Below are 144,179 nucleotides of genomic sequence, written 5' to 3'. Positions count from 1 at the left end.
TTACTTTCAAACTGTGGACCGGCTATACTTTGACTTAAAACTCACTGAAAAAACACCCATGTGATCATAATATCTATTACATAAATATAACTGATTTAAGACATTTCTTTTCCTGGCCACCTAGTGTTTACAGCATGTTTAATACCTGTACATGTAATAATATTTAAATGTCTGATCCAAGTATGAACGTCTACATAATTTGTCAAAGTAAACTCTTGTGAAATAACAACAGTTTGCCTGCATAAAAGTTAATATATTAGAGCGCTTTACATGAAATCTCGAAATGTTGGAATTGAATTACAATTGCAATAATATAACAACAATAAAGCATATGTTGGTGAGAGATATTCGTACTGCTTTTCACACATTATTTTCATAAGTAAATTGCCATAGGTTAAACACAATGGTTCTCAATATGTTAGTTAGATCTACTACTATAGCACGACACTTACATACTACAATTACTATAAATAGAGCATTATCTTCAATTACTACATAAAATATTATATTGTCATATAGCCTCCAACTATAATCGTTAGTACATTATGTTTTATCACTCGTGTCTATTAATATAAACAAAGAAACCTCTTATATTATTACAATAGTACGATTGTGAAAGCATAACATTGCTTTGTTGTTTACGGGATGACCTGCCCTTACAAATAAAAAATAGATTATAAATAAAATGCTGATAACCCAGCCCTTTACCAGTACTGCTTAATAGACCTGTATAAAATCAACATATATTAAGTATGAAGACATTTTCAACTTAACCTTAGACTAAAGATCAAAATGGTTTGAATCTTGACTAGTACGGCCACATGACATACTATTAGATATTACAGCAGTGGATACAAACACATAAATATTAGTCTTAGAATATATAATGGGACAATTACTCGAAAAAACGATTAAGCCTGTATGGGCTATTACTATACAAGCAAATTATGAATCGATTGTTTATGTGGGTTAGGAAATGATGATAAGTTTTTAATGATAAAGAGTGGTATTTCTAATGATAAAGGAGGAAATCGGACATGCAAAACTACCTTACCTAGGATAAAATGGCCCGAAATTTACTCAATATGGAATTTAAAATAAACAAAATAAATGAAATAATTTCATAGACGTGCCTTACTTATATTTATCACTAGGATAACACGGAATGGAATTATAAAAATGTAACCAAGGTAAGAGAGAATAAATTGGCTTACTCCAAATGATTGATTAAATCAAAGGTAGAGTTGAATCCCTTGGGCACCCTAGTCTGCAATGTAAAGATCCAATAAGCCTCTCTCCTATACAACAACTTTGTCCTATCTCCTCCTCTTTTAGGGGGGAGTACTATCTCTATACATTTCCACCAGAAGGAATCAACATTTCCTTGATGATTATTAATAAAGTGTGCAGCTAGTGCAGAGCTTTCCCTCTCTTTCTCAATGTTGTTGAGATGTTCTCTAATTCTAGACCTCACGTCTCTTGTCGTGAGGCCTACATATTGCTTCAAACAGCAATTGCACTCTGCCAGATACACAACAAAGTTGGTAGAACAGTTTATACATTGTGATGTAGTATATTGTTTATTAGTGACGTAGGAAGTAAATGTATCTGTATTACCTCCACAAAAACACAGGCTTTGCATCTACTTTTACTGCACCTAAAGATGCCCTTATGTCTCAACCAAGAGCTTCCAGAAGCTGTACTTGTTGATGGAAGCTGTGTCGGTGAGAGGATGTTACCTAAAGTTCTTGCACGTCTATACGAATACCTACATCCTTCATTGACGTAGGCCTTCAGTTTTTGATCTGTCAGAAGGATATGTAAATGTTTCCTCATCAGCTTACAGACAGTTGTATATTGGTTACTGTAATCAGTAACAAAAGTTATCTTAGAATCCTCCTGATCTTTTACTCTAACTTTATCTCTCAACAGCTGTCTCTGTGTGAGAATAAAGATCATATCTATATTTCAAAATAATTTGTTTTATTTTGGATGTATGTAGTCATAATCTCCAGTAATACCATGTCTGAGGTATTAGGAACCTGTATGAATACAAATTAATAGTAGATTCGTGGTAAATGTCACAACTATGACTCTCTATAGTAGTGACAGACTCTTTGTAATGAGATATGTGAAGTAATAATATAAATATAATATGCATTGATAAACCTAATTTGATTAATCATCATTGGTGGTTTAGTGAATTTTAACCCAATTTCTCTGTCAAAAAGTAGTTGAGCAAAAATAGTAGTAAATGCGCATTGTATGAATTTAGAGTTTGATCGCAACTTATAATCCATAAAAGAGACCTTAGACATGAAATAATAGAATTTGCAAAAATAGGATAATATTTCCTCCAACTGCTAAATATATTCAGTAATGCATTACAAACAGTTTTTGTCCAAGCATGCTGAAACTAGATAACGTTGGTGCACATACCTTTTCAAAGAGCTAGGTTTGATTTAACAGAGGTTGCTTGTCTTACTTGAAATGAAGAGATCCAAGCGTCTAATGTCAGAGCGGGAGAGCAGCGTTCAAGCTGAACAGAAAGCCTTCGACTCTGGCGTTGTGCGCAGTGAGAGCGGAGATGACGTCACAAACAGGCTGTGTCTCCGTGCCGGGTAGGTTCAGATAGAGATGCAGGTTCACGCAGCTGAAGATTTTCAAAAGTGCATTAACTCCTAACTTGTAAGGAGAAAGATTAAACATAAATGTCAGGTACTCCCTAATAATAAAGGGATAAGAGGAAATAAAGTTTAAATAACTCTTCAAATTCAGGAAAACGTTAGGCCTATTTATCTTAAGTAGATAGAGAGACTGGAACTGGTCTCCTAATTCTCCTTCAATAATCAAGCAATGATTTCTGGGAGAAGAGGTGTTTAAAAAGGATAGAGTTTGGGGAGGAGAACTTGACTTAAAGGTATAGTGAGAAGCCAAATGTTGACAGATCCCCCCATTCAAGAGCCCCTCCCAGCAGCCTGAGGACTCGGTTTATAGGGAAAACGAACATGAAATTCCCTCAACAAATCAGGAGCATTTAAGTCACGTAAAAGAACCCATGAGTTCTCATCATCACCATAACCTTTCCAATGCACTAGGTATTCAAGCTTTCTCCTACGAACTCTAGAGTCTAGAATCTCATCAACTTCATAATCCTGAGGATCAGGTAGAGTGAGGAGAGTGGTGTCAGTAGAAGGAATCGTGGTACCCAAAAATGGTTTTAATAATGATACATGGAATGAGGGGTGAATTCTCATAGTGGGAGGTAATTTTAAGGTCACCGCATTCTCATTGATTATCTTGAGAATCGGGAATGGACCAATGTACTGATCTGCTAGTTTTTTACTCGGCACAGGTAGTTTAATATTCTTCGTGGATAACCACACCATATCGTGAGGTTTGTATACCGGAGATGGCAATCTTTTCTTGTCAAAATATTTTTTCTGAGTTTCTTTAGCAATAACCAGATGGCCCTGTAATGATTCCATAATGTCTTTCAAAGATTCAGTGTAATTATAAACCGATGGTGAATGAGAACATGTAAGAGTGTTTGGATAAGTACGTGGATGATAGCCATAAGTTGCGTAAAAAGGAGAGATTTTGGTTGAGGTGTTGACTGAATTGTTGTAAGCGAATTCAGCGCTAGGTAACCAATCATACCAATCATCTTGTTGAGATGAGATAAAACATCTCAAGTATTGTTCGAGAGTCTGGTTTAGACGTTCCGTTAGACCATTAGACTGAGGATGGAAAGCTGTTGTCAGTCTTAATGTGATCTGTAAGGTCATACATAAGAATTTCCAAAATTTTGAAGTAAATTGACTTCCTCGATCTGTCACAATGGATGCTGGTAAGCCATGTAATTTAACAATATGACTATGGAAGACTTTGGCAGTTGTAAATGCAGTTGGTGTTCTCTTTAATGGAATGAAATGAGCCAATTTAGTTAAATGGTCTACTACAACCATTATGGTGTTGTGACCATTTGAGACGGGTAAGTCTACAATAAAGTCAATTGCTATCATATCCCAAGGTTTTATGGGTATGGGTAAAGGCATTAAAAGTCCATAAGGCTTATGGTGTTCCTTCTTTTTCTGTGCGCAGGTTTGACAATTTATTATATAAGTTTGAATGGCAGTTTTCATCTGTGGCCACCAATATTCCCTACTGACAAGTTCAGTAGTTTTTTCAATGCCTGGATGTCCGGCTAAAGGGGAGTCATGATGTTGTTGGATAATCTGGTTCCTAAGAGTTGGTGGAACATATATTAATCCATTATTCAAATATAGCCCAGACTCAGAATCTGGGGTACAAATTGGTGGAATATCTGGATCTAAATATTGTGCTTGAAAAATGTCAGCTGTCTCTAGAACTGTTACAGCAATGATTTTAGTTGGCGGAATAATATAGGTATTAATTTGAGAGTCTTCTGTTGAATCAAAAGATCGAGATAGGGCATCCGCTGTTACATTCTTTGTACCTGGGATATGGGTAAGTAAAAAATTAAACCTATCAAAAATAGAGCCCACCGTACCTGTCTTGAAGACAGAGTTTTATTTTTATTCAGGTACTGAAGATTTTTATGATCAGTATATACCTGGAAGGGGATTGTAGTTCCCTCCAAGAGATGTCGCCAATGCTCTATTGCTGATTTCATTGCTAGTAATTCCTTATCGCCTATTGAGTAGTTAGTCTCTGCAGGAGTTAGTCTTCGAGAATAATAGGCGATAGGATAAAGATGACTATCTTGAATTCCAGGTTGTAAGAGTATAGCGCCAATTCCAACATTGGAAGCATCCACCTGTAAGGTGTATGGCAAGTCTGGATTAGGTAATCTCAAAATAGGAGCTGTTGTAAATTTCTCCTTTAAAGTGTGAAAGGCTTGTTCAGCCTTAGTATCCCAAACAAATGTTTGTTTCCCTGTAAGTCGAGTTAAAGGTTGAACAATGGTTGAATAATGATTTATGAATTTCCTGTAAAAGTTAGAGAAACCTAGAAATCGTTGAAGAGATTTCAAGGTAGTGGGTGTTTGCCAATTGATTATGGCTGTGACCTTTTCTTGATCCCTCTGAATACCTTTGGGAGAGATTATTTAACCCAACAATTTTATGGTATCTTTGTGGAACTGGCATTTTTCCATTTTAGCGTATAACTGATGATCACGTAGAGTAGAGAGAACCCATCTTACATGTTTCCTATGTTCCTCTAGAGATTTGGAATAAATAAGAATATCATCCAAATAAACAATTACGCACACATCCATTAGTTCTTTGAAAATTTCATTTATAAAGAACTGGAATGTGGCGGGAGCGTTCGTCAGACCAAAAGGCATAACGTTATATTGAAATAGCCCATATCTTGTTTTAAAAGCTGTTTTCCACTCATCTCCGGATCTCATACGTATTAAATTGTATGCACCTTTTAGATCTAGTTTAGTGAATATGGTAGCACCAGTTAGATGTTCAATTATTTCCGGGATGAGTGGCAATGGGTATCTATTTTTTTATGGTGACAGCGTTTAGAGCACGGTAATCTATTATGGGTCTGAGTGTGCCATCTTTGTTAGTTACAAAGAAGATTGCAGATGCGACAGGTGAAGATGAAGGGGATATGAAACCTTTTCTTAGGTTTTCATCCAAATATTCTCTTAGATGTTTCAATTCTTTTTGAGAAAGTGGAAAAATCTTTCCTGATGGTATCTCTACCCCAGGTTTGGTGTCAATCGGACAATCGAAATGCCTATGAGGTGGCAGTGATTCAGCATTTTTTAGGTTAAATACATCATTAAAATCATGATATTCATGTGGTAATGCAGAACCTATGTGTCCAATATTTACATATGGATAACATGTCTTTAGACAATATTGTGAGGTGAAGGTGACTTTATTTTGGGACCAAACTATGGATGGGTTATGTTTTTGTAACCATGGTAACCCAAGAACTATGGGATGAATTGAACTAGGAATAATATCATAAGATAGAAATTCTTTGTGTCCATCTGGTGTGATGGTTAACAATGGTATTGTGTGGTGAGTGATAGGTCCCTTTAAGATCTGAGTACCATCTATTACCCTTACAAAGACAGGAGAGGTTTTCTGCAGAATAGGTATTTTATTTTGTTTTACTATTGACTCAACAAGAAATATACCATCAGCACCGGAATCAATAATGGCTTCGTTCTGAAGTTGCTGATTGTCCCACTGTAAAGACAATGTTAATGATAAGTGTGAAGGGTGTTTTAGTTTTTCACATGCACAGTTATAAGTCAACTTACCCTTCTTCTGACGAGAAAGGACTGGGCAGGAAGCAACATCGTGATCTTTGTTTGCGCAATAAAGGCATAGGTTTGCTGATCTTCTCCTTTGTTTTTCTTCCTGACTAAGAGGTCCGCGAATGGTGCCTATTTCCATTGGTATGGAATTTGGATAGGTTTTTTCTTGATAAGTATGAAAAGACCTTTTGGGTGTTGTTTCAAAAGTATGCTTTTCAGTCTTCCTTTCACGAAACCTCCTATCCATAGATATGCACAATTTGATTAATGCATCCAAGCTTTCAGGGAATTCTACTCTAGACAGTTCATCTTTTAAATATTCAGATAATCCTAGACGGAACTGGTTCTTCAAACTAACTGTGTTCCACTCTGAATCCGTGGCCCATAGCTGAAAGTCTGCTATGTAGTCTTCTACTGGTCTTTTTCCCTGTTTAAGGGATCTTAATCTGTGTTCGGCAGTTTGTTGCTTGTTTATATCATCATAAAGTATGGCCATTGTTTGAAAGAAGTTCTCCAGTGAATTCAAAATCGGATCTTCTGTCTCGAGGAATCTGTCTGCCCAAACTCTTGGCTCCCCAGAGAGGTAGGAAATAGCTGTGAAAACCTTGATCTTTTCAGTACGGTAGGTACGAGGTTTCAGAGTGAATAAAAGAATACAAGCATTCTTATATTCACGAAATTTCGTGCGGTCTCCAGCGAATGGACCTTGAGCCAAAATTTCCACTTTTTGATTTAAAGAGGTGACTTGGTTAGCCATTTCTATGGGATCCATGTTGACCTAAAAATATGTGTCTAGAATTAATATTAAATTTTATTTTTTATGGCTTGATTATTCTGTGAGAAAAAAGATCATATTATCTATATTTCAAAATAATTTGTTTTATTTTGGATGTATGTAGTCATAATCTCCAGTAATACCATGTCTGAGGTATTAGGAACCTGTATGAATACAAATTAATAGTAGATTTGTGGTAAATGTCACAACTATGACTCTCTATAGTAGTGACAGACTCTTTGTAATGAGATATGTGAAGTAATAATATAAATATAATATGCATTGATAAACCTAATTTGATTAATCATCATTGGTGGTTTAGTGAATTTTAACCCAATTTCTCTGTCAAAAAGTAGTTGAGCAAAAATAGTAGTAAATGCGCATTGTATGAATTTAGAGTTTGATCGCAACTTATAATCCATAAAAGAGACCTTAGACATGAAATAATAGAATTTGCAAAAATAGGATAATATTTCCTCCAACTGCTAAATATATTCAGTAATGCATTACAAACAGTTTTTGTCCAAGCATGCTGAAACTAGATAACGTTGGTGCACATACCTTTTCAAAGAGCTAGGTTTGATTTAACAGAGGTTGCTTGTCTTACTTGAAATGAAGAGATCCAAGCGTCTAATGTCAGAGCGGGAGAGCAGCGTTCAAGCTGAACAGAAAGCCTTCGACTCTGGCGTTGTGCGCAGTGAGAGCGGAGATGACGTCACAAACAGGCTGTGTCTCCGTGCCGGGTAGGTTCAGATAGAGATGCAGGTTCACGCAGCTGAAGATTTTCAAAAGTGCATTAACTCCTAACTTGTAAGGAGAAAGATTAAACATAAATGTCAGGTACTCCCTAATAATAAAGGGATAAGAGGAAATAAAGTTTAAATAACTCTTCAAATTCAGGAAAACGTTAGGCTTATTTATCTTAAGTAGATAGAGAGACTGGAACTGGTCTCCTAATTCTCCTTCAATAATCAAGCAATGATTTCTGGGAGAAGAGGTGTTTAAAAAGGATAGAGTTTGGGGAGGAGAACTTGACTTAAAGGTATAGTGAGAAGCCAAATGTTGACACTCTGATCACATTTATCCACTTGTAATTTAGCTTTTTTGATGACCCTGTTAGAGTAACCTCTCTCTCTCAGATTCTTTGTTAACTGCTCACACTCTTTCTTATAAACCTCATAGTTTGTGCAATTTCTTTTAATCCTTACAAATTGTCCCTTTGCAATTGCAAAAGGGACATGAGCTGGATGATTACTTTTGGCATGTAACAAAGTATTTTTTGAAATGGGTTTTTTATATAAAATACTTTCAACTGGCTTGTTAGAAACTCCTAGTAAGGTTACATCCAAATAGTTGATTTGTTCACTAACAAATTCCATAGTGAATTTCAAATTAACCTGGTTATTATTTAGATATTTCACAAATTCTAGAGCCTCCTCCTTGCTACCCGTCCAGACAAATAACAGGTCGTCAATAAATGTTCGATAAATCTTAATTGACGACCTGAAGGGATTTCTACCTCCAAAGATGTGCTCGGCCTCCCACCAACCTAGAAATAGGTTGGCGTAGGATGGGGCAAATTTTGCCCCCATCGCCGTACCACATCTTTGGAGGTAGAAATCACCCTCAAATAAAAAGAAATGTGCTCAAGAAGATACTTCACAATCATCAAATAATAATCTCTCTGCCCTTTCGTCAAATTGGACCCCCGATAGGAACCAATCTAAGGCTTTTAAGCCTAAATCGTGCGGTATGGTCGAATACAGCGACACTACATCCACTGTCAGCCAATTGTAGTTGGATTTCCACTCAAATCCGTCCAACACATTAAGTAAATGTTTGGTGTTGCGTAAATAACTTTCCAATTGGCTTACCTGTGGTTGTATCACTGAGTCTGCCCATTCTGACAAAGGTTCCAGCAAAGAACCAATTCCTGAGACTATGGGCCTCCCCTTTATAATGTCCAAAGATTTATGGACTTTGGGTAGGTGGTGGAAGAGGGGGTTTTTAGGAAATCTTACTGTCACATAATCAGCTGTTTTAAGATCTAGATAACCTTTCTCAACCCCCTCATCCACCAGTGACCCAATCTGCCCCTGATAGATATTTGTGGGGTCTCGTGGAAGAATGAAATAAGTCTTTCCATCTTGCAATTGGCTCATTGCTTCTTGCACATATTCATTCCTATTCATGACTGAATACCTCCCTTGTCTCCCTTTTGTATACCACATTGGTCTTGTTTTTAAGGGTTTTTACAATATTATTCATTAAATGTGCCTGCCTGCCCTTGATATGATTTTTAGATGTCACTGTTTTATTTAGGTCAGTAAGTTCTCTCTCAACAGTTTTGTGAAATAATTCAAGGACAGTACCCCTACTCTGAATAGGATAAAAAGTAGATTTTGATACAAAGGTTCGACTGATGGGGAGTCCTGATATTAAATCCTCATCAGATTCATATTGGTCCCTCTCCTGATTGTTCTCGTCAAGTAAATCTAGCATATCTCGTATTGTGCATTGATCTTCAAACCCTAAAACAGCTTTTCTATGTTCTACTTTATTAGAGCTGTCTAGACTATATAAGGGTGTACACCCAACCCTGACATTGTCCTCTGTAGACTCATCTGAAGAAAAATGACGTTTTAGTGTTAGGATGCGTACAAATCTATTTAAATCAATAAGAGTATCAAACAGATTAAAATTATTCTCAGGTGCAAATCCCAAACCAAGGTTTAAAGTCTCATATTCCTCCTGTGAAAAAACCTCATCAGAGACATTAATCACATTACTGACAATCATGACACTCTTACCCAATGGTGTAATTATGGTTTCAGGGGTAAGCTCTATTTTTGCATTCTTAGATGATATCTTGGTTTCTCCACTAATTCTCTCTGCTCTCTTCTTATACCCCCCCCCCCCCCTTCGTTTCTTTCTCCATCCAGGTAAAAAACAAAATTTATGCTTACCTGATAAATTTATTTCTCTTGTGGTGTATCCAGTCCACGGGTTCATCCATTACTTGTGGGATATTCTCCTTCCCAACAGGAAGCTGCAAGAGGACACCCACAGCAGAGCTGTCTATATAGCTCCTCCCCTAACTGCCACCCCCAGTCATTCGACCGAAGACAAGCAAGAAAAAAAGGAGAAACTATAGGGTGCAGTGGTGACTGTAGTTTAAAAATAAAAAACACCTGCCTTAAAATGACAGGGCGGGCCATGGACTGGATACACCACAAGAGAAATAAATTTATCAGGTAATCATAAATTTTGTTTTCTCTTGTAAAGGTGTATCCAGTCCACGGGTTCATCCATTACTTGTGGGATACCAATACCAAAGCTTTAGGACACGGATGAAGGGAGGGACAAGGCAGGAACTTAAACGGAAGGCACCACTGCCTGTAAGACCTTTCTCCCAAAAATAGCCTCCGAAGAAGCAAAAGTATCAAATTTATAGAATTTAGAAAAGGTATGAAGCAAAGACAAAGCCGCCGCCTTACAAATCTGTTCAACAGAGGCCTCATGATTAAAAGCCCATGTGGAAGCTACTGCTCTAGTAGAATGAGCTGTAATTCTTTAAGGAGGCTGCTGGCCAGCAGTCTCATAAGCTAAGCGAATTATGCTTCTTAGCCAAAAGGAAAGAGAAGTTGCCGAAGCCTTTTGGCCTCTCCTCTGTCCAAAGTAGACAACAAACAAAGCAGATGTTTGACGAAAATGTTTCGTAGCTTGTAAATAAAACTTTAAAGCACGAACCACATCAAGATTGTGTAATAGACGTTCCTTCTTTGAAAAAGGATTAAGACATAGGGAAGGAACAACAATCTCCTGATTCTTATTAGATACCACCTTAGGCAGAAACCCAGGTTTGGTACGTAACATTACCTTATCTGCATGGAAAATCAGATAAGGGGAATCACACTGTAAAGCAGATAACTCCGAAACTCTTCGAGCCGAGGAGATAGCTACTAAAAATAGAACTTTCCAAGATAAAAGCTTAATATCTATGGAATGCAAAGGTTCAAACGGAAACCCCTTGAAGAACTTTAAGAACTAAATTTAAACTCCATGGCGGAGCAACATTTTTAAACACAGGCTTGATTCTAACTAAAGCCTGACAAAACGCCTAAATGTCTGGAACCTCAGCCAGACGTTTGTGCAAAAGAATAGACAGAGCAGAAATCTGTCCCTTTAAGGAACTAGCTGACAATCCCTTATCCAATCCTTCTTGGAGAAAAGATAATATCCTAGGAATCCTGACCTTACTCCATGAGTAACCCTTGGATTCACACCAATGAAGATATTTACACCATATCTTATGATAGATTTTCCTGGTGACAGGCTTTCGAGCCTGAATTAAGGTATCAATGACTGATTCGGAAAAAACACGCTTTGATAGAATCAAGCGTTCAATCTCCAAGCAGTCAGACATAGAGAAATTAGATTTGGATGTTTGAAGGAACCTTGAAGTAGAAGGTCCTGCCTTAGCGGCAGAGTCCATGGTGGAAAGGATGACATCTCCACCAGATCTGCATACCAAGTCCTGCGTGGCCACGCAGGGGCTATCAAGATCACCGAAGCTCTCTCCTGCTTGATCTTGGCAATCAGACGAGGGAGCAGAGGAAACAGTGGAAACACATAAGCCAGGCTGAAGGACCAGGGAGCTGCTAGAGCATCTATCAGCGCTGCCTTGGGATCCCTGGACCTGGACCCGTAACAAGGAAGCTTGGCATTCTGACGAGACGCCATGAGATCCAGTTCTGGTTTGCCACAAAGTTGGATCAACTGGGCAAATACCTCCGGATGGAGCTCCCACTCCCCCGGATGAAAAGTCTGCCGACTTAGAAAATCCGCCTCCCAGTTCTCTACTCCTGGGATATGGATAGCTGATAGATGGCAAGAGTGAACCTCTGCCCATAGAATTATCTTTGAAACCTCCAACATTGCCAGGGGGCTCCTTGTTCCCCCCTGATGGTTGATATAGGCTACAGTCGTGATGTTGTCCAACTGAAATCTGATTAACCTGACCGCAGCTAGCTGAGGCCAAGCCTGAAGAGCATTGAATATCGCTCTTAGTTCCAGAATGTTTATCAGAAGGAGGGCCTCCTCCTGAGTCCACGAACCCTGAGCCTTCAGGGAGTTCCAGACTGCACCCCAGCCCAGAAGGCTGGCATCTGTCATTACTATAGTCCATTCTGGCCTGCGGAAACTCATTCCCTTGGACAGATGGACCCGAGATAGCCACCAGAGAAGAGAATCCCTGGTCTCTTGATCCAGATTTAGTAGAGGGGACAAATCTGTGTAATCCCCATTCCACTGATTGAGCATGCAAAGTTGCAGTGATCTGAGATGTAGGCGGGCAAACGGAACTATGTCCATTGCCGCTACCATTAATCCGATTACCTCCATACACTGAGCCACTGATGGACGAGAAATGGAATAAAGAACACGGCAGGAAGTTAGAAGTTTTGACAACCTGACCTCTGTCAGATAAATCTTAATTTCTACTGAATCTATCAGAGTTCCTAGGAAGGAAACTCTTGTGAGAGGTGAGAGAGAACTCTTTCCTTCGTTCACCTTCCACCCGTGAGATCTTAGGAATGCCAGAACAATGTCCGTATGGGACCTGGCGATATAAAAAGTTGACGCCTGTATCAGGATGTCGTCTAGGTAAGGGGCTACTGCTATACCCCACGGTCTTAGAACCACCAGAAGGGACCATAGAACCTTCGTAAAGATTCTTGGTGCTGTGGCTAACCCGAAGGGAAGAGCCACAAACTGGTAATGCCTGTCTAGGAAGGCGAACCTGAGAAACTGATGATGATCCCTGTGTATCGGAATATGTAGATAAGCATCCTTTAAATCCACGGTAGTCATATATTGACCCTCCTGGATCATAGGTAGGATGGTTCGAATAGTCTCCATCTTGAAGGATGGGACCCTGAGAAATTTGTTTAGGATCTTGAGATCCAAGATTGGTCTGAAAGTTCCCTCTTTCTTGGGAACTATAAACAGATTTGAATAGAAGCCCTGCCCCTGTTCCTCCTTTGGAACTGGGTGGATCACTCCCATAACTAGTAGGTCTTGAACGCAATGTAAGAATGCCTCTCTCTTTATCTGGTTTGCAGATAATTGTGAGAGATGAAATCTCCCCTTTGGAGATGAAGCTTTGAAATCCAGAAGATATCCCTGGGAAACAATCTCCAGAGCCAAGGGATCCTGGACATCTCTTGCCCAAGCCTGGGCGAAGAGAGAAAGTCTGCCCCCCACTCGATCCGGTCCCGGATCGGGGGCTACTCCTTCATGCTGTCTTAGAGGCAGCAGCAGGCTTTTTGGCCTGTTTCCCCTTGTTTCAAGCCTGGTTAGGTCTCCAGACTGGCTTGGACTGGGCAAAATTTCCTTCTTGTTTTGTAGAAGAGGAAGATGAAGCTGCGCCACTCTTGAAGTTTCAAAAGGAACAAAAATTAGTCTGTTTGGTCCTTAACTTGTTGGACCTATCCGTGGCCTTTTCCTCCAGTAATATCAGAAATGATCTCCTTCAGTCCAGGCCCAAATAGGGTCTGCCCTTTGAAGGGGATCTTGAGAAGTTTAGACTTTGAAGTGAAATCAGCTGACCAGGATTTAAGCCATAGCTCCCTACGTGCCTGAATGGCAAAACCTGAATTTTTAGCCGTTAGCTTGGTTAAAAGAAAAACGGCATCAGAAATAAATGAATTGGCTAACTTAAGAGCTTTAAGCCTGTCAAGGATATCATCCAACGAGGTCTCTACCTGTAAAGCCTCCTCCAGAGACTCGAAGAAAGCCGCTGCAGCAGTGACTGGGGCAATGCATGCAAGAGGCTGGAGAATAAAACCTTGTTGTATAAAGATTTTCTTAAGGAGACCCTGTAACAACTGTCCTCGACAGGAATAGTTGTACGCTTAGCTAGGGTAGAGACTGCTCCCTCCACCTTAGGGACCGTCTGCCCCAAGTCCCGTGTAGCGGCATCTATAGAAAACATTTTCTTAAAAGCCGGAGATGGAGAGAACAGCACACCTGGTCTATCCCATTCCTTAGTAATAATTTCTGAAAACCTCTTAGGGATTGGAAAAACATCAGTGTAAACAGGCACTGCAAAGTATTTGTCCATTTTACACAATTTCTCTGGGACTACAATGGTGTCACAGTCATCCAGAGTCGCTAAAACCTCCCTGAGCAACACGCAGAGGTGTTCAAGCTTAAATTTAAATGCTGTCATTTCAGAGTCAGACTGAAGTAACGCCTTCCCTGAATCAGAGAAGTCACCCACAGATAGAAGCTCTCCTGCTTCAACTTCTGCACATTGTGAGGGTATATCAGACATAGCTACTAAAGCATCAGAGAGCTCTGTATTTGTTCTAGCCCCAGAGCTGTCCCGCTTTCCTTGTAACCCTGGCAGTTTGGACAATACCTCTGTGAGGGTATGATTCATAACTGCCGCCATGTCTTGTAAAGTAAACGCATTGGACGCGCTAGATGTACATGGCGTCCCTTGAGCGGGAGTTATAGGTTCTGACACGTGGGTAGAGCTAGATGGCATAACCTCCCATTTGCCAGTCTCAGAAACCTCAGGTGATAAATCTTTAAAAGCCATAATATGGTCTTTATAACTTATAGAAAGGTCAGTGCATTTGGTACACATTCTAAGAGGGGGTTCCACAATGGCTTCTAAATATAATGAACAAGGAGTTTCCTCTATGTCAGACATGTTTAACAGACTAGTAATGAGACCAGCAAGCTTGGAAAACACTTTAATAAATGTGAAAAAAGCAATAATAAAAAACGGTACTGTGCCTTTAAGAGAAAAAAACTACCACATAAACTGCAATACAGTGAAAAAAAGTAGTAAACTCTACGAAATTTTTACAGTGTGTATAAGGGACTAAAGCAGCATTGCACCCACTTGCAAATGGATGATTAACCCCCTCAGGCCCAAAAACGAATTAGAAAAACATTAAACCTGTTAACAAACAGTCAAACACACTGCCACAGCTCTGCTGTGGCTCCTACCTGCCCTTAAAAACGATTTTAGCAGGAACAAAACCCTCTATAGAGGTCCTATAAGCCAGAGGACTCCTTCAGTGAAGCTGGATGTCTCAGACTGAAAATGAAAATAGGCCCCTCCCACCATGCACTCAAAGTCAGAGGGCCTTAAAAAAGTACTCCTAGGAGTAATCTAACAAGCCATGTGGAAACTAGGCCCCAAATAAAGATTTATCACCCTCAGAGAAAAAACATTATTATTTATAAATCATGCAAACGTTTTTACACTAAGTAATATAGGTATTAACATGAATATTATCCCTTTTTGCAAGCATGATCCCAGTTGTTGTTAAATCACTGTATCAGGCTTACCTTAAATATACCAGGCACTGTCAGCATTTTCTAGACCTTATCATCTCTCTAGAAAAAAATATACTGAACATACCTCAAAGCAGGCAATCTGCAGACCGTCCCCCCAACTGAAGTTTTCTTTCCATACTCTTCAGTTATGTGTGAGAACAGCAATGGACCTTAGTTACAAACCGCTAAGATCATCAAACCTCCAGGCAGAAGTCTTCTTCCAATCTCTGCCTGAGAGTAAAAACAGTACAACGCCGGTATTAAAAATAACAAACTTTTGATTGAAGGTAAAAACTACACTAAGTCACCACATCTCTCTTGATACTTCCATTCTTGTCGAGAGCTGCAAGAGAATGACTGGGGGTGGCAGTTAGGGGAGGAGCTATATAGAAAGCTCTGCTGAAGGAGAATATCCCACAAGTAATGGATGAACCCGTGGACTGGATACACCTTTACAAGAGAAAACCTGCTGCATTGAGTCTAATTCTGCTAGATTTGGATGATTCTTATTTTTGTTGTCAGTGGTGTCTCTATTAATCATATATTTATTGGCTGGATTTTGAGATCTCCTATTTCCTCTTCCTCTATGATAAGGCCTAGTTCTACTCTGTTCCTGTCTATTATCTCTAGCGATATTGGTAACATTGGTAGTGTTAACACCCTGAAGTTCTAAACGGCTCCTAACTTGTCCTCTACCTCCCCTATGTTTCAAGATAGACCCCCTTGGTGGCTTCTCCCCTTGGGATGGTAGAGCACTTTCATTTATATGGTAGTCCTGAAAGTCATCTGAGTCATAATTCTTTTCATAGTCATCTTCTCCAGATTCAGCATCTGTGTCAGAGAATGTCACTCTTTTGGTATTGGTTCTTTGATCATCCATTTTACGATCTCTCACTTCTCCCTTGTCCTCATCGCTTCCACTGTATTGGTTTTGTTTCCTGGCTCTTCTTGCTCTGCCTCCTCTTCCTCTTTGTTTGTTTACTCTCCTGTAATTCATTGTTCGTTCCTTTCTATTCCATACAAAGACTTGCTCTTTTTGTAATCATCAGGATCTCGGATATACTTATTGTGTTTCACTCTCAGTATTTCTGATTTTGCCTCTTCCACTGTCGTTCTTAATATTACATCCATTTCCATATAGGTAGGATCATCAGTAAACGTATCGAGGCTCACTTGTAGCTCTAATATCTGATCTCTAGTCAGTGCCAAATCTTTGGTTTTGAATTTGATCGTTAAGAGCAACAGCCTAATGGAACACTCTTGTAGTATGTCGTTCCACTCTTTTACAAAGTCCTGATCATTGACCTCAAAGGTCGGGTACTTATTCAACCTCAGGCCTCGCGGAATCATATTAAGATCTTTAAGCTGTAATTTCTCCATTTCCAGGAACAAGTCCCCAAGAGCCGAGTTTGTTCTACTGTTGGAGAAAACATTTTCAAACTCCTGGCTCTGCTGGATTTTATCAAAGGATGTATCTAGTGAGTAAAATTTGCTAACATTTTCCACTTCCATTTTTGAAAAAAGGTAGATATATATCCTAATTCTTTAAATCCTTAATAACACTTCACCAATAGTCTCTTGTTCAGTACATACTGGTTGCCGTAGAGTGTATACCTTTTAAAAAAGTCACAAACAATTCAGATATTTTTAGAGGCTCATTCACCCAGGTTTTTCCTTTTACCACATTCTTTTATTTTTTCCACTGTCCAATGTTTTGGTATATGCTTATTAGTTTCCAAAGTAATGTCATATGCTCAAAGACCAACTTTTATTTATATTTGTATTGCAATCTCATCCTTTTGCAAATGAAAAAAAGAAATTTTGCAAAAAATAATCCTCAAACGCTATGACATGTTTTCCTTGCTTAAAAGTCCATCCATATGCAAAATCTTAAAAAATGGCTACAAATGTTTTCCTTGCTTAAAATATTTTAGCAACTCTATAAAATGCACAAATGGTCTGTGGTTGCATGCAAGCGGCACTGAAAAAACTAAATTTATGCTTACCTGATAAATTTCTTTCTCTTGTGGTGTATCCAGTCCACGGGTTCATCCATTACTTGTGGGATATTCTCCTTCCCAACAGGAAGCTGCAAGAGGACACCCACAGCAGAGCTGTCTAAATAGCTCCTCCCCTAACTGCCACCCCCAGTCATTCGATTGAAGACAAGCAAGAAAAAAGGAGAAACTATAGCGTGCAGTGGTGACTGTAGTTTAAAAATAAAAAACACCTGCCTTAAAAGTGACAGGGCGGGCCGTGGACTGGATACACCACAAGAGAAAGAAATTTATCAGGTAAGCATAAATTTTGTTTTCTCTTGTAAGGTGTATCCAGTCCACGGGTTCATCCATTACTTGTGGGATACCAATACCAAAGCTTTAGGACACGGATGAAGGGAGGGACAAGGCAGGAACTTAAACGGAAGGCACCATTGCCTGCAATGGTGCCTTTCTCCCAAAAATAGCCTCCGAGGAAGCAAAAGTATCAAATTTGTAGAATTTAAAAAAAGTATGAAGCGAAGACCAAGTCACCGCCTTACAAATCTGTTCAACAGAGGCCTCATTTTTAAAAGCCCATGTGGAAGCTACCGCTCTAGTGGAATGAGCTGTAATTCTTTCAGGAGGCTGCTGGCCAGCAGTCTCATAAGATAAACGGATTATAATTCTCAGCCAAAAAGAAAGAGAAGATGCTGAAGCCTTTTGGCCTCTCCTCTGTCCAGAGTAGACAACAAACAAAGCAGATGTTTGACGAAAATCTTTAGTAGCTTGTAAATTAAGCTTTAAAGCATGAACCACGTCAAGATTGTGTAATAGATGTTCCTTCTTTGAAGAAGGATTAGGACACAGTGACTGAACAACAATCTCCTGATTGATATTCTTATTAGATACCACCTTAGGAAGAAAACCAGGCTTGGTACGCAAAACTACCTTATCTGCATGAAAGATCAGATAAGGGGAATCACACTGTAAGGCAGATAACTCTAACTCTTCGAGCCGAAGAGATAGCTACCAAAAACTGAACTTTCCAAGATAAAAGCTTGATATCTATGGAATGCAGAGGTTCCATAGTTGGATCAGCTGGGCAAATACCTCCGGATGGAGCTCCCACTCCCCTGGATGAAAAGTCTGCCGACTTAGAAAATCCGCCTCCCAGTTCTCTACTCCTGGGATATGGATAACTGAGAGATGGCAAGAGTGAACCTCTGCACATAAAATTATCTTTGAAACCTCCAACATTGCCAGGGGGCTTCTTGTTCCCCCCTGATGGTTGATATAGGCTACAGTTGTGATATTGTCCGACTGAAATCAGATGAACCTGGCCGCAGCTAGTTGAGGCCAAGCCTGAAGAGCATTGAATATCGCTCTCAGTTCCAGAATGTTTATCGGAAGGAGGGCTTCCTCCCAAGTCCACAAACCCTGAGCCTTGAGGGAGTTCCAGACTGCGCCCCAGCCCAGAAGGCTGGCATCTGTCGTCACTATAGTCCACTCTGGCCTGCGGAAACTCATTCCCCTGGACAGATGGACCCGAGATAACCACCAGAGAAGAGAATCCCTGGTCTCTTGATCCAGATTTAGCAGAGGGGACAAATCTGTGTAGTCCCCATTCCACTGATTGAGCATGCAAAGTTGCAGTGGTCTGAGATGTAGGCGGGCAAACGGAACTATGTCCATTGCCGCTACCATAAGGCCGATTACTTCCATACACTGAGCCACTGACGGCCGAGAAGTGGAATGAAGAGCACGGCAGAAAGTTAAAAGCTTTGATAACCTGAACTCTGTCAGGAAAATTTTCATTTCTACTGAATCTATCAGTATTCCTAGGAAGGAAACTCTTGTGAGAGGGGAGAGAGAACTCTTTTCTTCGTTCACCGTCCACCCGTGAGACCTCAGAAAAGCCAGAACAATGTCTGTATGGGACTTGGCGATTTGAAAAGTCGACGCCTGTATCAGAATGTCGTCTAGGTAAGGAGCCACTGCTATGCCTCGTGGCCTTAGAACCGCCAGTAGGGACCCTAGAACCTTCATAAAGATTCTTGGTGCTGTGGCTAGCCCGAAGGGAAGAGCCACAAACTGGTAATGCCTGTCTAGGAAGGCGAACCTGAGGAACTGATGATGATCTCTGTGAATCGGAATGTGGAGATAAGCATCCTTTAAGTCCACGGTAGTCATAAATTGACCCTCCTGGATCATAGGGAGGATGGTTCGGATAGTCTCCATCTTGAAAAATGGGACTCTGAGAAATTTGTTTAGGATCTTGAGATCCAAGATTGGTCTGAAAGTTCCCTCTTTCTTGGGAACTATAAACAGATTTGAATAGAAGCCCTGCCCCCGTTCCTCCCTTGGAACTGGGTGGATCACTCCCATAACCAGTAGGTCTTGAACACAACGTAAGAATGCCTCTCTCTTTATCTGGTTTACAGATAATTGTGAGAGATGAAATCTCCCCTTTGGAGATGAAGCTTTGAAGTCCAGAAGATATCCCTGGGAAACAATCTCTAATGCCCAGGGATCCTGGACGTCTCTTGCCCAAGCCTGGGCGAAGAGAGAAAGTCTGCCCCCTACTAGATCCGGTCCCGGATCGGGGGCTACTCCTTCATGCTGTCTTAGAGGTAGCAGCAGGTTTTTGGCCTGCTTCCCCTTGTTCCAAGCCTGGTTCAGTCTCCAGACTGGTTTGGACTGGGCTAAATTTCCCTCTTGTTTTGCATTAGAGGAAGCTGAAGCTGCGCCACTCTTGAAGTTTCGAAATGAATGAAAATTATTCTGTTTGGTCCTTAATTTATTGGACCTATCCTGAGGAAGGGCATGACCTTTTCCTCCAGTAATATCAGAAATGATCTCCTTCAGGTCCGGCCCGAATAGGGTCTGTCCTTTGAAGGGGATGTTAAGAAGCTTAGACTTTGAAGTAACGTCTGCTGACCAGGACTTAAGCCATAGCGCCCTGCGCGCCAGAATGGCAAACCCTGAATTCTTAGCCGTTAGTTTGGTTAGATGAAAAACGGCGTCAGAAATAAAGAAATTATCTAACTTGAGAGTTTTAATCCTGTCTAAAATATCATCTAACAGGGTCTCCATCTGTAGAGCCTCCTCAAGAGACTCGAACCAAAAAGCCGCTGCAGCAGTAACTGGGGCAATGCATGCAAGAGGCTGGAGAATAAAACCTTGATGGATAAAAATTTTCTTAAGGAGACCCTCCAATTTTTTATCCATAGGATCTAAGAAAACACAACTTTCCTCAACGGGGATAGTTGTACGCTTAGCTAGGGTAGAGACTGCTCCCTCCACCGTAGGGACCGTCTGCCCGAGTCCCGTATGGCGGCATCTATGGGAAACATCTTTTTAAAAGCAGGAGGGGGAGAGAACGACACACCTGGTCTATCCCATTCCTTAGTAATAATTTCCGAAACCTCTTAGGGACTGGAAAAACATAAGTGTAAACAGGCACTGCAAAGTATTTGTCCATTTTAAACAATTTCTCTGGAACTACAATGGGATCACAATCATCCAGAGTCGCTAAAACCTCCCTGAGCAATAAGCGGAGGTGTTCAAGCTTAAACTTAAAGGCTGTCATTTCAGAATCGGACTGAAGTAACGTCTTCCCTGAATCTGAAATCTCACCCTCAGATAGCAAATCCCTTGCCACGGCTTCGGAGCATTGTGAGGGTATATCAGACATAGCTACTAAAGCGTCAGAAAGGTCTGTATTTGTTCTAGCCCCAGAGCTGTCTCGCTTTCCTTGTAATCCTGGCACTTTGGACAATACCTCTGTGAGGGTATGATTCATAACTGCCGCCATGTCTTGTAAGGTAAACGCATTGGACGCGCTAGATGTACTTGGCGTCACTTGAGCGGGAGTTATAGGTTCTGACACGTGGGGAGAGCTAGATGGCATAACCTCCCTCTTGTCAGTCTGAGAAACCTCTGGTGATAAATCTTTAAATGCCATAATATGGTCTTTATAAGTTATAGAAATTTCAGTACATTTGGTACACATTCTAAGAGGGGGTTCCACAATGGCTTCTAAACATATTGAACAAGGAGTTTCCTCTATGTCAGACATGTTTAACAGACTAGTAATGAGACCAGCAAGCTTTTAAAACACTTTAATAAATGTGAAACAGCAATTAAATAAAAACTGTACTGTGCCTTTAAGAGAAAAAAACTATCACATAAACTGCAAAACAGTGTTAAAAAGTAGTAAACTCTTCGAAATTTTGACAGTGTGTATAAGGGACTAAAGCAGCATTGCACCCACTTGCAAATGGATGATTAACCCTTTAGGCCCCAAACCGGATTTGAAAAACGTTAAAAAAAGTTAATAAACAGTTAAACACCTTGCCACAGCTCTGCTGTGGCTCCTACCTGCCCTCAAATACGATTTAGGAAAGGAATAAGCCCTCTATAGTGGTCCTCAGATGCCAGAGGACTCCTTTAGGGAAGCTGGATGTCTCAGTCTGAATAAGAACTGCGCATCTAGAGCGCGAAAATAGGCCCCTCCCACCATGCACCCGATGTCAGAGGGCCTTAAGAAAATACTCCTAGGAGTATCTGACTAGCCATGTGGAAACTAGGCCCCAAAAAAACGATTTATCACCCTCAGAGAAAAAACATTTTTTTCTATATAACATGTAAACATTTTGTCACTAAGAAATATGAGTATTAACATGAATATTACCCTTTTTTGTAAGCATGATCCCAGTCGTTGTTAAATCACTGCATCAGGCTTAGCTCAATTATACAAGGCTCTGTCAGCATTTTCTAGATCTTATCATCTCTCTAGAAATAAATATACTGAACATACCTCAAAGCAGGTAATCTGCAAACCGTTCCCCCAACTGAAGTCTTTCCCATGCTCTTCAGTTATGCGTGAGAACAGCAATGGACCTTAGTTACAAACTGCTAAGATCATCAACCTCCAGGCAGATTCTTCTTCTAAATTCTGCCTGAGAGTAAAACAGTACAACGCCAGTACCGTTTAAAAATAACAAACTTTTGATTGAAGGTAAAACTACACTAAGTCACCACATATCTCTTGATACTTCCTATCTTGTCGAGAGCTGCAAGAGAATGACTAGGGGTGGCAGTTAGGGGAGGAGCTATATAGACAGCTCTGCTGTGGGTGTCCTCTTGCAGCTTCCTGTTGGGAAGGAGAATATCCCACAAGTAATGGATGAACCCGTGGACTGGATACACCTTACAAGAGAAATATATATATGGTTTGTGTTCTGTCAGATTATATTATATTGCACAATTATACCTGTGTCCTCTGAAAGTTAGCTATCCACTCATCAAGGAAAGTGGCAAATAATAAACTTTGAAACAAAAGGCAAAGCTAACGCATAGTACACATATGACATATAGGATTTCGAGCGGTGTATAACGGTGATGTGTGGTATAACCAAGTACATTCATGAATTCACCAAACAGTAGTTTAATCCTTGTTCGCTCACCATGCTGAATATATCATTAGCAAATGGAATAATTTCCTTTCTAGGAGCAAACAAACAATCAATGAACAGTCTTTTGCACCGCTACTAGCTGAGCCGTCGCTCAGCGTCTTACCTGACCAGCTCTCAGATAGCTGCTCCTCCGGGCAGTCACTCCGGATGTCTTGTGCTGTGTCTTCACCTACTCGGTATTGTATGCCCTGTGGGAATCCTTGTGAACATACAGGCTTAATCGTTTTTTCGAGTAATTGTCACATTATATATTCTAAGACTAATATTTATGTGTTTGTATCCACTGCTGTAATATCTAATAGTATGTCATGTGGCCGTACTAGTCGAGATTCAAACCATTTTGATCTTTTGTCTTAAGTTCATACTTAATATATGTCGATTTTATACAGGTCTATTAATCAGTACTGGTAAAGGGCTGGGTTATCAGCATTTTATTTATAATCTATTTTTTATTTGTAAGGGCAGGTCATCCCGTAAACAACAAAGCAATGTTATGCTTTCACAATCGTACTATTGTAATAATATAAGAGGTTTCTTTGTTTATATTAATAGACACGAGTGATAAAACATAATGTACTAACGATTATAGTTGGAGTCAATATGACAATATAATCTTTTATGTAGTAATTGAAGATAATGCTCTATTTATAGTAATTGTATTATGTAAGTGTTGTGCTATAGTAGTAGATCTAACTAACATATTGAGAACCATTGTGTTTAACCTATGGCAATTTACTTATGAAAATAATGTGTGAAAAGCAGTACGAATATCTCTCACCAACATATGCTTTATTGTTGTTATATTATTGCAATTGTAATTCAATTCCAACATTTCGAGATTTCATGTAAAGCGCTCTAATATATTAACTTGTATGCAGGCAAACTGTTGTTATTTCACAAGAGTTTACTTTGACAAATTATGTAGACGTTCATACTTGGATCTGACATTTAAATATTATTACATGTACAGGTATTAAACATGCTGTAAACACTAGGTGGCCAGGAAAAGAAATGTCTTAAATCAGTTATATTTATGTAACAGATGTTATGATCACATGGGTGTTTTTTCAGTGAGTTTTAAGTCAAAGTATAGCCGGTCCACAGTTTGAAAGTAATTACCACCCATTATGCATTCACCTGTTCACATAGTTTTAAGTAGCAAGCCTCGGCACCTGGACGTTAACTATGATTACGGGGTTTACCTGAAACACGTCAGTGACGTCAGCAGGGCCGAGGTTGTAGCATCTTCTGAATTTTAATGGCGGATTTTCCTTGCCTATGGTCTGTGAGTTGTTTTTATGGATATTTACAATAAAGTTTTGCTTTTTACCTACTATTTTTGGAGTCGGTCTGTGTGAAGTTCGTTTCTTTCATTTTACTGTTCACAAGGATTCCCACAGGGCATACAATACCGAGTAGGTGAAGACACAGCACAAGACATCCGGAGTGACTGCCCGGAGGAGCAGCTATCTGAGAGCTGGTCAGGTGAGACCCTGAGTGACGGCTCAGCTAGTAGCGGTGCAAAAGACTGTTCATTGATTGTTTGTTTGCTCCTAGAAAGGAAATTATTCCATTTGCTAATGATATATTCAGCATGGTGAGCGAACAAGGATTAAACTACTGTTTGGTGAATTTATGAATGTACTTGGTTATACCACACATCACCGTTATACACCACTCGAAATCCTATATGTCATATGTGTACTATGCATTAGCTTTGCCTTTTGTTTTGACAGATTAATGATATCACGGATACCAGACAGCTAAGGCTACCCCCCACCCCCCTAGAACCTCACCCCTGTTGTTTCTCAGTGGTTTTGGGCTCCTCAGAGCAACCACAATCTCTGGAAGCTTTTGTTTGCATAGTTTTGTGTTCCAAACTTGTTTAGAGAAGAGCTGATCTATGACCTGGAAAACCCTCCTAGGCTGGCTAGGCTCCTGGAACTAACGGTTGGCCGCCTCACAAAGGACACCCGCCTAACTCCTCTCAGACTGTCCGGGCTCCTGGAACTCCCGGTCGACCACAGGACACCCTCTAACTTTACCCCTGGTCACTCCAGCAACCATGTGCCCCAGAGCTCCGCTCGTTTGGGGATTAGTAGCCCCTAGGGAGGACAAGAGGTGGGGGAATTACCGGAGAGGAGCTGCTTTGGGAACCGGGGGTTTTGGACACCCCTACCCCCATAACTTCAACGGGCTATATCTCTGGTTTTTGGACTGCGGCATCTGGGTAACGAGAGCTTTCAAATGATACCCTGGAAGTGCCGCCGCTCCCCTGGGATCACCCCAAAACCATCACCACTGTGTCCTGGGATTCTGTGGGACTATGGTTGCTTTGGAGTCGCCGGTCAGTCTGGAGGGGCGGGAATGGTGGGAAAACTGTGGCATTATCTTCTGTTCTTATTAAGATAAGTGTGTGTATAAAAGATGTGTGTTTTGCTCAATAAAATCAGTTCCTGTTTCACCTGAATGCTAGTATGTCTAGTTAGTTGGGTGGGCTCCTACTACAATCACTTGCCTGGGCTACATAGCAGCCTGTTCCAGGCAGAGGAAGGATACTCTGGCAGAGCTACCTAGTCTGGGTAGCTGGAGTCTGCCACAGGGTGGGACCCTGAGTACTAATACTGTCAGGCATCAGGGGTGGCTACAGGCTGTGGTCACTTGCCAGATACATAGCTTCAGTCGGCAGGGAGGAAGCAGGACCCATTTGGCGGAGCTACCCAGTCGGGGCAGCCGGGGTATCTGTCACATTGGCTGGCAGCAGTGGGATGTGCTTCTTTCACACAGTTGCTAACAGAGGAGATGTACCACAGTAGCCGGTAAATATGGAGGCAGAGTTCCTAAGGAGAGTACAAAAGATGCTGACTGGAACAAATGATCCTTGTTTGGAACAGGACATTCTGGCATGGAGGAACCTTGCCCTCCGAGACCTCTGGTGGGAGGCTTTCAACAGGAGCAGGAAAATGGAAAGGTCCTCCCCACGAATGACACGAGATTCCGGGTTTGGTGGACCGTGAAACTGCCTTTCCTGGGAGAACAGTCAAAGGAGGAATGGCTAGCTGTTCTACATAGACTGATCCAGCAAGAGATGTGGGTGGAGGACGGCTATCGGGCCCTCCAATGGCTCGCTATGCAAGCACAGCCATGGCAGGAGGAAGACTCCCCCACAGAGGGCTTTGGCTTCGGCGGCCCTGGATTGCTGTTTACAAAAAGGACGAAAGAGCCACAGAGCTCGACCGTGGAGGAGTGGCAGCAAAGAAAAAGGGAACCAGGGCTGCTGGATCCTGATCAGCAGTCTGGCTCTGAGCATATAGACTTGGACAAAGAAGCCACCCCAGCAGAAGTGCTGACAACAGGGCAGAGAGCCGCCGACCTCTGCCCAGCACCTGTAACAGCTCCAGGAAACCTGGGAGCGGAGGTAGTCATCATCCCTCCCCTTACCGTGAACCCCTTGCAGGTAAAGATGGATGTCAATAACTCTCGCCAGCAGAAGAACCCCTTCCCGGAAAAGGAAACAGTCGGTCTCTCTCCCCAGCGGCAGATCCAGGTACAGGTAAAGGAGACAGTAAGTCTCTCTCCCCAGCGGCAGATCCAGGTACAGGTAAAGGAGACAGTAAGTCTCTCTCCCCAGTGGCAGAGTCATCCCTTGGGAGTAGAGGTAGTCGTCCTCCATCCCCGTAAACAGAACCCCTTCCCGGGAGAGGAAACAGTCAGTCTCTCTCCCCAGCGGCAGAGCCAGGAGCCGGGAGAGAAGACAGTCGGTCTCTCTCCCCAGCGGCAGAGCCATCCCCTGGGAGCGGAAGTAGTCGTCTTCCCTCCTCGTAAACAGAACCCCTTCCCGGGAGAGGAGACAGTCGGTCCCTCTACCCAGCAGCAGAGCCAGGAGCGGAGACAGTCGGTCTCTCTCCCCAGTGGCAGAGCCATCCCCTAGGAGCAGAAGTAGTCGTCTTCCCTCCTCGTAAACAGAACCCCTTCCCGGGAGAGGAGACAGTCGGTCCCTCTACCCAGCGGCAGAGCCAGGAGAAGAGACAGTCAGTCTCTCTCCCCAGCGGCAGAGCCATGCCCTGGGAGCGGAGGTAGTCGTCCTCCCTCCCTGTAAACAGAACCCCTTCCTGGGAAAGGAGACAGTCGGTCCCTCTACCCAGCGGCAGAGCCAGGAGCCAGGAGAGGAGACAGTCAGTCTCTCTCCCCAGCGGCAGAGCCAGGAGAGAAGACAGTCGGTCTCTCTCCCCAGCGGCAGAGCCATCCCCTGGGAGCGGAAGTAGTCGTCTTCCCTCCTCGTAAACAGAACCCCTTCCCGGGAGAGGAGACAGTCGGTCCCTCTACCCAGCAGCAGAGCCAGGAGCGGAGACAGTCGGTCTCTCTCCCCAGTGGCAGAGCCATCCCCTAGGAGCAGAAGTAGTCGTCTTCCCTCCTCGTAAACAGAACCCCTTCCCGGGAGAGGAGACAGTCGGTCCCTCTACCCAGCGGCAGAGCCAGGAGAAGAGACAGTCGGTCTCTCTCCCCAGCGGCAGAGCCATCCCCTGGGAGCGGAGGTAGTCGTCCTCCCTCCCTGTAAACAGAACCCCTTCCTGGGAAAGGAGACAGTCGGTCCCTCTACCCAGCGGCAGAGCCAGGAGCCAGGAGAGGAGACAGTCAGTCTCTCTCCCCAGCGGCAGAGCCAGGAGAGAAGACAGTCGGTCTCTCTCCCCAGCGGCAGAGCCATCCCCTGGGAGCGGAGGTAGTCGTCTTCCCTCCTCGTAAACAGAACCCCTTCCCGGGAGAGGAGACAGTCGGTCCCTCTACCCAGCGGCAGAGCCAGGAGAGGAGACAGTCGGTCTCTCTCCCCAGTGGCAGAGCCATCCCCTAGGAGCGGAAGTAGTCGTCCTCCCTCCCCGTAAACAGAACCCCTTCCTGGGAGAGGAGACAGGCGGTCTCTCTACCAAGCGGCAGAGCCGGGAGAGAAGACAGTCGGTCTCTCTCACCAGTGGCAGAGCCATCCCCTGGGAGCAGAGGTAGTCGTCCTCCCTCCCCATAAACAGAACCCCTTCCTGGGAAAGGAGACAGTCGGTCTCTCTCCCCAGCGGCAGAGCCGGGAGAGAAGACAGTCGGTCTCTCTCCCCAGCGGCAGAGCCATCCCCTGGGAGCGGAGGTAGTCGTCCTCCCTCCCTGTAAACAGAACCCCTTCCTGGGAAAGGAGACAGTCGGTCTCACTCCCCAGCGGCAGAGCCATCCCCTGGGAGCAGAGGTAGTCGTCCTCTCTCCCCGTAAGCAGAACCCCTTTCTGGGAGAGGAGACAGTCAGTCTCTCTCTCCCTAGCCTCCCTTACAGAGAACCCCTTGCAGGTAAAGATGGATGTCAATAACTCTCCCCAGCAGCAGAACCCCTCCCGGGAGAGGAAACAGTCGGTCTCTCTCCCCAGTGGCAGAGCCAGGTACAGGTAGAGGAGACAGTCGGTCTCTCTCCCCAGTGGCAGTCATCCCTTGGGAGTAGATGTAGTCGTCTTAACTCCTCGTAAACAGAACCCCTTCCTGGGAGAGGAGACAGTCGGTCCCTCTACCCAGTAAACAGAACTCCTTCCTGGGAGAGGAGACAGTCGGTTTCTTTCCCAAGCGGTAGAGCCATCCCCTGGGAGCGGAGGTAGTTGTCCTCCCTCCCCGTAAACAGAACCCCTTCCGGGAGAGGAGACAGTCAGTCTCTCTCCCCAGCGGCAGAGCCGGGAAGGGAGACAATCGGTCTCTCTCCCCAGCGGCAGAGCCATCCCCTGGGAGCGGAGGTAGTCGTCCTCCCTCCCCGTAAACAGAACCCCTTCCTGGGAAAGGAGACAGTCGGTCTCTCTCCCAAGCGGCAGAGCAGGGAGAGGAGACAGTCGGTCTCTCTCCCCAGTGGCAGAGCCATCCCCTGGGAGCAGAGGTAGTCATCCTCTCTCCCCGTAAGCAGAACCCCTTTCTGGGAGAGGAGACAGTCAGTCTCTCTCCCCAGCGGCAGATTCATCCTTCGGGAGCGGAGGTAGCCGTCCTCCCTCCCCTTACAGAGCAGTCCTTGCGGGGAGAGACGGGTATCGATATCTCTCCCTAGTGGCCGAATCCCTTTCTGGGAATGGAGACAGTTGGTCTCTCTACCCAGCGGCAGCACAGTTTGCCATGGAGCGGAGGTAGCAGACCTCCCTCCCCAGCGGTAGATCTCCTTCTCGGGAAAAGAGACAGATGGTCTCTCCCCTCAGTAGCTTGGCAGGGTCTCTACCCTTTTCTTGTCCCGGACTATTTCTCACCGGGGGCAGGCGTTGCATTAGGCAAGGAGAAAAGCTTATACAGTTGGTGCCACATGTCTGGGCACCCAAGCTTTGCCTGCCCCACCAAGGAGCAACCTCCCCCACTGGTCTGGGGTGGGTCCGCCAGTACTAAACAGAGTATCACGGAGAGAGGCCATGTGGCCCTTGAACTTAAGGACCCTGGAACTTGTGGGACAGCAATTGTTTAAGAGCCGGCCTTGGCATACTTGTTTGGGACGTTGCCTTATGTGACTATCCCTGCTCCCAGGGTATAAACACCAGCCGAAACCCCCCAGGATGCCCCAAGCTCTGGAGAGATGGGATCACCTCTCCCAGCAACCGAGAAGTGGAGGGCCACCGTCAGACAGCCTCAGGCCAACCCGTTATGGGTCTAGCCGGGTCTGCCGAACTGGAGGGGGGGAGATGTCACGGATACCAGACAGCTAAGGCTACCCCCCACCCCTGTTGTTTCTGTGGTTTTGGGCTCCTCAGAGCAACCACAATCTCTGGAAGCTTTTGTTTGCATAGTTTTGTGTTCCAAACTTGTTTAGAGAAGAGCTGATCTATGACCTGGAAAACCGTCCTAGGCTGGCTGGGCTCCTGGAACTCCCAGTCGGCCGCCTCACAACGGACACCCGCATAACTCCTCTCAGGCTGTCCGGGCTCCTGGAACTCCCGGTCGGCTACAGGACACCCACTAACTTTACCCCTGGTCGCTCCAGCAACCATGTGCAACAGAGCTCCGCTCTTTTGGGGATTAGTAGCCCCTAGGGAGGACAAGAGGTGGGGGAATTACCAGAGGGGAGCTGCTTTGGGAACCCGGAAGTTTTGGACACCCCTACCCCCATAATTTCAACGGGCTGTATCTCCGGTCCCCAATAACAAGTCACGCCACTTTTTGGACTGCGGCATCTGGGAACTGCCGCTTCCCCGGGATCACCCCAAAACCATTACCACTGTGTCCTGGGATTCTGTGGGACTATGGTTGCTATGGAGGCGCCAGTCAGTCTGGAGGGGTGGAAATGGCGGGAGAACTGTGGCATTGTCTTCTGTTCTTATTAAAATAAGTGTGTGTATACAAGATGTGTGTTTTGCTCAATAAAATCAGTTCCTGTTTCCCTGAATGCTAGTATGTCTAGTTATTTGAGTGGGCTCCTGCTACAATCACTTGCCTGGGCTACATAGCAACCTGTTCCAGGGAGAGGAAGGACACTCTGGGAGAGCTACCTAGTCTGGGTAGCTGGAGTCTGCCACAGGGTGGGACCCCGAGTACTGGTGCTGTCAGGCATCAGGGGTGGCTACAGGCTGTGGTCACTTGCCAGCTACATAGCTTCAGTCGGCAGGGAGGAAGCAGGACCCATTTGGCGGAGCTACCCAGTTGGGGATGCCGGGGTATCCGTCACAAATAACAAAAAAATTAGGAAGCCAACAGCAACTAACAGTGTATTGAGGGCTGATAGTCATCACCCTTATTCTCTATTGGCAGGGATTCCAGTATCACAATTCATAAGGGCTAGGCGAAACTGCACTAGTGATATTGAATTTAAAAAAAAAGAGTCTATTCAATTAACTAAGCGATTTAAGGAACAGGGATATTCAAACAGATTTATAAAAAATGGATACAAGAGGGTCAGTAATATAAGTCAAATTGATAGTCTATACCGTACCTCAACTAGTAAAATGCAAGCAGAAAGGAAAATAAGGTTCATTACTCAATACAATGAGGGGTGGAAAGACATACAAAGTATATTTAAAAAACACTGGCCTTTATTACAGACGGACAATGATAGCGCACAAATAATAAATAAATATTTTGGTTTTTACCTAAAAAAAAAGTGTGATGTGTTAAATAATTCCCAGATTTTGTGTCAGTCAATAATCATGTATATATAAATGTACATGTACCAAGTGGTTGTTTACACTTTGTGCCCTGTATCTTTAAATTTTTAAGTCATGAATTTGTCTGTGCACTCTCCAAAATGAGAGTGATAAAGGTTGTTTAATTAAACAGGTAACTATTTAGAAAATGAACTGGCAAAAATGCATACTACCAAGTGGTTGTTGTACAGTTAATATCAAGTGTCCTGTACCTTTAAATCTAAATAAAACAGTTGCTAATGTGCAGCTTAAGAGGTGTCAGCCATAATGGTCTCATCAGCAGGAGGTTATTGTATGTACAAATGAAAGAAATAAGTCATGTATACTTCAACATATAATACCTGTTAAGTTTGTTTACTTTGGGTTAAACTGTGTTCATTGCTGTTTACATTAGGAGCCCTGTATCTTTAAATTCAGGAATTATCCTGTTTATTCTCTCAAATGAGAAATTTAAAAGGTTTAAAAAGCTGGCAAATACTGATTACAATTATTGGCAACAAAGTTTTTTTTTTTTACCAAGTGGTCATATGAGCCTTTATATGTAAAAAAGATAGAAATATACCAATATATTTCAGTTAATAACACCTGCTAATTTCATTCACATATTTTTTTTTAAGTATTTGTATCTATTGATTAGCAGTGAACTCTATTATTTATGTAGTAGAAATCTTTTATTTTCACATGGTTTAGACTTGGGGATGATCCTCAATTAGGCTGCTATGTAAGGCAGCTGAGGAAGAATGCAAATTACAAGCCCTGATGAAGCCAATTTGGTGAAACGATCGTAGGCAAATTTCCTTTCAAGATCCCTGGAGCAAATGTTTTCCAGTAATGGTAAAAGGATATGTGGATAACAAAGAATCTTTGCTCAAATCATCACGGAACTAGGACACAACTGTTGCTGAATCACAGTAAGCTTATGTGGTTATCAGGTTCTAGTTACCAGCTTTATTGGGTCTGGTTTTTGCATGGTAGTATTGGCAGTTTAGTGTTGGTGTTCCAAAAGCTCTCTGGCTGCTCAGCTGTTCAGTTTGGCAGGTGTAAACTGTTAGCTTTTTAGTGTAAGTAGCAGAGCCTTACTTTACAGACTCTCTCTCCTTGCTTAATGGATTGTGAGCATGGTTTAAATCTAGACCAGTTTTTATATGTCCATAAAGAGTGAAGATTGAGCAGTGCTTAATTATAAGCAGGAACGATACCAGGATTACAATTGTTTTTTGTCACTATTTTTTTCCTTTATTATAACTGGGGGGAATAGGACATTAACAAAAGACCTTCTGTTTCCCTTGGGACTTAACACAGCATTCAGGAAAACACCACTTATTATTTACAGGGTTCTTTTTGTTTAACCTTTTAAAGCCGTTATGCCGTTCCATTCCGTCATAATTAGACTGGGCTTTAAAGCCGTTATGACGGAATGGAACGTCATAACTAACGGCTGTCCTGAAGCCTTCTGTGCTTCAGGGATTTAATCGCGGTCTGGAGGGCGTTCCTAGGATTGTAGGGACGCCCCCCAGATGCGATCCAATAATTGAAATCTCGCGATCGTATGCACGATCGCGTAGTTTCAATTTGTCTACATCGGAACAGTTGTTCCGATGTAGGCACTTTAACCCTGTCACGAAAGGGTTAATTCCTAAGCTCACTGAAATATATATAATTTATTGTATGTAAATTCACATGCACTATTTATTTTATAGTGCAATAAACAAATCACTTTGACACTAGTATCATGTGTGTTGATGTTTTACTCCACCAGTATGGATGGTTATAACAATATATGGCCATTGTTTTTCTCAATTTAAAGGGACAGTCTAGTATAAAGTAAACTTTCATTATTCAGATAGGACTTAATTTTAATCAACTTTACTTTAATCATCACATTTGCTTTTTTCTCTTGGTATTCTTATTTTAAACTAAACCTAGGTAGGCTCATATGCTAATTTCTAAGCCTTTGAGGGCTGCCTCTTATCACATGCTTTCTAAATCTCTTTTCAACACAAAGAGACAAAGTACACGTGGGCCATATAGATAACACTGTGTTCAGGCACAGGGGGTTATTTAAGATTTAGCACAAAACAATGCTAAATTTAAGACAATAGATAAAGAGTCACAGTCATGTGATCAGGGGGCTGGAAGAAGGTTCCTAGATACAAGGTAATCACAGAGGTAAAAAGTGTATTAATATAACTGTGTTGGTTATGCAAAACTGGGGAATGGGTAATAAAGGGATTATCTATCTTTTAAAAACAATAACAATTATATGGTAGACTGTCCCTTTAAGGTTTGAGGCAAGAGTGCTTTTTTTCTAGTACTTTTTATTTTCTTTTTAACTTAATACCTCCATACATTGAGCTACTGCCGGCCAAACAGTAGACTGAAGAGAGAGGCAAGAATCTTGGATTTTCTGACCTCTGTTAGAAAAATGTTCATAGATAGGGAGTCTATTATGGTTCCTAAGAAAACCACCCTTGTAGCTGGAACAAGGGAACTCTTCTCTAGATTCACTTTCCATCCATGGGAATGTAGAAAAAACAAGATCACTGTATGATAATTTGCTTGTTAAAATATGGCACCTGAACCAATATGTCGTCCAGGTAGGGCGCCACTGCAATTCCCCAAGACCTGATCACTGCCAAGAGAGCCCCCAGAACCTTTAAGAAAATTCTCAGAGCTATGGCAAGGCCAAACAGAAGAGGCTAATACAGTGAAGCCAGACATATTGGCTCCCAGTCTAATAACTTACATGTTTGCATCAGAAATAAAGGAATTGGCTAGTTTGAGAGCTATCTTGGATCTCCTCCAAGTCTACAAAAATTGATTCAGACAAGGTGTTTTTCAAATAGCCAGCTTTTTGTCCATGGGATCTTTAAAGGAGCAGCTATCCTCTATAGGGATCGCAGTTCTCTTAGCCAGAGTAAAAATAGCCCGTTCTTCTTTAAGCACCGTGCACCATAAATCTTTAATGGAGTCAGCATCAGGAAACCTCTTTTTACGGGAGAAAATGTATCCCTGGCTTCTCCAATTCCTGTGAAATAATCTTTGTCACATGGTCTGGAACAGGAAACACTTCCACAGAGGAAGGTACATCATAGTATTTATTAAGTTTACTAGACTTCTTAGGGTTGACAACGACAGAAGTATCGGAGTCATCCAAAGTAACCAATACCTCCTTTAACAGTACACAAAGGTGTTCAAGCTTAAATCTGAAGTTTACTTCTTCTGTATCAGATGAAGGAATAATACTCTCAGATTGAGATTTCGCCCTCAGAGGCAACCGACGTATCCTTATCAGACTTAGGAGGGAGGGCAACCTGCATAGCAGTAGGTGGAACAGAAACCTTAGTATCTGAATGTCTAATTTTTCTCTTGCGTTTTCCCAGCATAAAAAAAGCAAATAATGCCGCAGATACCTGTGCAGCAAAATCTGCAGGCAAATAAACTTATCCAGAAGGCTGAGAGGAACTGCAGAGCACTTGGGCTTGGACGTTTGAGGAGAAAGCTGTGGCATTGTCTTAACAGCATCATCCTGAGGGACATTGGGCTCAGAAGGCAACAATTTGCAGCACAGAATTGCATAGGCAAAACTATTTTTGCCTCAAGGCATAACAAGCATTTGTCAAGACACAGAGTCTTGGGCCATGTATATAATACTAAATAAAAAATTCACCAAATTGTAGAATTTTTTTTAAAATACACTGTCACTTTAAGAATTTTTAATACCACAGCCTCTTAACGTTATGCAAAAATGCTTTAAAATAATAAACCAATCAGGCCCCCTACACCTCAGACAGGTTAAGGTGCATTACCGTAACACTTCTACACAATTTGGCTGCCAGAAATCTCTAAACCGATCATATAGTAGATCGAGACTGAAATTCAAACGCTCAAGCAGTCTGTCAGTTAGCCTGTTCTAGCTAAGCAAGCAAAGAAAACAGACTGCCAAATTTTAAGTTTATCCATAAATCCCTGTATAAAACATAAGCCCAAAGAAGAAAAACGTCCCAATAAACGGAAGATAAACCCCTAGTCTCAACAAACAAACAATGTGCCTGCCCACTGCCAAAGAGAATCCTGTATAAAGGATTTAAAAAATGTCCCCATCCACCGCAGATGAAACATTCTTCTGAAGTGCAAGTCTCTAAGACCTAGAAGACCAAAACACTTACCTGCAGTGTAGCTGTTCAGCAGAAAGACCGCTCACAAGGCGTGAAAGGACACATACTCCTTACAGAGACCTATAGAAAAGTTAAAGAACAGAGTAATCACTTCTGGCTTTCTGTACCATGGGCAGCAATGTGTTAGGAAACAAAGGACCACCTCACACTTCCTAACTGCTTAAAAGCCACCACTACTCTACTGAAGAGATTGATGTGGACTCAGCTAAACCTAAATCCATGCTTGCAGGGAAAAGTACCCGAAAAAGGAATTAATTTCTTCAGACACCAAACTTCACCTCCTCCATTGACAGCGGCAAAAAGAATAACTGTGGATTATGGGTAGGGAAATGACACTTAACAGCTTTGCTGTGGTGCTCTTTGCCTCCTCCTGCTGGCCAGGAGTGATATTCCCGCTAGTAATTGAATGACGTTGTGGACTCTCCATATCTTAGGAAAGAAAAAAAACAACAAATTATGCTTACCTGATCATTTAATTTCCTTCTGTATGAGGAGAGTCCACGGCATCATTCCTTAATGTTGGGAAATACTGAACCTGGCAACCAGGAGGAGGCAAAGACACCCCAGCCAAAGGCTTAAATACTTCCCCTACTTCCCTCATATCCCAGTCATTCTGCCAAGGGAACAAGGAAGAGTAGGAGAAATATCAGGGTATAAATGGTGCCGGAAGAGAAAACAAATTTTGGTCCGCCCATCGGAGTATGCGTGAGGGGGCCATGGACTCTCGTCATACAGAAGGAAAACATAAATTATGCTTACCTGATAATTTCATTTCCATCGAGGGGAGAAGAGTCCATGGCTTAATTCATTACAGTTGGGAATTAAGTACCTGGCCAAAAGGAGGAGGCTAGACATCCCAGCCAAAGGCTTAAATACCTCCCCCACTTCCCTCATCCCCCTGTTATTCTGCCCATCGGAGATACAGACTTGAGCCGTGGACTCTCCTCCCCTCAATGGAAATGAAATTATCAGGTAAGCATAATTTATATTTTCCATCTACAGGGGAGGAGAGTCCACGGCTTCATTCATTACGGTTGGGAAAAAATACCCAAGCTCTAGAGGACACTGAATGAAACCGGGAGGGTAAAAAGGCGGACCCTAATCTGAGGGCACCACAGCCTGCAAAACGTGTCTCCCAAAAACAGCTTCCGCAGAAGCAAAAACGTCAAATTTTTTAAAACTTTGTAAAAGTGTGTAAGGAGGACCAGGTAGCCGCCTTACAAATTTGCTCCATAGAGGCCTCATTCTTGAAGGTCCAAGACGAAGCCACAGCTCAAGTTGAATTAGCCGTGATCCTCTGAGGAGGCTTATGTCCCGCTATCTCATAGGCCAAGCGAATCAAGTTCCTCAACCAAAAGGACAAAGTAGAAGAAAAGGCTTTCTGCCCCTTGTGCTTCCCTGAATACACCACAAAAAGAGATTTTGATTATCTGAAATCCTTTGTATCCAGAAGATAGAACTTCCGGGCACGAGCCACATCAAGAATATGAAGCAACCTCTCCTTAGAAGAAGGGTTAGGACACAAAGAAGGAACCACTATTTCCTGATTGATGTTACGGTTAAACACCACCTTGGGAAGAAACCCCAAACCAGTACGAAGCACAGCCTTATGCGCATGAAAAACCAGATAAGGGAGCTGACATTGCAAGGCAGCCAGTTCAGATACTCTGCTTGCCGATGCAATGGTCAACAGGAAAAGAACCTTCCAGGACAGAATCTTAATGTCAATGTAATGCTTAGGCTCAAACAGAACCCTCTGCAAAGCCTTAAGGACCAAGTTTAAGCTCCATGGGGGAGCAGACTGTCCAAAGACAGGCCTGATTCTAGACAGAGCCTGAACAAAAGATTGGATGTCCGGGAGCTCAGCGAGTCTCTTATGCAACAAGACTGATAATGCCAAAATCTGTCCCTTTAAGGAACTAGCGACAAGACCCTTCTACAAACCGTCTTGGGGAAAGGACAGAATCCTGGATACCTTCACCTTATGCCAAGGATATCCATGCTTCTCACACCAGCACAAGTAAGTCCTCCATACCCCATGGTAGATGAGACAAGTGACTGGCTTCCTTGCTTGTATGAGAGTATCAGACTTTCAGAAAAGCCTCTCTTGGCCAAGACTAGGCGTTCAATCTCCACGCAGTCAGCCTCAGAGAATCGAGATTATGATGTAGAAAGGGACCCTGTTCCAGCAGATCCCTGCACCAGGGTAACCTCCACGGCGGAGAGAATGACATCCCCACCAGATCCGCGGCCACGGAGCAATCAGAATGGCCAAAGCTCGCTCCAGTTTGATGCGTGCCACTACACAGCCTGGCACCCCAAACAGCTCCACATCCTGCCAGACTCGCATCCGTGGCGACAATTTCCCAGGATGGCCTCAAGAAGGATGTCCCCATGGACAGTTGCTCCGGACGAATAATTTGCATATTTGCATCACATATGAAAGAATTGGCGATCTTCAGCGCCTTAATGTTGTCCTGTATCTCGTCGATGGAAGTCTCCCCCTCGACCATTTCACACAGGGATTCACACCAATATGACGCAGCTCCGGCGACCGCAGCTACAGACGCTGCTGGCTGAAACACAAACCCAGTGTGTTTAAACATTTTCCTTAACATGTTTTCCAACTTTTTATCCATGGGCTCCTTAAACGAGGAACTATCCTCCTGGGGAATAGTTGTCCGCTTCGCGAGCATGAAGATAGCACCATCCACCTTAGGGACAGTACCCCACAGCTCCAGCTGAGAGTCCGGGAGGGGGAACAGTTTCTTAAAGGAAGGGGAAAGGAAGAACCCGATCACTCCCATTCATTCTTAATATTTGCCATCTTAACAGGAACCGGGAAGGCCCGAGGCACCACCTTGTCCTCATATACCTTATCAAGCTTAGGAATCGCAGGTTCTTCTGGAAGTTTCGGTTCCGGAACCTCCAGAGTAGCAAGCACTTGTCTCAGCAAAAAGCGCAATTTTTCCACCCTAAACCTAAAGTCAGGCTCCTCCGCCGCCTGAGGTTTAGAGGACAAGGACTCCAACCCAGAAGGGGCCTCCTCCTAAGAGACAGAGTGGGCCTCGTCGTCATATAACGCCTCAAATTTCCACAAGCGTAGACAACCCCTGGGCCGGGCCGCCATGATACGCCCTACGCTTGCGCTTATCAGAACATGGTAAGGCATGGATCACTTTCGATACCGCCATTTACAGTTGATCCTCAAAATCGGACGGCCAACTAATCTCTCCCACAGGAGTAATGTTTGGACCCTAAGGCACTGCATGTGCTATAGGAGATGGATGCAGGGAACGCACCTCACGGGACGGGGACCCCTCAGAGGTGGACGGCTCAGTAGTACTAGACATACGTTTGCTCTTAGATGTCGTAACTTTATTAAGGCATGTGGAACAGAGTTGAGCAGGCTGATCTACCAGAACCTTCTCACAATAAACACAGGAATGAGAACTAGTTAAAGAGGGCGAGCCCTCTAACGCGTCAGAGTCCTCCATAGCTTGCGCTGATATAAAGGACTAGATTGACTTAATAAATAGGCACCTTTATAACCTGCAATGGCCGGGGCACTCACTACCTCCTATGACCTGGACTACAGAGGAAGATAGATAGCCACACCCGGTCACATGGAATGCCCAGCAGGAACCTCCCCTGCCTAAGGAGAAAACACGCCAAAAAAAGGCAGCGCCATACTCCTGTAAGTCACCTGAAGGTTCCACACATTGCCAGAGCCTCATCGCACACATAACGCAGCAATGACACAATAAACAATATCATGTATAAACCCCCCCGTTCAATTATCCCCTTTCCAGGAATATTAACCCTTCTTCAAAGGATAAAAGGCGTCACACTGTGACCCTGTCTTCAGGGTTATTACATAATAAAAATTAAACAATCTTACTAGAATCTACGCCGTGGAACAGGAACACAGCCCTTCAAGTGTGACAGGTTAGTAGCCTCGCTCCTGACATGGACTTGAGTGTAAAAAGCAGGCAGCGAAAAAGACTCTCCCTGCATCTCCGGACTTTCACCCAGGCTCTCACTGAGAGGCTGACAGGACTACTTAAAACTCCAGTCCCATTCTGAAGAGTACTACCCTCCATAAGAGACTACTACGATCTTCGGCACTTCTCTGCCGCCATCCTATGCAAAGAATGACTGGGGGATGAGGGAAGTGGGGGAGGTATTTAAGCCCTCATGGTGGCCAGGTTCTTAATTCCCAACAGTAATGAATGAAGCTGTGGACTCTCCTCCCCTTTAGATGGAAATGAAATTATCAGGTAAGCATAATTTATGTTTTCCTTCTTAATATGAGGAGAGTCCACAGCATCATCCCTTACTGTTGGGAAAACTATACCCAAGCTCTAAGGGTAAAAGAAAGGCCGACTAATCTGAGGGCACCACAGCCTGCAAAACCTCTTTCCCAAAAGCTGCTTCTGCCGAAGCAAAAACTTTAAATTTGTAGAACTTTGAAACGTATGTAAGGAGGACCAGGTATCCACCTTACAAATCTGATCCATAGAGGCCGCGTTCTTATAAGCCCAAGAGTAAGTCACGGCTCTAGTGAAATGAGCCGTAATCCTTTGAGGAGGTCTAAGTCCCGCTGACTCATAAGCCAAGCATATAACACTCCTCAAACAAAAAGATAAGGAAGTCGAAGAGGCATTCAGACCTTTACGCTTCCCAGAGTAGATAGCTTCAAAGCTCGAACCACATCCAGATTATGAAGTAAACGCTCCTTCAAATAAGAAGGATTAGGACATAAGGAAGGAACCACAATCTCCTGATTGATGTTACAATAATTCACCACCTTAGGAAGAAAACCCAAGCGGGTACGTAAAACAGCCTTATCAGTGTGGAACACCAGATAAGGAGGCTCACATTGCAAAGCAGTCATTTCAGAAACTCTGCATGCTGACGCAATAGCCAATAGAAAAAGAACGTTCCAGGACAACAACTTAAATTTTTAACGGGCTCTGTGTAAGTCTATGCATTCGGTTGACATTAAGAAGATTCAAACTCCAAGGTGGAGCGTTAGATTTAAAAACAGGTCTGATCATGATCAGAGCCTTAATGAAGGATTGCACGTCAGGGAGCTTGCGAGCCTCTTGTGCAGCAAAACAGAAAGGGACAAAATCTGTCCCATCAGGGAACTGGCAGAAAGGACCTTCTCCAGACCCTCCTGGCAAAAGGAAAGAATCTTGGCAGCCTTGACCTTACGCCAGGCGAAACCACACTCTTCACACCTTATGATAGATGAGACGAGTAATAGGCTTACGAGCCTGAATGAGAGTATCAATAACCCTCAAAAAATTTTTTTGCTAAGACTAAACGTTCAATCTCCACGCAGTCCGCTTCAGAGAATCTAGATTTTGATTAACAAAAGGACCCTGTTCCAGCAGATCCCTGCAACAAGGTAACTTCCACGGAGGAGATGAGGACATACCCACCAGATCCACAAACCACATCCTTTGCGGCCACGATGGAGCAATCAGTATCACTGATACCTGCTCCTCTGCCTGATGCGGGCCACTACACGAGGGAGAAGTGGTAAAGATGGAAAAATGTAAATTAGATTGAACCTCCAAGGCACTGCTAAAGCATCTGTTAGCTCCGCTTGAGGATCCCTCAACCGCGACCCATATTTAGGCAGCTTGGAATTGAGCCGGGATGCCATGAGATCTATCTCCAGTGTCCCCCATCTGTTGCAAATCTCTGCAAACACCTCGGGATGGAGAGACCATTCCCCCGGATTGTCTGCTGAAGAAATCGCTTCCCAGCTGTCCACACCCGGAATGTGGATCGTTGACAGCGAGCAGTTGTGGGCCTCCGCCCACTCCAGAAGCAGAGATACTTTCCTTATTGCTAGGGAGCTCCTCGTTCCCCCCTGATTGTTGATGTAAGCCACCGAGGTTAGGTTGTCCGATTGAAATCTGATAAACTGGGACAAACCCAGAAGAGGCCAAGCCTTCAGAGCATTGAATATCGCCTGAAGTTCCAAAATGTTGATTGGGAGGAGGGATTCCTCTCGAGTCCACAGGCCCTGTGCCTTCCTGGCACCCCAAACAGCTCCTCATCCTGAGAGACTTTTATCCGTAGTCACAATCCCCCAGGATGCTCTCAAGAAGGATGTCCCTTGGGACAGGTGATCTGGACAGAGCCACCAGGAGAGCGATTCTCTTGACCGGTTGTCTAGAGAAATATGTTGAGACAGATTCGAATGATCGCAGTTCCACCATCTCAGCATGCACAGCTGAAGTGGTCTGAGATGGAATTTGGCAAAAGGAATGGATGTCCATGAGACTAATCACCTCCATACACTGAGCAACAGAGGGCCTTAAGGAGGTCTGGAGGGCAAGACAAGCAGAAGTTCGCTTGCAACGTCTCTGGTCTGTAAGAAATATCCTCATAGATAGAGTCTATTATAGTACCCAGGAATTACACCCTGGTACTGGGAATAAGAGAACTCTTTTCTAAGTTTATCTTCCATCCATGAGATCAAAGAAGAGATAGAAGGGCTTTCGAATGGCCCTCTACCAGACGACAGGATGGTGCTTGAACCAGAATATCGTCCAAGTATGGCGCTACTGCTATACCTCTGGTTCTGGCCACTGCAAGCAGAGCCCCTAGAACCTTCGTAAAAACTCTTGGAGCGTTAGCTAGACCAAAACGGAAGTGTAATAAACTGGAAGTGCTGGTCCAGGAATGCAAATCTTAGGAACTTGAATTGTTCCTTGTGTATTGGAACGTGAAGGTAAGCATCCTTCAGATCTATCGTGGTCATGAACGGTCCTTCCTGAACTAACGGAAAGATTAACCTTATTGCCTCCATATTGAATGAGGTGACAGAAACTTGTTTAAGCACTTTAGGTCCAGAATCGGGCGGAAAGTTCCCTCCTTTGAGACCACAAAATGATTTGAATAGTATCACAGACCTCTTTCTATAAGAGGTACCAGGACAATAATTCCCAAGTAGGAGAGATCCCTCACGCACCCCAGAAAGGCTTCTCTTTTCTGGCCTTGAAGACCAGCAGAATCTGCCCCTGGGTGGATGAGACTTGAAACCTAGCCTGTATCCCCGAGCAATGACCTCCAGGTCTTGTACATCCCCAAACCAGGCATCCGAAAAGAGTGACAGTCTGCCCCCTACGCGATCCAGAGCCGGATCTGGGGCCGCCCCTTCATGCCGGCTTTGCCTCGGTGGGCTTCTTGTTCAGCTTGGATTTATTTCAGGACTGAGCCAGCTTCCAAGTCCCCTTGCAGAGGGCTGCTGACATTGGGATTTATCCAAACAAAAATTAGGACCTTGTCCTTTAGGTTTGTTCTTATCCTGCTGTAAAAAGGCACCTTTGCCTCCAGTAACCGTGGAGATAAGTCGGTACTTAGTCTTAAAAAAAAAAATGGTATCAGTGCAACCCTAGAATTATTAGTAGATGGGTAATTCAATGCTAAATATATTAAATAAATGTGATAGGTGCAACCGATGCTTCAAGCCTCAGTTGTATTTAAAAAGTTAGAAAACGCTGGATTATTCATATTTGCTAGTGCTGCTATGAACTTTGTTTTAAAATATAAAATAGCCACAATCAAACATCAGCAAAAAGAGTTGTACACAAACAGAAGATATTCTTTCTATTCTCACACTAAAAGGGAGGCGCGCGCGCACACACACAATTAAAAAAAAACATAATTTATGCTTACCTGATAAATTTATTTCTCTTGTAGTGTATCCAGTCCACGGATCATCCATTACTTGTGGGATATTCTCCTTCCCAACAGGAAGTTGCAAGAGGATCACCCACAAGAGAGCTGCTATATAGCTCCTCCCCTCACTGCCATATCCAGTCATTCGACCGAAACAAGCCGAGAAAGGAGAAACCATAGGGTGCAGTGGTGACTGTAGTTTAATTAAAATTTAGACCTGCCTGAAAAGGACAGGGCGGGCCGTGGACTGGATACACTACAAGAGAAATAAATTTATCAGGTAAGCATAAATTATGTTTTCTCTTGTTAAGTGTATCCAGTCCACGGATCATCCATTACTTGTGGGATACCAATACCAAAGCTAAAGTACACGGATGATGGGAGGGACAAGGCAGGAACTTAAACGGAAGGAACCACTGCCTGTAGAACATCTCTCCCAAAAACAGCCTCCGAAGAAGCAAAAGTATCAAATTTGTAAAATTTGTAAAAAGTATGAAGGGAAGACCAAGTTGCAGCCTTGCAAATCTGTTCAACAGAGGCCTCATTTTTAAAGGCCCAGGTGGAAGCCACAGCTCTAGTAGAATGAGCTGTAATTCTTTCACGGGGCTGCTGTCCAGCAGTCTCATAGGCTAAACGGATTATACTCCGAAGCCAAAAAGAAAGAGAGGTTGCCGAGGCCTTCTGACCTCTTCTTTGTCCAGAGTAAACAACAAACAGGTTAGATGTTTGGCGAAAATCTTTAGTAGCCTGTAAGTAAAACATCAAGGCACGGACTACGTCTAGATTATGCAAAAGACGTTCCCTTCTTTGAAGAAGGATTAGGACATAATGATGGAACAACAATCTCTTGATTGATATTCTTGTTAGAAACCACCTTAGGTAAAAACCCAGGTTTTGTTCACAGAACACCTTTATCTGAATGAAAGATCAGATAAGGAGAATCACAATGTAAGGCAGATAACTCCGAGACTCTTCGAGCCAAGGAAATAGCCATCAGAAAAAGAACTTTCCATGAAAGAAGTTTGATATCAATAGAATGAAGGGGTTCAAACGGAACCCCTTGAAGAACTTTAAGAACCAAGTTTAAGCTCCATGGAGGAGAAACAGGTTTAAACACAGGCTTAATTCTAACTAAAGCCTGACAAAATGCCTGAACGTCTGGAACTTCTGCCAGACGCTTGTGTAAAAGAATAGACAGAGCAGAAATCTGTCCCTTTAAAGAACTAGCTGATAATCCTTTGTCCAAACCCTCTTGGAGGAAGGACAATATCCTAGGAATCCTAACCCTACTCCATGAGTAATTCTTGAATTCACACCAATGAAGATATTTACGCCATATATCTTGTGGTAAATTTTCCTGGTGACAGGCTTTCGTGCCTGTATTAAGGTATCAATTACTGACTCGGAGAAGCCACGCTTTGATAGGATCAAGCGTTCAATCTCCATGCAGTCAGTCTCAGAGAAAGTAGATTCGGATGATTGAAAGGACCTTGTATTAGAAGGTCTTGTCTCAGAGGCAGAGCCCATGGTGGAAAGGATGACATGTCCACTAGGTCTGCATACCAGGTCCTGCGTGGCCACGCAGGCGCTATCAATATCACCGATGCTCTTTCCTGTTTGATTTTGGCAATCAGACGAGGGAGCAGAGGAAACGGTGGAAACACATAAGCCAGCTTGAAGAACCAAGGCGCTGCTAGAGCATCTATCAGTGCCGCTTCTGGGTCCCTGGACCTGGATCCGTAACAAGGAAGCTTGGCGTTCTGACGAGATGCCATGAGATCCAAATCTGGTTTGCCCCAACGGAGAACCAATTGAGCAAACACCTCCGGATGGAGTTCCCATTCCCCCGGATGAAAAGTCTGATGACTTAGAAAATCCGCCTCCCAGTTCTCTACACCTGGGATATGGATCGCTGACAGGTGGCAAGAGAGTCTCTGCCCAGCAAATTATCTTGGAGACTTCTGACATCGCTAGGGAACTCCTGGTTCCCCCTGATGGTTGATGTAAGCCACAGTCGTGATGTTGTCCGACTGAAATCTGATGAACCTCAGTGTTGCTAGCTGAGGCCAAGCCAGAAGAGCATTGAATATTGCCCTTAACTCCAGAATATTTATTGGGAGGAGTTTCTCCTCCTGAGTCCATGAACCCTGAGCCTTCAGGGAGTTCCAGACTGCACCCCAACCTAGAAGGCTGGCATCTGTTACAATTGTCCAATCTGGTCTGCGAAAGGTCATACCCTTGGACAGATGGGCCCGAGATAACCACCAGAGAAGAGAATCTCTGGTTTCCTGATCCAGATTTAGTAGAGGGGACAAATCTGTGTAATCCCCATTCCACTGACTGAGCATGCATAATTGCAGCAGTCTGAGATGCAGGCGCGCGAATGGCACTATGTCCATCGCCGCTACCATTAAGCCGATTACTTCCATGCACTGAGCCACCGTGGGGGGCGGAATGGAGTGAAGAACACGGCAAGCATTTAGAAGTTTTGATAACCTGGACTCCGTCAGGTAAATTTTAATTTCTACAGAATCTATTAGAGTCAATAGGAAGGAAACCCTTGTGAGAGGAGATAGAGAACTCTTTTCTTCGTTCACTTTCCACCCATGCGACCTCAGGAATGCCAGAACTATCTCTGTATGAGATTTGGCAATTTGAAAGCTTGACGCCTGTAACAGGATATCGTCCAGGTAAGGAGCCACCACTATGCCTCGCTGTCTTAGGACCGCCAGAAGTGAGCCCAGAACCTTTGTAAAAATTCTTGGGGCTGTAGCCAACCCGAATGGAAGAGCTACAAATTGGTAATGCCTGTCTAGAAAGGCAAACCTCAGGAACTGATTATGATTCTTGTGAATCGGAATGTGAAGGTAGGCATCCTTTAAGTCCACTGTGGTCATGTACTGACCCTCTTGGATCATGGGTAAAATGGTTCGAATAGTTTCCATCTTGAATGACGGAACTCTGAGGAATTTGTTTAGGATCTTTAAATCCAAAATTGGTCTGAAGGTTTTTTGGGAACCACAAACAGATTTGAATAAAACCCCTGTCCTTGTTCCGTCCGCGGAACTGGATGGATCACTCCCATTACAATGAGATCTTGTACGCAGCTTAGGAATGCCTCTTCCTTTATCTGGTTTGCAGATAATCTTGAAAGGTGAAATCTCCCTTGTGGAGGAGAAGCTTTGAAGTCCAGAAGATATCCCTGAGATATGATCTCCAACGCCCAGGGATCCTGAACATCTCTTGCCCACGCCTGGGCGAAGAGAGAGAGTCTGCCCCCTACTAGATCCGTTGTCGGATAGGGGGCCGCTCCTTCATGCTGTCTTAGAGGCAGCAGCAGGCTTTCTGGCCTGCTTGCCCTTGTTCCAGGACTGGTTAGGTTTCCAGGCCTGCTTGGATTGAGCAAAAGTTCCCTCTTGTTTTGAAGCAGAGGAAGTTGATGCTGCAACTGCCTTGAAATTTCGAAAGGCACGAAAATTAGACTGTTTGGCCTTTGATTTGGCCCTGTCCTGAGGAAGGGTATGACCCTTACCTCCAGTAATGTCAGCAATAATTTCTTTCAAACCAGGCCAGAATAAGGTCTGCCCCTTGAAAGGAATGTTGAGTAATTTAGACTTTGAAGTCACATCAGCTGACCAGGATGCCCTACGCGCCTGGATGGCGAATCCGGAATTCTTAGCCGTTAGTTTAGTCAAACGAACCATGGCATCAGAAACAAATGAGTTAGCTAGCTTCAGAGTTCTAAGCTTGTCAACAATTTCAGTCAATGGAGCTGTATGGATGGCCTCTTCCAGGGCCTCAAACCAGAATGCCGCCGCAGCAGTGACAGGCGCAATGCATGCAAGGGGCTGTAAAATAAAACCTTGTTGAATAAACATTTTCTTAAGGTAACCCTCTAATTTTTTATCCATTGGATCTGAAAAAGCACAACTGTCCTCAACCGGGATAGTGGTACGCTTTGCTAAAGTAGAAACTGCTCCCTCCACCTTAGGGACAGTCTGCCATAAGTTCTGTGTAGTGGCATCTATTGGAAACATTTTTCTAAATATAGGAGGTGGGGAAAAGGGCACACCGGGCCTATCCCACTCCTTACTAATAATTTCTGTAAGCCTTTTAGGTATTGGAAAAACATCAGTACTCACCGGCACTGCATAGTATTTATCCAGCCCACACAATTTCTCTGGCACTGCAATTGTGTCACAGTCATTCAGAGCAGCTAATACCTCCCCAAGCAATACACGGAGGTTCTCAAGCTTAAATTTAAAATTAGAAATCTCTGAATCAGGTCTCCCCGATTCAGAGACGTCACCCACAGACTGAAGCTCTCCGTCCTCAGGTTCTGCATATTATGACGCAGTATTAGACATGGCTCTTACAGCATCTACGCGCTCTGTATCTCGTCTAACCCCAGAGCTATCACGCTTGCCTCTCAATTCAGGCAATCTGGATAATACCTCTGACAGGGTATTATTCATGATTGCAGCCATGTCCTGCAAAGTAATCGCTATGGGCGTCCCTGATGTACTTGGCGCCATATTAGCGTGCGTCCCTTGAGCGGGAGGCGAAGGGTCCGACACGTGGGGAGAGTTAGTCGGCATAACTTCCCCCTCGACAGACCCCTCTGGTGACAATTCTTTTATAGATAAAGACTGATCTTTACTGTTTAAGGTGAAATCAATACATTTAGTACACATTCTCCTATGGGGCTCCACTATGGCTTTTAAACATAATGAACAAGTATCCTCTGTTTCAGACATGTTTGTACAGACTAGCAAGCTTGGAAAACACTTTAAAGCAAGTTAACAAGCAATGTAAAAAACGTTACTGTGCCTTTAAGAGAAACAAATTTTGACAAAATTTGAAATAACAGTGAAAAAAGGCAGTTACACTAACAAAATGTTTACAGTGTATGTAACAAGTCAGCAGAGCATTGCACCCACTTGAAAATGGATGATTAACACCTTAATAACAAAAACAGAATAATAAATGACAAAAACGTTTTTTTAAACACAGTCACAACAACTGCCACAGTCTACTGTAATTGTTACCCTCCTCAAACACGACTTTGAAGCCTTTTGAGCCCTTCAGAGATGTCCTGTATCATGCAGAGGGAAGCTGAATGTCTCTGTCAGTATTTTTAGCTTCACAGAAAAGCACTAAAAACGCAATTTATGCTTACCTGATAAATTTATTTCTCTAGTGGTGTATCCAGTCCACGGATCATCCATTACTTGTGGGATATTCTCATTCCCAACAGGAAGTTGCAAGAGAACACCCACAGCAGAGCTGTAATATAGCTCCTCCCCTAACTGTCATAGCCAGTCATTCAACCGAAAACAAGCCGAGAAAGGAGGAACCATAGGGTGCAGTGGTTACTGTAGTTTAAATTTAAAAATTACCTGCCTTAAAATGACAGGGCGGGCCGTGGACTGGATACACCACAAGAGAAATAAATTTATCAGGTAAGCATAAATTGCGTTTTCTCTTGTAAGGTGTATCCAGTCCACGGATCATCCATTACTTGTGGGATACCAATACCAAAGCTAAAGTACACGGATAAAGGGACAAGGCAGGTACTTAAATGGAAAGAACCACTGCCTGTAAAACCTCTCTCCCAAATATAGCCTCCGAAGAAGCAAAAGTATCAAATTTGTAAAATTTTCAAAAAGTATGAAGCGAAGACCAAGTCTCCGCCTTGCAAATCTGTTCAACAGAAGCCTCATTTTTAAAGGCCCAAGTGGAAGCCACAGCTCTAGTGGAATGAGCTGTAATCCTTTCAGGAGGCTGCTGTCCAGCAGTCTCATAGGCTAAGCAGATTATGCTTCTTAGCCAAAAAGAAAGAGAGGTTGCCGAAGCCTTTTGACCTCTCCTCCGTCCAGAGTAGACAACAAACAAAGCAGATGTTTGACGAAAATCTTTAGTAGCTTGTAAGTAAAACTTTAAAGCACGGACCACGTCCAGATTGTGTAATAGACGTTCCTTCTTCAAATAAGGATTAGGACACAAGGATGGAACAACAATCTCTTGATTGATATTCTTGTTAGATACCACCTTAGGTAAGAACCCAGGTTTGGTACGCAGGACTACCTTATCCGTATGAAAAATCAGATAAGGTGAATCACATTATAAGGCAGTTAGCTCAGAGCCGAGGAAATAGCTACCAAAAAAAAAAAAAAAAAACTTTCCAAGATAAAAGTTTGATATCTATGGAATGAAGAGGTTCAAACGGAACTCCTTGAAGAACCTTAAGAACCAAATTTAAGCTCCATGGTGGAGCAACAGGTTTAAACACAGGCTTGATTCTAACTAAAGCCTGACAAAATACCATATCTTATGTTAAATTTTCCTGGTGACAGGCTTTCGTGCCTGTATTAAGTTATCAATAACTGACTCGGAGAAGCCACGCTTTTATAAAATCAAGCGTTCAATCTCCAGGCAGTCAGCCTCAGAGAAATTAGATTTGGATGGTTGAAAGGACCCTGAAGTAGAAGGTCCTGTCTCAGAGGCAGAGCCCATGGTGGAAATGATGACATGTCCACTAGATCTGCATACCAGGTCCTGCGTGGCCACGCAGGTGCTATCAGAATCACCGATGCTCTCTCCTGCTTGATCTTGGCAATCAGTCGAGGGAGCAGAGGAAACGGTGGAAACACATAAGCCAGGTTGAAAGACCAGGGCCCTGCTAGAGCATCTATCAGTGTCGCCTTGGGATCCCTGGACCTGGATCCGTAACATGGAAGCTTGGCGTTCTGGCGAGATGCCATGAAATCCAGTTCTGGTTTGCCCCAACGATGAATCAGTTGTGCAAAAACCTCCGGATGGAGTTCCCACTCTCCCGGATAAAAAGTCTGACGACTTAGAAAATCCGCCTCCCAGTTCTCTACACCTGGGATATGGATAGCTGATAGGTGGCAAGAGTGAATCTCTGCCCAGCGAATTATTTTTGAAACTTCTAACATCGCTAGGGAACTTCTTGTTCCCCCTTGATGGTTGATGTAAGCTACAGTCATGATGTTGTCCGACTGAAATCTGATGTACCTCAGAGTTGCTAACTGAGGCCAAGCCTGAAGAGCATTGAATATCGCTCTTAGTTCCAGAATATTTATTGGAAGGAGAGACTCCTCCTGAGTCCACGATCCCTGAGCCTTCAGGGACTTCCAGATTGCACCCCAACCTAGAAGGCTGGCATCTGTTACAATTGTCCAATCTGGCCTGCGAAAGGTCATACCTTTGGACAGATGGACCCGAGATAGCCACCAGAGAAGAGAATCCCTGGTCTCTTGGTCCAGATTCAGTTGAGGGGACAAATCTGTGTAATCCCTGTTCCACTGACTAAGCATGCATAGTTGCAGCGGTCTGAGATGTAAGCGTGCAAACAGCACTATGTCCATTGCCGCTACCATTAAGCCGATTACTTCCATAACACAGACACCGAAGGGCGCGGAATGGAATGAAGAACCCGGCAGGAATTTAGAAGCTTTGATAACCTGGACTCCGTCAGGTAAATTTTCATTTCTACAGAATCTATCAGAGTCCCTAGAAAGGAAACTCTTGTGAGTGGGGATAGAGAACTCTTTTCCTCGTTCACTTTCCACCCATGCGACCTCAGAAATGCCAGTACTACGTCCGTATGAGACATGGCAATTTGGAAGTTTGACGCCTGTATCAGGATGTCGTCTAAATAAGGGGCTACTTCTATGCCCCGCGGCCTTAGGACCGCCAGAAGCGACCCTAGAACCTTTGTAAAGATTCTTGGGGCTGTAGCTAATCCAAAGGGAAGAGCTACAAACTGGTAATGCCTGTCTAGAAAGGCAAACCTGAGAAACCGATGATGATCTTTGTGTATCGGAATGTGAAGATAAGCATCCTTTAGATCCACTGTAGTCATATATTGACCCTCCTGGATCATTAGTAGGATGGTACGAATAGTTTCCATCTTGAATGATGGAACTTTGAGGAATTTGTTTAAGATCTTTAGATCCAAAATTGGTCTGAAGGTTCCCTCTTTTTTGGGAACCACAAACAGATTTGAGTAAAAAACCTGTCCCTGTTCCTCCTTTGGAACTGGATGGATCACTCCCATAACTAGGAGGTCTCGTACACAGTGTAAGAATGCCTCTCTCTTTATCTGGGTTGCAGATAATTGTGAAAGGTGAAATCTCCCTTTTTGGGGGGGAAGCTTTTAAGTCCAGGAGATATCCCTGGGATATAATTTCCAATGCCCAGGGATCCTGAACATCTCTTGCCCACGCCTGGGCGAAGAGTGAAAGTCTGCCCCCTACTAGATCCGTTACCAGATAGGTGGCCGTTCCTTCATGCTGTCTTAGAGGCAGCAGCAGGCTTTTTGGCCTGCTTACCTTTTTTCCAGGTCTGGATTGGTCTCCAGACCGTCTTGGATTGAGCAAAAGTTCCCTCTTGTTTAGCATTAGAGGACGTTGATGCCGCACCTGCCTTGAAGTTTCGAAAAGCACGAAAATTAGACTGTTTGGCTCTATTTTTGGACCTGTCCTGAGGAAGGGCATGACCTTTTCCTCCAGTGATATCAGCAATAATCTCCTTCAAACCAGGCCCGAATATGGTCTGCCCCTTGAAGGGAATGTTAAGTAGCTTAGATTTTGAAGTCACGTCAGCTGACCATGATCTAAGCCATAGCGCTCTGCGCGCCTGTATAGCAAAACCAGAATTCTTAGCCGTTAGTTTAGTCAAATGAACAATGGCATCAGAATAAAAGAATTGGCTAGCTTAAGTGCTCTAAGTTTGCCAAGTATGTCATCCAATGGAGTCGCTACCTGTAAAGCCTCTTCCAGAGACTCAAACCAGTACGCCGCAGCAGCAGTGACAGGGGCAATGCATGCAAGGGGCTGTAGGATAAAACCTTGTTGAATAAATATTTTCTTAAGGTAACCTCTAATTTTTTTATCCATTGGATCTAAAAAAAAAAAAAAGCACAACTGTCCTCGACAGGGATAGTAGAACGCTTTACTAGAGTAGAAACTGCTCCCTCCACCTTAGGGACTGTCTGCCATAAGTCCCGTGTGGTGGCGTCTATTGGAAACATTTTTCTAAAAATAGGAGGGGAAGAGAACGGCACACCTGGTCTATCCCATTCCTTATTAACAATTTCTGTAAACCTTTTAGGTATTTGGAAAAACATCAGTACACACCGGCACTGCATAGTATTTATCCAGTCTACACAATTTCTCTGGCACTGCAATGGTATCACAGTCATTCAGAGCAGCTAAAACCTCCCTAAGCAACACGCGGAGGTGTTCAAGCTTAAATTTAAATGCAGAAATATTAGAATCAGGTATCTTTCCTGAGTCATTAACATCACCCACTGACTGAAGCTCTCTTTCCTGAGCTTCTGCATATTGTGAGGCAGTATCAGACATGGTTCTTAAAGCGTCAGTATGCTCTGCATTTTGTCTCACCCCAGAGCTATCTCGCTTACTTCTAAGTTCAGGTAGTCTGGCTAATACCGCTGACAGTATTATCCATGACTGCCGCCATGTCTTGTAAAGTAAACGCTATGGGCGCCCTAGATGTACTTGGCGCCATTTGAGCGTGAGTCCCTTAAGCGGTTGTCAAAGGGTCTGACACGTGGGGAAAGTTAGACGGCATAACTTCCCCCTCGTCAGATTCCTCTGGTGATAATTTTTTTAAAGACAGAAAATGATCTTTATTGCATAAAATGAAATCAGTACATTTGGTACACATTCTAAGAGGGGGTTCCACCATAGAAGAAACTCCTTGTTTATTATGTTTAAAAGCTATGTCAGACATGTTTATACAGACTAGCAATGAGACTAGCAAGCTTGGAAAACACTTTAAAATCAAGTTAACAAGCAAATATAAAAACCGGTACTGTGCCTTTAAGAGAAACAAATTTTGTCAGAATTTGAAAAACAGTGAAAAAATGCAGTAAATCAAACGAAATTTTTACAGTGTGTATAATAGGCTAACAGAGCATTGCACCCACGTGCAAATGGATGATTAACCCCTTAGTTCAAAAAACGAAATAGACGTTTTTTAACAGTCATAACCAACTGCCACAGCAAGCTGTGGCCCTACCTTCCCCAATAAACGACTTTGGAAAGCCTTTGGGCCCTTTAGAGATGTCCTATAGCATTCAGAGGGCCTTTGAGGGAAGCTGGATGTCACAGTTTGTAATTTTAAGTGCACCAACTGTAACTTTTTATACCACAACAGTGGAAAGCCTCAGGTTTCTAGTCAAAATTTAAGCCAGCCATGTGGAAAAAACTAGGCCCCAATAAAGTTTTATCACCAAAGCATATATAAAAACGATTAAACATGCCAGCAAACGTTTTATATTGCAATATCATAAGGGTATTACCCCTGGGAGTAAGCATGATACCAGTCGTTATTAAATCACTGTATTCAGGCTTAACTTACATTAATCCGGTATCAGCAGCATTTTCTAGTGTTTTCCATCTCTAGAAAAAATTATAACTGCACATACCTGATAGCAGAATAAACTGCACGCCATTCTCTCGCTGAAGTTACCTCATCTGTGTAATCCCCTCAGACATATGTGAGAACAGCAATGGATCTTAGTTACAACCTGCTAAGATCATAGAAACCTCAGGCAGATTCTTCTTCTATTTACTGCCTGAGATAAAATAGCACAACTCCGGTACTATTTAAAAATAAACTTTTGATTGAAGAAAATAAACTAGCTAAATTTAACCACTCTCTCCTACAACATCCTTTCTAGTTGAGAGTTGCTAAAGAATGACTGGCTATGACAGTTAGGGGAGGAGCTATATTACAGCTCTGCTGTGGGTGTCCTCTTGCAACTTCCTGTTGGGAATGAGAATATCCCACAAGTAATGGATGATCCGTGGACTGGATACACCTTACAAGAGAAATAGGCCCTTCCCACTCATATTGCAACAGTGGAAAGCTTCAGGAAACTTTTTCCACATGGCTGGCTTGATTTTTGCCTAGAAACAAACTAGGCCCCAATAAGTTTTGTCACCAAACATATAAAAGCGATTAACATGCCAGCAAACGTTTTATATTACACTTTTATAAGAGTATGCATCTCTGTTAATAAGCCTGATACCAGTCGCTATCACTGCATTTAAGGCTTAACTTACATTAATCCGGTATCAGCAGCATTTTTCTAGCAAATTCCATCCCTAGAAATATATTAATTGCACATACCTTATTGCAGGAAAACCTGCACGCCATTCCCCCTCTGAAGTTACCTCACTCCTCAGAATATGTGAGAACGGCAGTGGATCTTAGTTAATTCTGCTAAGATCATAGAAATCACAGGCAGATTCTTCTTCTAATGCTGACTGAGATGAAACAGTACACTCCGGTACCATTTAAAAATAAACTTTTGATTGAAGTTAAAAAACTAACTATAATACACCACTCTCCTCTTACTACGTCCATCTTTGTTGAGAGTTGCAAGAGAATGACTGGATATGGCAGTGAGGGGAGGAGCTATATAGCAGCTCTGCTGTGGGTGATCCTCTTGCAACTTCCTGTTGGGAAGGAGAATATCCCACAAGTAATGGATGATCCGTGGACTGGATACACTTAAGAGAAAAGGGACGCTGTACTGAAATTGTTTTTCCTTACTAGGTTTCCAATGACCATTTATACCGGCTACAGAGTATTCAATATATGGGAAATTGCTCCTTTGGTTTATTTTTTTTATATGAAATAGATGGTTTTGTTAATTTAAACCAGTACCCATTTAAATAGGATGAGCTTGCAAGGAGAGATTACCTAATCTTATTTCTGTATTCACAAAATGCCAATGCATAGAATAGTACAAAAAAAACAATTTTCATTTACTCTCTCTACCACCCCCAGAAGGATGAATTCAGCTGCTGCCTTTTGTTAACACAGCTTTGCAATAGCAGTATAGGTGGTGGTTTCAACAGACAACTGTTTTAAATGACAAAATAAAAAGGAGCCATTTGTACACAATTTAAAAAAAACTCCAGCAGGTTAAAGGGTATCATTGAGAACACATTAAAGGGGAATCCATTTTACAGTACAACATCCCTTAAAAAGGACCACTAAAGTCAAAATTAAACACACGATTCATAGAGGACACCATTTTAAATACACTTTCAATTCACCTCCAGTATCTAAATATGCATACTGAGGAACCAGCTCCTACCGAGCATGTGCAAGATACACGGAATATATATACATGCATTTTGTGATTGGCTGATGGCTGTCACATGATGCAGTTTGAAGGAAAATAAAACTAAACTTTGAAATTTGTCATGGGGGGAAAAAAAATAAAAATAAACTACTCATGTGAGATTTAAACAGTGTTTTTGCATGGTCTATTATGCATTTATTAAGTATGATATTCTGTGTTTAGTGGTCCTTTAATGAAAGTAAACTCACACATTGCTATCAAAAAGCACAATCAGACACAGGCACCCTGGGACAAGGATTAATGAAATAAAGAAGTCAGTCGGTTATGTTCTCAACATTCATTTTTTTTGTTGTTTGTTTTGTTTTGTTCTTTAAAAACAAAGAATAAAGATATTGGCACTCCTTATAATGGAATTAGAAAAGTCCTCATCTTCAATACAGAGCACAAATCTTGACAATGCTCACATTAGATTATTTTCTGCCAGGGGTAACAATTGTCTTGTATGAGGACAAAGGGGTACATTTTCAGTAAACAAAGATAAGTGCTTTCCTTAAAACAAAAAGGTTTTTTTTACGCTCCTCCCCAGCTTTCAATCACCTCCCAGTCCATCCCATACTTCATTGTTTTTTAGTTTTTGAATAACAAATTTTTAACACATTGAGGAGGTGAGCACAAGAACCTGGCCATTTTCTAAACAGATATTAAATTAACATTTAAAAATACAGAGCTCCACTCATAAAAAGAAATATAAACTGCAACAGCATCAAACGAGCAAATTACAGAATGAGAAACCCAGTCTTCCATTCACACATCCATAAAATCAGCACCACACATTACAGCCCCTCAAGAAGGGCAGAGTGTTATAGGTGTTTGGAAGGTGTAGGGCAGCTTTCCTCGTCTTCAGTTCTCAGGATACCAAAAGATCTCTACTTTGACTACAAACTGATCGGATTACAAAACCACTTGTTTGTATATCCCAAGGACTGGAGCAGAGAAACATTGGTAGAAGGTTAGCAGGAAGCAAATAAAGTTGTACAGAGTATCTAAAGAATATGGTTGGCAAAGTACAATAATTATTTAACACTCCTTACCACCATAATGCACAGCTTTGCTATTGAAAAAGGAGGGGAAATAAAAAACATATACAGTTGCCTTAATCACTGACCATCAGAGGGGACTGCAAACACATCACACAAGGGGTTAATCCCAAAATAAGATATACATCATTTATATACACAGTTACATACATATATATAGACTTTGGGGCTACCCCCATTCACTCTAGGCTGAAGGAGGGCAGTAGTATTCCTTCCCACTACCCTCAAAAAAAATAATATTTATATATATGTTATATAGGCTCCTCTCTAAAAGTCTTTTGTTGGTTTCCCTGCTGGCTCTGTATTACACAGGAGGCTCTTGCCATAGAAAGAGTCCTTTAATTATTGATAAAGGTCAGCAAATGGAGAGTGGTTTCACTGACGAATGGGGGCTGCAGAGCAAGAGGGTTTACCGTATTCTGGTGAAGAGGTTAAGAACAGAAACCGACTCCTAGGAGAGAAAAGAAAAACACAAGTTACTAAACTTTTAAAGAAGGGCATGCCCAACACTCAGGCACAGAAACACTGCATGGCTGCTCTCCTTAGTTTTCTGATTTGTAGACTAGAGGCCTGATCATTGGCCCTAGATTGGTCTTTAATAGGGATGTGCATTTGGAGGTTTCGGATGCCTCCGAAAGTGCAAGGCAGCTGGTCATAGCGTTCGGCTATTTTTTGGAGTCAGATTTCTTCTTGTGAAAGTGCAAGCCACTATATCTGGATTTGCACATCTCTTAGTGTGTCGCACTTTCACAAGCAGTCATCCAGCTCCGAAAAATAGCGAAATGCCACAAGCGCCCCCCTTCTTCCTCATTGAGTCATCCGAAAACCTGCAAATGCACATCCCTAGTCTTATTCTATCCTAACTTTACATATCAATATATTACTCCACAGTTTGACAAACCCCAACTACTAAGCAGCTTCAAAAAAGTGTCCTGACCCTTGGAAGTAGATTGAAAAATTAGACACAGATGCCCTCTATTTTTGCCATTACTAGCTTAATGCCGTGGATTCCTAATCTGCCCCAGCAGAGACACTGTATGCTCAAATGTGCATTAAAGGGACATAAAACCCAAAAAAACATTTAGATAGAGAATACAATTTTAAAACAAAAAGTTTCCAATTTACTTTTATTATCAAATTTGCTTCATTTTCTTGTTATTCGTTGCTGAAGAGATATCTAGATAGGTAGTGTGCACATGTCTGGAGCACTATATGATAGGAAATAGTGCTACCATCTAGTGCTCTTGCTAATGTATAACATTCTTGCAAAACTGCAGCAGACGTGCACAATCCTGAAATTACCTTTCTGCTTTTCAACAAAGGATAACAAAAAACAAAGAACATTTGATAATAGAAGTACATTGTAAAGTTGTTTACAATTCTATGTTCTATCTAAATCGAGAGAATTTTTTGGGGTTTATGCCCCTTTAAATGGACATGAAATCCAAAATTGGAAATAGTCTTAGAATTGTAATTGGTTAATAGAATATGTAGGGTACACATTTATGGAAAACTATATGGAAGCAGTTTTGTAACAATGCTTTTCATCACTAGATGGAAACCATGTTAAAATCGTTCTTGTAAACTGCTGCCATATAGTTATCCAAACCAAACATTGTGCATGCTCTTAACTAATCTTTGAATACTACTCACCTTTGTGGAGCGGGTTTTGCTAAAAACATTCCAAAATCTTAGTGTTTCATCCCCAGCCCCTGTAACAATGGCCTCTCCATCTGGGGACATGGCCTAAAAGTGAGTGGAGAGAAAAATTAAATACCAGACGTTTAAAAAAAACTATATATAATATATAAAAATATATATGTATGTATATATGTATATATATATATATATATATATATATATATATATATATATATATATATATATATATATATATATATATATATATATATATATATATATATACACACACACACACAAATACCCTGGTGCGTGTGTAATTTTAATTATATGTATTAATCAAGTACCCCTTTTATATACACATAAAATTCCGTATCGCTGGATTTTAAAACACTACATTGCAAAAGGTCTACATACAAAAAGTTTAATTGCTTTTTAAACCTGTCATGCTGTTATAACATTTGCATGCTTTTGTAGCACCCTTCTAAAATGCCCCCTCTCTCTATTTTGCCTTTTGCGGAGGTCAGAAGTTAATTTCTATTTGAGTAGAGACTGTTCCAGACTTAGGGCTTCAGAAGTCTGGAATATGCACGTCTTTAGGAAACCCAAAAAGGTTAGAGTAAACAACAAACAAAAAAACACAACATTAAACTGTAGAATACAAACTACAAAAGGATAGTAACTATTCACAGTGTTACGATATTTCCTCCTGTTCCTGAACTCTTTTCAAATCAGGTCTCCTATTTAAATATCTTAAAAAGGTGCCAGATACTTAGAATGATGGTAAACTCTCCCCTTTTTGAAAACAGATCCTCAATGTTAGTGATATTTTAGATGGAGTTTAATTCATTATTTGTAATGAAGATGCACTATAACTTACTTTTTAATATAGATATGAAATTCAAATACCCCCCCACTCCAAAAGTAAATTTTTCTGTGAACTAAAGGTTTGAATTGTTGTCCAATCAGCACTCTTGCTACAACAAAAACAATTCAGACCGTTGGCACACACATACATATATAATATATACATCTATATATCTCATCTATGTTACAACTGATGAATGAAAGTTTATCTAAAATATAGCTAAGACTCCAGGTGGGATTTTTTTTAAAAAAGGGGAGAGTTTATCACTACTTTAAGCACTGCCTCTTCATCTTGGAGTTTAGGTAATTTAATACTTTGTGACAAAAGCAGGGCACACTCACGTGCACAGTCACGTTCTCAGTTAGTGTGCATGATACATTGTGTGAGACTTACAGTTACACAAAATACTAATTTAAAAAACACTCAACATAGAGCAATGCAGCCACTGCAAAAATGTAAAGCTCCTCCTCATGAAGCACATTAGCACAAAAAAAAAAGTTGACAACCTCATTGTAATGCACATTTCTTCTGTCACAGTATGTGAGAATACATGTACTCCAAGATGGCAGCCCCCAGTATAAAAAGAGGTGGAGCTTCTACATTGGACAGCATTTCAGGGGTTAAAATAGGAACACTGCTTTCAAGAGAGCTGCAGCAATAGATTAGTGAGTAGTAACCATACTACAGTAGCTGTGCACAGCAATTTAATCTTCCTTTAATAACAGAAAAATAAGGCAAAATAAAGAATGAAAATGTATACTGTTTTTTTTGGGTTTTTTTCCTTCTAAATGACAGAGTGCACTGATCATCTTTAATTACTGTTGGGAATATCACTCCTGGCCAGCAGGAGGAGGCAAAGAGCACCACAGCAAAGCTGTTAAGTATCACTTCCCTTCCCACAACCCCCAGTCATTCTCTTTACCTCTCATACAAGGAAGAGGTTAAGAAACGAGGTGTCCTGATTAAGATTTTTTATTTTGAAGTGTGGGCAAGATTGCTCTGGCCTTCCATCAAAATCTAGGTATAGCTGTACTTTACGTTAGTCTCTTCAGCAGGGCTGTGGTGGCTTTAAAGCAGTTAGTAACTTGTAAAGTGGGCTTTGCTGTGTTTTCCTAACATGTTGCTGCCCTGGTATAGAAAGCCTGAGTAAGTTTACTCTGTCTTTCTTTTTACACAGGTCTCTGTGAGGAGCGGCATCCTCTCAAACTTTGTGGGTCGTCTGACTGCCGGACAACTAGAATACAGGTATGTGCCTTTTGTTCTTCTGGGGCTAGAAGGCTGGCACTGAGGGATACTTAGGGCAGTATGCAGGCACTTTAGTCATGTGTCTTGGAGACTAGGGGTTAATCTCCTTAATAAGGAAGGGGTTAACCATTTTGGGGCTTAAATTTAAATTTTTAAACTGTCAATTGTTAATCTGGATTTGGTCAGCTCATGAGGAAAAAGCGCATAGGGCGCCATTTCTAAGGATTTGTATAGCTGAGTAAATTAATTGCTTTATGAGGAGCAATTTTTTTTCGGAGTTGGGTATTCTATTCCGTTTCTTTAGGAAGCGGTGCAATGCCTTTATTTACGTACCTTGCACTATACTTTAGGCTGTAGCCTGGGTGCAGCAGAATAAAGCGCAATGTTTGCACGCTTCATCTCCATGCCGTCTACATGTCCCACCACCTCCTTTAAGGGAGGAAAAGCGCCATCTTGGATGACAGTCCGGATGACTCCGCCTCGTTCTCCGTCAACGAGAGCGGAGCATCGTTTCTATATCGATAATGTGAGAAGTCGAGCAGATTTCTTTTCATGTGTTACAAAATCAGGCTTTTGACTGTAATTATGCAATCAGCACTAGTGTTACGTTAGACTGTTGGAGTTTAAAGGGCTTGCACTTTGTTTTATTTACCCATGATTGAAATAAAAGAAACATATGTAAAATGTCTTACTTATCTCCATTCCTTCTGGGATTGCAAGAGAAAAGAATTTGTATTTGAATGGAAAACCTTTTCTTTGTTCTGATGTGGTCACAACTGTAATTTTACAGTTCCTCTCATTCTTCTGGAGGAGTTATTTGTTGCAGAATTTTCTGCCCAGGTGTCTCCTGGTATCTGTGGCATTATCTGCGTTTCCCATTTTAAAAGGGAAATTGCTAGAGGAAATGTAATTGATCAGTATGTAAGGATTCTGCTCCGCTTGCTACTATACATATTGCCTTCCTTGTCTGATAAGGAGGATAGTCGGTAGCATCTGAGGGTTAAATCTCCGAGTCGGACAGTATAATTCCTTCATCTGGTGTTGAAGTAGTTCTCTTCAGATTCAAGCCTGTACACCTTTGGGTATTGTTTAGGAAAGGTTGGCTTCTTGGTAAACTTAGACTCTCCTGTCGTAGTCAATCCTCAAAAATCTAGAGAATATATATATATATATATATATATATATATATATATATATATATATATATATATATATATATATATATATATATATATATATATATATATATATATATATATATATATATATATATATATATATATACACACATATTACACTCCTGCTAAAGAGGAGAACAAGCTCAACCGCTTGTTTACATTTATCTTGCCACGGATGCCTCTATATGAAAAGTAAGAAACAGCAGAGTAGTGTAGCAAAGTTAAGAACAGCAACTCACCAAATATAAAACTCTGTAGGAATGTCCTGTCAGCTTTGCCACCTGTGTGAGGGACGGATATTTCCAGACTAATATTTGGTTCTGTGAATAGCCGTGAGTGCTCACCTGCCAGAGATTGAGAAAAAGAACAGTTAAAGGGGCAGTATACACCAGTTTTCATTTACCTTCATGTAATAGTCAATACTATATAGAATAATATGAACAGATACTGATAAAAAAAAAACAAAAAAACACACACACCACACCTTACTTAAAAGCTCCCAATTAAGCACTGTTGGTGAGGTTAGATGATAGCAACCCCCCTCCCCTGCATATGAAAAGACCCATTATATACAAACAGAAGCAGTATGAAGTCTGTATACATCTAAAACTTTTGGGCTTGGTTAGGAGGATGAAAATCAGCACAATGTTATTTAAAAAAGCAAAACTATATATTTTTTACAAAAACATCCCAAGATTGGCTGAATAAATGGATCTACAAAACATTTGTGCAAAGAAAAATCTAGTGTACAATGTCCCTTTAATGAAGTTTAACTTGTCCTCACCTCCAAGAAAAAACAAAACAACAAAAAAAAAGGGGGGGGGGGGGACTAGAAATTTCCAGTGGTTAAGGACGACTTAGAAATTTAAAAGGGACAGTAAACACTCCATATAAATGTACCTTATTCAATAGTTGTGAACCTGCTGAGTAGTCTGCAACATCTTAATATACCTATTCACATCATATTGTGTCTCATAGTAAATTCAAAAAGTGCATCCAGACCGTTAAAAATGGCCCCCAAACTCAGCCCCTAAGGATACTACGTCCTAACCATTATTCCACATGCCCCTCTAGTAAGCGACTCGCAAATCAGTTATTTCCGTTCATGGACTGTAGCGCTTGAGTCATCAGATCACACGTCACCTGGCAAATTTGTGCATGCGCAACATCTGGGGGAACTAACAATCCGGAACCATCGGATAACTACTTCTCTGTGCTTTGCATTTACGGCCAGAGCAGAAAAGTACACAGGGCATCGATCTATTCTGCACATCCAGTAACGAAGCTAGGATGATGATGCGCATCGCCATGCCAGTAACATTGATATGTCATTGCGTGATGACACATTTGAAAGCACCGTGAATGAGCAGAGGTATTGAAAAAAATTTTGAACGTGGATGAAGAAGGTAGAGGGAGGAGACTGGGGACCATTTTGGACACCAATATTTAGATGAGAACGATAAGGATATTTATGTGTGTGATGATGTTCTTCACTATTGGAGGTATGTGGATAATAGTTAATTGGTTATATATTTTGTGAATAAATAGAGATGTAAGTGGTGTTTACTGTCCCTTTAACATTGAGAGGACTATTAACTTTTCCCTCTGGACCAGTAGCTTTTAACTCCTGGACTAGTAAACCATAGTGATATTTTTCCATGTATCTATGTATTTTCCTTTCAAGAGCCAAAAAACAAAATATGCTTACCTGATAAATTTCTCTCTTTCCGGGCATGTAGAGTCCATAACGTCATTGCATTTACTAGTGAGATATTCAACTACTGGCCAGCTGGAGGAGGCAAAGAGCACCCCAGCAAAGCTGTTAAGTTTAACTTCACTTACCCATAATCCCCAGTCATTCAGCCGAAGGAAAATGGAAAAAGAAGAAAACATAATGGTGAAAAAGGTGCCCGAGGTTTACGCAAAAAAAAAAACAAAAAAAAAACTGTCAAATTATAATGAAGAGGGGTGGTCATGGACTCTCCATGTCTGGAAAAAAAAAAAGACATTTATCAGGTAAGCATACATTTTGTCATCCTTTATACGACATGGAGAGTCCTCTACGTCATTCCAATTACTAGTGGGAACCAATACCCAAGCTAGCTAGAGGACACTGAATGAACAGGGAGGGAGAACAAGGAAGGAGGACCTAAACAGGAGGCACCACCGCTTGAAGAACCTTTCTCCCAAAATAAGCCTCAGCCGAGGCACAAAGAATAAATTTGTAGAATTTGGAAACATTATGCAGAAAGGACCATATTGTCGCCTTGTAAATCTGTTCCACAGACGCTTTGTTTTGTAAAGCCCAAGAAAAGCAGACAGCCCTAGTGAAATGAGCCGTAATTCTTTCGGAAGGCTGCAGTCTCATAAGCCAAACGAATCAAACCTCTCAACCAGAGAGACAGTAGTAGCAGTGGCCTTCTGACCCTTACGCTTTCCAGAGAAAACAGGGCAGAAGATTGCCGAAAATCCTTAGTAGCTTGTAAGTAAAACTCAAGAGCGTGCACAACATTCAAGTAATGCAAAAGATGCTCCTTATGAGAAGGATTAGGACAAAAAGGGACAATTTCCTGATTAATTTTTCAATCCGACACCACTTTAGGGAGAAACCCCAATTTAGTACAAAGGACCACCACCTTATCTGCATGCAAAATAAGGTACAGGGAATCACACTGCAGAGCTGAAAGCTCAGAAACTCTACGGGCGGAAGAAATAGCAAGGAGAAACAAAACCTTCCAAGATAACTTTTATATCAAACTGAGCCTGTTGCAAAACTTTAAGAACTAGATTAGGCTCCAAGGAGGAGCAACAGGTTTAAACACAGGCCTGATTCTGACCAGGATCTGTACAAAAGCTTGAACATCTGGCAAGTCTGCCAGATGTTTGTGCAAAAGGATAGATAATGCAGAAATCTGACTGACATATTTTCTACAGGATGGCCTGGAGAAAGGTTAAATACAGGGAATCCTCACCCGGCTCCAGGATAAACCCTTTTCGATTCGCACTAATAAAGATATTTACGCCATATGTGGTGGGAATGTGGGCAAGTGAAACCCATATGGGAAAAATTATCTTGTTTACTCAGCGAATTGCTGGATGAACCCATTCAATTAACTATTCACCAAGCTCTCCTACATGCACCAATAAGACAGTATAATAAACATATTAATATATTTATTAAAATATTATGTACAGTGGTACGAACCTGTATAGCAAAATACTGAAAAATGAGTGTACCTAGCTGGCTAGAGGTTAAAAAAAAAAAGTTGATTAACTCAAGTGACACTTTTGGCGAGGTCTGGTTTTATTGGATCCTAAAGGGAGGGGCGGGGGGACACCTAGAAAGATGAGTCATAGAGGCTGGAATAAGAGGCTTTTTTTTCTTTTTTTTTGTTGTGACTTTGTCTTATGTATTTCACTAAGAATACTTTAGGTTGACCACAATTACCGTCTACAATGATCCAAATCAACAGATTGGATAAAAGATAGATAGACCAAGGGTAACATATTTGTATGATTAAAAGGGAAGTGAGACAACCTGATACAGATCACAAGATAGAGATTAAAATACCTCTCTCATAAGAACACGGGAAAAAGACTCTAGATGTGTACCAAGAGAACATATGAAGATGACACGAGCACAACCTTGTGTCTGACAGAGAATATTCCTCGTCATTATAGTGTTATACATATAATAGGAAGTATTAATATGTGAGAGAGAGAAAATATCTCCGTGTCACTAGTTACTTGTGCATAATTGTTTATTAAAATGCTAATAAAAAGATTTAAACAAAGATTTACACCATACCTTATGGCAAATCTTGCGAGTAACAGGTTTGCAAGCCTGAAGCATAGTATCAATGACCGCTTCAGAAAAACCACGTCTAGACAGAACTAGGCATTCAATCTCCAAGCAGTCAGCTTCAGAGAATCTAGATTTAGGTGGAGGAATGGACCCAGAATTAAAAAGGTCCATCCTCAGCAGTAACCTCCAAGGTGGAAGAGATGACATCTTTACCAGATCAGCAAACCAGATCCTGCGAGGCCAGGCAGGAGCTATTAGAATCCCGAATGCTCTCTGTTTGATACGAGCAATGACGCATGCAAGGAGAGCAAATGGAGGAAACCGGTATGCTAGCCCGAAAACCCAAGAGCATCTATCAAGGCAGCCTGAGAATCTCTTGACCTTGAACCGTACTTTGGAAGCTTGGCGTTTTGACGAGACACCATCAGATCAAACTCCGGAACCCTCACCCCCCCCCCCCCCGAGGGTGAACCTGGCCAACTCCCCGGCCCAGACTACAGATAATTGAGGCCAAGCTGACAGGGCATTGAAGATTGCTCTCAACTCCAAGATGTTTATGGGGAGAGAAGACTCCTCCCAAGTCCACGGGCCCTGAGCTTTTAGAGAACCCCAAACAGCTCCCCAGCCCGATAGGTTGGTGTCCGTAGTTATAATCACCCAGGAAGGTCTCAGGAAGCAAGTGCCCGAGACAAATGATCCTGAGAAATCCACGAGAGAGAGAGAGAGAGAGAGAGTCTCTTATTAGGGGGTCCAGATTAACCCTTTGTGACAAATCGGAATGGTTTCCGTTCCATTGACGGAGCATGCAAAGTTGTAGGGGTCTCAGATGGAACCAAACAAAAAGGAATGATGTCCATGGAAGCCACCATCAGACCAATCACCTCCATGCATTGAGCCACTGATGGACGAAATGCAGACTGGAGGGAAAGGCAAGAAGCTTGGATTTTCTGACGTCAGTTAGGAAAATCTTCATGGACAGAGAATCTATGATTGTCCCTAGGAAAATCACTCTTGTAGACGGCACTAGAGAACTCTTCTCTAGATTCATTTTCCATCCGTGGGAAGTAGAAGAGACAAGAACATCGCTGTATGAGATTTTGCTAGATGAAAAGACGACGCCTGAACCAGGATGTCGTCTAGATAATGTGCCACCGCAATTCCCTGGGATCTGATCACTGGCAATAGAGCTCCCAGAAACTTTGTAAATATTCTGGGAGCTGTGGCAAGACCAAAACGGAAGTGCAATAAACTGGAAATGTTTGTCCAAAAAGGCAAACAGTAGAAACTGGTAATGATCACTGTGAATGGGAACATGTAAATAAGCGTCCTTCAGGTCTATGGTCGTCATGAACTGACCTTCTTGAACCAATTGCAGAATGGAACGAATAGTTTTCATCTTTAAGGACGGAACCCAGAGGAATTTGTTGAGGCACTTCAGATCTGGGATAGGACGAAAAGTTCCCTCTTTTTTGGGAACCACAAATAGAATTGAATAGGATCCTAGACCCTGTTCCTCTAGAAAGACTGGTACAATAACTCCCAGGGAGGATAGGTCCTTTACGCAATTTAAGAAGGCCTCTCTCTTTACCTGGTTTGAGGTAAGTCTTGACAGGAGAAATCTGGCCCCTGGAGGGCAAGACTTGAATCCTATATTGTAACCCTGAGATACTATGTCCACAGCCCATGGATCTGGGACATCGCATATCTAAGCCTGTTGAAAAAAGGAAAGTCTACCCCCCACCCAATCCAAAATTAGATGGGGCAGACCATTCATGCTGAGTTAGAGTCAGCGGAAAGGCTTCTTGTTTTGTTTTCCCTTGTTCCAGGGCTGACTGTATTTCCAAGTGGACCTGGATTGGTCTGGAAGAGGAGGACTTCTGTCCCTTAAAGTTGCAAAAGTACCGAAAATTTGAAGTTTGACAACCTTTAGGTCTATTTTTCTTGTCCTGAGGGAGGAAAGATCCCTTTCCACCTGTAATCTCTGAAATGATCTCCGCCAGAACAAGCCCAAAGTCTTACCCTTATAAAAAAGGTAAAGCCAAGATTTGGCCTTTGAAGAAACGTCAGCTGACCAAGATTTTAACCACAATCCTCTGCGAGCTAGAAAACTGAAGCTAGACATCTTAGCTCACAGTCTAATTACCTGCATATTTGCATCACAGATAAAGGTATTGGCTAATTTAAGAGCCGATCTCAACTGTAGTCTCTCCTGAAATCAGATGAGACAGAGCATCGCACCAATAAGATGCTGCCCTTGCAACCGTGGAAATACTTGCCGCAGGTTGCCACTGTAAGCCCTGATGGACATACATCCTCTTTAAATAAGCCTCCAGCTTTTTATCCATTGGATCCTTAAAAGAACAAAATTACCATTGCTAGAGAGGATGTTTTTAGCTAGAGTAGAGATAGCTCCTTCTTCCTTAGGTACGGTGCGCCTTGAGTGAGTCTCAAATTGAGTCTGCAACAGGAAACACTTTCTTAAAAACAGGGGAAGGGGAAAAAGGAACCCCTGGCTTATCCCATTCATGGACTATAATTTCAGATATTTTCCTAGGAACAGGAAAAACCTCCTCCTCAGAAGAAGAATCATAAACTCTATCCAGTTTAGAAGACTACTTAAGGTTGGCAGCAACCGAAGGTTCAGAGTCATCCAAAGTAGCTAGAACCTCCTTCAGTAGTAACCGAAGATGTTCAAGCTTAAATCTAAAATGAACCTCTTCAGATTCTGAAGATTTCACTGCCAAAGTGTCAGAGTCTGAAATTTCACCTTCAGAAGCTACTGACGTATTCTCCTCAGACAATTGAGAAAGGTTGACAGCGCAGATTTAGAGTAGTCAGAAGCCTTACTAGCAGAATTTGATTTTAGATTTTCTCTTACCCGAAGCAGGGAAAGCTGACAAAGCCGCCGATACAGCGGCAAAATCCCCAGGTAAATAAACACCCCCAGGAGGTTGAGAGGACACAGAAAGCACAGTATGGGAAACCATTAAGGCTTGGAACGTTTGAGGAGAAAGCTGAGGCATGTCACGCACAGCATTATCCTGAGAGACATTTGGCTCAGAAGGGAGTAATTTGTCTTAAAAATTTTAAAGTTTTAGATAAGCATTTATCAACTGACAGATTGATTTAACTCAGAATCCATTTTACAGAATTCAGCCGAGTAATATGAAAAGGAAAACAAATCTTTCAGAATTTATTAAAAAATTATAAATAGGGATGTTCCTACCGGAGAGGAATGACACCTACTAGTCAGAGGAATCTAAAACTTACGGCAAGGATCTTCTCCTCTTGACACAAACTATCCGTTGCTAAGAAATATATCGAAAAGTAACATCCCACAGAGCTTTGCACTGCGATAATCAGCGCAATGCAAGCTCACTGAGCTCTGCTCAGAAATACCGGAAGTGCGGGCGTCACATGAGCGAGAAGAGAAACTGCCCACAGTTAAACCTTTTAAATAAAATGAGCTTCACAAATTAATTTCTCCTCATCCCTTCAATATGTCAAAATACACTAGTAAAGTGCCCAGTAACTGATGCTTCTGTTAATGCTTCTCAATAAGTTATTCCCTTAGCCAAATGTCTCTTTAACCCATACAGTATCATGTCCTCAAGGGGAAAAAAAAAAGAAATTATTCTTAGCTAATAAGGATATCCATGTCCCATTTGTTATATCTGTCCTGAATAAGTATCCTTGATAAAAAGGATACATATGTCCTAAATAGGATCCGAATGAGGGACACTGAACCCATTTTTTTTTTCGTGATTCAGAGAGCATGCAATTTAAAGCAACTTTCTAATTTACTCCTAGTATCAATTTTTCTTCGTTCTTTTGCTATCTTTATTTGAAAAAGACATTTAAAAAGGGACAGTCTAGTATAAATTAAACTTTCATTATTCAGATAGAACTTTTAATTTTAATCAACTTTCCAATTTACTTTTATCATCAAATTTGCTTTTTTCTCTTGGTATTCTTAGTTAAACTGAACATAGGTAGGCTCATATGCTAATTTCTAAACCTTTGACAGGCTGCATTTTATCACATGTTTTTTAAATCTCTTTTCAACACAAAGAGACAGAAAGTACACGTGGGCCATATAGATAACACTGTTCAGGCACAGGGGGTTATTTAAGATTTAGCACAAAACAATGCTAAATTTAAGACAATAGATAATAAACAGTCACAGTCATGTGATCAGGGGGCTGGAAGAAGGTTCCTAGATACAAGGTAATCACAGAGGTAAAAAGTATATTATTATAACTGTGTTGGTTATGCAAAACTGGGGAATGGGTAATAAAGGGATTATCTATCTTTTAAAACAATAACAATTATATGGTAGACTGTCCCAGGCAATTTTTGGTTCATACCCTGGATAGCACTTGTTTATTGGTGGGTGAATTTATCCACCAAGCAGCAAGAACCCAGGTTGTTCACCAAAAATGGGCCGGCATCTAAACTTACATTCTTGCTTTTCAAATAAAAATACCAAGAGAATGAAGAACATTTGATAATAGGAGTAAAATTAGAAAGTGTCATGCTCTATCTGAATCACAAAAGAAAAAAAAAATTGGGTTCAGTGTCCCTTTAAGTGCTGCTGTCCAATGCCTAGAAGGAAAAAGCACTTACCATAGATCCAGCTGCAGGACAGATTCTGTTACATAGCAGTGTTAATTTTGACGGCAAATTTCGATTTAGTCTTGACTAAAATGCCATTTTAGTTTTAGTTGTATTTTAGTCATCTGAATTGTTTTAGTCAACTAACTCGACAGGGGTTTAGTTAAAGTGTAATGCATTATTTAAGTATTTCTCTATAATATTCCAAACTCATTATATACTCCAGGAGTAAACACCTATTATTTATGGTATTAAGGTTTAAACATGCAATACAGACAGATTTAGCTGTGTTGATATATAATGTATTTATTAAACTTAAAATTAAGTTTCATAAACTAACAGAAGAGAAACTTTAAAATATATTTAAAAATAAAACTGTAAACTGTATTGGCTGTAATGCCATTGCACATATTACCCAATATAAGAGCTTTAACAGTTCTCTGTTAATAATTAAAACAAGTATCAAGTAACAACACAAAAAAAAGATTCTGCAGCTAGCACAGCATAACTTAAACCCATACTTGTGGGTTATTCTTATTTCTATAGGAAGAATCAATTGATTGTTCACAGATTCAAAAAATTTTCAGCAACAAAATTAACACTGCTCTAGAACTTCCAAACTCATTATATACTGCTGGAGTAAAGGTTTATTAACCTGTTTTTATCTCTATGGTATTAAGGTTTGAACATGCAATAACAGAGTTAACATATCCATCTTAAATAAAACAAAGTTTTGTAAATAAACAAGAAGATAGCCTTGCTTTTTTTTATTTTACAAAAGAGCAGTAATTAGATATGGATTGATTATAACACCTTGCATAAAGTGTTAATTTTGACAGCAAATTTTAATTTAGTTTAAGTCATAGTCTTTTGACTAAAATGTAATTTTGATTTAGTTTAATCATAGTCTGTTGACTAAAATGCCATTTTAGTTTTAGTCGTATTTTAGTCATCAGAATTTCTTTCGTTTTATTGTCATTTTAGTCGACAAAATTAACACTGCTACATAGGTGTGACAGGCACTTTGCTCCCTGTCATGGACCTGTAGTAAAAGAGAGAACAGAGTAACTAACTCTGGCTTTCTGCAAAGGGGTAGTAAAATGTTAAAAGTAAAGCAAAAAAAAAAAAAAAAAAAAAGACTACCTTGCCGCCTTTTAACTGCCAACAACCACCACTACTCTTACAAAAGATTGACATGGACACAGCTAGACCCCAATCCTTGCTTGCAGGGAAGAGTACCCATAAAAACAGAATTTATGCTTACCTGATAAATTACTTTCTCCAACGGTGTGTCCGGTCCACGGCGTCATCCATTACTTGTGGGATATTCTCCTCCCCTACAGGGAATGGCAAGGAGAGCACACAGCAAGAGCTGTCCATATAGTCCCCCCTCTGGCTCCGCCCCCCCAGTCATTCGACCGACGGTTAGGAGAAAAAGGAGAAACCATAGGGTGCCGTGGTGACTGTAGTGTATAGAGAAAGAAATTTTTCAAACCTGATTAAAAAACCAGGGCGGGCCGTGGACCGGACACACCATTGGAGAAAGTAATTTATCAGGTAAGCATAAATTCTGTTTTCTCCAACATTGGTGTGTCCGGTCCACGGCGTCATCCATTACTTGTGGGAACCAATACCAAAGCTTTAGGACACGGATGAAGGGAGGGAGCAAATCAGGTTACCTAAACAGAAGGCACCACGGCTTGCAAAACCTCTCCCAAAAATAGCCTCCGAAGAAGCATAAGTATCAAATTTGTAGAATCTGGCCAAAGTGTGCAGAGAAGACCAAGTCTCTGCCTTGCATATCTGATCAACAGAAGCCTCGTTCTTGAAGGCTCATGGGAAGCCACAGCCCTAGTAGAGTGAGCTGTGATTCGTTCAGGAGGCTGCCGTCCGGCAGTCTCAAAAGTCAATCGGATAATACTTTTCTGCCCGAAAGAAAGAGGTAGCAGTAGCTTTTTGCCCTCTCCTCTTACCAGAGTAAACGACAAACAAAGATGAGGTTTGTCTAAAATCCTTTGTTGCTTCTAAATAGGACTTTAAAGCACGAACTACATCTAAATTGTGTAACAAACGTTCCTTCTTTGAAACTGGATTCGGACACAGAGAAGGAACAACTATCTCCTGGTTAACACTCTTGTTGGAACAACTTTCGGAGGAAAACCGGGCTTAGTACGCAAAACAACCTTATCTAAATGGAACACCAGATAGGGTGGATCACACTGCAAAGCAGATAATTCAGAAACTCTTCTAGCAGAAGAAATAGCAACCAAAACAGAACTTTCCAAGATAGTAATTTGGTATCTATGGAATGTAAAGGTTCAAACGGAACCCCTTGAAGAACTGAAGGAACTAAATTTAGACTCCAAGGAGGAGTCATGGGTCTGTAAACAGGCTTGATTCTGAACAAGGCCTGTACAAAAGCTTGTACCTCTGGCACAGCTGCCAGTCGTTTGTGTAAAGCAGAAATCTGTCCTTTTAGAGAACTCACTGACAACCCTTTATCCAAACCTTCTTGGAGAAAGGAGAGAATCTTAGGAATTTTAATCTTACTCCAGGAGAATCCCTTGGATTCACACCAACAGATATTTTTTCCATATTTTATGGTAAATCTTTCTAGTCACAGGTTTTCTGGCTTGAACCAGAGTATCTATCACTGAATTTGAAAACCCACGCTTGGAAAAAAATCAAGCGTTCAATTTCCAAGCAGTCAGCTGCAGAGCGACTAGATTTGGATGATCGAATGGACCTTGTACTAGAAGATCCTGTCTCAAAGGTAGCTTCCATGGTGGAGCCGATGACATATTCACCAGGTCTGCATACCAAGTCCTGCGCGGCCACGCAGGAGCTATCAGAATCACTGAGGCCTTCTCCTGTTTGATCCTGGCTACGAGCCTGGGAAGGAGAGGGAGCGGTGGAAACGCATAAGCTAGGTTGAACGACCAAGGCGCCACTAATGCATCCACTAGAGTCGCCTTGGGATCCCTGGATCTGGACCCGTAGCAATGAACCTTGAAGTTCTGACGAGACGCCATCAGATCCATGTCTGGAATGCCCCATAATTGAGTCAACTGGGCAAAAACCTCCGGGTGGAGTTCCCACTCCCCTGGATGGAAAGTCCGACGACTCAGATAATCCGCCTCCCAGTTGACTACTCCTGGGATGTGAATTGCAGATAGATGGCAGGAGTGATCCTCCGCCCATTTGATAATCTTGGATACCTCTCTCATCGCCAAGGAACTCTTTGTTCCTCCCTGATGGTTGATGTTTGCTCCCTGTCATGGACCTGTAGTAAAAGAGAGAACAGAGTAACTAACTCTGGCTTTCTGCAAAGGGGTAGTAAAATGTTAAAAGTAAAGCAAAAAAAAAAAAAAAAAAAAAAGACTACCTTGCCGCCTTTTAACTGCCAACAACCACCACTACTCTTACAAAAGATTGACATGGACACAGCTAGACCCCAATCCTTGCTTGCAGGGAAGAGTACCCATAAAAACAGAATTTATGCTTACCTGATAAATTACTTTCTCCAACGGTGTGTCCGGTCCACGGCGTCATCCATTACTTGTGGGATATTCTCCTCCCCTACAGGGAATGGCAAAGAGCCCAGCAAAGCTGGTCACATGATCCCTCCTAGGCTCCGCCCACCCCAGTCATTCGACCGACGTACAGGAGGAAATATGCATAGGAGAAACCATATGATACCGTGGTGACTGTAGTTAGAGAAAATAATTCATCAGACCGGATTAAAAAAACCAGGGCGGGCCGTGGACCGGACACACCGTTGGAGAAAGTAATTTATCAGGTAAGCATAAATTCTGTTTTCTCCAACATAGGTGTGTCCGGTCCACGGCGTCATCCTTACTTGTGGGAACCAATACCAAAGCTTTAGGACACGGATGAAGGGAGGGAGCAAATCAGGTCACCTAAATGGAAGGCACCACGGCTTGCAAAACCTTTCTCCCAAAAATAGCCTCCGAAGAAGCAAAAGTATCAAATTTGTAAAATTTGGCAAAAGTGTGCAGTGAAGACCAAGTCGCTGCCTTACATATCTGGTCAACAGAAGCCTCGTTCTTGAAGGCCCATGTGGAAGCCACAGCCCTAGTGGAGTGAGCTGTGATTCTTTCAGGAGGCTGCCGTCCGGCAGTCTCATAAACCAAACGGATAATGCTTTTAAGCCAAAAAGAAAGAGAGGTAGAAGTTGCTTTTTGACCTCTCCTTTTACCAGAATAAACAACAAACAAAGAAGAAGTTTGTCTGAAATCTTTAGTGGCCTCTAAATAGAATTTTAGAGCACGGACTACGTCCAAATTGTGTAACAAACGTTCCTTCTTTGAAACTGGATTCGGGCACAAAGAAGGTACAACTATCTCCTGGTTAATATTCTTGTTGGAAACAACTTTCGGAAGAAAACCAGGCTTAGTACGCAAAACCACCTTATCTGCATGGAACACCAGATAGGGCGGAGAACACTGCAGAGCAGATAACTCAGAAACTCTTCTAGCAGAAGAAATTGCAACCAAAAACAAAACTTTCCAAGATAATAACTTAATATCTACGGAATGTAAAGGTTCAAACGGAACCCCTTGAAGAACTGAAAGAACTAGATTAAGACTCCAGGGAGGAGTCAAAGGTCTGTAAACAGGCTTGATTTTAACCAGAGCCTGAACAAACGCTTGAACGTCTGGCACAGCTGCCAGCCTTTTGTGAAGTAAAACAGATAACGCAGAAATCTGTCCCTTCAGAGAACTTGCAGATAATCCCTTCTCCAAACCCTCTTGTAGAAAGGATAAAATCCTAGGAATTTTTATCTTGTTCCATGGAAATCCTTTAGATTCACACCAATAGATATATTTTTTCCATATCTTATGGTAAATTTTTCTAGTTACAGGCTTTCTAGCCTGAATCAGAGTATCTATTACAGAATCTGAAAACCCACGCTTTGATAAAATCAAGCGTTCAATCTCCAAGCAGTCAGTTGGAGAGAAACCAGATTCGGATGTTCGAATGGACCTTGAACAAGAAGGTCCTGTCTCAAAGGTAGCTTCCATGGTGGAGCCGATGACATATTCACCAGGTCTGCATACCAAGTCCTGCGTGGCCACGCAGGAGCTATCAAGATCACCGAAGCCCTCTCCTGGATGATCCTGGCTACCAGCCTGGGAATGAGAGGAAACGGTGGGAAAACATAAGCTAGGTTGAAGGTCCAAGGTGCTACTAGTGCATCTACTAGAGTCGCCTTGGGATCCCTGGATCTGGACCCGTAACAAGGAACCTTGAAGTTCTGACGAGACGCCATCAGATCCATGTCTGGAATGCCCCATAATTGAGTTATTTGGGCAAAGATTTCCGGGTGGAGTTCCCACTCCCCCGGATGGAATGTCTGACGACTCAGAAAATCCGCTTCCCAATTTTCCACTCCTGGGATGTGGATTGCAGACAAGTGGCAGGAGTGATCCTCCGCCCATTGAATTATCTTGGTCACTTCCTCCATCGCCAGGGAACTCCTTGTTCCCCCCTGATGGTTGATATATGCAACTGTCGTCATGTTGTCTGATTGAAACCTTATGAATTTGGCCTTTGCTAGATGAGGCCAAGCTTTGAGAGCATTGAATATTGCTCTCAGTTCCAGAATGTTTATCGGGAGAAGAGATTCTTCCCGAGACCATAGACCCTGAGCTTTCAGGGGTTCCCAGACCGCGCCCCAGCCCACCAGACTGGCGTCGGTCGTGACAATGACCCACTCTGGTCTGCGGAAGCTCATTCCCTGTGACAGGTTGTCCAGGATTAGCCACCAACGGAGTGAATCTCTGGTCTTTTGATCTACTTGAATCGTCGGAGACAAGTCTGTATAATCCCCATTCCACTGTCTGAGCATGCACAGTTGTAATGGTCTTAGATGAATTCGTGCAAAAGGAACTATGTCCATTGCTGCAACCATCAATCCTATTACTTCCATGCACTGCGCTATGGAAGGACGAAGAACAGAATGAAGAACTTGACAAGAGCTTAGAAGTTTTGATTTTCTGACCTCTGTCAGAAAAATTCTCATTTCTAAGGAGTCTATTATTGTTCCCAAGAAGGGAACTCTTGTTGACGGGGAAAGAGAACTTTTTTCTATGTTTACTTTCCATCCGTGAGATCTGAGAAAGGCTAGGACGATGTCCGTATGAGCCTTTGCTTTTGACAGAGATGACGCTTGAATCAGGATGTCGTCCAAGTACGGTACTACTGCAATGCCCCTTGGTCTTAGAACCGCTAGAAGGGACCCTAGTACCTTTGTGAAAATTCTCGGAGCAGTGGCTAATCCGAAAGGAAGTGCCACAAACTGGTAATGCTTGTCCAGAAAAGCGAACCTTAGGAACTGATGATGTTCCTTGTGGATAGGAATATGGAGGTACGCATCATTTAAATCCACAGTGGTCATAAATTGACCTTCCTGGATGGTAGGAAGGATCGTTCGAATGGTTTCCATTTTGAATGATGGAACCCTGAGAAATTTGTTTAGGATCTTGAGATCTAGAATTGGTCTGAACGTTCCCTCTTTTTTGGGAACTATGAACAGGTTGGAGTAAAATCCCATCCCTTGTTCTCTTATTGGAACTGGATGAATTACTCCCATCCTTAACAGGTCTTCTACACAATGTAAGAATGCCTGTCTTTTTATTTGGTTTGAAGATAATTGAGACCTGTGGAACCTTCCCCTTGGGGGTAGTTCCTTGAATTCCAGGAGATAACCTTGAGAAACTATTTCTAGTGCCCAAGGATCCTGAACATCTCTTGCCCAGGCCTGAGCAAAGAGAGAAAGTCTGCCCCCCACCAGATCCGGTCCCGGATCGGGGGCCATCCCTTCATGCCGATTTGGTAGCAGTGGCAGGCTTCTTGGCCTGCTTACCCTTGTTCCAGCCTTGCATCGGTCTCCAGGCTGGTTTGGGTTGAGAAGTATTACCCTCTTGCTTAGAGGATGTAGAAGTAGAGGCTGGTCCATTTCTGCGAAAGGGACGAAAATTAGGCTTATTTCTAGCCTTAAAAGACCTATCCTGAGGAAGGGCGTGGCCCTTTCCTCCGGTGATGTCTGAAATAATCTCTTTCAAATCAGGACCAAACAGTGTTTTGCCCTTGAAAGGGATGTTAAGCAATTTTGTCTTGGAAGACACATCCGCTGACCAAGACTTTAGCCAGAGCGCTCTGCGCGCCACGATAGCAAACCCTGAATTTTTCGCCGCTAATCTCGCTAATTGCAAAGCGGCATCTAGAATAAAAGAGTTAGCCAATTTAAGTGCATGAACTCTGTCCATAATCTCCTCATACGAAGATTCCTTATCGAGCGACTTTTCTAGTTCTTCGAACCAGAAACACGCTGCCGTAGTGACAGGAACAATGCATGAAATTGGTTGAAGAAGGTAACCTTGCTGAACAAACATTCTTTTAAGCAAACCCTCTAATTTTTTATCCATAGGATCTTTAAAAGCACAACTATCTTCTATGGGAATAGTAGTGCGTTTGTTTAGAGTAGAGACCGCCCCCTCGACCTTAGGGACTGTCTGCCATAAGTCCTTTCTGGGGTCGACTATAGGAAATAATTTCTTAAATATAGGGGGAGGCACAAAAGGTATGCCGGGCCTTTCCCATTCCTTGTTTACTATGTCCGCCACCCGCTTGGGTATAGGAAAAACATCGGGGGGCACCGGAACCTCTAGGAACTTGTCCATCTTACATAATTTCTCTGGAATGACCAAATTGTCACAATCATCCAGAGTAGATAATACCTCCTTAAGCAGTGCGCGGAGATGTTCTAATTTAAATTTAAATGTTACAACATCAGGTTCAGCTTGTTGAGAAATTTTCCCTGAATCTGAAATTTCTCCCTCAGACAAAACCTCCCTCCTGGCCCCTTCAGATTGGTGTGAGGGTATGTCAGAAGCGTTATCATCAGCGTCCTCTTGCTCTTCAGTGTTTAAAACAGAGCAATCGCGCTTTCTTTGATAAGTAGGCATTTTAGATAAAATATTTGCAATAGAATTATCCATAACAGCCGTTAATTGTTGCATAGTAATAAGTATTGGCGCACTAGATGTACTAGGGGCCTCTTGTGTGGGCAAAACTGGTGTAGACACAGAAGGGGGTGATGCAGTACCATGCTTACTCCCCTCATCTGAAGAATCATCTTGGGCACTATTATTATCTGTGGCATCATTGTCCCTACTTTGTTTGGACACCATGTCACAATTATCACATATATTTAAATGGGGAGACACATTGGCTTTCATACATATAGAACATCGTTTATCTGATGGTTCAGACATGTTAAACAGGCTTAAACTTGTCAACAAAGCACAAAAAACGTTTTAAAATAAAACCGTTACTGTCACTTTAAATTTTAAACAGAACACACTTTATTACTGAATATGCGAAAAAGTATGAAGCAATTGTTCAAAATTCACCAAAATTTCACCACAGTGTCTTAAAGCCTTAAAAGTATTGCACACCAAATTTGAAAGCTTTAACCCTTAAAATAACGGAACCGGAGCCGTTTTTACATTTAACCCCTATACAGTCCCTGGTATCTGCTTTGCTGAGACCCAACCAAGCCCAGAGGGGAATACGATACCAAATGACGCCTTGAATAAGCTTTTTCAGTGGATCTGAGCTCCTCACACATGCATCTGCATGCCTTGCTTCTCAAAAACAACTGCGCATTAGTGGCGCGAAAATGAGGCTCTGCCTATGACTAGAAAAGGCCCTCAGTGAAAAAGGTGTCCAATACAGTGCCTGCCGTTTTTTTAATAAAATTCCCAAGATTAAAATAACTCTCCAAAGTTATAAACCATTAAATATGCTTATAAAGAAATCGTTTTGGCCCAGAAAAATGTCTACCAGTCTTTAAAGCCCTTGTGAAGCCCTTTTATTCTTATATTGAAAATTAAGAAAATGGCTTACCGGATCCCATAGGGAAAATGACAGCTTCCAGCATTACCAAGTCTTGTTAGAAATGTGTCATACCTCAAGCAGCCAAAGTCTGCTCACTGTTTCCCCCAACTGAAGTTAATTCCTCTCAACAGTCCTGTGTGGAAACAGCCATCGATTTTAGTAACGGTTGCTAAAATCATTTTCCTCTTACAAACAGAAATCTTCATCTCTTTTCTGTTTCAGAGTAAATAGTACATACCAGCACTATTTTAAAATAAACTCTTGATAGAAGAATAAAAACTACATTTAAACACCAAAAAACTCTGAGCCATCTCCATGGAGATGTTGCCTGTGCAACGGCAAAGAGAATGACTGGGGTGGGCGGAGCCTAGGAGGGATCATGTGACCAGCTTTGCTGGGCTCTTTGCCATTTCCTGTTGGGGAAGAGAATATCCCACAAGTAAGGATGACGCCGTGGACCGGACACACCTATGTTGGAGAAATAGCCTCCGAAGAAGCATAAGTATCAAATTTGTAGAATCTGGCCAAAGTGTGCATTTGATGATCTTGGATACCTCTCTCATCGCCAAGGAACTCTTTGTTCCTCCCTGATGGTTGATGTAAGCTACAGTCGTTATGTTGTCTGACTGGAATCTTATGAATCCGGCCTTCGCTAGTTGAGGCCAAGCCCGGAGAGCATTGAATAGCGCTCTCAGTTCCAGGATGTTGATCGGGAGAAGAGACTCTTCCCGAGACCATAGACCCTGAGCTTTCAGGGAATCCCAGACCGCGCCCCAGCCTAATAGACTGGCGTCGGTCATGACAATGACCCACTCTGGTCTGCGGAAACTCATTCCCTGAGACAGGTGATCCTGGGTCAACCACCAACGGAGTGAGTCTCTGGTCAACTTGAATCTGTGGAGACAAGTCTGCATAGTCCCCATTCCACTGATTGAGCATGCACAGTTGTAATGGTCTTAGATGAATTCGAGCAAAAGGAACTATGTCCATTGCTGCAACCACCAATCCTACTACTTCCATGCACTGAGCTATGGAAGGCTGCAGAATAGAGTGAAGAACTTGACAAGCGTTTAGAAGCTTTGACTTTCTGACATCTGTCAGGAAGATCTTCATTTCTAAAGAATCTATTATTGTTCCCAAAAGGGAACTCTTGTTGATGGAGACAAGGAACTCTTTTCTACGTTCACCTTCCACCCGTGAGATCTGAGAAAGGCTAGAACAATGTCTGTATGAGCCTTTGCCTTGGAAACAGACGACGCTTGAATTAGAATGTCGTCTAGATAAGGTGCCACTGCAATGCCCCTCGGTCTTAGAACCGTCAGAAGGGACCCTAGCACCTTTGTGAAAATTCTGGGAGCAGTGGCTAACCCGAATGAAAGAGCCACGAACTGATAATGTTTGTCCAGAAAGGCGAACCTTAGGAACTGATGAGGATGATCTTTGTGGATAGGAATATGTAGGTACGCATCCTTTAAATCCACGGTAGTCATCTATTGACCCTCCTGGATTGTAATGGTTTCCATCTTGAACGATGGAACTCTGAGAAATTTGTTTAGAATCTTTAAATCCAGAATTGGTCTGAAAGTTCCTTCTTTTTTGGGAACTACAAACAGGTTTGAGTAAAACCCCTGACCTTGTTCCACAGATGGAACTGAGTGTATCACTCCCACTTTACTATGGCTCCTACGCAGTGTAAGAATGCCTGTCTCTTCATCTGGTCTGAAGATAAGCGAGACATGTGGAACCTTCCCTTTGGAGGAAGTTCCTTTCTAGAAGATATCCCAAAGAGACTATTCTAGTGTCTAGGGATCCGGAACATCTCTTGCCCAAGCCTGAGCAAAAAGAGAGAGAGAGTCTGCCCCCTACTAGATCCGGTCCCGGATCGGGGCTACCCCTTCATGCTGTCTTGGTAGCAGCAGCAGGCTTTTTGGCCTGTTTACCCTAGTTCCAACCTTGCAATGTTTTCCATGCTGGTTTAGGTTGGGAAGTGTTGCCTTCTTGTCTGGAGGCCGCAGAGTTAGGAATTTGTCCGTTCCTGAAGATTTGTTCTTAGCCTTAAAAGGCCTATCCTGTTGAAGGACATGTCCCTTTCCACCAGTAATGTCAGAAATAATCTCTTTCAATTCCGGCCAGAATAGGGTCTTATCCTTGAAAGGAATATTAAGCAATTTATTCTTGGACGACACATTCGCCGACCAGGATTTTAGCCAAAGCGCTCTGCGCGCCACTATAGCAAACCCTGCACTTTTCGCCGCTAACTTAGAAATAGCAAAGCAGCATCCAAAATAAGTGCGTGAATTCTGTCCACGACTTCATCATATGGAGTCTCCCTTTGAAGCGAATTTTCCAGTTCCTCGAACCCAAATGCGCTGCGGTAGTGACAGGAATAATGCACGAGATTGGTTGAATAAGGAAGACATGCTGAATAAATTGTTTTTTAACAGTCCTTCTAATCTTTTATTCATAGGATCTTTGAAAGCGCAACTGTCCTCAATAGGAATAGTTGTGCGCTTAGCTAACATTGAAACCGCCCCCTCAACCTTAGGAACCGTTTGCCATGTGTCCTATCTGGGGTCGACAATGGGGAACATTTTCTTGAATATGGGAGGTGGAACAAAAAGGTATACCTGGCTTTTCCCACTCCTTAGTCACTATGTCCGCCACCCACTTGGGTATCGGAAAGGCATCAGCGTGCACTGGAACCTCTAAGAATTTTTCCATCTTGCACAATTTCTCTGGCATTACCAGAGAATCACAATCATCTAGAGTAGTTAGGACCTCCTTAAGCAGGGCGCGGAGGTGTTCTAACTTAAATTTAAAAATCACTATATTAGTGTCTGCCTGCTGAGAAACTTTTCCTGAATCAGAAACTTCCCCTTCAGACAGGCCCTCTCTCACTGCTATACTCAGATTGATGTGAGGGAACAACTGATAAATTGTCCTCAGCGCTAACCTGCTCATCTTCTGTATTTAAAAACTGAGCAATCACGCTTTCTAGAATAGGATGGCAGTTTGGATAATAGATTTGCGAAAGAATTATCCATCACTGCAGTTAATTGCTGCATAGTAACCAGCATTGGCGCGCTAGCTGTACTAGATATCGCCTGCGCAGGCAAAACTGGTATTGACACAGAAGGAGGGGATGATAAACTATCCCCACTACCTTCACATGAAGAATCATCCTGGGCAATCTTATTAAATGTGACAGTACTGTCCTTACTTTGTTTGGACGCTATGACACAATTTACACAAAACATTAATAGAGGGAACCACCTCGGCTTCCATACATACACAGCATAAGCTATCTGAAGGTACAGACATGTTAGACAGAATATGGCAGGCTAATAATGCAATAAAAACGTTTTTAAAGAAAAGCGTTACTGTCTCTTTAAATAATAAACAAGCACACTTTATTTCTGAAAGTTTGAAAAACTATGAAGGCAATGTCTTAGTGCCTTGAAAGTATTGCACACCAAGTTTCAAGACTTTAACCCTTAAAATGAGCAAACCGGAGCTATTTGTTCAAATAAACAATTTTAACACACAACAATCACTGCCACAGCCTTGCTGCGGCTTTTTACCTTCCCTTAAAGTGATCCAGCACTGAAATAAACCTTCCTGAGTCTGTTTTCTTTTACCCACAGGACCCTCAAATGAAGCTGCATGCACTGCCAAGTAAATAAACTGCGCAATTGAGGCGCGAAAACAGGGCCTCCATCTGCATTACCAGAGTGAAGGAACTTTCTGACTGAAGTAGTAGTCTAACTAGATGCCAGGCGAAAAAAAACGTTCCCAAAAGTGCTTTTATAACACACAAAAAACACTCTAAATGTCCAATAAATCTGATAAAAACCAATTGATTTAACCCACAATAGTGTCAACCATTATAGAGCCCATTTATAAGCCTTAATCTGTTATGAATCTAAGAAAATGGCTTACCGATCCCCAAGAGGGAAAATGACAGTCTTCTAGCATTACACAGTCTTGCTAGAAAACAGGGATAGGCACAGACAAAGGCTGTGGCGGACATTTTCCAAAGTAAAGACCTTAGTGAAGGACACCAAAGTACATTTGAAATTAAAAACATTATTTTATAGTGCTGGGTGTTATACTGATGCAGATACCACTGACCCTATAACCAGCCCTCCTCTGGCTATACCCATGAGCCAGTGTCACTACTGTGACATTATTTAGTGCTGGGTGTTATACTGATGCAGATACCACTGATCCTATAACCAGCCCTCCTCTGGCTATACCCATGAGCCAGTGTCACTACCGTGTCATTATATAGTGCTGGGTGTTATTATACTGATGCAGATACCACTGATCCTATAACCAGCCCTCCTCTGGCTATACCCATGTGCCAGTGTCACTACTGTGTCATTATATAGTGCTGGGTATTATATTGATGCAGATACTATTGATTCTATAACCAGCCCTCCTCTGGCTCACTACTGTGTCATTATATAGTGCTGGGTGTTATACTGATGCAGATACCACTGATCCTATAACCAGCCCTCCTCTGGCTATACCTTTGTGCCATTTTCACTACTGTGTCATTATATAGTGCTGGGTATTATATTGATGCAGATACTATTGATTCTATAACCAGCCCTCCTCTGGCTCACTACTGTGTCATTATATTGTGCTGGGTGTTATACTGATGCAGATACCACTGATCCTATAACCAGCCCTCCTCTGGCTATACCTATGTGCCATTTTCACTACTGTGTCATTATATAGTGCTGGGTGCTATTATACTGATGCAGATACCACTGACCCTATAACCAGCCCTCCTCTGGCTATACCCATAAACCAGTGTCACTACTGTGTCATTATATAGTGCTGGATGTTATTATACTGATGCAGATACCACTGACCCTATAACCAGCCCTCGTCTGGCTATACCCATGAGCCAGTGTCACTACTGTGTCATTATATAGTGCTTGGTGTTATTATACTGATGCAGATACCACTGACCCTATAACCAGCCCTCTTCTGGCTATACCAATATGCCAGTGTCACTACTGTGTCATTATATAGCGCTGGATGTTATTATAATTATACTTATGCAGATACCACTGATCCTATAATCAGCCCTTATCTGGCTATAAGCATGTGCCAGTGTCACTACTGTGTCATTATATAGTGCTGGGTGTTATTATACTGATGCAGATACCACTGATCCTATAACCAGCCCTCCTCTGGCTATACCCATGAGCCAGTGTCACTACTGTGACATTATATAGCGCTGGGTGTCATTATACTGATGCAGATACCACTGACCCTATAACCAGCCCTCCTCTGGCTATACCCATGATCCAGTGTCACTACTGTGTCATTATATAGTGTTGGGTGTTATTATACTGATGCAGATACCACTTATCCTATAACTAGCCCTCCTCTGGCTATACCCATGAACCAGTGTCACTACTGTGTCATTATATAGTGCTGGGTGTTATTATACTGATGCAGATACCACTTATCCTATAACTAGCCCTCCTCTGGCTATACCCATGAACCAGTGTCACTACTGTGTCATTATATAGTGCTGGGTGTTATTATACTGATGCAGATACCACTGACCCTATAACCAGCCCTCCTCTGGCTATACCCATGAGCCAGTGTCACTACTGTGTCAATATATAGTGCTGGGTGTTATTATACTGATGCAGATACCACTGATCCTATAACCAGCCCTCCTCTGGCTATACCAATATGCCAGTGTCACTACTGTGTCATTATATAGTGCTGGGTGTTATTATACTGATGCAGATACCACTGATCCTATAACTAGCCCTTGTCTGGCTATAGGCATGTGCCAGTGTCCCTACTGTGTCTTTGTATAAAGCTGGGTGTTATTATACAGATGCAGATACACATCTAGTATTTCACTCCGGCTTTATTTATTCCATAACTTATAACCCAATATCCCTAGCAGTCTCTTGACAAGCCACTAACTTTATTCACACTACATAATTTTTTTTTATTCCTATTCTTTAATCGGAAAGAAAAGATATACTAAGGTTGTAGCAGACACTGCAAGGGCTAGTCATGGACACCAGTGTCCGTGTACGGACACCTTGCCTATCCCTGTTAGAAATATGACTAATCGTACCTGAAGCAGACTGAAGTTCTCTAGGCTCAACAGTCCTGCGTGGGAACAGCAATTGATTTTAGTTGCTGCTGCTAAAATCATACTCCTCTTTTAACAGAAATCTTCATTTTCGGTTGTAGAGTAAATAGTACAAACCGGCACTATTTTAAAATAACAAACTCTTGATAGAAGAAATAAAAAACTACAACTAACACCACAAACTCCTCACCATCCCCGTGAAGATGCTACTTGTTCAGAGCGGCAAGGAGAATGACTGGGGGGGCGGAGCCAGAGGGGGGACTATATGGACAGCTCTTGCTGTGTGCTCTCCTTGCCATTCCCTGTAGGGGAGGAGAATATCCCACAAGTAATGGATGACGCCGTGGACCGGACACACCAATGTTGGAGAAAGGATTAAATATCGTCATACACCAACCACAATTGACAGAGGCAAAGAGAATGATTGGGATTACGGCTAAGGGAAGTTACACTTAAATGGACAGTATACTGTAAAATAGTTTTCCCTTAATGTGTTTACAATTGCTTTTTTTACCAACTAAAAATGTATGAAAACAAGCTTTTTAAGGTTTATTTGTGTATATTAAAGCTCTTATTTTGTGTTTTGAAGCCACAACCTAATAAAATGGGTTGAGCTTGTAGGTATATTCAGACCTCATTACTGTATCACATTGTGTACATATACATGTTTCTTTATCTTATATCTGTCCATATAACAATCACCAGTACTTGGAGAGAACAATGGAAAATCAACATTTTATTACCTTATATCTTCTATATCCCACTGGGAGTGTAATTTCTGCTGGCTGTGTTTACAAAGCTTATCTATAGCTTGGACCTGCGGCCAAAAACTTTCAGAATAGGTGGGGATACCACATGCTAAATCAACCATTTCAAATGCCAATATAAGGGTAAAGGAGTTACCTGTAAACAATTTAATACACTCCAGCAGGTTAAGTGGATCATTGGGAACAAATTAAAGGGGAGACATTTTTTGAGTAAACTGTACCTTTAAAGCAGAGCTTTCCAAACTTTTCATGTTGGTGACACACTTTTTAGACCTACATCATTTCGCGACACGGTAATTAATTCAGTTGTACTATCAAAAAACAGAATTTATGTTTACCTGATAAATTACTTTCTCCAACGGTGTGTCCGGTCCACGGCGTCATCCTTACTTGTGGGGATATTCTCTTCCCCAACAGGAAATGGCAAAGAGCCCAGCAAAGCTGGTCACATGATCCCTCCCAGGCTCCGCCTACCCCAGTCATTCGACCGACGTTAAGGAGGAATATTTGCATAGGAGAAACCATATGATACCGTGGTGACTGTAGTTAAAGAAAATAAATTATCAGACCTGATTAAAAAACCAGGGCGGGCCGTGGACCGGACACACCGTTGGAGAAAGTAATTTATCAGGTAAACATAAATTCTGTTTTCTCCAACATAGGTGTGTCCGGTCCACGGCGTCATCCTTACTTGTGGGAACCAATACCAAAGCTTTAGGACACGGATGAAGGGAGGGAGCAAATCAGGTCACCTAAATGGAAGGCACCACGGCTTGCAAAACCTTTCTCCCAAAAACAGCCTCAGAAGAAGCAAAAGTATCAAACTTGTAAAATTTGGTAAAAGTGTGCAGTGAAGACCAAGTCGCTGCCCTACATATCTGATCAACAGAAGACTCGTTCTTGAAGGCCCATGTGGAAGCCACAGCCCTAGTGGAATGAGCTGTGATTCTTTCAGGAGGCTGCCGTCCGGCAGTCTCGTAAGCCAATCTGATGATGCTTTTAATCCAAAAAGAGAGAGAGGTAGAAGTTGCTTTTTGACCTCTCCTTTTACCAGAATAAACAACAAACAAGGAAGATGTTTGTCTAAAATCCTTTGTAGCATCTAAATAGAATTTTAGAGCGCGAACAACATCCAAATTGTGCAACAAACGTTCCTTCTTCGAAACTGGTTTCGGACACAAAGAAGGCACGACTATCTCCTGGTTAATGTTTTTGTTAGAAACAACTTTTGGAAGAAAACCAGGTTTAGTACGTAAAACCACCTTATCTGCATGGAACACCAGATAAGGAGGAGAACACTGCAGAGCAGATAATTCTGAAACTCTTCTAGCAGAAGAAATTGCAACCAAAAACAAAACTTTCCAAGATAATAACTTAATATCAACGGAATGTAAGGGTTCAAACGGAACCCCCTGAAGAACTAAGTTGAGACTCCAAGGAGGAGTCAAAGGTTTGTAAACAGGCTTGATTCTAACCAGAGCCTGAACAAAGGCTTGAACATCTGGCACAGCTGCCAGCTTTTTGTGAAGTAACACAGACAAGGCAGAAATCTGTCCCTTCAAGGAACTTGCAGATAATCCTTTCTCCAATCCTTCTTGGAGAAAGGATAGAATCTTAGGAATCTTTACCTTGTCCCAGGGGAATCCTTTAGATTCACACCAACAGATATATTTTTTCCATATTTTGTGGTAAATTTTTCTAGTTACAGGCTTTCTGGCCTGAACAAGAGTATCAATAACAGAATCTGAGAACCCTCGTTTTGATAAAATCAAGCGTTCAATCTCCAAGCAGTCAGCTGGAGTGAGACCAGATTCGGATGTTCGAACGGACCTTGAACAAGAAGGTCTCGTCTCAAAGGTAGCTTCCATGGTGGAGCCGATGACATATTCACCAGATCTGCATACCAAGTCCTGCATGGCCACGCAGGAGCTATCAAGATCACCGACGCCCTCTCCTGATGGATCCTGGCTACCAGCCTGGGGATGAGAGGAAACGGCGGGAATACATAAGCTAGTTTGAAGGTCCAAGGTGCTACTAGTGCATCTACTAGAGTCGCCTTGGGATCCCTGGATCTGGACCCGTAGCAAGGAACCTTGAAGTTCTGACGAGAGGCCATCAGATCCATGTCTGGAATGCCCCACAGTTGAGTGATTTGGGCAAAGATTTCCGGATGGAGTTCCCACTCCCCCGGATGCAATGTCTGACGACTCAGAAAATCCGCTTCCCAATTTTCCACTCCTGGGATGTGGATTGCAGACAGGTGGCAGGAGCGAGTCTCCGCCCATTGAATGATTTTGGTCACTTCTTCCATCGCCAGGGAACTCCTTGTTCCCCGCTGATGGTTGATGTACGCAACAGTCGTCATGTTGTCTGATTGAAACCGTATGAACTTGGCCTTCGCTAGCTGAGGCCAAGCCTTGAGAGCATTGAATATCGCTCTCAGTTCCAGAATATTTATCGGTAGAAGAGATTCTTCCCGAGACCAAAGACCCTGAGCTTTCAGGGATCCCCAGACCGCGCCCCAGCCCATCAGACTGGCGTCGGTCGTGACAATGACCCACTCTGGTCTGCGGAAGGTCATCCCTTGTGACAGGTTGTCCAGGGACAGCCACCAACGGAGTGAGTCTCTGGTCCTCTGATTTACTTGTATCTTCGGAGACAAGTCTGTATAGTCCCCATTCCACTGACTGAGCATGCACAGTTGTAATGGTCTTAGATGAATGCGCGCAAAAGGAACTATGTCCATTGCCGCTACCATCAAACCTATTACTTCCATGCACTGCGCTATGGAAGGAAGAGGAACGGAATGAAGTGTCCGACAAGAGTTTAGAAGTTTTGTTTTTCTGGCCTCTGTCAGAAAAATCCTCATTTCTAAGGAGTCTATTATTGTTCCCAAGAAGGGAACCCTTGTCGACGGAGATAGAGAACTCTTTTCCACGTTCACTTTCCATCCGTGAGATCTGAGAAAGGCCAGGACTATGTCCGTGTGAGCCTTTGCTTGAGGAAGGGACGACGCTTGAATCAGAATGTCGTCCAAGTAAGGTACTACTGCAATGCCCCTTGGTCTTAGCACCGCTAGAAGGGACCCTAGTACCTTTGTGAAAATCCTTGGAGCAGTGGCTAATCCGAAAGGAAGCGCCACAAACTGGTAATGCTTGTCCAGGAATGCGAACCTTAGGAACCGATGATGTTCCTTGTGGATAGGAATATGTAGATACGCATCCTTTAAATCCACCGTGGTCATGAATTGACCTTCCTGGATGGAAGGAAGAATTGTTCGAATGGTTTCCATCTTGAACGATGGAACCTTGTTTAAGATCTTGAGATCTAAGATTGGTCTGAACGTTCCCTCTTTTTTGGGAACTATGAACAGATTGGAGTAGAACCCCATCCCTTGTTCTCCTAATGGAACAGGATGAATCACTCCCATTTTTAGCAGGTCTTCTACACAATGTAAGAATGCCTGTCTTTTTATGTGGTCTGAAGACAATTGAGACCTGTGGAACCTCCCCCTTGGGGGAAGCCCCTTGAATTCCAGAAGATAACCTTGGGAGACTATTTCTAGTGCCCAAGGATCCAGAACATCTCTTGCCCAAGCCTGAGCGAAGAGAGAGAGTCTGCCCCCCACCAGATCCGGTCCCGGATCGGGGGCCAACATTTCATGCTGTCTTGGTAGCAGTGGCAGGTTTCTTGGCCTGCTTTCCCTTGTTCCAGCCTTGCATTGGTCTCCAGGCTGGCTTGGCTTGAGAAGTATTACCCTCTTGTTTAGAGGACGTAGCACTAGGGGCTGGTCCGGTTCTACGAAAGGGACGAAAATTAGGTTTATTTTTGGCCTTGAAAGACCTATCCTGAGGAAGGGCGTGGCCCATACCCCCAGTGATATCAGAGATAATCTCTTTCAAGTCAGGGCCAAACAGCGTTTTCCCCTTGAAAGGAATGTTAAGTAGTTTGTTCTTGGAAGACGCATCCGCTGACCAAGATTTCAACCAAAGCGCTCTGCGCGCCACAATAGCAAACCCAGAATTTTTCGCCGCTAACCTAGCCAATTGCAAAGTGGCGTCTAGGGTGAAAGAATTAGCCAATTTGAGAGCACTGATTCTGTCCATAATCTCCTCATAAGGAGGAGAATCACTATCGATCGCCTTAACTAGTTCGTCGAACCAGAAACACGCGGCTGTAGTGACAGGGACAATGCATGAAATTGGTTGTAGAAGGTAACCTTGCTGAACAAACATCTTTTTAAGCAAACCTAATTTTTTATCCATAGGATCTTTGAAAGCACAACTATCTTCTATGGGTATAGTGGTGCGTTTGTTTAAAGTAGAAACCGCTCCCTCGACCTTGGGGACTGTCTGCCATAAGTCCTTTCTGGGGTCGACCATAGGAAACAATTTTTTAAATATGGGGGGAGGGACGAAAGGTATACCGGGCCTTTCCCATTCTTTATTTACAATGTCCGCCACCCGCTTGGGTATAGGAAAAGCTTCTGGGAGCCCCGGGACCTCTAGGAACTTGTCCATTTTACATAGTTTCTCTGGGATGATCAAATTCTCACAATCATCCAGAGTGGATAATACCTCCTTAAGCAGAGCGCGGAGATGTTCCAACTTAAATTTAAATGTAATCACATCGGGTTCAGCTTGTTGAGAAATTTTCCCTGAATCTGAAATTTCTCCCTCAGACAAAACCTCCCTGGCCCCCTCAGACTGGTGTAGGGGCATTTCAGAACCATTATCATCAGCGTCCTCATGCTCTTCAGTATCTAAAACAGAGCAGTCGCGCTTACGCTGATAAGTGGGCATTTTGGCTAAAATGTTTTTGATAGAATTATCCATTACAGCCGTTAATTGTTGCATAGTAAGGAGTATTGGCGCGCTAGATGTACTAGGGGCCTCCTGAGTGGGCAAGACTCGTGTAGACGAAGGAGGGAATGATGCAGTACCATGCTTACTCCCCTCACTTGAGGAATCATCTTGGGCATCATTTTCAGTGTCACATAAATCACATTTATTTAAATGAGAAGGAACCCTGGCTTCCCCACATTCAGAACACAGTCTATCTGGTAGTTCAGACATGTTAAACAGGCATAAACTTGATAACAAAGTACAAAAAACGTTTTAAAATAAAACCGTTACTGTCACTTTAAATTTTAAACTGAACACACTTTATTACTGCAATTGCAAAAAAGTATGAAGGAATTGTTCAAAATTCACCAAAATTTCACCACAGTGTCTCAAAGCCTTAAAAGTATTGCACACCAAATTTGGAAGCTTTAACCCTTAAAATAACGGAACCGGAGCCGTTTTTAACTTTAACCCCTTTACAGTCCCTGGTATCTGCTTTGCTGAGACCCAACCAAGCCCAAAGGGGAATACGATACCAAATGATGCCTTCAGAAAGTCTTTTCTATGTATCAGAGCTCCTCACACATGCGACTGCATGTCATGCCTCTCAAAAACAAGTGCGCAATACCGGCGCGAAAATGAGGCTCTGCCTATGATTAGGGAAAGCCCCTAAAGAATAAGGTGTCTAAAACAGTGCCTGCCGATATTATTTTACCAAAATACCCAGATTAAATGATTCCTCAAGGCTAAATATGTGTAATATATGAATCGATTTAGCCCAGAAAAAGTCTACAGTCATAATAAGCCCTTGTGAAGCCCTTATTTACTTTCTGAATAAACATGGCTTACCGGATCCCATAGGGAAAATGACAGCTTCCAGCATTACTTCGTCTTGTTAGAATGTGTCATACCTCAAGCAGCAAAAGACTGCTCACTGTTCCCCCAACTGAAGTTAATTCCTCTCAACAGTCCTGTGTGGAACAGCCATGGATTTTAGTAACGGTTGCTAAAATCATTTTCCTCTTACAAACAGAAATCTTCATCTCTTTTCTGTTTCAGAGTAAATAGTACATACCAGCACTATTTTAAAATAACAAACTCTTGATTGAATAATAAAAACTACAGTTAAACACTAAAAAACTCTAAGCCATCTCCGTGGAGATGTTGCCTGTACAACGGCAAAGAGAATGACTGGGGTAGGCGGAGCCTGGGAGGGATCATGTGACCAGCTTTGCTGGGCTCTTTGCCATTTCCTGTTGGGGGAAGAGAATATCCCCACAAGTAAGGATGACGCCGTGGACCGGACACACCTATGTTGGAGAAAGGAGGTTAAACTAACTTGTTTTAAAATATACGGACACATACATAAATTATATAATATGTATTTACAAGTAACAGTATGTATGTGCAAGAATTAAAAAAAAAAAACAACACCAATAGCTACTTACTATTTTAATGGGATTTATGAGGTTGATGGGATGAACACAATTTCTGAATATTTGGTGGAATATTAGATAAAGATACTCACATTTCATCATCAAGCATTTTTAAGCTTCCACTTCCTATTCATATATCAGGAGCAGGAACAGCAATGCACTACTGGGAGCTAGCTGCAAAAAAAACCTCTGACTTCAGCTCAGCGTTTAAACTGCCGCCCTCAGAGCTCCGTGAGCCCTACTGACTACTGCCCGCGCTGCAAACACACTGCTGTCCCACTCACTGACTACACATGCAGTCACAAGCCAATTAAGGAGACTACACGTGCAGTCAGGAACCAATGTGCCGCCAAAGCCACCAATGGGAATAGTTTCAGTTCCCACTGAGCTGCGCCAATTGGTTAAGATCTGTGACCCACTAGGTATCAATCGTGTCAACCATGTGATATGCATAGCAGGCCGGCGGAAAGTCAGAAACCAAAAAAAATTTGAAAACAAAATTAATTTTTTTTAAAATATTGTGCTGAAGCAGGGACACACCTACACACTGCTGCCGACACACTAGTGTGTCCCGACACACAGTTTGGAAAGCACTGCTTTAAAGGGACACTGTAGTCAAAAAAAAATAAGCATGGATCAAAAGAAAGTACTATAATAAACACATTTATAATGCCCTTCATGCTTTTAAAAAGTACAGTTTAAAAGAAAATTATCACCAAATTTTTAACCATTTCCAAACCCACTCACTCTGTATCTGACAGCGTTGTCAAATCCGGATTGACAACCGTGGTTGGAAGATGGCGACTTTTTTCTGATCTGCGCACGCGCAAGTTAGTGGGACGTCACTGAATACGTCACTGTATTCATTTTGGTTGTGGATGCGGTAGACCCGCTAGTACTTTGGGTGTAAGTTCCGATTCATCCGGAACAATTACGCATGCGCAAGAATTTAAATGCGCATGCACAATATTACGACAAAACATAATTATATGCAAAAACTAAGTATCTGATTGGCTAATAGTTTGGGACATGTACTGACCATATCGGAGGGCTGGATTACGTGATATCACCAGCAAATATTAAAAATACATTTTATGGCGTTATGCAGCTTCATTTATGGATAAAAGTAGGTCACTTTTATATTGTTTAGATTTGTGTTTGGAAATGTGGGGTCCGTTTTAAATGAAAATTGAATGTTAGTATTCCTTTAACAGCTTTGCTGCTGGCCAGGAGTTGAATATTCCACTAATAATTGGAATGACGTTGTGGACTCTCCATGTTCTAAGAAAGAAAGCTTTATTTAGTAGCACTTTATATTTCTGAACAGTAACAACTTACCAGCTCATTTGCGTGTTTGGACCAGGCGAGATTGCAGACTTGAGAGCCAGTGTCAATGCACTGTAGGGGCTGACCAGTTAGGGTATTCCAGAAACGTATACACCGGTCAGCAGTGCCTCCTCCTGAGGCCAGCAGGCCATGTTGGTGAGGAGACCAGGCAATGGCCTTTACTGCTGCAAGATGCTCTGTGTACTGCTGAACTGGACTCAAACTTGAGTGGTTCCAAACTAAGAGCTGAAGAGAGAAATCAAGGTGTTAATGATGGGTTGGGAGGGGGAAATCAAGCAGCTGGGAAATCACACTACAGTGATATACAATCTACCTTGTTGTCATTTCCTCCAGACGCAAGGAGCTGATGGTCCGTTGACCATTTGAGGCCACAAACCTCCTGTCTGTGACCTTGCAACCTCCTCTCAGACTGTATCGGTGGCGTCCGGATGTCCCTTTGTAAAATCATCCGATCCCTGCTCCCAGAGGATAGCTGGTCTGCATTCCATGCAAGGGCACCTGTGAGTGGGGGGCATGAAGCATTATAACACTGCCAGGTGTTGAGATATTAAAGGCTTTACCACATTCTAACTAAATGTTGGCACTTAGGTACAACAAACGTTTAGAGGAACAGAGAGCTGGGCTTACCTACTCGTGCTGTATGCCCCTCTAATGTGGACAATTTCTTCCCAGCTGATGCATCCCATATCTGAACATAACCTTTGTGTGTCCCCACAGCTACCAAGTTCCCCTGCAAAGGAGTTAGTCATCTTAAGGATATTTGTATAAAAGCTATACACACACATTTTTGCATTCACAGATAAATATTTTTACTCTGCATCAATGATATAGGTCTGCACTCACACAACGGTAAAAGAGAGAGACCCCACATCACAAGCTCAGTATTTTTTACAAATTTTTCTTGATCGTAGCTTGAAGAAAGAAAGCCCATTTACCAAGTAGGGTAAAGGGACACTCAAGTCAAAATTAAAACTTTCATGATTCAGATATAGCGGGCAATTTTAAACAACTTTCCTATTTACTTCCATTAACAAAATGTGCAGTGTCTTTATATTTACACTTTTTGAGTCTCATTTCCTACTGAGCATGTGCAAGAATTCACAGAATATACGTATATGCATTTGTGATTGGCTGATGGCTGTCACTTGATACAGGAGTGGAATAGACATAACTTTAAAATTAGTCAGAAAAAAAAAAAATATCTGAAACTCAGCTGAAGTTTAGACCAAGTGTTATTGCATTGTCTTTATCGTGTCTTTGCCGATTATGCAAATCTACTGTATTTACTGGTCCTTTGAGACACCAAATTTTTCCTTTCATGATTCAGACAGAGTACACTTTTATACATCTTTCCATTTTACTTCAGTTATCTAATTTGCTTCATTCACTTTGTATCTTTTGTTGAAGGAGCAGCATTGCACTGAGAGCTAACTTAACACATCTAGAGAGCCAACAACAAAATACAATGCAAAGCATACCTAGGTAGGCTCAGGAGCAGCAAAGGATACGAAGAAAATGAAGCAAAATTAGAAACTTGAAGTAAATTGGAAAGTGGTGTAAAATTGCATGCTCTATCTAAATCATAAGAAATGCATTTTTAATTCACTGTCCCTTTAATTAACTGCTACTTTGATAAAAAGTAGTACATTCCGATTTTCTGAAATAGGAGTCCCCTCTTGCAAGGTGATTGGGCACACTTGTTTAAGACTGCAAATTACTGGGCACTCACCCTCTCAGACCAGCCAACCGATGTAACAGAATCCCCTTCCACAGAAAGGTCACAAAGCCTAGTTACCTGCGGGCAAAGATAGAATAAAGTAGCTGCACAGATTTATGCACCCCCCCCCCCCCGTTTTAATCCATGCATTCATCTCACCTGGCTGGTGCAGGCACTCCACAAGTACACACAGGTTCCCAGACCCACACTCAGCACATTGAGTGACGACCAGTCAACTAGATTGAGGTAAAAATCATCCTGCAGCTCAGGAGCATCCAGGACCTTGAAAGGAATTTTAGAAATTTTGCGTGTAGGCTTCCTGGGAGAGCGCAGCAGTTTCTGGCTAAAAGGGAGAGAGGAAGAGTAAGGTTAATAGATAAAAAAAAATATGGTCAAAATAGAGACAGAAGAGATCATTTATACCTCACCTCTTGTTACTAACAGGGGACAAAGAGTAGGGAGACACCTCGTTTCCATCATCTGGACTTGCTCGTTTAGAACTGAGAGAATACTACAGAAAAAAAACACAAATGAAAATGATGGATTTTGTAGAATAGCTAAAAAAAATTGTTTCAAACTGGAGCACATCCAAGATGCATTATGCATCACTATTAAGTCTCCAAGTACATGTGATCAATAGAATTTAAAATAAAATAAATAGGCAAACATAGTTAGGATGTACCAGTAGTTAAGTTAAAGGGATATGAAACCCATCATTTTTATATTTCCGCGTTAGAGCATGAGATTTTAAACAACTTTCTAATTTACTATTATCACATTTTCCTCGGTATCTTGGTATCTTTTGTTGAAAAGCAGGGATTTAATGCTTCGAAGCCGGCCCACTTCTGGAGCTCTATATGGCAGCAGTTTTGCAAGAGCACTAGATGACAGCACTATGTCCTGACATGTAATACTCCAGATGCCTACCTAGGTATCTCTTCAACACAGAATACCATGGGAACAAAGCAAATTTGATAATAGAAGTAAATTGGAAACTTTAAATAAAAAAATAAAATATTATCTTCTGTCTGAATATGAAAATAAAAAGTTTGGGTTTCATATCCCTTTAAGACAATGTCAAAAAATGTACCATTACTTTAACTCAAAATTAAATGGCTAACATGGAAACTAGAAGGACTGAGTTGTGTCCGTTTTTACCAATTAAAATAGGATATTGACATTTAAAATGGAGTACCGTAAACAGGCTCTTTTTCTCAGGTGTTGAAGGCTGCAACCGTCTGTCTTCTGTCTGGGGGTCCTGCACCTTCTCAATTCCGGCACCTAGGAGCTCGTTTTTAAGCAGTGCAGAGTAAGCCAGGCCATCTGTGAGTGGTGAGAAGAAAGTACAGGAGATAATTTAAACAAACACTTTTTGCCCACTCCTACCAAAACATTCAAGTTAACCCCTAGACGCCGTTAAGACGTTCCATAATGTCTTAAAAACACTTGGATTATAAATCATCATTAGGACGGTGTGGAACGTCCTACCTTATTTGGCATCCTGCACCCTCCGCCTTTTAGTCAATGGGAAATCCAACTGGGGGGCATGATTAGCATCTTAGGCAGCCCCCCAATGATCTGATCCCAGCCTTGAAATCAAGTGATAGCATCAACGTTTTTCAAGCAAGTATTAACGATCGGAACTTTGTCCCGATATTTAAAGGGACATGAAAGTGACATTTTTTTCCACTTTCATGATTCAGATAGAGGATATCATTTTAAATAACTTTCAAATGTATTTCAAGCATCTACATTTGTTTAGTACTCTTTGTATCCTTTGCTGAAAAGTATACCTAGGTAGGCTAAGAAGCTGCCGATTGGTGGTTGCACATATGTGCATCTTTTCATTGGCTTTCAGCTAACTCCCAGTAGTGCTTTGCTGGTTTTTCATCAAACAAACAAGAAAATGAAGCAAATTAGATAATAGAAGTTCATTGGAAAGTTGTTTAAAAATTGTATTTTGGGTTTCATGTCCCTTTAAAACAACACTTGCCTCCGGCATGAAGGGCATAAACTGTCACAATATTGCATAATTTTTATTTACAAATAAAGCCTATTGGGGTGCCTCTATCCACCAATAAAGCAACTGGACGTTGGCTTATCGCCATGTAAGAAATGAGTGGTTAAGAACCAGTAGTAGTTAAAGGGACATTATACACTCATTTTTTCTTTGCATAAATGTTTTGTAGATGATCTATTTATATAGTCCATAGGTTGTTTTTTTTTTTTTTTTTAAATGTATAGTTTTGCTTATTTTTAATTAACATTGCTCTGATTTTCAGACTCCTAACCAAGCCCCAAAGTTTTACTTGAATACCGTCAGCTACCTTCTCCAGCTTGCTCCTGTTTGTGTAAAGTGTCTTTTCATATGCAAAAGAAGGGGGAGGGGGGAGTGTCTCATTTCCCACTTGCAGTGGGCTTTCCAGCTACCTTTTCAACAGAGCTAAACTGAGCTTCTAAGTACATTTTAAAACCGTTTTATACTGGATTTTTAGATCAGTATCTGTGCATCTTATTCTTTATAGTAGTGTATTACATGCAGTTATATGAAAATGAGTCTATACTGTCCCTTTAACTATTTCTCAACGCAAAAAAAATATCTATTTTATAAGCATGAGATACATTTTTAGAATGTAATGTCCCTTTAATGAAAAGCAATTAGAAAGGAGGGTGGCAGATATGTTCGTAAAAAAGGGACATACAAGTGCAAAGGGAAAACGCTTGAATATGTTATAATCAAGCAAACAGTCAGCTCCAGTGCACTTCTGGGTACCTAGCTGAAATGTTTTTGAGATTAGAAGTTAAAGGTACAGAAAACCCCAACACTTATTGAGGATTTGGATAAAACATACAATTTTAAACAACATTTTAATTTACTTCTATTATTAAATTTGCTTCATTCTCTTGTTATCCTTTGCTGAAGGAACAGCAGTGCACTACTGGCAGCTAGCTGAACACTTCTAGTTAGCCAATCACAAGAGACAAATGTGTGCAGGCACCAGCTAGCTCCCACTAGTGTAGGATATGTGCATATTCTTTTTCAATAAAAGGGATACCAAGAGAACAAAGCACATTTGAAAATATAAGTTCATTTAAAAGTACCTTAAAAATTACAGTCTCCATCTGAATCATGCAAATTTAATTATGACTAACTCAAGAGTCTCTTAAAAATGGTGTGCTCTGACAGTTACATTTTGATCTATTTGGCCTCAGACATTTGAATGATGGTTTTTTCTTTTCCAAATTTGGTTATAGGTAATGTGCCTTGTAATAAGTTAGTGATGTTAGAGAGTTCAAATTTATGGTGAAACAAATAGGAAATGCATGTCTTGATTAGAGTAGCAAGCATTTAACCCATATACATAGAATAAGTCTCACGTAATGTCATGCTATCATACCTTTGCCAGTATCAGATGTTGCATCTTTGGCTTTGCGATTCTGACTAGGGGATTTTTCATTTTCCTGGGCAGAAAAAACAAACAAAATAAAAACCATTTTGATTAAAATCAGGGCTTGAGAAACCTAGGGTGCCACTGGCTCCTAGAATGTTACGATTGGCTCCTAACTTTTTGGATGGATAGCGATAATCCATCTATATCACTGTCTACCTCCCAAATAAATTTTAAACAGATATAGCGGCATAAACAATACAGTATAGGCAATGGCTTATATTTGACACAAATAATTGACGTGTATTCATTTTAGATGGATTTTACCTTTTTTTTTTTACTAATAAAAAATATAATTTATGCTTACCTGATGAATTTATTTCTCTTGTGGTGTATCCAGTCCACGGATCATCCATTACTTGTGGGATATTCTCCTTCCCAACAGGAAGTTGCAAGAGGATCACCCACAGCAGAGCTGCTATATAGATCCTCCCCTAACTGCCATATCCAGTCATTTAACCGAAACTAGCCGAGAAAGGAGAAACCATAGGGTGCAGTGGTGACTGTAGTTTAAAATTTAGACCTGCCTTAAAATGACAGGGCGGGCCGTGGACTGGATACACCTCAAGAGAAATACATTTATCAGGTAAGCATAAATTATGTTTTCTCTTGTTAGGTGTATCCAGTCCACAGATCATCCATTATTTGTGGGATACCAATACCAAAGCTAAAGTACATGGATGAAGGGAGGGACAAGGCAGGTACTTAAACGGAAGGGACCACTGCCTGTAAAACCTTTCTCCCAAAAATAGCCTCCGAAGAAGCAAAAGTATAAAATTTGTAAAATTTTGAAAAGGTATGAAGCGAAGACCAAGTCGACGCTTTGCAAATCTGTTCAACAGAAGCCTAATTTTTAAAGGCCCAGGTGGAAGCCACAGCTCTAGTAGAATGAGCTGTAATCCTTTCAGGGGGCTGCTGTCCAGCAGTCTCATAGGCTAAGCGTATTACGCTCCGAAGCCAAAAAGAAAGAGGTTGCCGAAGCCAAAAAGAAAGAGGTTGCCGAAGCCAAAAAGAAAGAGGTTGCCGAAGCCTTTTGACCTCTCCTCTGTCCAGAGTAAACAACAAACAGGGAAGATGTTTGATGAAAATCTTTAGTTGCTTGTAAGTAAAACTTTAAAGCACGGACTACGTCCAAATTATGTAAAAGACGTTCCTTCTTTGAAGAAGGATTAGGACACAATGATGGAACAACAATCTCTTGATTGATATTCTTGTTGGAAACTACCTTAGGTAAAAACCCAGGTTTTGTACGCAGAACTACTTTATCTGTATGGAAAATCAGATAAGGAGAATCACATTGTAAAGCTGATAACTCAGACTCTACGAGCCGAGGAAATAGCCATCAAAAACAGATCTTTCCAAGATAAAAGTTTGATATCAATGGAATGAAGGGGTTCAAACAGAACTCCTTGAAGAACCTTAAGAACCAAGTTTAAGCTCCATGGAAGAGCAACAGGTTTAAACACAGTCTTAATTCTAACCAAAGCCTGACAAAATGCCTGGACGTCTGGAACCTCTGCCAGACGCTTGTGCAAAAGGATAGACAGAGCAGAAATCTGTCCCTTTAAAGAACTAGCTGATAATCCTTTATCCAAACCCTCTTGGAGAAAGGACAATATCCTAGGAATCCTAACCTTACTCCATGAGTAATTCTTGGATTCACACCAATGAAGATATTTGCGCCATATCTTATGGTAGATTTTCCTGGTTACAGGCTTTCGTGCCTGTATTAAGGTATCAATGACTGACTCGGAGAAGCCACGCCTTGATAAAAACACAATTTATGCTTACCTGATAAATTTATTTCTCTTGTGGTGTATCCAGTCCACGGATCATCCATTACTTGTGGGATATTCTCATTCCAACAGGAAGTTGCAAGATGACACCCACAGCAGAGCTGTAATATAGCTCCTCCCCTAACATTAGAGTATATACCTCTGATAGCAAGCCTGATACTAGTCGCTATTAAATCACTGTATTTAGGCTTTAACTTACATTAATCCGGTATCAGCAGCATTTTCTAGCAAATTCCATCCCTAGAAAAACTTAACTGCACATACCTTATTGCAGGATACCCTGCACGCCATTCTCCCTCTGAAGTTACCTCACTCCTCAGACATATGTGAGAACGGCAGTGGATCTTAGTTACTTCTGCTAAGATCATAGAAAAACGCAGGCAGATTCTTCTTCTAAATGCTGCCTGAGATAAAAACATAATTTATGCTTACCTGATAAATTTATTTCTCTTGTAGTGTATCCAGTCCACGGATCATCCATTACTTATGGGATATTAACTCCTCCCCAACAGGAAGTGCAAGAGGATTCACCCAGCAGAGCTGCTATATAGCTCCTCCCCTAACTGCCATTACCAGTCATTCGACCGAAAACATGCAGAGAAAGGAAAACCATAGGGTACAGTGGTGACTGTAGTTTAATGGAAAAATTACCTGCCTTAAAGTGACAGGGCGGGCCATGGACTGGATACACTACAAGAGAAATAAATTTATCAGGTAAGCATAAATTATGTTTTCTCTTATTAAGTGTATCCAGTCCACGGATCATCCATTACTTATGGGATACCAATACCAAAGCTAAAGTACACGGATGACGGGAGGGACAGGCAGGCTCTTTATACGGAAGGAACCACTGCCTGAAGAACCTTTCTCCCAAAAACAGCCTCCGAAGAAGCAAAAGTGTCAAATTTGTAAAATTTGGAAAAAGTATGAAGAGAAGACCAAGTTGCAGCCTTGCAAATCTGTTCAACAGAAGCCTCATTCTTAAAGGCCCAAGTGGAAGCCACAGCTCTAGTAGAATGTGCTGTAATTCTTTCAGGAGGCTGCTGTCCAGCAGTCTCATAGGCTAACCGTATTATGCTACGAAGCCAAAAGGAGAGAGAGGTAGCCGAAGCTTTTTGACCTCTCCTCTGACCAGAATAAACGACAAACAGGGAAGACGTTTGTCGAAAATCCTTAGTTGCCTGTAGTTAAAATTTCAGGGCACGGACTACATCTAGATTGTGTAGCAGACGTTCCTTTTTCGAAGAAGGATTAGGACACAAATATGTAACCACAATCTCTTGATTGATATTCCTGTTAGTGACCACCTTAGGTAGGAACCCAGGTTTAGTACGCAGAACTACCTTGTCTGAATGAAAAATCAGATAAGGAGAATCACAATGTAAGGCAGATAACTCAGAGACTCTTCGAGCCGAGGAAATCGCCATTAAAAACAGAACTTTCCAAGATAACAACTTGATATCAATGGAATGAAGGGGTTCAAACGGAACCCCCTGTAAAACATTAAGAACTAAGTTCAAACTCCATGGTGGAGCAACAATTTTAAACACAGGCTTGATCCTAGCTAAAGCCTGACAAAAAGCTTGAACGTCCGGAACTTCTGACAGACGTTTGTGTAAAAGAATGGACAGAGCTGAAATCTGTCCCTTTAAGGAACTAGCGGATAAACCCTTTTCTAAACCTTCTTGTAGAAAAGACAATATCCTCGGAATCCTAACCTTACTCCATGAGTAACTCTTGGATTCGCACCAATATAAGTATTTGCGCCATATCTTATGGTAAATCTTTCTGGTAACAGGCTTCCTAGCCTGTATTAAGGTATCAATAACTGACTCAGAAAAACCACGTTTTGATAAAATCAAGCGTTCAATTTCCAAGCAGTCAGCTTCAGAGAAATTAGATTTTTATGTTTGAAGGGACCTGGATCAGAAGGTCCTGTTTCAGAGGTAGCGACCAAGGTGGACAGGATGACATGTCCACTAGATCTGCATACCAAGTCCTGCGTGGACATGCAGGCGCTATTAGAATCACTGATGCTCTCTCCTGTTTGATTCTGGCAATCAATCGAGGAAGCATCGGGAAGGGTGGAAACACATAAGCCATCCCGAAGGTCCAAGGTGCTGTCAAAGCATCTATCAGAACCGCTCCCGGATCCCTGGATCTGGACCCGTAACGAGGAAGCTTGGCGTTCTGTCGAGACGCCATGAGATCTATCTCTGGTTTGCCCCAACGTCGAAGTATTTGGGCAAAGACCTCCGGATGAAGTTCCCACTCCCCCGGATGAAAAGACGACTTAAGAAATCCGCCTCCCAGTTCTCCACTCCCGGGATGTGGATTGCTGACAGGTGGCAAGAGTGAGACTCTGCCCAGCGAATTATCTTTGATACTTCCATCATTGCTAGGGAGCTTCTTGTCCCTCCCTGATGGTTGATGTAAGCTACAGTCGTGATGTTGTCCGACTGAAACCTGATGAACCCCCGAGTTGTTAACTGGGGCCAAGCCAGAAGGGCATTGAGAACTGCTCTCAATTCCAGAATGTTTATTGGTAGGAGACTCTCCTCCTGATTCCATTGTCCCTGAGCCTTCAGAGAATTCCAGACAGCGCCCCAACCTAGTAGGCTGGCGTCTGTTGTTACAATTGTCCAGTCCGGCCTGCTGAATGGCATCCCCCTGGACAGATGTGGCCGAGAAAGCCACCATAGAAGAGAATTTCTGGTCTCTTGATCCAGATTCAGAGTAGGGGACAAGTCTGAGTAATCCCCATTCCACTGACTTAGCATGCACCATTGCAGCGGTCTGAGATGTAGACGTGCAAAGGGTACTATGTCCATTGCTGCTACCATTAAGCCGATCACCTCCATGCATTGAGCTACTGACGGGTGTTGAATGGAATGAAGGACACGGCATGCATTTTGAAGCTTTGTTAACCTGTCTTCTGTCAGGTAAATCTTCATTTCTACAGAATCTATAAGAGTCCCCAAGAAGGGAACTCTTGTGAGTGGAAAGAGAGAACTCTTCTTTTCGTTCACCTTCCATCCATGCGACCTTAGAAATGCCAGTACTAACTCTGTATGAGACTTGGCAGTTTGAAAGCTTGAAGCTTGTATCAGAATGTCGTCTAGGTACGGAGCTACCGAAATTCCTCGCGGTCTTAGTACCGCCAGAAGAGCACCCAGAACCTTTGTGAAGATTCTCGGAGCCGTAGCCAATCCGAATGGAAGAGCTACAAACAGGTAATGCCTGTCTAGAAAGGCAAACCTTAGATACCGGTAATGATCTTTGTGAATCGGTATGTGAAGGTAAGCATCCTTTAAATCCACTGTGGTCATGTACTGACCCTTTTGGATCATGGGTAAAATTGTCCGAATAGTTTCCATTTTGAACGATGGAACTCTTAGGAATTTGTTTAGGATCTTTAAATCCAAGATTGGCCTGAAAGTTCCCTCTTTTTTGTGAACCACAAACAGATTTGAGTAAAACCCTTGTCCTTGTTCCGACCGCGGAACCGGATGGATCACTCCCATTAATAAAAGATCTTGTACGCAGCGTAGAAACGCCTCTTTCTTTATTTGGTTTGTTGACAACCTTGACAGATGAAATCTCCCTCTTGGGGGAGAGAATTTAAGTCTAGAAGGTATCCCTGAGATATGATCTCTAACGCCCAGGGATCCTGGACATCTCTTGCCCAAGCCTGGGCGAAGAGAGAAAGTCTGCCCCCCACTAGATCCGTTCCCGGATCGGGGGCCCTCGATTCATGCTGTCTTAGGGGCAGCAGCAGGTTTCCTGGCCTGCTTGCCCTTGTTCCAGGACTGGTTAGGTCTCCAGCCTTGTCTGTAGCGAGCAACAGCTCCTTCCTGTTTTGGTGCAGAGGAAGCTGATGCTGCTCCTGCTTTGAAATTACGAAAGGAACGAAAATTAGACTGTCTAGCCTTAGGTTTGGCTCTGTCTTGAGGCAGGGCATGGCCTTTACCTCCTGTAATGTCAGCGATAATTTCTTTCAACCCGGGCCCGAATAAGGTCTGCCCTTTGAAAGGTATATTAAGCAATTTAGATTTAGAAGTAACGTCAGCTGACCAGGATTTTAGCCACAGTGCCTGAATGGCGAATCCGGAATTCTTAGCCGTAAGTTTAGTTAAATGTACTTCGGCATCTGAAATAAATGAGTTAGCTAACTTAAGGGCTTTAAGCTTGTGTGAAATCTCATCTAATGGAGCTGATTCAAGTGTCTCTTCCAGAGACTCAAACCAAAATGCTGCTGCAGCCGTGACAGGCGCAATGCATGCAAGAGGTTGCAATATAAAACCTTGTTGAACAAACATTTTCTTAAGGTAACCCTCTAACTTTTTATCCATTGGATCTGAAAAGGCACAGCTATCCTCCACCGGGTTAGTGGTACGCTTAGCTAAAGTAGAAACTGCTCCCTCCACCTTAGGGACCGTTTGCCATAAGTCCCGTGTGGTGGCGTCTATTGGAAACATCTTTCTAAATATCGGAGGGGGTGAGAACGGCACACCGGGTCTATCCCACTCCTTAGTAACAATTTCAGTAAGTCTCTTAGGTATAGGAAAAACGTCAGTACTCGCCGGGTACCCGCAAAATATTTATCCAACCTACACATTTTCTCTGGTATTGCAACTGTGTTACAATCATTCAGAGCCGCTAACACCTCCCCTAGTAATACACAGAGGTTTTCCAGCTTAAATTTAAAATTTGAAATATCTGAATCCAGTTTGTTTGGATCAGAACCGTCACCCGCAGAATGAAGCTCTCCGTCCTCATGTTCTGCAAATTGTGACGCAGTGTCTGACATGGCCCTAATATTATCAGCGCACTCTGTTCTCACCCCAGAGTGATCACGCTTACCTCTTAGTTCTGGTAATTTAGCCAAAACTTCAGTCATAACAGTAGCCATATCCTGTAATGTGATTTGTAATGGCCGCCCAGATGTACTCGGCGCTACAATATCACGCACCTCCCTAGCGGGAGATGCAGGTACTGACACGTGAGGAGAGTTAGTCGGCATAACTCTCCCCTCGTTGTTTGGTGAAATATGTTCAATTTGTACAGATTGACTTTTATTTAAAGTAGCATCAATACAGTTAGTACATAAATTTCTATTGGGCTCCACTTTGGCTTTAGCACATATAGCACAGATATCCTCCTCTGAATCAGACATGTTTAACACACTAGCAAATAAACTAGCAACTTGGAAATACTTTTCAAGTAATTTACTATAATATGAAAACGTACTGTGCCTATAAGAAGCACAGAAAAAGTTATGACAGTTGAAAATTAATAAACTGAAAAGTTATAGCATCAAATCTTTGTAAAAAAACACAATTTTAGCAAAGGATTGCTCCCATTAGCAAAGGATAACTAACCCTGATAGCAGAAAAAAAAAATAATACAGAAATAAACGTTTTTTTATCACAGTCAACTACAATCTCACAGCTCTGCTGTGAGTGATTACCTCCCTCAAAACAAGTTTTGAAGACCCCTGAGTTCTGTAGAGATGAACCGGATCATGCAGGGAAGACAATAAACTTCTGACTGAATTTTTTGATGCGTAGCAAAAGCACCAAAAAAGGCCCCTCCCCCTCACACATAACAGTGAGAGAGATCAGTAAACTGTCATAAATTAAATAAAACGACTGCCAAGTGGAAAAAAATAGTGCCCAAAACATTTTTTCACCCAGTACCTCAGAAAATTAAACGATTTTACATGCCAGCAAAAAACGTTTAACATTAATAAATTGAGTGTTATTAAAAAGCCTGTTGCTAGTCCCTGCAAATTAGGCTAAAGTTTTATGCATACAGTATAATTCCAGTGAAGTGCCATTCCCCAGAATACTGAAGCGTAAAATATACATACATGACAGCCTGATACCAGTTGCTGCTACTGCATTTAAGGCTGAGTTTACATTATATCGGTATGGCAGAATTTTCTCATCAATTCCATTGTCAGAAAATAATAAGCTGCTACATACCTCTTTGCAGATTAATCTGCCCGCTGTCCCCTGATCTGAAGTTTACCTCTCCTCAGATGGCCGAGAAACAGCAATATGATCTTAACTACTCCGGCTAAAATCATAGAAAAACTCAGGTAGATTCTTCTTCAAATTCTACCAGAGAAGGAATAACACACTCCGGTGCTATTATAAAATAACAAACTTTTGATTGAAGGTATGAAACTAAGTATAATCACCACAGTCCTCTCACACATCCTATCTATTCGTTGGGTGCAAGAGAATGACTGGTAATGGCAGTTAGGGGAGGAGCTATATAGCAGCTCTGCTGGGTGAATCCTCTTGCACTTCCTGTTGGGGAGGAGTTAATATCCCATAAGTAATGGATGATCCGTGGACTGGATACACTTAACAAGAGAAATAGTACACTCCGGTACCATTTAAAAACTAACTTTTGATTAAAGAAAAAAAACTAACTATATTTTACCACTTTCCTCTAACTACCTCCAGCTATGTTGAGAGCTTGCAAGAGAATGACTGGATATGGCAGTTAGGGGAGGAGCTATATAGCAGCTCTGCTGTGGGTGATCCTCTTGCAACTTCCTGTTGGGAAGGAGAATATCCCCACAAGTAATGGATGATCCGTGGACTGGATACACCTAACAAGAGAAAAAAAAAAAAGAAAAAAAAAAAGAGACACATAAGTGTAAAAGTAAAATGCTCAAATTCCTTTCCAATTTATTTCTGTTTAAATTGTTTAAAATCATCAGTCACCTTTGCACCATTTTTAGAAAATGATTTAGGAATAAAATGAGATTTAAATTAAAAAACAAAATAAAAACTACAGAATTCGGATTTCACAGACAGGAAAAAAAAATGTATGAATGCTCCTTTCCCAGTCCAAACTCAAGATAGAGATAAAAAAAAAAAAACACCAACAACATATACATTATATATTTTGAACAGCAATTGTATAATCAGTGTATTAACTACTACAATAGGCCTCAGCAGCAGAGGTGAGAAGTGGCTTTTTAAAGAGTATGTCCCTGAGCACCAAAACAATGAAAATAAGTTTCTCATACGGGAAGGACTTGCAGGATATTACATACATTTTCTATGCAGATATTTTGCAAGGCAGTGCTATATTTCAGTTACATAAAGTGATGTAGATAGAGGAGTCATATGTCCCTTAAATTTTAAAGACATGTAGATGTGACAGCCCCTTTTTTGCTTCAGGTTAAAATTTGTACAGCGGTCATTGCACTACATAAAGACCTCTGTACACCCCTGAAGACATCAGTGGCTTTTTCAATCACAAATAAATGACTGACAACTTGAAAAATGTAACAATCAAGTCAATAATTTTTTCAGAAGGGACTTTTTTTAAAAAAACTTTTTTGCTAGAGCAAGTAATTTATCAGTTTCCAACTATAGATTAGATTTGACCCTCACAAAGGGGTTAAACATATAGGAAGTGCAATTCAAGTACTGCAAGCCAATAAAGAGAAGCTGTCACAACTCTTTCAATCAGAAATGTACCCATTTTAACAGTTAGAGGGACACTAACCCCACATTTTTTTCTTTCATGATTCAGATAGAGCATGAAATTTTAAGCAACTTTCTAATTTACTCCTATCATCAATTTTTCTTTGTTCTCACGTTATCTTGATTTGAAAAAGCAGTAATAAAAGGTTAGGAGCCGGCCCATTTTTTTAGTTCAGCACCTTGGTAGAGCTGCTGATTGGTTTGCTACATTTAGCCACAAATCAGCAAGTGCTACCCATGTGCTGAACAAAAAATGGTCTGGCTCTAAAGCTTACAGTACTGCTTTTTCAAATCAAGATAGCATGAGAACAAAGAAAAATTGATTATAGGAGTAAATTAGAAAGGTGCTTAAAATCTCATGCTCTATCTGAATCCGTAAAGAAAAAAAAATGGGTTTAGTATCCCTTTAATGGACAGCAAAGTCCAAATTTAATTGGACACTGAATTCAATTTTTTTCTTTCACGATTCAGAAAGAGCATGCAATTTTAAGCAACTTTCTAATTTAATCCTATTAATTTTTCTTCGTTCTCTTGCTATCTTTATTTTAAAAGCAGGAATGTAAATCTTAGCAGCCAGTCCATTTTAGATTTAGCAATATGGATAGCGCTTGCTTATTGGAGGCTTACATTTACCCACCAATAAGCAAGCATAACCCAGGTTCTCAAACAAAAAACAGAATTTATGTTTACCTGATAAATTACTTTCTCCAACGGTGTGTCCGGTCCACGGCGTCATCCTTACTTGTGGGATATTCTCTTCCCCAACAGGAAATGGCAAAGAGCCCAGCAAAGCTGGTCACATGATCCCTCCTAGGCTCCGCCTACCCCAGTCATTCGACCGACGTTAAGGAGGAATATTTGCATAGGAGAAACCATATGTTACCGTGGTGACTGTAGTTAAAGAAAATAAATTATCAGACCTGATTAAAAAAAAAAACCAGGGCGGGCCGTGGACCGGACACACCGTTGGAGAAAGTAATTTATCAGGTAAACATAAATTCTGTTTTCTCCAACATAGGTGTGTCCGGTCCACGGCGTCATCCTTACTTGTGGGAACCAATACCAAAGCTTTAGGACACGGATGAAGGGAGGGAGCAAATCAGGTCACCTAAATGGAAGGCACCACGGCTTGCAAAACCTTTCTCCCAAAAATAGCCTCAGAAGAAGCAAAAGTATCAAATTTGTAAAATTTAGAAAAAGTGTGCAGTGAAGACCAAGTCGCTGCCTTACATATCTGATCAACAGAAGCCTCGTTCTTGAAGGCCCATGTGGAAGCCACAGCCCTAGTGGAGTGAGCTGTGATTCTTTCAGGAGGCTGCCGTCCGGCAGTCTCATAAGCCAATCGGATAATGCTTTTAATCCAGAAGGAGAGAGAGGTAGAAGTTGCTTTTTGACCTCTCCGTTTACCAGAATAAACAACAAACAAAGACAAAGTTTGTCTGAAATCCTTAGTAGCTGCTAAGTAAAATTTGAGAGCACGAACTACATCCAAGTTGTGCAACAAACGTTCCTTCTTTGAAACTGGATTAGGACATAAAGAAGGCACAACTATCTCCTGGTTAATGTTTTTGTTAGAAACAACTTTTGGAAGAAAACCAGGTTTAGTACGCAAAACCACCTTATCTGCATGGAACACCAGATAAGGAGAAGAACACTGCAGAGCAGATAATTCTGAAACTCTTCTAGCAGAAGAAATTGCAACCAAAAACAAAACTTTCCAAGATAATAACTTAATATCAACGGAATGTAAGGGTTCAAACGGAACCCCCTGAAGAACTGAAAGAACTAGGTTGAGACTCCAAGGAGGAGTCAAAATTTTGTAAACAGGCTTGATTCTAACCAGAGCCTGAACAAAGGCTAGAACATCTGGCACAGCTGCCAGCTTTTTGTGAAGTAACACAGACAAGGCAGAAATCTGTCCCATCAAGGAACTTGCAGATAATCCTTTTTCCAATCCTTCTCGAAGGAAGGATAGACTCTTAGGAATCTTAACCTTGTCCCAAGGGAATCCTGCAGATTCACACCAACAGATATACCAAATTATGTGGTAATTTTTCTGGTTACAGGCTTTCAGGCCTGAACAAGAGTATTAATAACAGAATCTGAGAACCCTCGCTTTGATAAGATCAAGCGTTCAATCTCCAAGCAGTCAGCTGGAGTGGGTCGAACGGACCTAGAACAAGAAGGTCTCTCAAAGGTAGCTTCCATGGTGGAGCCGATGACATATTCACCAGATCTGCATACCAAGTCCTGCGTGGCCACGCAGGAGCTATCAAAATCACCGACGCCCTCTCCTGATTGATCCTGGCTACCAGCCTGGGGATGAGAGGAAACGGCGGGAACACATAAGCTAGTTTGAAGGTCCAAGGTGCTACTAGTGCATCCACTAGAGCCGCCTTGGGATCCCTGGATCTGTACCCGTAGTAAGGAACTCTGAAGTTCTGACGAGAGGCCATCAGATCCATGTCTGGAATGCCCCACGGTTGAGTGACTTGGGCAAAGATTTCCGGATGGAGTTCCCACTCCCCCGGATGCAATGTCTGACGACTCAGAAAATCCGCTTCCCAATTTTCCACTCCTGGGATGTGGATAGCAGACAGGTGGCAGGAGTGAGACTCCGCCCATAGAATGATTTGGTCACTTCTTCCATCGCTAGGGAACTCCTTGTTCCCCCCCTGATGGTTGATGTATGAACTTGGCCCTCGCTAGCTGAGGCCAAGCTTTGAGAGCATTGAATATCGCTCTCAGTTCCAGAATATTTATCGGTAGAAGAGATTCTACCCGAGACCAAAGACCCTGAGCTTTCAGGGATCCCCAGACCGCGCCCCAGCCCATCAGACTGGCGTCGGTCGTGACAATGACCCACTCTGGTCTGCGGAAGGTCATCCCTTGTGACAGGTTGTCCAGGGACAGCCACCAACGGAATGAGTCTCTGGTCCTCTGATTTACTTGTATCTTCGGAGACAAGTCTGAATAGTCCCCATTCCACTGACTGAGCATGAACAGTTGTAATGGTCTTAGATGAATGCGCACAAAAGGAACTATGTCCATTGCCGCTACCATCAAACCTATCACTTCCATGCACTGCGCTATGGAAGGAAGAGGAACGGAATGAAGTATCCGACAAGAGTCTAGAAGTTTTGTTTTTCTGGCTTCTGTCAGAAAAATCCTCATTTCTAAGGAGTCTATTATAGTTCCCAAGAAGGGAACCCTCGTTGACGGAGATAGAGAACTCTTTTCCACGTTCACTTTCCATCCGTGAGATCTGAGAAAGGCCAGGACAATGTCCGTGTGAGCCTTTACTTGAGGAAGGGACGACGCTCGAATCAGAATGTCGTCCAAGTAAGGTACTACAGCAATGCCCCTTGGTCTTAGCACCGCCAGAAGGGACCCTAGTACCTATGAGAAAATCCTAGGAGCAGTGGCTAATCCGAAAGAAAACGCCACGAACTGGAAATGCTTGTCCAGGAATGCAAACCTTAGGAACCGATGATGTTCCTTGTGGATAGGAATATGTAGATACGCATCCTTGAAATCCACCTTGGTCATGAATTGACCTTCCTGGATGGAAGGAAGAAGTGTTCGAATGGTTTCCATCTTGAACGATGGAACCTTGAGAACTTGTTCAAGATCTTGAGATCTAAGATTGGTCTGAACGTTCCCTCTTTTTTGGGAACTATGAACAGATTGGAGTAGAACCCCATCCCTTGTTCTCCTAATGGAACAGGATGAATCACTCCCATTTTTAGCAGGTCTTCTACCCAATGTAAGAATGCCTGTCTTCTTATGTGGTCTGAAGACAACTGAGACCTGTGGAACCTCCCCCTTGGAGGAAGCCCCTTGAACTCCAGAGAATAACCTTGGGAGACTATTTCTAGCGCCCAAGGATCCAGAACATCTCTTGCCCAAGCCTGAGCGAAGAGAGAGAGTCTGCCCCCCACCAGATCCGGTCCCGGATCGGGGGCCCGCATTTCATGCTGTCTTGGTAGCAGTGGCAGGTTTCCTGGCCTGCTTTCCTTTGTTCCAGCCTTGCATAGGTCTCCAGGCTGGATTGGCTTGAGAAGTATTACCTTCCTGCTTAGAGGACGTAGCCCTTGGGGCTGATCCGTTTCTGCGAAAGGGACGAAACTTAGGTTTATTTTTGGTCTTGAAAAGACCTATCCTGAGGAAGGGCGTGGCCCTTGCCCCCAGTGATATCAGAGATAATCTCTTTCAAGTCAGGGCCAAAGAGTGTTTTCCCCCTTGAAAGGAATGTCAAGCAATTTGTTCTTGGAAGACGCATCCGCTGCCCAAGATTTTAACCAAAGCGCTCTGCGCCACAATAGCAAACCCAGAATTTTTTCGCCGCTAACCTAGCCAATTGCAAGGTGGCGTCTAGGGTGAAAGAATTGGCCAATTTAAGAGCACGAATTCTGTCCATAATCTCCTCATAAGAAGAAGAATTACTAATAATCGCCTTTCCTAGCTCATCAAACTAGAAACACGCGGCTGCAGTGACAGGGACAATGCATGCAATTGGTTGTAGAAGGGAACCTTGCTGAACAAACATCTTTAGCAGACCTTCTAATTTTTTTATCCATAGGATCTTGGAAAGCACAACTATCTTCTATGGGTATAGTGTCGCGCTTGTGTAGAGTAGAAACCGCCCCCTCGACCTTGGGGACTGTCTGCCATCAGTCCTTTCTGGGGTCGACTATAGGAAAACAATTTTATAAATATGGGGGGAGGTACTAAAGGTATACCGGGCCTGTCCCATTCTTTACTAACAATGTACGCCACCCGCTTGGATATAGGAAAAGCTTCGGGGGGCCCCGGGGCCTCTAAGAACTTTTCCATTTAACATAGTGGTTCTGGAATGACCAGATAATCACAATCATCCAAATTGGATAACACCTCCTTAAGCAGAGCGCGGAGATGTTCCAACTTAAATTTAAAAGTAATCACATCAGGTTCAGCTTGTTGAGAAATGTTTCCTGAATCTGAAATTTCTCCCTCAGACAAAACCTCCCTGGCCCCCTCAGACTGGTGTAGGGGCCCTTCAGAAACCATATCATCAGCGTTCTCATGCTCTACAGAATTTTCTAAAACAGAGCAGTCGCGCTTTCGCTGATAAGTGGGCATATTGGCTAAAATGTATTAAATGTTAAATGTTGCATAGTAAGGAGTATTGGCGCACTAGATGTACTAGGGGCCTCCTGTATGGGCAAGACTGGTGTAGACGAAGGAGGGGATGATGCAGTACCATGCTTACTCCCCTCACTTGAGGAATCATCTTGGGCATCATTTTTACTAAAAAAAATTTATGACATAAAATACATATAGTTAAATGAGAAGGAACCTTGGTTTCCCCACAGTCAGAACACAATCTATCTGGTAGTTCAGACATGTTAAACAGGCATAAACTTGATAACAAAGCACAAAAAACGTTTTAAAATAAAACCGTTACTGTCACTTTAAATTTTAAACTAAACACACTTTATTACTGCAATTGCGAAAAAGTATGAAGGAATTGTTCAAAATTCACCAAAATTTCACCACAGTGTCTTAAAGCCTTAAAAGTATTGCACACCAAATCTGGAAGCTTTAACCCTTAAAATAACGGAACCGGAGCCGTTTTTATATTTAACCCCTTTACAGTCCCTGGAATCTGCTTTGCTGAGACCCAACCAAGCCCAAAGGGGAATACGATACCAAATGATGCCTTCAGAAAGACTTTTCTATGTATCAGAGCTCCACACACATGCAGCTGCATGCCATGCTGTCCTCAAAAACAAGTGCGCCATACCGGCGCGAAAATGAGGCTCTGTGCCGATATAATCATATCAAAATACCCAGAATAAATGATTCCTCAAGGCTAAATATGTGTTAATAATGAATCGATTTAGCCCAGAAAAAGTCTACAGTCTTAATAAGCCCTTGTGAAGCCCTTATTTACTATCTTAATAAACATGGCTTACCGGATCCCATAGGGAAAATGACAGCTTCCAGCATTACATCGTCTTGTTAGAATGTGTCATACCTCAAGCAGTAAGAGACTGCACACTGTTCCCCCAACTGAAGTTAATTGCTCTCAACAGTCCTGTGTGGAACAGCCATGGATTTTAGTTACGGTGCTAAAATCATTTTCCTCATACAAACAGAAATCTTCATCTCTTTTCTGTTTCTGAGTAAATAGTACATACCAGCACTATTTTAAAATAACAAACTCTTGATTGAATAATAAAAACTACAGTTAAACACTAAAAAACTCTAAGCCATCTCCGTGGAGATGTTGCCTGTACAACGGCAAAGAGAATGACTGGGGTAGGCGGAGCCTAGGAGGGATCATGTGACCAGCTTTGCTGGGCTCTTTGCCATTTCCTGTTGGGGAAGAGAATATCCCACAAGTAAGGATGACGCCGTGGACCGGACACACCTATGTTGGAGAAATGGGCTGGCTCCTATGCATCAAATTCCTGCTTTTTAAATAAAGATAGCAAGAGAACGAAGAAAAAATTAATAGGAGTACATTAGAAAGTTGCTTAAAATTGCATGCTCTGTCTGAAGCACGAAAGAAAAAAAAAAAATAATAATGGGTTTAGTGCCCCTTTAAAATGAAATGCTCTATCTGAAGCATGAAAGTTTTACAACATATCAGTTTATGAGCCTACCTAGGTTTATGTTTCAACAAAGACTACCAAGAGAATACAGCAAATTTAATAAAAGTGAATTGGAAAGTTGTTTAAAAATGCATGTTCTATCTGAATCATGATAGTTTAAATTTTGACTTGACTGTCCCTTTAAACTTCCATGATTCAGATAGAACATGCAATTTTAAACAACTTTCCAATATACTTTTAGTCATCAAATTTGCTTTTTTCTGTTGGTATTTTTGTTAAAGGCTAAACCTATGTAGGCTCATATGCTAATTTCTAAGACTCTGCAGTCCACCTCATTACACAGTCTGGCTGTGAATAGCTAATAAAAGTGTACTTTTGTTCATATGTGATACACACACACACACCATTGTGCTCACTCCCATGGAGTTATGGGTCAGTACTAATTACCTGAAATGCAAGTCTCAAAAGATCCGAGATAAAAAGGCTGTCAGCAGAGGCTTAGATACAAAGTGTTTATATTAAAATACTTTTTTACCTCTATGAACAGTGTTGGTTATGCAAAATTGGGGAATGGTAAATAAAAGGGATTATCCATCTTTTTAAACAAAAACATTTTAAGTGTTTACTGTCTCTCTAAACACAGTGCTAACAAATTACAACTCATTTTTGCATTAGAGCATCCCTTTAAGCAAATGCAATAATCAACATGCTTAAGAATAAAGACACATGAATATATTACATAAATACAACTAATACAAACAATACAAAATAGCCATACATCAATACTTCCACTCAAATAACACTAAACAAGCAAAGAAAATACACGGTTCAGCACGCAGTCCCTACATTTTTTTCCATTTATTTACTTACATTTATCCGGTGAAAGTTAATACTCCAATTGGCTCCAGCTCTGGATGGAATAAATCTGTCCCCGTGTTTACTTGGGGAGGACATAGGAGAGTTTGAAGGGGTCAAAGTCCGTCTCATCTCTGTTACCTGTAGAAGTGAGAGAACAGCAATGTGACAAATTTAGTACCACGCTCAAATGTTTAACAGTCTTAAAATAAAATAAAAAAAAAAAACAATCGTAAAAGAGAATATATATAAATAAATGGGAGTCTACTTGATTTTTTTTTTACAATTTGTATTGTTTAAAAAGACAAAACGCCTTCATTACCCATTTATACTTTATAACCTATAAATATATGCCCATTTCTAATCCTCTAAAGGCCGCCTCTCTCAGTGCATTTTATTAGTTTTTCACAGCCAGACAGTGCTAGTTCATATGTGGCATATAGATAACATTGTGCTCACTCAGTGGAGATATGCAGGGACCAGCACTGATTGGCTAAAATGCAAGTTTGTTAAAAGAACTGATATAAGGAAGTAGTTTGCAGAAGCTTAGATACATGGTAATCACAGAGGTAAAAAGTGTATTAATATAACTGTTAGTTATGCAAAACTGGAGAATGGGTAATAAAGGGATTATCTATCTTTTAAACAGTAAGAGATGGCCTGTTTTTTGCCAAAGTGTTTTGCCCCACACTCCCTAGTGAAGTCAAAAACCCAAAACATTAAAATGCTGCAAATTGCCTAAACCAGCTATTTCATTTATAGCTTTTGAATTTCAACAATGTGGGGTTGTTGGGTTTTTTTTGTGTTTTTTTGCCTCTTTAGTGAATATAGGAAAAGTAAAAAATGTATGCAAAGGGGGGTTATATGTCTTTTTTAAATCTGCGCTGTTACAAATAATGGGGTAGAAAGAGGCTAAACTTAACTTTCAGTACGGTTGCTGTACTTTTTCAGGAAAAAAACACCACAAAATAAACCTTTAAAAGGGAAAGAAAACAGTAAGGTAACAAAGACTTTTGTATTTTACAAAACCTCTAAACTACAAGGTCTCTTTATAGCTTACAAAAAAAAACACATGATCCTACAGATGTATTTAGCAACATGGGCAACACAACACATAACTTATAGCACAAAAGCTACAGGTTTCTATGGGCCTGCTAAAAACTTTCAATATAGAGAGCGAGCATTACATTTTTTTAGCTTGCTATTTTCAAGACTATAATAAGTTGCTTGTTAACAAAACTGTGAAGGAACCTGGTTAGATAAGGAATACAGAAAAACTAATGTTGTTAGGAGACTAAATATCCCTAGTTTGCAAAGTTATATATTTAAAATGTAGTCTCATAATCACAGACTCAGTGGTGCAAATAGAAAACCCTTGTGAAGTATGTCTGTCTATGTATGGCCCCCTTCCCCCTACAGCACAATAACTTTGTTTAGCTGCTTAAAAGCACGTGTTTGCTCACACATGCACTGAATCACAGCACTGTCAAAATCTAAATTGCTGCAGGTTACTATAAAGTTTAAATGAATAGTTACCCCCATGGTGTAATTCTGTAGGGCAGTCAGAGGAATTGAGTTTCTAGTCTTCATCATAACCACAAATGGTTTAAATCCAAGTAATACACATCGATTCAAACAGACAGAAATGACCCAGGATTTAAGAGTGCTTTGTGGAAGTTAAAAGGGCTGGGCCTGAATAACAAAGAAGGGTGGGAGTCCAAAACCATTAACCCTCTTGCTCCTGGGAGGGGCCAGTCTTGTATTTATAAAGTGCCAGTGGAGGGAGAAAGAAGGAAAAAAGGTGGGAATTGGGGGAGGGGTAGAAAATGGGTTAAAACAAAGGAGCAGCTGCTAGCCTGGGTTAGGGAGGGTGATCTGGGGTCAGGAGAACTTATATTGACCACCTACAATGGGCTCATATGCATGTAAGTAATTATAGATGTAACTTGTCATAATCAAACTGTGGCTAATTTTAGTGTTTTGTGCTGACAAACTAAAGTGTAAGCGCCACTGAGGTAAATGTTGTGCAACTACAGTCAATGAAGACCACGTACAGGACATATTAGCAACTATTTGCTCAGACACAGGTGTGAGTAGTGCTGTCTGATCCAGAATAATTTGTGTTAATTGTTACTTCTTAGCTTGATTGCAGCACTCAAAACCAAGCTACAGAGATATCACTGGTCTAGCAGATAGTTAAAGGGACAGTAAAGTCAAAATTCAACTTTAATGATTCAGAGCATGCAATTTTAAACAACTTTCCAATGTATTTGTATTATTAAGTTTGCTTTGTTCCCTTGGCATCCTTTGTTGAAAAGCATATGCTCAGCAACAGCAATGCTGCGATTGGTGGCTACACACATTTCTCTTGTTATTGGTTCACTAGATGTTTTCAGATAGCTCCCAGCAGTGCATTGCTTATCCGTCAACAAAGAAGTCCAAGAGACTGAAGCATTTTTTTTTTATTCTGGCTATCTTTTTAGATTAGTGCACACAAATTCTGCTCTTGGCTCATTAAACATATCTGCGGTTTACTATTTGGCTCCTCCCCCTATTTAAATTTGCTAACTTCTAAATTAACATCTCTAAAATTAGCACAGAATTCTATGGATCTACCTATAGCTTCTGCACTAAACCTCATGTTCCCTGATCCTTTACATATGTAGGTAAAGTGTAAGATCCCCTTGCAAGTAATGAATTGTGCACCTACACAAGGCATGGTGTTCTCATTCTGGAGGTTGATCTGCCGCAGGAGACGCCTCTCATAATCTTGGTCCATGGCTGATACGAAGCTTGGGTAAAAGGATGCTGGGAGAAAAAAAAGGGGTTTATGGGTGGGAGATGAAGGGGCCACTGGTCTCTGGGCAGACACCCAGCTGGTGTAGGGAGCTGCAAGGAAGGAAATGTAAGTATCACACAAGAGAAGCACACAATTAAATGCTAAACAAGACATGTTAACCCTCTCATACTACAGCCCCACTATACTCCAACTCATTCACAAAATAGCAGCTGATGGAAATACAAGAAGCCCTGCACACTTTATTTGTATATAAATGGATCAGCTGCAGCTATGCAACTGACTCAGCTGCTCCCTCTACTGGCTAAGGATTGAGAACACATTGGGGGAATGTCTATACGATTGCTCTCAGCTGTTACTAAGCCCCCAACCAATGTTCTCTGCAATTACTCTACACATGCACTCCCTGCACAAGCAGCTGTCAGTGATGCACCATTTAGGCCTATAATACTTCTGTCTTTCATGTAAAGGCCTGGTACAAACACAGCTGTCCCTAAACCACCTTCTGCTATTCCTGTCTACCAAACAGACATGCCTGTCATTGCATCTCTCTCTCTCTGCTGCTTCTTTTGGCAGGTCCTGTTCAAAAAATAAAGCTACTACAGTGTTCTTTTTTTTGTTTTTAGCCTCCTTTTGTTGCTTTTTTAGCCCCATATATGTTTAGCTTTCACAGAACCCCTTTGCCCTTCAGCTCATTACTGGTCTCATATCCCCAAATGCACAGATATGTTAAAGGGACATAAAATCCAATATTTTTCTTTCACAATTCAGAGGAGAGAGCATGCAATTTTAAACAACTTTCCAATGTTCTTCTCTTATACAATTTTTGTTTTGTTCTCCTGGAATCTTTTGTTGAATAGCTTACCTAGGTAGGCTCATGAGCAGCAATGAACATAAATACCACTTGTCATCAGTTCACTCAATGTTTTTAGCAAGCTCCCAGTAGTGAAATGTTGCTTATTCAACAACGAATACAAAAAGAATGAAGCAAATTTTAATAGAAGTAAATTGAAAAGTTGTTTAAAACAGCATGCTCTATCTGAATCATGAAAGAAAAAATTGGTTTCATGTCCCCTTTTAAGACTTGCAATCAAGTCTGACAATACAAAACTGTCCTCACCTGCTTCATTCTGCTGTGACATCATATCAAGCCTGTCCTGTAGCTATAGTGTATTACTACACCATCATAGGAACCCAAGTACTGCCATCAACTGTAAAATTCCCTACAGTTATCTTGGCTGATTCCCAATCTCCCTACGTTTAGATTTCCTTTCCATTAAAGGGACAGTCTTGTCAAAATGTGTCAGATATGGCATGCAGTTTTCCAATTTTCTTTGATCATCAAATTTGCTTTGTTCTCTTGGTAATTTTTGTTGAAAGCTAAACCTAGCTAGGCTCATATAATTTCTAAGCCCTTAAAGGCCACCTCTTATCTCAGTGTTTGTTATGCAAAACTGGGGAATGGGTAATAAAGGGGGTTATCTATCTATGTAGTATTCTGTCCCTTTAAATGAATATACTGTCTTTATTTCACTTGTGCTGTAAAATACCTCTGAAAAGTGTGAATTTCCCATGCCCCCTAGAGGCTGGTAGTCAAATTCAATACTTAAACATTTCTTGTTTTTGTGTAAATATTGTACCTTATTCTACACGCTCTAGGGAGGCCAAAAAGCAAATTTTGTACCTAGGGTTTCAAAATGCTGCAAATAGACTGAACCAGCTTTGTGATTTTCAGCATTTGCGGGTTATATAATTTGCTTTCTTGACTTTTTAGGGATTGTGGGGCAAAGAACATTTTTTAAACAAAAGTAAGAGGTATAAAATGGCCTATTAATGGGATACTTAACCCAAATATTTTCTTTCATGATTCAAATAGAGCATGCAATTTTAAGCAACTTTCTAATTTACTCCTATTATGAATTTTTTTGTCCTCTTGCTATCTTTATCTGAAAGAGCAGGAATATAAAATTGAGGGCCAGCCCATTTTTGTAGCCACAAATCAGCACGCGCTACCCAGGCACTGAACCAAAAATGGGCTGGCTCCTAAAATTTACTTATCAATTTTTCTTTATTTAAAAAATCAGAAATGTAATGATTACATTTCTGATTTTTTAAATAAAGAAAAATTGATAAGTAAATTAGAAAGTTGCTTAAAATTGCATGCTCTATCTGAATCACAAAAGAAAAAATTTGGATTCACTGTCTTTTTAAGTGTGCTAAAATTTGCATGAATTGGCTACACGCTACATAATGATAAACATATATAGCCTCTAAGTCCTCCACAAATTGGCCACAATCAAGGAAAATAAGAGACACTCTCTTACCAGGGTTTGCAAGTGGATTATTGCTGATTTGCAAAACTACACATTGTGCTAAGAAAGCAAGTTTTAGATGCTCTTAAAACATGATAGATCTTAAAGGGACACTCAATCAAAATTAAACTTTCATTATTCAGATAGAGCATGTAATTTTAAACAACTTTCCAATTTACTTCCATTAACTGAATGTGCACAGTCTTTTTATATTTAAACTTTTTGAGTCACCAGCTCCTACTGAGCATGTGCAAGAATAAGTGTGTATGCATTTGTGAATGGCTGATGGCTGTCACATGGTACGTGTATGCATTTGTGATTGGCTGATGGCTGTCACATGGTACAGGGGGAGTGGAAAAAGACATAACTTAAAATTGTCAGAAAAAAATCTACTACTCATTTGAAGTTCAGACTAAGTGCTATTGCATTGTCTTGTTATCTTGCATTTGTTGATTATGCAAATCTACTGTGTTGAGTGGTCCTTTAAGTATACTGTGCATGTATGAACAAAAATGACTTCCATGTCCCTTTCAAGGGCCATTATAGTAAAACAAATGTTATGTATTTATTAGTGCATGTAATTTTTAAGACTAGCGGCCATGCGCCTGTGTTTAACCCCCACAAAGAGGTTAAACACAGTAGAAGTGCTGCTGCAGAGTGCTGCTGAACCAATCACTCTTTGTGGGAGTTAAACATATGGAGGTACAGGGTTGCTATCAGAGCATTTCATTTTTTAACTAAAGTGGCCCTTCAACTGGCAATCTGCATATACAATGTCTTACAAGCCCCTCTGTTATTGCTTTTCAGTGTGATACTTTTACAGCTTTATTGTTACTACACAGATTTCAAACTAAACTTTCATGCTTCAGACAGAGAATGTCATTTTAAATTCACTTATATTATCAGATTTACTCTTTTATAGTATTCTTTGTTAAAAAGCATATGTACATAGCCGCAGCAATGCACTCCGGGGCGCTAGCTGTCTATTGGTGCCTACACACATTTCTCTCATCACTGGCCCACCAGATATGTTCAGCTAACTCCCAGTAGTACATTTTTGTTCTGAAGCTCACTTTAAAGAGACATGAAACACTTTTTTTTCTTTCCATAATTTAAACAGAACATAAATTATAAAAAAAATTAAATAACTTTCTGGAAAATTTAACTTTGTAATAAAATATCTCTGCAATACTTTGATGGATAAAATTGGCGCGGAGCTAATGTTATAGAATTCTGCACTATATCTTATGCTGAATTCTATAACATTATTTTGTAGGTTTACTGTCCCTGTAACTGTGTAATCCATGTGCAGGGATTAAACACGCAGATCATTTCATTATTGAACTATTGCTTGCATATAACTAATATATTACAACATTTTTGTTTTTGGCCCTTTTATGCCTTTCACTTATCTGGAAGCCTCAGTCACACTTATGAATTTGCATGAATCCATCCAGGTGACTGTCTTATGATAATGCATATGCTTCAGTTCCTGCACTGATTTTACACACATCCCTTTCCACCACTTAGTGCAAACAACTTTGAAACAGACACACGCGCAATAACTTTCTGTATCAAACAAACAATTTAGATTGCGATAAACAAAGAGTCTGTGTAAAAGTGAATAAAATGAAAATTCTGTACGTATCAGCCAGGCAGGCAGACATGCAACAAACCTGAATAATGCATCTCTTTAGCAGTAACAAAGGATATTGATCCCACTATGCACAAAGGCTATTATGCAACATCAAACCTGCATTCAGCTTAAAAAAGAACCTTACAAAACACTACTAGTCTTCCAATCCACCCTAAAGACGCATTTATAACCATGCAAGCTGCAGGATTGTCTGACTCCTAAAAATTCTTATTGACTCCTAATTTTTCAACAGATTTGTAAAGCACTGGGATAAGGTATGTTTGTATACAAATATAGGGACTGGTGTGGATATATGTAAAGCCAGGGTAATACCCTACAGAGACACCTGTCTGCATCATTTGGGATTTTAATTTAGTTTCACAAACTTCAGTTGCTTTGCAATGCTTTAGAAACTGGTGTAAAGCACAATTACAACATGCATTTACACCGAGGGCTTTTTAAAGGGTCATTGTAGTCAAAAATGACATGCTCTAATCTGCTAGAGAATATCATTTTCTGACTATATTAACCCTGGTCTACTCTGTATTTACCCCCATAAAAGATATTTCGCTTGGAACCCATGGTGCACTTCTGGTCCTGAGTTGTACCCGCTGCATATCTGAGTAGTGAGACTAGCACTGCTGATTGGATCAGTGGCAGGTTAAGCTCAAGACCAGTAGTGATCCACGGGTCTTGAGCAGAACATCTACTGTGCGTTTAACCCCTTTGTGGTGTGGTTAAAGGGACACAAAACCCACTTTTTTTTTTTTTTTCTCCTTTCATGATTCAGATAGAGCATACGATTTTAAGCAACTTTCTAATTTACTCTTACGGCTCCTATGTTTACATTTCGTGCTTTTTTTCAAATAAATATAGTAAGAGAACAAAGAGAAAGTGATAATAGGAGTACATTAGAAAGTTGCTTTCAATTGCATAATCTGTCTGAATCATGAAAGAAAAATTGGGTGTTGTGTCCCTTTAAATACACAGTAGAACAGGGTCGATAGTCCAAAAAAAAAAATACATGTTCTAATGGATTAGAGCAGGGCTCGACAAACCCAGGAGCCTGGTAGCCACTGGCTCCTAGAATTTTACCCCTGGCTCCTAACTTTTTGGGTTATTCTCCATATATCTATATACAAATCCAACGGTCTCGCTCCTAAATATTCTTACTGGCTCCTAATTTTTAAACACATTTGTCAAGCACTGGATTAGAGCATGTCTTATTTTTTTTATTTTTTTACTAAAATGGTCCTTTAAGTTTTAGAAGCAAGGGCTCCTAAAATCCAATTTTTAATCCTAACTTTTTGGATTATTCTACATAAATCTGAGACTATTTCTTAAATCCTTAAAGTGAAAGTAAAGTTTTTTTTTTTTTCTTTTGTCAATGCTGTTATACTCATATAATGTTAAAACCATTGTAGTCGCTAACTTATTATGTCCAAAAATTAAAAATAAAATTTATTGCAATTAAAATTTCTCTGACCGAGTCTTCGCCGCTTCCTCCTCCGCCTCTCTTTCTTCCAGGTTTATTGCTCTGAATGATTGATGCGCTCCCAACCGCCGTTAGCGTAAGCAAGTGTGCGCGTTCTAGAATTGCTAAACTATGCGCAATTTTCCCATCTGTTCTTAGCTAAAGTTAATGTTTATAAATGAATTTATCTATGTAAATTAATATATAATTTATTTATTGCTCGTTAGTATATATACAAATTGTAGAATATAATCACTTACTTTGACAGCGCAATCTCAGAAATAGCTACTTTTCAGAACGATGGCGATCAATCTGGTTGAAAGTGCGCATGCGGCAAATGTGAATGCGCAAATAGACTGGAATAGAGTTTAAGCTATAACGCATGCGCAATAGAGGAAGTGGGAGTCTTTCATTGAGATTTAGATGCCAGTGGGGGAATCAATCCGTTAGATACGGATGATAACGTCACGAATAACAGGAAAAAAAAATTGATGCAGGTGGAGGAACGAGGTTAATCGATGGCACAATAAAAAAAGTAAATTACAAATGACAAAAATGTATTTAAGAAATTTGATGAATGAAACTATACTTTATTTTTTATATACTTTGAAGTGGTAACCAACTGGGAGTTTAACTTTACTTACACTTTAAAGGGGCATTTAAACTTTATTTTTCCCCCAAAAAAAGTTGCCTTGTTCTATGCGCCCTAGAGAGGCCAAAAAGCAAAATGCTGCAAACTGCCTGAACCGGCTATTTTATTTGCAGGCTACATAAATTGCTTTGTGGCCTCTCTATGGTGCATGGGCCAAGCAAGATTGTTTTTATTTTTTAACAGGAAAGTAAGGTGTTTAAAGTTATAGAAGAAAGGTCAAAACTGAAGTTTGCATTTCAATTTTAAATAACATATTTACAATATACTTCCATTAGCAAAAATGCTTGTAGCAATAGGTTTTTACCGGTTTTCAGCCACATATGCACGTATGTAGTGAGTTGGCCAGCATTTAAACGCCACACCTTTTCAGAGTCAGTGATGGCCAATGATGGCTTGTATAACACAATTTAAAGTGATGGTCAGAAGGCTCGCTTATGTGAACCTGCTCACACGAGGCCTCTAATGTGCAGCCACCACTCAGCAGCTAGTGGACTTATTTAGATATGCTTTTAAACAAAGGATATTTAGGTAAATTAGATAATAGAAGTAAATTGAAAAGTGTCTTAAAATGTCATGCTCTGTCAGAACCATAAGTTTCACTTTCATGGCCCTTTTCAAGAATGGATCATTAGGGGTAAAAATAAATGCTTGCTACAAACCCATACCGGTTGTACACAATTGGAGATTAACCCCTTAACGTCCTTAGGATGTTCTTTAGCGCCGTTAGGACGGCATGGAACTTCCTAGCCATTTGGCTGTACTATAGCCATAACTGCTTCCTAACTGGGATCGCGGGCTGGAGCCCTCCCGCTGACCCAATCACATCATTGAAATTACACGATCGCATAAACAATCACAGGATTTCAATCTTTATCCGATTTTCGACAAATAAGCCCCAGCGGGAAATGGTTAAGACCTCCCATAGGTGGAGTTTCTCAACTCCAGGTCACATGTACTTCTTGAGATGATTAGCAGCTCAATCATTGTTACTGACTCACCTGCGGTCAGGTAAGAAATCCTTTATATCTTGTATATTGGGGAAGGCGAGAGCTGTAGTTGAGAAACACTGTCAGATGATCATGGAACGTATAAAAGCAGAGTAAGGCATTTATGGTGAGGGTGTTTTCACAGGGGACAATCAGGTAAAATGATTAATTGTGTAACCTGGACTAAATTTAAAATGACATGACATTGTAATAATTAAATGCAATATACTTTATTTTATATTTTTGTGGGTGCTTATTTTGCCCCTTCTCATGTCATTTAAAGGGACACTCTAGTCAGAATTAAACTTTCATGATTCAGATGGGGCATGCAATTCTTAACAACTTTCCAATTTACTTTTATAATATTAGCGCTGCGGAACCTGTTGGCGCTCTACAATTACCTGATGATGATGATGATGATGATTATTATCGCATTTGCTTTGTTCGCTTGGTATTCTTAGTTGAGAACTAAACCTAGATAGGCTCATATGCTAATGTCTAAGCCCTTGAAGGCCGCCTTTTTATCTATTTTGATAATTTCACAGCTAGACAGCGCAAGTTCATGGTTGCCATAGATATAACATTATGCTCACTCCTGTGGAGTTGTTTAAGTTAGCACTGATTGGATAAAATGCAAGTCTGTCAAAAGCACCAGGATAAGGGGGCAGTTTGCAGAGGCTTAAATACAAGGTAGTGACAGAGGTAAAAATGTATATTAATATGCAACATAGCTACTGTATATACAACTGGCCTCAGCAGAGGTAATAAGATACAGTACAATATAGGTTTTGAATAAAATGACACAGGCAGGCCTAGTTTACTCCTGTAAGTACAGATTGGCTCTTCCAGTTAAAGCACTGGTTTTATAACCTGTCCTTAGGCCTCCCTAACGTGCCACATTTTGAGGTTTTCTGAACTGGAGCACAGGTGAAATAATCAGCTGATTAGTAACCATGGTGATTTTACCTGCTCTCCTCCTAGATTTTTCTGAAAACCTAGACCGTTGGGGAGGCCTGAGGACAGGTTTAAAAACCAGTGAGTTAAAGTGACAGTCTACTCCAGAATTGTTATTGTTTAAATATACTTTTTACCCTTGTGATTACCTTGTATTTAAGCCTCTGCAGACTGCCCCCTTATTTCAGTTCTTTTGACAGACTTGCATTCTAGCCAAGCAGTGCTTACTCATGAATAACTCCACAGGAGTAAGCCCAATGTTATCTATATGGCACACATTAAAGGACCAGTCTACACCAGAATTTTTATTGTTTAACCCTTTGAGTGCTAATGACTGTTCTGAGCCGTCAGAGTTTCCCACTCTGGTGCTAATGACGACTCAGAGCCGTCACTAGCACTCGTGCCTGTAAAGTGACAGGCATCGCCGGGGCTTCCTGTTTTTTGCGTGGTGACATCACACGCAATAACGCGATGACGTCACCACGCAACTTTATTTATACTTAATGTTAAGTATAGGAGCAGGGGGCATGCTGCTTAGAAGCCTGTATCTCTGGCATCTAAGCAGCTACAGACCCCCAAGACCCATCATTGGAAAGGTAATCGCCTCACCTTTCCAACAGTGTAAGTCTAAAATTATAAAAACATTTTTTTAAAAAAAATGTTCATAAAATAGAAAAATAAAAAAACACTAAAAAAATCTTAGCACCCAGGTAGGAAAGTGCTTAGCACTCAAAGGGTTAAAAAGAAAGATAATCTCTTTATTACCCATTCCCTAGTTTTGCATAACCAACAGTTGTATAAATACACTTTTTACCTCTAATTACATTGTATCTAAGCCTCTGCAGACTGCCTCCTTATTTCAGTTCTTTTGACAGACATCCATTTTAGCCAATTAGAGCTGGCTCACCTGGACTCCACGTGCATGAGCACAGTGTTATTTATATGACACACATTAACTAATACCCTCCAATGGTGAAAAACTGTCAAAATGCCCTGAGAGAAGAAACAACCTTCAATGGCTTAGAAATTGGCATATGAACCTCCTAGGTTTAGCTTTTACCTAAGAGAACAAAGCTAAATTGGTGATAAAAGTAAATTGGAAAATTGTTTAAAATGAAATTCTCTATCTGAATCATGAAAGTTTATTTTGGACTAGACTGTCCCTTTTAACTAGTGCTGTCTAGGTGTGAAAAACTGTCCAAATGCACTGACATAAGAAACTAGCATATGAACCTACCTAGGTTTAGCTTTCAACAAAGCATGTTTTATGATAAAAGTAAACTGGAAAGTTGTTTAAATTGCATGTTCTATCTGAATCATAAGTTTCATTTTGACTGGACTGTCACTTTATGACAACTGATAGTGAGGGAAGTTTTGCCAATGAAAAACAATTACAGCAAGCAAGGACTTTATTGCAGTACAACAGAAAAGTCTTTACAAACTTGGTGCAGTGTGTCAAATTATTCACATATTTTAAACCTTTGACAAAACATTGTTGGATGGCGGTTTATACTGAAATAATGCACAAAGAAATTGTAGTTCGTTGGCAAATGTTGCTTATTAGCAGTAAGGAATTCTACAGATTATAAATAGGTGTTCAATAAAGCTGCACTCATTGTAATTAACAACTTCCTTGAAGAATATGGTTTCTCTGAATAATAAAACTATATCTGTTTCCACACTAAATAGGAACATTAGAGAATGTAATAGTGAGAAGTCTAATGACCTTTTTAAAGTAACGTTAAACAGTCTTTTATTGTTGTAGTAATAAAAATTAATAGAAATAATTGCAATATGCATTATTCGTCTATTTAAATACATTTTAAGAGCCGGCCTATTTTTGGTTCAGCACTTGAGTAGCACTTGCTGATCGGTGGGCAAAGTATCACATGACTTATATACACATCTTTTGGGTTAAGGGGTGCATCATCCGACAGATTTAAAGGGATATAAAGGTCAAAAATGAAATGTGCATTTCAATTTCAAATAAAAGTATTTTTGCAATATATTTTCATCAGCAAAAATGATTCTAGCAAGTTGTTGTTGGTTTTTTTAGTGGCATACGCACATATCCAGTGAGGGCCCGTGCACCAGTATTCAAACAATATGCCTACTCAGAAAGCTAGTGGTGGTGTGTTTTGCATATGTAGACATAAAGGGACAGTTAAAGGGATAGAAAGTCAAAATTAAACTTGCATGATTCAGAGCATATCATTTTAAGACGCTTTTAAATTCTTCTATTTTCAAATATGCTTCATTTTCTTAGTATCCCTTGTTAAAAAATGAATACGCACATATCATACACTAGTGGGAGCTGCTGCTAATTGGTGCCTGCACACATTTGTCTCTTGTGATTGGCTAAAGAGATATTTTCAGCTTCCTGTCAGTAGTGCAATGGATAACAAGAGAATGAAGAAAATTTGTTAATAGAATTAAATTGGAAAGTTGTTTACAATTGTATGTTCTACCTGAATCATAAAAGAAAATGTTGGGGTTTACTATTCCTTTAAAGTTAAGGTTAATTTGGATTAGTGTCCGGTTTTTAATAAACCTATTAAAGACAAGTACACTTTAATTAATCAAAATTGACATTTCACTCCTCTTCGTCAAAAACCGTCTTCCCTCCAATTTCCCCCCGGGGGGAAATCATGGCCTGATGCAACACTGATTGGAGGAAGCTGGATTTGTCATTTTGGACCCGCGAAGAGGGCTTGCGACAGGTGGAGGAAGCGCTGCAGCGGCTGTCCTGATTAAAAGGTAAGTATTTGACGAAAAGGAGTGAAATGTCAGTTTTGATTAATTAAAGTGCCCTTGTTTTTAATAGGTTTATTAAAAACCGGGCACTAATTAATCGAAATTGACCTTCACTTTAAGTCAAAATTAAACTTTAATGATTCAGAAAGTGCACACAATTTCAAAACAACTTTCCAAATAATTTGCATTATCTAAATGTGCACAGTCTTTATATATGCACACTTTCTGAGGCACCAGATCTTACTGAGCATGTGCAAGATTCACAGGATACAGGTATATGTATTTTGTGATTGGCTGTCACATGATGCAGTGGGAGACAAAATAGAATTAAAGGGACATGAAACCCAAAAAAATTTTCTTTCATGATTCAGATAGAGAATACAATTTTAAACAACTTTTCAATTTACTTATAATATTTAATTTGCTTCCTTCTCTTGTTATCATTTGCTGAAAGGTTTATCTAGGCAAGTTCATGAGCAGCAGAGAACCTAGGTCCTAGCTGTTGATTGGTGGCTACATATACTGTATATATTGATTGTCATTGGCTTACCCATGAGTTCAGTTAGAAACCATTAGTGCATTGCTGCACCTTCAACAAATGATACCAAGAGAATGAAACAGATTTGATAATGGAAGTAAATTAGAAAGTTGTTTAAAATTGTATTCTCCATCTGAATCATGAAAGAGAAATTTTGGGTTTCATGTCCCTTTAACTTTAAAATGAGTAGTAGATTTCTGACATTTTAGATTCAAAATGCTTTTGTATTGTCTTTTTATTATGCATTTGAGTATGCTATTCTACAGTGTTTAGTGATCCTTTACTTTGTGTCATGAAATCTACTGCTGACTCTGAGGTGTGGCGTTTGAATACTCATGCACGGCCTTTACAGAATATGTGCGTATGCTGCAGAAAAACAGTAATAACTTTTACTAGAAGCATTTTTGCTAAAGGAAGTATATTGCAAAAATGATTCTGTTTCACATTGAAATGCACATTTCAGTTTTGTCATTTCTAACTGACTACATGGCCAAAACTTAAAATGGACAGTAAAGGCATAATTAGACATTCATGATTTAAGCAAAACATACAATTTTAAACAACTTTCCAACTTACTTCTATTTAATTTGCTTCCTTCTCGTTTTCCTTTGCTGAAAGGTTTATCTAGGTAAGCTCAAGAGCAGCAAAGAACCTGGGTTCTACATGCTGATTGGTGGCTGCATATATTTTCCTGATTGTCATTGGCTCACCCATATGTTAGAAACCAGTAGTGCATTGCTGCTCCCTCAACAAATGACACCAAGAGAATGAAACAAATTTGATAATAAAAGTAAACTGAAAAGTTGTTTAAAATTATATGTTCTACCTAAATCATGAAAACAAATTTGGGTCTCGTGTCCTTTTTAAGTCAGTATTCAGGTAAAATAAGCTATTAAAATGTTTAAGTATTTATTGAACAGATGATCATTAAATACATTTAGTAAACTATAGGATTTACCATCACTTAAAAAAAAGGGTGCTAAACTCACCCTTTCTGTGTCGTTACACAGCTTCTACCAATGAGGTGCCGCTTGCACCTCTGAACCAATAGCCGTGCATGCATACATAAACCTGTCAGTTGACGCGCATGTCTTGGTTCAGAGGTACAAACGTCACCTCATTGAAGGGGACCGATGTACCATGGGTGGCAGGAGCCGCTGTATTTAGCGATGTGAAACAGTACAGAAAGGGTGAGTTTAGCACTTTTTAAAAAAAAAAAAAAAAGATCTGATAACTGTCTGCACACTCTAGTGACCTATTTATAACTGTCTATAATTGGCCACAGCAGAGAGAGAAACCCAAGTTACAACATGGCAGCACCCATTGCTTTATATACACTATATAAAAGTTAGATAAAGCGAGGGGGGCTGAGGGCAAGTGGGTTAAAAATCAAAATTATAGGGCAAAATAATTTTATTGTACCAATGTGTTGGCCCTATAATTCTAGAGAGATGCTAGAAAAATACATGTATATGTACCATTAATTGCAAAGATAAAGAGAAATATTGCAAAAAAAGACAAAGACTGCCTTTCTCTAAATAGATATATTAGCAGAAACCCACTATTGTAAATCAATTTATTGTGGTAAGGTTATGACAGAGAACAACACTCAGTGTCATAAGGTAAATGTATCCGCAAATAGCAATTAATTGTTACTTAATAGTTAAAATTGTCTCAAAAATTGCCACTCACACTAAAAAAACTTTATTGGAGACAAATGTAAAGTCCAGCAGGACTCATACAAACACTCTCAAACACACTGGTTAAAAATAGCTCAAGCTCTTGCATACAATTGTAATATTCAAATATATGACGAGGGGAACATATATACAGGTATACCCCGCTCATACAGCGGGTTAGGGACCGGAGCCCCGCTGTAAAGTGAAAACCGCCTTAAAGTGAAACAAGGCAGTTTTAGCTTTCTTTTCACTTACCTGTGTGTTTAAAGACTTTAAAACATGTTTGAACTAACATATATTATGGGTGCAGTAGCGCTACGTTTAGTTTAACACTAGCACAGCACAGTATTCAATTAGGATTTAATAAATACTGTTCCTGTAAAATAGTGACAATTACTGTAGTAAAGTTTGTCAGACTATAGCACTGAGACACAGATTGCACTGTAATGCTGTAAACAGAGTGAACTAATCATAATAAAATGGTGCCAGTCACTTTTCTTGCAATCTCACAATGATTACAGCACTGTTTCAAAATCGTTGGAGGCTGAACTTCAGCTCCACAGAGCGCTGTATTAGCGAAGCGCTGTAAAGTGAGGTATACCTGTAGTAGTATTGCAGCAATCTCTCCAGATAATATTTTAAAGGATATCCTTCATTAAAAATGGTGTTAAGGTTGCTGAGAATCTAGATTTTGTGCAAACAAATTAACACAGTGAGTAGTAGACCATTAGATGGTATGTCACGGTAATGATAGCCAGGATTTATATTCATATACCAGTTTTAAAATAGCTTAAATTCTGGTTAAGTATTTGGTATCTCATACAAACCGGTGCTATGTAGGATTATGGAAAAAAGGGGGGGTGTAGCCGTTATGATAGTAGTGGGTTAAATGTATATCAGTATATCTAAGGTCCTGTAATTGTGCTGTGTTTCTTAATTCAACACTAGCATGACCTGATCATAGTGGTGTAACCCAATATTGTTAATAAATTTATAAACCCCCAAATTTGCTAATAAATGTAGTTTAATAAGAGATGTATACTTGATACTTGTGAGCACAAAAGTAAGCAAATGGATACAAAGTATATCTTAGCTACAAGGAATCACTTGCTAGGGTAAAAAAAGCTGTCATTAGCGTTGCTTAGTGAGTGAGAGAATACTGTTGTGTCACGGTATATAGAAAGGTACTTTTAATTATAATAGTAAATGACTTATACTATATATATCAATGGTGTACCAATTGTCTTCCGTTTAATATTCCGCACTCACATAAGTTATAGGTATATAGTAAACCTAGCACTAAGACTGAGTTGCACCCTTAATTTCCCAGTTAGCTAACACGTATAAGTGAAGATATTGTAAACTATATGCGTTCACATTCCAGAGTAACAAGCCCACATAACTGGCTATGATAAGCCTCTTCTATAGCGGAGGCTGTAATTAATGTTACACTGGCTGATAGAAATCAAAAGGTCACAACCTCGTCTAAAAAAGTCTCTACTATATCGGAGACTGTGTTAATATTATGCTGCACTAGTTCCACACAGGCATATATTTTAGAAGTATTAAAGATATTATATCGAGCGAGCAACTAAAAACAGTGAGGTACTATGACCTCGTGAACAGTGCCCTCTATATACCGTGACACAACAGTATTCTCTCACTCACTAAGCAACGCTAATGACAGCTTTTTTTACCCTAGCAAGTGATTCCTTGTAGCTAAGATACACTTTGTATCCATTTGCTTACTTTTGTGCTCACAAGTATCAAGTATACATCTCTTATTAAACTACATTTATTAGCAAATTTGGGGGTTTATAAATTTATTAACAATATTGGGTTACACCACTATGATCAGGTCATGCTAGTGTTGAATTAAGAAACACAGCACAATTACAGGACCTTAGATATACTGATATACATTTAACCCACTACTATCATAACGGCTACACCCCCCCTTTTTTCCATAATCCTACATAGCACCGGTTTGTATGAGATACCAAATACTTAACCAGAATTTAAGCTATTTTAAAACTGGTATATGAATATAAATCCTGGCTATCATTACCGTGACATACCATCTAATGGTCTACTACTCACTGTGTTAATTTGTTTGCACAAAATCTAGATTCTCAGCAACCTTAACACCATTTTTAATGAAGGATATACTTTAAAATATTATCTGGAGAGATTGCTGCAATACTACTACATATGTTCCCCTTGTCATATATTTAAATATTACAATTGTATGTAAGAGCTTGAGCTATTTTTAACCAGTGTTTGTATGAGTCCTGCTGGACTTTACATTTGTCTCCAATAAAGTTTTTTTAGTGTGAGTGGTAATTTTTGAGACAATTTTAACTATTAAGTAACAATGAATGGGTATTTGCTGATACATTTACCTTATGACACCGAGTGTTGTTCTCTGACATAACCTTACCACAATAAATTGATTATTTACAATAGTGGGTTTCTGCTAATATATCTATTTAGAGAAAGGCAGTCTTTGTCTTTTTTTGCAAGATTTCTCTTTATCTTTGCAATTAATGGTACATATAACTATATAAAAGTTTACACTTATTGGGGTCCATTTATCATTGTGCGGACGGACATAATCCGCCATAGCAAACCATGTCCGCCACACATTGATAAATGCCGACACCATACGCTGTCAGCATTTATCATTGCACCAGCAGTTCTTGGGAACTGCTGGTGCAATGTCGCCCCCTGCAGATTTGCGGCCAATCGGCCACTAGCAGGGGTATCAATCAACTTGATTGTATTCGATCGGGTTGATTTCTGTCTGCCGCCTCAGAGCAGGACAGGTTATGGAGCAGCGGTCTTTAGGCTCGCCGGAAACACGGGGCATCAAGCTCTGTTCAGAGCTTGATAAATAGACCCCATTTTGTCAATATTTAAACAACTAATAAAACTTTAAAAAATATCTACAAATTATTCTCAGACTAATCTTTTCTTCGAATGCTTTATTCAATCTAGCATTTTATTTAGTGTTTAATGTCTCAAAGTGATAGCTAACACAATGTCTGTGACACAGTATAGTTGTACTGTAGAGATGATCCAAATCTAACTGTTTATTTTTAATGTTAAAATCTTACCCTACGCAGCTGGTAGCCCCTGTGTAAAACCACCTTTTTTTTTCTTCTTTCTAGCCACCAATCAGCAAGCGCTATACCCAGGGTGCTAAACTAAAAATGGCAGGCTACTAAGCTTACATTCCTGCTTTTTCAAATAGATAACAAGAGAACAAATATTTTTTATAACCGGAGTAAATTAGAAAGTGGCTTAAAATGACATGCTCCTTTTAAATTATGAATGGAAAAATTGGGTTTCATATCCCAATGCAGGCAGTATACTAAATGCACGGCTGTGCCAACCTCTCCATAGCTTCCACCTCTACAGGAAGAAGCCAGATAAATGGCTTATGATAAGCTTGTATTCTGTCTTAGAATACTGTAACATTTTGTCCCCTTTAATGTGTTCCCAATTATGCATTTTACCAGTTGGGAGTGTATTAAATTGTTTACAAATAGCTACTTATATCTGTTGTATCCCCATCTATACTGAACATTTTAATCAAAATTAAACTTTCATGATTCAGAGTATATATATTTTTTTTTTTTAAATTTAATTCAAATTATCAAAATGTGCAATTTCTTAGGCACTAACTCCCAATGAGCATGTACAAGAATGCACTGTATGTGTTTCGTGATTGGCTGATGGCTGTCGCATGACACAGGGGATGAAAATGGAATTAACTTTGAAAGAATAAAAAAAAAAAATCTACTAATCCATTTGAAATTTAAAGTAAATGCTATTGCACTCTCTTTGTGATATGTCTTTGTCAATTATGCAATTCTACTGTATTTAATTGCCCTTTGCTGACTATATTACAGCTATTTAAACACCCCAGTGTTTAAATAGCTGTAATATAAGGGAGAAACCAATATTACAGTACACTGTCCCCTATTACTGGTCCAATCTCTCCCTGCAGAGGTGCTACTATTGAAAGCTATGGAGAAAGCAGAACAGCTGTCCATTGGCTGTAGCACCAGCATTATCATAAGGGTATGATTTTAACATTATAAATATTGGCCCTTTTTAATGTTTTTACAGGTAATTATTTTTGCTTTTAAAGGGACAGTCTCGTCAAAATTAAACTTTCATGATTCATATAGGGCATGCAATCTTAAACAACTTTCCAATTTACTTTTATCAAAAATGTTTGCTTTGTTTTCTTGTTATTCCTTGTTGTAAGATAAACCTAGGTAGGCTCATATGCTAATTTCTAAGCCCTTGAAGGCCTCCTTATCTCAGAGCATGTTGACAGTGCTAATTTGTGTATGCCATACAGATAACATTGTGCTCACTACTGTGGAGTTATTTATAAGTCGGCACTGATTGTCTAAAATCCAGGTCAGTCAAAAAAGAGGTTGTAGTCTGCAGAGGCTTAGATGCAAGGTAATCACAAAGGAAAAAAAAAAGTATATTAATATAACTGTTGGTTATGCAAAACTGGGGAATGGGTAATAAGGGGATTGTCTATCTTTTAAAACAATGCAAATTCTAGTGTAGACTGTCAGCTGATTATAGATGTTTACTTGTTGGAAGGACTTATGCCCTTTTTTAAAGGTATGTTGCAATCAACTTTTGTGTTTCATTAAAAATATTTTATGTGATGGAAGTTCTTTTGCTGCATAAAGTAACTTTTTATCTCTCAGACCTGTTCCTATTGGCTAAAGCTTACATAACCTTTGCTCACGGATTGATAAAGCCAATCATATAGCTATGTTGGTTATGTCTGGGCATGCAAATTATGGTACCATTTTGTTTTTTCTAAAATTGCTCACTTGTGCACAAAATAAACACAACAAAAACGTTTTCTCACAGTGCCCTTTTCAATATAACCTCTTTTATTATGTATGCCAATAGTACAGGCAAGTGAGGGCATCTGCAAAAAAGCAGATGATGTGGGGGGGGGGGGGAGAAGAATCACAGCAGCCTACTATCCTATTGATTAGCCCATAATTCAAAGTGCTTTTATAGTAGGGGTACAGGACGAGCAACCCCCTCTTCTGTTATTTAAATCATTTTATAATGCAATGCCAACGTGTGGGTACTCCATTGTACTAATCTGACACTAAAAATAACATTTTTGAGTACCATTGTGTTTATTACCATCAATGGGATATGGTTCCCAGTTGAGTATAGTATAAAAATAATAATGTTCACACGCACACACCTCCAATATACCAATTTATCACAGATGTAGAATGGGTATTTAAACAAAGATCTGGGTTTGGAAATCTGACTGTCAACGATATAACTATTACAGAACGATTAGACCTGAGAGAGAAAATGTAATAGGAGAGTGACAGATCAGCGAGAAAATGTACCTCCATATAAAGAAGGTATTCACGAGCAATTTCAAAATTAGGTTGGTATCATAACCGATATTTTACTGCTAACGACTGGGGCAGTTACAGGTAATGATGGATAGATTTTCGCGAGCATAATGTGGGTAGCACGGAGGTGTCATACAGAAGGCAAGTCTAGGGCTAGATACTGATTGATGAGGAAAGCAGACACCATATAAGCTTTGGGTGGGAATGATGAGGAGTGATTTCTCCAGGGGGCGTGTCATCGGGATATATAGGAACATAGTATATAAATAATCACTGACCTGGGCCCCTATAGGTTTTAAACTGGCCGTTTCCAAGATATTCCAGTATTTAGACCTCTTCTCGGTCTCAATATGGCGGCCGATCTATCTCCCTCGACTCCCCTCCTCCTTCGGCCAGCGCAGAGCATGACGGGAACAAGTTGGCAACGTCACTTAATTCGAATCAATACAGGAAGCGCTGAGACCAACGCGTCTCTATGGCAACTGGCCCCGAGCGACAGGAGCGCGTGTCCCCATAGCAACATGGTCAAGTACGGTCTCCAAGGCAACTAGCAGATCATGATCTAGCAATCGGAATACGATAACTCTTCAGGGTTTTTTTTCTACCGCCAGCATCTATCAAATCTCTGTAAAAATGTTGCTGCATAGTTGTCTCCCGGTTAAATTATACCTGTTCTCCGGTTGTAAGAAATACAAGGAAATTAGGAGCTAAAATTGTTAATTGGTGGCAATTTCCCAGCGCCTGTGGTACCACTTGTTGGTGCTTCTTTGGCTGACATCACATTCCAGTTGATTATTGATAGACGATTGTGCTAAATATATTTGTTTACAGTTTGAACATGAGCTTGAAACAATGTGAGGAATAGTGTGACAATTATTGAAAATTTTCACCCATATTTGGTTCACAGCCGACTTTACTTCCACTAAGGTCTGTGTACAACCAATATCCAAAACAATAGCCCCAATGGTTTAATAAATAATGTAAAACTACAAGGACACCAACACATACTGAATATATTGGTACTCTACTTTTTTTTTTTTTTTTTTTTCTTTTTTTGGGGACATACTAAACAGCATATTGGGATGATTGGCTGCAATACTAAACACTATCAATAAGTGTCAATATACTTTTTACACAAAATTTATGGTAATGACTCTGCTGTAACTCAAAATGTGTTCTTTTCTGCAGTGCTTGATACTAAGTTGCAAACAGTAGTTACAAATGTTTAACTATTCACTTGCGATATATATATATATATATATATATATATATAATATTCTTTTTTCAAAAAGAGGGATACACAGGTGGTCTTCAATAAAATCCAAAATAATTTACTTTTATCACCAATTTTGCTTTGTTCTCTTAGTTGAAAGCTAAAACTATATGGGGTTCATATGCTAATCAGTGATGTGCGGTGACTTCAGAGGCTGGTGAGGCAGTGTCTAGGAATCGGATACGCCTTCATTCTTTAGATATCCTTTGTTGAAGAAATAGCAATTGCACATGGGCGAGCCAATATCTATATGCAGCCACCATTCAGTATCTACTGAGCATATTTAGATATGATTTTCAACAAAGGATATCTGATTTTCTTCATTCTTTTGATATCCTTTGTTGAAAAGCATATCTAAATATGCTTATAAGCTATCGAGCATATTTAGATATGAATTTCAACAAAGGATATCTGATTTCCTTCATTCTTTTGATATCCTTTGTGGACAAGCATATCTAAATATGCTCAATAGCTACTGAGCATATTTAGATATGCTTTTCAACAAAGGATATCAAAAGAATGAAGGAAATCAGATATCCTTTGTTGAAATTCATATCTAAATATGCTCAGTAGCTACAGAGCATATTTAGATATGCTTTTCAAAGGATATGTGTGTGTGTGTGTAGTGTATATCTGCATGTGTATGTATATGTGTGTAATTGTATACATGTGTGTGTGTTTAGTGTATATCTGCTTGTGTATGTATATGTGTGTAATTGTATACATGTGTGTGTTTAGTGTATATCTGCATGTGTATGTATATGTGTGTATACATTTGTGTGTGTTTTTGCCTTTACAACAACACAAGTACATTAGTTATCATAATATCTAGTTGCAAGTTAAACACATACAAACCAAAATAATGTAACATGTCTATCTATTGTACGTTGTATTATTTCTATCTAGAAATAAATCTCACCTCCATCTTAGCAAAAAGAAGAAAAAGAAAAAAGAGAAAACTTTGTGGCCCTTTGAGACAGAAGTTTGGACACCCCACAATCTACAAGAACACAAGTGTGTGTGTTATAAATAATATCAACTAACTAACTTCATCAAGTGCCGCCAGCCGCCACCTACCTAAAAAAAAAGAATGTGATTCAATAGATTGGCAGCCTCAGTCACTCACTATAAGTCAGACTCAGAGTCACACAAAGCTCACTCCCAATAGCCCCCACTCTTCATTTAACCAGGTATATTTTTCACAATTGAGCAGTGACAGCCATTTTACCCCATGGCTGCTAGTAACATAAAAATCAACATTTTGTCTCTCTGCAGTCTGCACTCTGCACCACAAATGAACAGCAGTTTGACCCCCTTGACTGCCACTTATTTACTTCTGCTCCATATTTGTGATGCATATGAGATATTTTACATTAATTAAACCTATGGACTTTAAAAAACTGGACAAATAAATAACTAGTATCAATAATTTCCACTACATATTGCCTATTATTTAAATACACCTCTCCTCATTTACATCTTGCCTTCCCTAGGTAGAACAAAAAATTGACTTGCAAATTTTTGGATATGGACAGTTGGACACCATTGATAATTGGGGGTATTTCAGTAATTATTGGGGTTCTTAGCAGCCCCAAGATCCCTCTTGAGCTGACTCAATAGGTGAGAGGTTACATAAAATAGGTGACTTGATTTAATAATAATTATTACTAGTAGTAGTAGTAAATAACCAAAAACAGGCTACAGCTTTTATAGTGACTGAGACGACAAGGAAGTTGGTTTCTTATTCAAGCTGTTTCTTATTCGGGAAATTCTGTTTCTTATTCATGGAAGTTGGTTTCTTATTCAATTTTTTTGTCAGACTGCTTTAAATTTACTTTAAAATAAAAAAATAGGTTTTATTAAAATAATAATATGATTCATATAATGTAGTTACACAGAGGTGGAATCTCTTTATATAACAATTAGATATACAAACTTGAAAAAAAGGGCATACGTTGGCACCACTACAAATATTACTATTTTGAATAAATAACATATTTTCAAAGGGTTAATAACCATTCGGCCACTGATTTCACTATGATTTTACACAGGGTAGATCCCATTCCCCCTCCATGTCATTCAATTGTTTTTAGCCTGGCCCAATGGTGTTTTTGCCACAGAAATTGATGCCAACACTGGCATAGGTGACATAATTCTCATTTTTGAATAAGTAACATATATTTTCAAAGGGTTAATAACCATTGGGCCACTGATTTCACTATGAATTTATACAGGGTAGATCCCCCTCCATGTCATGCAATTGTTTTTAGCCTGGCCCAATGGTGTTTTGGGCACAGAAATTGATGCCAACACTGGCATAGGTGACATAATTCTCATTTTTGAATAAGTAACAGATATTTTCAAAGGGTTAATAACCATTGGGCCACTGATTTCACTTTGAATATATACAGGGCAGATCCTCTTCCATGTCATGCAATTGTTTTTAGCCTGGCCCAATGGTGTTTTGGGCACAGAAATTGATGCCAACCCTGGCATAGGTGACATAATTCTCATTTTTGAATAAGTAACCAATATTTTCAAAGGGTTAATGACCATTGGGCCAGGCTAAAAACAATAGCATGGCATGGAGGGGGATCTACCCTGTAGATATTCATAGTGAAATCAGTGGCCCAATGGTTATTAACCCTTTGAAAATATCTGTTACTTATTCAAAATTGAGAATTATGTCACCTATGCCAGGATTGGCATCAATTTCTGTGCCCAAAACACCATTGGGCCAGGCTAAAAACAATTGCATGGCATGGAGGGGGATCTACCCTGTATATATTCATAGTGAAATCAGTGGCCCAATGGTTATTAACCCTTTGAAAATATATGTTATTTATTCAAAATAGTAATATTTGTAGTGGTGCCAACGTATGCCCTTTTTTCAAGTTTGTATATCTGTTATATAAAGAGATTCCACCTCTGTGTAACTACATTTATATGAATCATATTATTATTTTAATAAAACCTATTTTTTTATTTTAAAAAAAATTGAATAAGAAACCAACTTCCATGAATAAGAAACAGAATTTCACGAATAAGAAACAGCTTGAATAAGAAACCAACTTCCTTGTCGTGTGACTGAGCCTGCTGGGGCCCTGGGCCATCTTTTCTTTTCTTTTAGGCGGCACTAAGTTGAAGTTAGATAACTTGAGTTGAACTTGTCAACTTGATATACATTTATTACAACGAACTTGCAGCCTCGCTGCCTCTATAGTCAAGGGAAGTGACTTGAGTCACTTGACTATTTTGGCAGCGAGGCTGCAAGTTCGTTGTAATAAATGTATAAGTTCAACTTCAACTCACGTTATCTAACTTCAACTTAGTGCCGCACTGCCGCCTAAAATAAAAGATTGGCCCAGGGCCCCAGCAGGCTCAGGAGGACAGGAGTCACTATAAAAGGCTGAGGCCCGCCACCGCCACTGACAGTCTGACACATATCTAAATCAATCTAATAGTAATCACAATTATTATATCACAATACATAGTCGATTCGAACTTCGAAGTTAACACAGTCACTGTCACACAACAACAACAGAAGAAGACAGTGAGTCAGTCAACCTGAACCCCAACCCCGCCACCACTGACCTACCTAAAAAGATGCGCCGCCGCCAAATATAGATAACAAGTACAACAAGACAAGTTGAAGTAGTCTTCTATGCTCCGGTTGCATGCAGAGGCGTAACTAGAAACCACAGGGCCCAGGTGCAAGAATCTAAGAAGGGCCCCTCACCCCCCCCCACCCCCCACCCAAAAAAGTGAGTTTTAAACATATATTATTATTTTTTTTTAACATTTATTACAGAAAAAAATGTGAATCAGATCACGTCTGCAAAAGGAGGTACCCTGTGTGAACTGTCTGTGAGATGGTCTGACCCCCCCTATTACTGTATATAGTGACACTGTTTAACCCACCAGTACTGTATATAGTGAGTCAGTGACACAGTCTGTAATCTGCCGGTGAGATGGCTGGCCTGACCCTACCAGCCCCAGTACTTTATGTCACAAACTACTGTGGTCACTTTATAGTCCTGCCCCCCATACTGTATATAGTGGTACTGTATAGTGACACTGTTTACCCCCTCCCCTTATGCTGTAGTAACAAGGTCTGTAATTTGATGGTTCCACAAACAAACACAATTGCGACCTCAGCACCCCCTGTAGCTTTGCCCCTGGACAGACAATAAGCACTGTGATATTACTGTGACACTGGCACCAATTAGCTCAGACAATAAGCATTGTGATATTACTGTGACACTGGTACAAATTATCTGAGACAGATAATAAGCACTGTGATATTAATGTGACACTGGCACCAATTAGCTCAGACAATAAGCACTGTGATATTACTGTGCTTATTGTCTCAGATAATTGGTGCCAGTGTCACAATAATATCACAGTGCTTATTGTCTGAGATAATTGGTGCCAGTGTCACAATAATATCACAGTGCTTATTGTCTGAGAAAATTGGTGCCAGTGTCACAGTAATATCACAGTGCTTATTGTCTGAGATGCTTGGTGCCAGTGTCACAGTAATATCACAGTGCTTATTGTCTGAGATAATTGGTGCCAGTGTCAAAATAATATCACAGTGCTTATTGTCTGAGATAATTGGTGCCAGTGTCACAATAATATCACAGTGTTTATTGTCTGAGATAATTGGTGCCAGTGTCACAGTAATATCACAGTGCTTATTGTCTGAGATGCTTGGTGCCAGTGTCACAGTAATATCACAGTGTTTATTGTCTGAGATGCTTGGTGCCAGTGTCACAGTAATATTACAGTGCTTAATGTCTGAGATAATTGGTGCCAGTGTCACAGTAATATCACAGTGCTTATTGTCTGAGATAATTGGTGCCAGTGTCACAGTAATATCACAGTGCTTATTGTCTGAGATACTTGGTGCCAGTGTCACAGTAATATCACAGTGCTTATTGTCTGAGATAATTGGTGCCAGTGTCACAATAATATCACAGTGCTTATTGTCTGAGATACTTGGTGCCAGTGTCACAGTAATATCACAGTGCTTATTGTCTGAGATGCTTGGTGCCAGTGTCACAGTAATATCACAGTGCTTATTGTCTGAGATGCTTGGTGCCAGTGTCACAGTAATATCACAGTGCTTATTGTCTGAGATAATTGGTGCCAGTGTCACAATAATATCACAGTGCTTATTGTCTGAGATAATTAGTGCCAGCCCAGTATCACAGGATATATTGCTTGAAATCACAAAAATGTATTGTGCTATCATCTATGATATAACACTTACAGAATGCCAAAACACCATGATTGTCTTTCTAAATGAACTTCTGTCAACACCAATAACAAATAGATTTTATTAACATATGATTATAAAATGTTCTGATATAATTTTGTTAATTAGACTGGTACAAAAATAATAAATAATTACAGTTTTGCTTGGTAAAAAGTGTTAATATTGAATATGCTAATAAATATACTTCAAAAGTATAAAAATAGTTGTATGATCTATATTAAAATGTAAATAAATTAATGTATAGAAAGTATACATGTAACATTACTTTTAAGGAAAAGAAGTACAGATCTGTATATGACATCCATAGATAACTGCATGAGAGGTGCAGACAGTGGGACCAAGAGGCACGCGATGCTATAAAGGCACAAGCCACAGAAGCACACGCTGCTAGTTACAGCCATCATTATCTGCTTGTGGAGCCCCTGGTACTGTGCGTCTTATATGCAGGTTCTCATATATTGTAAACTCCTAGTGCTGCTAATACCCCAAAACTCAGACCCCTGATCACATTACATCTCCATTCCATTTGCACCCCTCTGAGTCAGCACATTAAGGCTACTACTGGTCACATTTTATTTAAAAACATCACAAGTGTTTGCTCAATTCTGAATCTGCAGGTGCGTAATAGTCCAGCAATGTATTTGCAACTCCTCTTACACTTTTCTAAGTCCAAATTCTACACTAAAACTTTTATGAACACTCCACAAATAAAGTGAATTTATGAGCCAGATAATACAAAATAATACAACCCATTTTCACTACTTTCCTTAAAGGGACAGCATACCCTACATTTTGTCCCCTTAAATTTGTTCCCAATGATCAATTTTACCTGCTGGAGTGTATTAGATTGATTACAAATAACTAATTTTCCTTTATTGGGCATTTGAAATCGGTGATTTTGCCTGTGGTATCTTTGCTTATACTGAAAGTTTTTACACTTAATAATAGGCTTATAGAAAAGCTGTGAAAATGTAGCTAGGAGAAGAAATTACACTCCAAGTAGGAGGTAGGAGAGATGAGTAACAAAATATTAATGTTTAATTGTTCCCTCCAAGTTTACAGATAGAGATAATAAAAAGAAGCATGTGTGTGTACAAAAAGGGATAAAATAAGGCTATATGATTTCCCTGCAAGCTCAACCCATTTTGATGGGTTGTGATTTCAAAGAGAAAACAGCTATAAACCTAAAGAAGCATTCTAATATATTATGCAGCTGGTTTAACAAGTTATAATTTGGAAACACATTGAGGGGAAAAAAAAATTCAGTTCACTGTCCCTTTAACTCACTCTCTCTCTCTCTCTCTCTCTCTCTCTCCCCACTCTCTCTCTCCCCACTCTCTCTCTCCCCACTCTCTCTCTCCCCACTCTCTCTCTCCCCACTCTCTCTCTCCCCACTCTCTCTCTCTCCCCTCTCTCTCTCTCCCCACTCTCTCTCTCTCCCCTCTCTCTCTCTCTCTCTCTCTCTCTCTCTATCTCCCCTCTCTCTCTCTCTCTCTATCTCCCTTCTCTCTCTCTCTCTCTCCCCTCTCTCTCGCTCCCCTCTCTCTCTCCATCTCCCCTCTCTCTCTCTCT

At 41.0% G+C, this 144,179-nt stretch overlaps 1 protein-coding gene across 3 annotated transcripts; it reads right to left on the bottom strand.

Annotated features, from left to right (window-relative positions):
* Nucleotides 1-55,340: 55,340 nt before the first annotated feature.
* FZR1 (fizzy and cell division cycle 20 related 1) lies at nt 55,341-136,460 on the bottom strand. Of its 3 annotated transcripts, none has more exons than XM_053703112.1 (14): nt 136,332-136,460; nt 117,559-117,656; nt 114,864-114,989; nt 98,037-98,100; nt 95,834-95,961; nt 95,067-95,149; nt 94,798-94,981; nt 94,651-94,716; nt 93,549-93,651; nt 93,235-93,419; nt 92,913-93,146; nt 61,287-61,391; nt 57,769-57,861; nt 55,341-56,566 (listed from the first exon to the last, which is right to left on the bottom strand). In XM_053703112.1, the coding sequence occupies exons 2-14, from the start codon at nt 117,625-117,627 to the stop codon at nt 56,525-56,527; spliced, it is 1,482 nt and encodes a 493-aa protein (XP_053559087.1). In that variant the 5' UTR covers nt 117,628-117,656; nt 136,332-136,460; the 3' UTR covers nt 55,341-56,524. The 3 variants fall into 3 exon arrangements, with proteins under 3 accessions (XP_053559087.1, XP_053559086.1, XP_053559088.1); XM_053703111.1 differs by having other exon boundaries at nt 117,559-117,737; nt 136,332-136,437; XM_053703113.1 differs by lacking the exons at nt 117,559-117,656; nt 136,332-136,460 and adding an exon at nt 116,385-116,484.
* Between the last annotated feature and the right edge of the window lie 7,719 nt (nt 136,461-144,179).

This window comes from Bombina bombina, chromosome 2, assembly GCF_027579735.1.
Source record: "Bombina bombina isolate aBomBom1 chromosome 2, aBomBom1.pri, whole genome shotgun sequence".
In the NCBI taxonomy this organism is placed as follows: domain Eukaryota; kingdom Metazoa; phylum Chordata; class Amphibia; order Anura; family Bombinatoridae; genus Bombina; species Bombina bombina.
The sequence above is the reverse complement of the archived record's forward strand: the minus strand, read 5'-3'. Positions and strand labels throughout refer to the sequence as shown.

Bases quoted from the DNA above. Each gene is read 5' to 3' on its own strand.
- FZR1 (XM_053703112.1), bottom strand. From the start codon at position 117,627: ATGGACCAAGATTATGAGAGGCGTCTCCTGCGGCAGATCAACCTCCAG. The intron at 114,990-117,558 runs GTAGGTGCACAA...TCACTTCTACAG, and splicing joins ATGAGAACACCATGCCTTGT to GTAACAGAGATGAGACGGAC. The intron at 95,150-95,833 runs GTACTCCATTTT...TTTTTTCTGTAG, and splicing joins AGAAAAAGAGCCTGTTTACG to TATTCTCTCAGTTCTAAACG.